Source organism: Oncorhynchus gorbuscha, linkage group LG17 (genome assembly GCF_021184085.1).
Source record: "Oncorhynchus gorbuscha isolate QuinsamMale2020 ecotype Even-year linkage group LG17, OgorEven_v1.0, whole genome shotgun sequence".
NCBI lineage: Eukaryota > Metazoa > Chordata > Actinopteri > Salmoniformes > Salmonidae > Oncorhynchus > Oncorhynchus gorbuscha.
Window position 1 is genome coordinate 7,619,867 of NC_060189.1, and position 144,179 is coordinate 7,764,045.

The 144,179-nt window shown below is 42.6% G+C and overlaps 6 protein-coding genes, 1 long non-coding RNA gene and 1 pseudogene across 10 annotated transcripts in view; 4 read left to right on the plus strand and 4 right to left on the minus strand.

Annotated features, from left to right (window-relative positions):
- Window positions 1–6,492: 6,492 nt before the first annotated feature.
- On the plus strand, window positions 6,493–8,876 carry pomk (protein O-mannose kinase). 2 transcript variants are annotated; one of them, XM_046308468.1, is made up of 3 exons: window positions 6,493–6,620; window positions 7,588–7,875; window positions 8,016–8,876. In XM_046308468.1, exons 2-3 carry the CDS (start codon window positions 7,603–7,605, stop codon window positions 8,790–8,792), a joined length of 1,050 nt encoding a protein of 349 aa, XP_046164424.1. In that variant the 5' UTR covers window positions 6,493–6,620; window positions 7,588–7,602; the 3' UTR covers window positions 8,793–8,876. The 2 variants fall into 2 exon arrangements, with proteins under 2 accessions (XP_046164424.1, XP_046164425.1); XM_046308469.1 differs by lacking the exon at window positions 6,493–6,620 and adding an exon at window positions 7,247–7,398.
- A 399-nt stretch (window positions 8,877–9,275) lies between these two features.
- ivd (isovaleryl-CoA dehydrogenase) lies at window positions 9,276–19,930 on the plus strand. The gene is made up of 12 exons (XM_046308467.1): window positions 9,276–9,532; window positions 10,345–10,434; window positions 10,768–10,819; window positions 10,963–11,132; window positions 12,946–13,039; window positions 13,171–13,301; window positions 16,008–16,104; window positions 16,210–16,303; window positions 17,797–17,878; window positions 18,099–18,203; window positions 18,382–18,454; window positions 18,637–19,930. Exons 1-12 carry the CDS (start codon window positions 9,410–9,412, stop codon window positions 18,768–18,770), a joined length of 1,245 nt encoding a protein of 414 aa, XP_046164423.1. The 5' UTR covers window positions 9,276–9,409; the 3' UTR covers window positions 18,771–19,930.
- A 10,912-nt stretch (window positions 19,931–30,842) lies between these two features.
- On the minus strand, window positions 30,843–32,776 carry LOC124001852. Its single transcript, XR_006832866.1, has 3 exons — window positions 32,487–32,776; window positions 32,119–32,214; window positions 30,843–31,330 (listed from the first exon to the last, which is right to left on the minus strand). It is a non-coding gene; the product is annotated as an uncharacterized LOC124001852 (long non-coding RNA).
- On the plus strand, window positions 32,375–74,430 carry bahd1 (bromo adjacent homology domain containing 1). 3 transcript variants are annotated; one of them, XM_046308975.1, is made up of 7 exons: window positions 32,375–32,495; window positions 62,643–64,189; window positions 67,992–68,353; window positions 69,407–69,566; window positions 69,943–70,022; window positions 71,595–71,686; window positions 71,837–74,430. In XM_046308975.1, the coding sequence occupies exons 2-7, from the start codon at window positions 62,650–62,652 to the stop codon at window positions 72,024–72,026; spliced, it is 2,424 nt and encodes an 807-aa protein (XP_046164931.1). In that variant the 5' UTR covers window positions 32,375–32,495; window positions 62,643–62,649; the 3' UTR covers window positions 72,027–74,430. The 3 variants fall into 3 exon arrangements, with proteins under 3 accessions (XP_046164931.1, XP_046164933.1, XP_046164932.1); XM_046308977.1 differs by having other exon boundaries at window positions 67,995–68,353; XM_046308976.1 differs by lacking the exon at window positions 32,375–32,495 and adding an exon at window positions 52,845–53,240.
- A 38,805-nt stretch (window positions 74,431–113,235) lies between these two features.
- On the minus strand, window positions 113,236–121,409 carry prlh2r (prolactin releasing hormone 2 receptor). Its single transcript, XM_046308819.1, has 2 exons — window positions 121,278–121,409; window positions 113,236–118,161 (listed from the first exon to the last, which is right to left on the minus strand). Exon 2 carries the CDS (start codon window positions 118,157–118,159, stop codon window positions 116,939–116,941), a length of 1,221 nt encoding a protein of 406 aa, XP_046164775.1. The 5' UTR covers window positions 118,160–118,161; window positions 121,278–121,409; the 3' UTR covers window positions 113,236–116,938.
- Window positions 121,410–124,731: 3,322 nt separating this feature from the next.
- Window positions 124,732–131,061, minus strand: LOC124001895 (annotated as a pseudogene).
- Window positions 131,062–141,088: 10,027 nt separating this feature from the next.
- rpusd2 (RNA pseudouridine synthase domain containing 2) lies at window positions 141,089–143,830 on the plus strand. Its single transcript, XM_046309238.1, has 3 exons — window positions 141,089–141,992; window positions 142,154–142,449; window positions 142,663–143,830. The coding sequence occupies exons 2-3, from the start codon at window positions 142,267–142,269 to the stop codon at window positions 143,434–143,436; spliced, it is 957 nt and encodes a 318-aa protein (XP_046165194.1). The 5' UTR covers window positions 141,089–141,992; window positions 142,154–142,266; the 3' UTR covers window positions 143,437–143,830.
- The window catches only part of disp2 (dispatched homolog 2 (Drosophila)), a 17,324-nt gene continuing 16,949 nt past the window's right edge, over window positions 143,805–144,179 (minus strand). The window contains exon 8 of the mRNA XM_046309237.1: window positions 143,805–144,179. This exon is cut by the window's right edge and continues 4,571 nt beyond it. The gene's annotated coding sequence lies outside the window, so the exon portion shown is untranslated.

Genomic DNA, 144,179 nt, shown 5'->3' on the forward strand with positions numbered 1-144,179 from the left:
GGAAGTGGACACTTCAGGGGAAGCAGAGAGGAAGGGGACACTTCAGGGGAAGCAGAGAGGAAGAGGACACTTCAGGGGAAGCAGAGAGGAAGAGGACACTTCAGGGGAAGCAGAGAGGAAGAGGACACTTCAGGGGAAGCAGAGAGGAAGAAGACACTTCAGGGGAAGCAGAGATGAAGGGGAAACATTAGGGGAAGCAGAGAGGAAGGGGACACTTCAGGGGAAGCAGAGAGGAAGAAGACACTTCAGGGGAAGCAGAGATGAAGGGGAAACATTAGGGGAAGCAGAGCGGAAGAGGAAACTTCAGGGGAAGCAGAGAGGAAGGGGACACTTCAGGGGAAGCAGAGAGGAAGGGGACACTTCAGGGGAAGCAGAGAGGAAGAGGACACTTCAGGGGAAGCAGAGAGGAAGAGGACACTTCAGGGGAAGCAGAGAGGAAGGGGACACTTCAGGGGAAGCAGAGAGGAAGAGGACACTTCAGGGGAAGCAGAGAGGAAGAGGACACTTCAGGGGAAGCAGAGAGGAAGAGGACACTTCAGGGGAAGCAGAGAGGAAGTGGACACTTCAGGGGAAGCAGAGAGGAAGGGGACACTTCAGGGGAAGCAGAGAGGAAGAGGACACTTCAGGGGAAGCAGAGAGGAAGAGGACACTTCAGGGGAAGCAGAGAGGAAGAGGACACTTCAGGGGAAGCAGAGAGGAAGAGGACACTTCAGGGGAAGCAGAGAGGAAGAGGACACTTCAGGGGAAGCAGAGAGGAAGGGGACACTTCAGGGGAAGCAGAGAGGAAGAGGACACTTCAGGGGAAGCAGAGAGGAAGAGGACACTTCAGGGGAAGCAGAGAGGAAGAGGACACTTCAGGGGAAGCAGAGAGGAAGTGGACACTTCAGGGGAAGCAGAGAGGAAGGGGACACTTCAGGGGAAGCAGAGAGGAAGAGGACACTTCAGGGGAAGCAGAGAGGAAGAGGACACTTCAGGGGAAGCAGAGAGGAAGAGGACACTTCAGGGGAAGCAGAGAGGACGAGGAAACATCAGGTGAAAGCTCCATCTACTCCAAAGAAACCAATGCCTTATTTGCTACATGGGGTTTATCTTATCAAATAAAAGGATGCTTAATGCTTAAGAGTTTACTGATATAAGTAGGAGACGTGACATCCTGGCAACTATGAGAAAAAACACTTCATATCGGAGTTGTCTTTGGATGGCTATGCATATTCATGTTATGAGGCTAGTAGCATAGCATTTCTCCCCATTGAATACAGGCAGTTGACGTCAACAACCCTCATCGAATATTCAAAAAAGGATTACAATAATGAGATGTAATCACAAATCCAAAGAAAGGAGAGACATGCATCTTGTCAGTATATCCATGTTTTGCAGTTGTCACCAATCCCCGGCTGCCAGAAAACATCAACGACTTTATCCCCATCATCCTAAACTTTGCTAACTCTTGTTCAACTACTCTTTCATTAAATTGGTTTATATTAAATGTTTACATTGGCTTCAAGTGTTTGTTTTTTACTGAACGTTGATAGATGACACTTCTATGGGATTAGACGTTTCACAGTGTAACCAGAAGCATAAAGGCCATTTTCCAGTTGGTTTTGGAGTAAAACACACCAATCCCTGTCCTAATTTCAACAACGTGTACCAATGTGATATAAATTGTATTGTTTAGTAGTAAATCTCAGTTGTATTTTTAGACCTATTTTCAACTTCAGTACCAAAAATGTTGTTGCTGCTCCACATATGATATAGTAATTACAAAAGTGTACAATGCGGAGAGTAGAGCTTGTGTTTAAAAGCTCTCGTATGGTGTTTGTCATTCGACTTTTGGTGGTAACTATGCTGGCCCAAAGGTTCCATGGCCACAATAAGGCTAGATTACATTTACATTTACATTTAAGTCATTTAGCAGACGCTCTTAATGTCATGGGAATTTTAGACCACAATTAATTTGGACCAGAATAACCGAGGACCTACTGCCTGACGTCTCTGGATCTGCAGATAGATAAAGAGAAGATATTGACTCAACACTCACCAGCCATTTTTATTTTATTTAACTAGGCAAGTCGGTTAAGATCAAATTCTTATTTTACAATGACAGCCTACCGGGGAACAGTGGGTCAGATTTGTACCTTTTCAACTCTGGGGTTGCAATCCAGCAACCGTTTGGTTACTGTCCCAGCGCTCTGACCACTAGGCTACCAGCCACCTCGATCAGTGATGACAACGCAGTAGTACTGGAAATGACACCCTTCAAGTACTGAGGAAATGTCCAAATGAATTAAATGCCCTTAATTTGCATTGCGAATGTTGCTTTGATGGATACTAAATTTGACTGGTTGTGATTAACAGTATAGATGTAAGAGTGGTAATGTAACGAAGCAGCAGTATTTTGACCCAACAGATGGCAGTAATCCACCTTCAATAATGAGCAGAGTGCAGGAGGTTTAGGCCTGAGATCCAAAGGTGTAGAATTCACACAACATGTGCCTAAAATCCAAATCAAGCAGATTGAGTGCCATGACTCAGTGTTGAAGTTACTCAAATCAAATCAGATGTATTTATATAGCCCTTCTTACATCAGCTGATATATCAAAGTGCTGTACAGAAACCCAGCCTAAAACCCCAAACAGCAAGCAATGCAGGTGTAGAAGCACGGTGGCTAGGAAAAACTCCCTATAAAGGCCAAAACCTAGGAAGAAACCTAGAGAGGAGCCAGGCAATGAGGGGTGGCCAGTCATCTTCTGGCTATGCCGGGTGGCAATTCAAATGTTCATAAAAGACCAGTATGGTCAAATAATAATAAGTAGTTGTAGTTGTCGAGGGTGCAGCAAGTCAGGTCCTTAGGAGTAAATGTCAGTTGGCTTTTCATAGCCGATCATTAAGAGTATCTCTACCGCTCTTGCCGCTCTTGCTCTAGACAGTTGAAAACAGCAGGTCTGGGACAGGTAGCACGTCCGGTGAACAGGTCAGGGTTCCATAGCCACAGGCAGAACAGTTTAAACTGGAGCAGCAGCACGGCCAGGTGGACTGGGGGACAGCAAGGAGTCATCATGCCAGGTAGTCCTGAGGCGTGGTCCTAGGGCTCAGGTCCTCCGAGAGAGAGAAAGAGTGAAAGAGAGAATTAGAGAGAGCATACTTAAATTCACACAGGACACCGGATAAGACAGGAGAAGTACTCCAGATATAACAAACTGCCCCTAGCCCCCCGACACAAACTACTGCAGCAGAAATACTAACCCCACCCACTTTGCCAAAGCACAGCCCCCACACCACGAGAGGGATCTCTTAAACCACCAACTTACTATCCTGAGACAAGGCCGAGTATAGCCCACAAAGATCTCCGCCACGGCACAACCCAAGGGTGGGGCGCCAACCCAGACAGGAAGATCACATCAGTGACTCAACCCACTCAAGTGACGCACCCCTCCTAGGGATGGCATGGAAGAGCACCAGTAAGCCAGTGACTCCCATGGAAGAGACCCTTTTTAAACCCACACCCACATTTCTTAACAGCTCTGCCCTGCTCACTACACTCAACCTAAAGTGCAACACATCCGGTTTTGTAAACAATAAATATGAACACAGAGCAGTTTACAAGCTACATGTAAAATATAACACCAGAATTGGATAACCTTATGAGAGAGAGAGAGAGACACCTACACCACCCGTTGTTACAGGAAGGCCATAAAGATCATCAAGGACATCAACCACCCGAACCACTGCCTGTTCACCCCGCTATCATCCAGAAGGCGAGGTCAGTACAGGTGCATCAAAGCTGGGACCGAGAGACTGAAAAACAGCTTCTATCTCAAGGCCATCAGACTGTTAAACAGCCACCACTAACATTGAGTGGCTGCTGCCAACACACTGTCATTGACACTGACCCAACTCCAGCCATTTTAATAATGGGAATTGATGGGAAATGATGTAAATATATCACTAGCCACTTTAAACAATGCTACCTTATATAATGTTACTTACCCTACATTATTCATCTCATATGCATATGTATATACTGTACTCTACATCATCGACTGCATCCTTATGTAACACATGTATCACTAGCCACTTTAACTATGCCACTTTGTTTACTTTGTCTACACACTCATCTCATATGTATATACTGTACTCGATACCATCTACTGTATGCTGCTCTGTACCATCACTCATTCATATATCCTTATGTACATGTTCCTTATCCCCTTACACTGTGTATAAGACAGTAGTTTTGGAATTGTTAGTTAGATTACTTGTTGGTTATCACTGCATTGTTGGAACTAGAAGCACAAGCATTTCGCTACACTCGCATTTAACATCTGCTAACCATGTGTATGTGACAAATAAAATTAGATTTGATTTGATTTGATTTGATTTAAGAGAGAGAGAGGTTAATCTCTAAACCTACATTGGAAACACATTACATTTTTTAAATTTAACCTTTGACTTATTTAACATACAGTATGTATTAGTCACAACAGATGATGGCAATGCACCATTCGACACATATCTACGATTGATATCAGCGCTGTCACAATGCATCTTGAAATGGCCTATAGTGGTGACAGAATGTACTGTCAAACAAAGCTGAGAGAGAGAGAGAGAGAGAGAGAGAGAGAGAGAGAGGGGTTACCGGAGAGTTAGCTTCATACAATGCACTGTAATTAGCATGTATATTAGTCTAGGTTACCTTTAGCTGGTTTTGTTTCAAAGCTTTTATGATCTACATTAAGATCATTCATAGGACGAACTACACTACTGCCAGAAAGCATGTAATGCACCCAGAAATGTCATATCTCTATTGAAGATGCAAAAAGCATTTGTGGACACCATTTTGAGATACTGTATGTGCTATTATTTCAGTGTGTCTAGGAAAGTATATCCATCAATTTCCACGATTATGTTGGGAAATTGAAATATTTGTGATCAACATCAGAAAAAGTTTTGTAATCTAGGTCTAATTGCTGCAAAACGATGTATAGCCAACAATCTGAAAGCCTCAAATCCAATCTCAATAACAAACTTGAGGACTGAACTATCTAAGTACATCCTATTAGACTATACATTATCAAATCGAACATAAAGCAGACATATTTAGATTTTTTGGCCTTAGTGTTTTGCTTGTGGATCCCTCTGTGAGAATGAATGTAGATTTCTGTGGGTGGGTGGGGAGCGGGTGGGTGGGTGGGGAGCGGGTGGGTGGGTGGGGAGCGGGTGGGAGGGAGATGTATATTGACACTGTGAGATTATACTTTTTGTATTTATCTATTGTTTTTAAAAAAGGTGTGTAGTTAGTCCCCCCCTGTCTCCCTGTTCACCCACGACCGCGTGGCCACGCATGACTCCAAACCATCATCAAGTGATGTGTTATTGACTGTACATTTGTACGTTTGTTTATGTGTAACTCTGTGTTGTTGTTTTTGTCGCACTGCTTTGCTTTATCTTGGCCAGGTCTCAGTTGTAAATGAGAACTTGTTCTCAACTGGCCTACCTGGTTAAATAAAGTGAAATAAAAAAAATACAAAATCAAGGCCTAATCACTGACAACAATGAGACTGACTACAGAGAGGACGTCAGAGACCTGGCAGTGTGGTGCCAAGAGAACAATCTCTCTCTCAATGACAGCAAGACAAAGGAGCTGATCTTGGACTACAGGAAATGGAGGGGCGAGCATGCCCCCATTCACATCGAAGGGGCTGTAGTGGACTGGGTCAGCCCAGTACATCACTGGGGCCGAGCTCCCTGCCATCCATGAACTGTTCACTCTGCTACTGCACGGCAAGCGGTCCCGGAGAGACATGTCTGGGACCAAAAAGCACCGGAACAGCTTCTACCCCCAAGCCATAAGACTGTTGAACAAATGGCTAATTAATCAAATGGCTATCCGGACAAAAAAATATGTTATTTTTTTATTGTCACGTAGACCAGATTGGTAAAGTTAAATGTCTTGTTTTACAGGATCAGTCATAGTAGTACAACACCCATAGAGCAAATTTAGGGTTAAGTGCCTTGCTCAAGGTCACATTGACATGTTTTTCACCTTGTCTGCCCAGGTATTTGAACCAGCGACCTTTCAGTTACTGACCCAACGCTCTAACTGCAAGGCTACCTGCCTATTTGCATGGACTCTTTTTTGCTCTGACCCTCTTACGCTGACTATGCACAGTGAACACTCACTGAACTTGGTACTGGTACTCCGTGTACAGCCATCATTGTAAATAAGAATTTGTTCTTAACTGACTTGCCTAGTTAATGAAAGGTTAAATAAATAAAATAAATAAATATATATCCGTTATTGTTATATTGCGTTATTATTTTTCTACTTTTATTAGCCAATTGTGTTACTTGTTAACTTCTGCAATGTTGGGGAAAGGCTCGTAAGTAAGCATTTCACAGTAAAAGTGTACATCTGTTGTATTCGGCGCATATGACATGTGATTTGATTTGCTACAAGGGGACTTTTATTATGAAGTTGAACTTCAAGTAGAAGTTTTACCCGGATGTAATTGTTCAACGTTGGAGAAATGAATGACAACAATATACTGTTGATAAAGAACAATTCCTAAATAGATAAGAATCGAGGTCGGAGCGTCTTCACTCATCATGTAAAATAAGGGGTAAGTTAGTTACTAGCTGCTAACCTGTAGTTCCCACTCGGGTCCTAACGTTATTCCTTTACTATGTTTAAAGGCGAATTGGCTCTGGAGGCCAAAAACAGCCAAATACTCCCGTCTAAACGAGAATTGTATCTCAATTGCGGTAGTTACCGTTCTCGAAACATAAATCCCTCTACTGGTATGTTCATATCAAATACAAATAATGTCACAAACGCAAAATACACATGCATGTACACCAGAGGCTGGAACATGCGTTGTAAAATTGTAGATTTTGTCTGTGTAGTAACACTCATCCTATAATATGAAAGGTACAAGGTATCAAGGTACTGCAAGCGATGCGTGTTAATCTTCAGACCGATCGTCGATGCTCTTGACCAAACTCCCCCTTACAGAAGACACTTTCGTCCAATCACTCATGTGTAAAGGAACTGAGAGTCATGATCAAGGGCGAGCTAGCATGCAGCTGCTTAGCCGGGTGTTGGGTTGGCTAGTAACTGCTTGTTGTGTTGTGAACAAAAAATGAATAGGGCATGCTTTGTGTGTGTGTAATATGATTTATGTATGTGTAATGGAGGTCAAAACGTGCCGTAAACTCACTCCACAGTTCGTTTCAATTGAGTTGTCCAGGAGGGAGGTCACGTGTGTTGCGGTGCGGAAAACCACTGGTTCGAGCTCAGTATTGGGCAGTCTGAAAGTGGCTGTTAGCAGCGCACGTTGACGTCGGTTTCATGTGTAGTTAGCTAGCTATGCAAAGACCGAGGGTGCTGGAAGTATCAAGGTTCGTTTCTGTTCTCATTGTGGATTCTAGATCATGGCCCACTGCAGAGCTAGGTTGCTGCAACTCCTAAATGCCAGGGAGGGAGACTGCTTGTAATTTAAGACTGAATGTCATAGCTACAGTAGCTAAGCCAATTTTTAGGTCTGTGGGTTTCTAAAAGTTGCCTACTTCTCTTCCTTTTGTGAGCAGGCTCAGGACAGCAACATGGGCAGAAGCAACAGCACTACCGCGCGTGGTGTTCCAGTGGTGCTGGTGTGCCTTGGTGCTCTGCTATTGGGCAATGTGGTGATCTACTTGTACCTGGACTCGCTGCAGCAGAGTGGCGACGGCGACCCCCACCTGACGCCTCATGGGGCATGTCCGCCCCGTCACTTTAGGATGGCCAACATGAGGAACTGTTCACCCTGGCTGGAGTGTCCACAAGTCCGCACAGAGGTGCGCAAGTTGAAGATGATCGGCCAGGGAGCTGTTAAGCAGGTTAGCCACACAACAACAGAAAAAAATGTGAAACATATGCCCAATTTCATTTTGAAGTAACAAACCTGAATACATAACAAAACCTGAATACATAACAAAACCTGAAGTGTTTATTCAGTGTCCTCCTCCCCCTCCCATAGGTTTTCCTGTCCGAGTGGAAGGGTCACAAAGTAGCCCTGTCTAAGATCTCCTCTCCGGAGTACCAGGAGGACTTCCTCCATGGGCTCTCCATGCTCCAGGCCCTCCAAGGGCCCCATGTGGTGGTGCTGGTAGGCCTGTGCTCAGAGGACCACACCCTGGTCACAGAGTACCATCCGCTGGGCTCTCTGCTCAACCTGGATGCCGTGCTGGCCCAGGAGAGGCACCGCATACGGGACACCTGGCAGACCCACCTGCGCCTGGCACTGGACTACGTCTCCATTCTCCATTACCTCCACACCAGCCCCGCCGGGACCAGAGTCATGTGTGACTCCAATGACCTGGTGAAAACCCTGTCACAGTTCCTGCTGACCAGTGACTTCCACCTGGTGGTCAATGACCTGGATGCCCTGCCAGAGGTCGGGGCCCCTGCAGGCTCGCTAGTGAGATGCGGCCACCGGGAGCTCACAGGGGAATTTGTGGCCCCAGAGCAGCTGTGGCCCCACAGTGACGGCCAGCCATTTGTCGATGAGCTTATGCCGGGGTACGACGAAAAAACAGACATTTGGAAGATTCCAGATGTTACACGTTTCCTGATGGGGAGGGTAGCGGGAGGTGACGTGGTCCACTTCCACCTCTTTCAGATCAACGGGGAGTGTAAGAGAAGAGACCCTCAACTTCGCCCCTCTGCAATGGATGTCCTGAGCGTGTACAGATCAGTCTATGCAACCATGATGAGAGACAGTCCCGGTCCTGGTGGCTCCAGAGACATGCTTTAATCTCACTTTGTCGTTGTACTGATAAGAAACTGGACTGTGTAATTTAAAAATAAAAGAACTTTTTTGTCACAGTTTTATAATTTACCCTTTGAGATGTTACCTTTGAAAATCAAATAACAATTTTATTATTATTATTTTTTAAACATTTGCTCACTTTTATCTTCGATGAATTTGTGTTGAAATAATTAGTACAGTCTCTGCTGCAAGTAGCTCATGTCATATGATGTGCTCCAGGACACAGGGTGGCGCTAACGCACCCGTTATGCCATTAACATAAACCTTCGTGCATAATAGAGGGAATTCCCTTCCAAACATGGGGTGTATTAATTAAAAACAATTGTTGCAAAACAATTAGTATTTTGCAACAGAAACCGTTTACGCCAAACGGAAAACGTTTTGCAAAAGAAAACGAGAGTTTCTATAGGACAAATTCAGTTAGGTCCCGCCCCGTTCGGTTCTTAACCGGTTTCCGTTGCAAGACGTGATGAATACATCCCTGTTTTGTGGATTGTTGTAGCACGTCGCACACTTCCCGGTCTCCGCAATTGTGTAATTATCCGACCTTTCGCTGATCTTGACTGTTTCGGAGGATACAGTCTAGTAACCGCAATTGAACAATGTTTGCAGTCAGGAGTGCATTCCGCCTGGGTGCAAGAATCACTGAGATTTCAAGACGAGGATGCGCTGTCGGTCTTCCCGTGGATGATGTCGTCAACGGGCTTACGGAGGAGCAGATACAAGTAACGTTAGATAACTGAAGTAGCTAACTTTCAACTAACGACCAAAGACCGCTGACATTATTCAGTCAACAAGCTCAATTGAAAGTCTGTATTGTGGTTGTTGTTTTTAAATGAAGGAGCAAAACAGAAAGGTGTCAAGGACGCGTAGCAAGTGTTAAAGGCCAAAATGACGGACTGCTACTGTTATGACACAACTGTTGTGTCGAGAGTCTTTATTTGGATGGCTTTTGGTTGTACTAACTACCTATATTGCCTGGACATCGAGAAGCTCGTTGTTCGGTTATCAGCTGTAGTTCACTAGTAGTCGGTTCAGAGCAAATGTATGCACGGGGCAAACGATGCTTCCAGACCTCTGGTAGCTACTGGTATGATCCTAGACAAAGGTTACATGCGGACAGCTAACGTTGATGTGGACGAGGGGTGGGTTTCTTGTGCAGCTTTTAATTGGGTGAAAGTTCGTGCATGCATGTGACGCTGCATCGCTCTGAAGGGGAATAAACTACGTTTTGCATAACAATATCAACATATGTTCAAATCAAATGTATTTATATAGCCCTTCGTACATCAGCTGATATCTCAAAGTGCTGTACAGAAACCCAGCCTAAAACCCCAAACAGCAAGCAATGCAGGTGTAGAAGCACAGTGGCTAGGAAAAACAGTATCAACTGCTGTTGATACTATCTAGTAGTTATTGTATTGATACATTTGTTTTTTAACAGTACTCAACAGTATACATGTGAACATATTCCGTTTGAAATTCATGTCGATACATTTTTCTTTATATTTTCGCTGTCTTTCCCTATTTTGTCCAGCTCCGACAGACAATCCGGAGGTTCCTAGCCGAGAAACTGGCACCCATTGCCGATGAGATTGACAAGAGCAATGAATTTGTTGGGATGCGGGTGAGATGATGAAGTATACTATTCTAATAAGAACTAGCAAGCTAGGACAACCTTACCATAATACGATGTAGAGTGTGGCATTCCTCTTGAATAATTGTATTTTACTGTTTGCTGCACTACAAACAGTACAATCCACCTCAAATGAATAACAGGACATCATTAGGATCCATTACCTAAATCATAAAAATACTGGACATTGTATTACAATAGAGGTAACTCTTAATGTTCTTCATGTAGGTCTACATTGTGTGTATTTTGGGATGAAAAATATGAACTTTGTAAGGCCCCTGGTTTACACCTGGTAACCTCTTGGGTTATTTTTTTTTCATGCAGGACTTTTGGAGGGACATGGGTGATATGGGACTTCTGGGTATCACTGCCCCATGTAAGAGATGGATACTGATTTCGGGTTGATGTATCACTATGCTATTTTTCCCCGCGTAAAAATAGTTTACCAGTAGTTTCATCAATGGCCGTGATGGTGATCTGATGTAGAAGTAGTATCATAACTATGTTATCCCCCCACAGTGGATTATGGTGGTTCAGGATTGGGTTACCTAGATCATGTGATTGTGATGGAGGAAATGTCGCGAGTGTCGGCAGCTGTCGCCCTCAGCTACGGGGCCCATTCAAACCTCTGTGTCAATCAGATGGTGCGCCATGGCAACACGAAGCAGAAGGACAAGTACATGGCCAAGGTGTGGATGATATTTGTAGTCCCATACATGCTTAATGCACTCTGAAGTATACAGGCAGCCTCAAGTGCAATAGCCAGATGTTCTTTTTATTTCTTTGATATGAAATGTATACCTTTGTCTTTTCCCAGCTCATGTTTGTCTACTCTATACAGGCAGTTTCACTTTGAAATAGCCATGTTTCAGTGCATTCAGAAACTATTCAGACCCCTTCACTTTTTCTACATTACAACCTTATTCTACAATGGATTAAATTGTTTCCCCCCCCATCAATCTACACACAATACCCCATAATGACAAAAGCAAAAAAAGTAACTATCACATTTTACTTAAGTATTCAGACCCTTTACTCAGTACTTTGTTGAAGCACTTTGGCAGCATTTACAGCCTTGAGTCTACTTGGGTATGACGCTACAAGCTTGGCACACCTATATTTGTGGTGTTTCTCTAATTCTTCTCTGCAGATCCTCTCAAGCTCTGTTAGGTTGGATGGGGAGCATCGCTGCACAGCTATTTTCAGGTCTCTCCAGAGATGTTCTATCGGGGTCAAGTCCGGACTCAGGCTGGGCCACTCAAGGAAATTCAGACTTGTCCTGACGCCACTCCTGGGTTGGCTTGGCTTTGTGCCTAGGGTCATTGTCCTGACGCCACTCCTGGGTTGGCTTGGCTTTGTGCCTAGGGTCATTGTCCTGACGCCACTCCTGGGTTGGCTTGGCTTTGTGCCTAGGGTCATTGTCCTGACGCCACTCCTGGGTTGGCTTGGCTTTGTGCCTAGGGTCATTGTCCAGTTGGACGGGGAACCTTTTGTCCCTGTCTGAGGTCCTGGGCGCTCTGGAGCAGGTTTTAATCAAGGATCTCTGTATTTTGCTCCGTTCACCATGACGCTGCCACCACCATGCTTCACCGTAGGGATGGTGGCAGGTTTTCTCCAGAAGTGACACTTGGCAAAGAGTTCAATCTTGGTTTCCTCAGACCAGACAATCTAGTTTTTAGGTGCCTTTTGGCAAACTCTGAGTGGGCTGTCGTATGCCTTTTTTACTGAGGAGTGGCTTCCATTTGGCCATTTTACCATAAAGGCCTCAACGGTGGAGTGTTGCAGAGATGGTTGTCCTTCGGGAAGGTTCTCCCATCGCCACAGCGGAACTCTGGCTCTCTGTCAGAGTGACCATCGGGTTCTTGATCACCTCCCTTCTCTGCCGATTGCTCAGTTTGGCCGGGCGACCAGCTCTAGGAAGAGTCTTGGTGGTTCCAAACTTCCTCCATTTAAGAATGATGGAGGCTACTGTTCTGGGGATCTTCAATACTGCAGTTTTTTTTTTTTTTTTTTTGTGGTACCCTTCCCCAGGTCTGTGCCTCGGCACAATCTTGTCTCGGAGCTCTACAGACAATTCCTTCAATCTCATGGCTTGGTTTTTGTTTTGACATGCACTGTCAACTGTGAGACCTTATATAGACAGATGTGTGCCTTTCCAACTTTCCAAATCCTTTCCAATCAATTAAATGTACTACTAGTGGACTCCAAGTTGTAGAAACATCTCAAGGATGATCAATGGAAACGGGATGTTCCTGAGCTCAATTTTGAGTCTCATAGCAAAGGGTCTGAATGCTTACGTAAATATGGTGTTTTTTTATTTTGAATACATTTGAAATCATTTAAAATAAACTGTCGTTATGGAGTATTGTGTGTAGATTGAGAAACGATTGCTTTAATACGTTTTAGAATAAGGCTGTAACGTAACAATGTGGGAAAAAGTCCAGGTCTGAATACTTTATGAATGCAAATGTATATCTTCTCGTTCTAATATAATGTTCCCAGCTCATGACAGGAGAGCACGTGGGTGCCTTGGCAATGAGTGAGCCCAACGCCGGATCCGATGTGGTGTCCATGAAACTGAAGGCCAGGAAAGAAGGTGAGCCCTCTGGAATAAATCCCTTTCCGTAGTAGCACAAGTTCACTGAGCTAGTTCCTTACCTTTTTTTAAATGGGCATCATTGCTCATACTGCTGTCCGTCTCCTCTCTGGGTTTTTATTTTGCTGAAGGTGACCACTACGTTCTTAACGGTGGAAAGTTCTGGATCACCAACGGGCCAGATGCAGACGTTCTCATTGTGTACGCTAAGACAGACCCGGAGGCTCACCAAAAGGGTATCACAGCTTTCATTGTGGAGAAGGCAAGTATTTATCTTAGGCAATGAAACCAAACGCCTTCCATATTCCACTTAAAACAGCTTCACCAGTTATGGGTCTGGGTCTATTCCCTCTAGTTTTTTGGGGGTTTGGCTTTGAGCAAATTTCAGGTCTACGGAGTGCAAACTTAAACGTTTTGAAAAGTCTGCAACTTCCAGCGTGTGTTTACTGTGAACTCTGAAGCTGTACCCGCTTTAAGTTAGACAGTAGCCTACTTGGCCACTTAAAACTATTTGATCATAATGTAGGCCTACCAGAGTGGCCTACAATCTAAAACAATGGAGAAAATGCATCCTATAACATTTTAACATGGAAATAGCTGTTCGATCATTCAGCCTACAGTAGCAGCCAATGTTTGGCGTTCAATGTAGGCCTACATTTCAATTTTTTTTTTTTTAACATGCAGGGCTTGGCATTAACCTGTTTATCCACTTGTCCTTCAGACAAGGTGACTGGAAATGTTGTTTAGGCAAACCACTTTACAAAATAAAATGAATTATACCATTTACAGACAAATTAATGTTCCCTCTGCCTATTGGCAGAGGGAATACTATACAACACTGCCCCTTTAAGACTATCTCTTTACTGGACTCGTTTTTTCAAATATATCTAGGAATGTACATGTTTTGTGCTCTTGTAGGAAGCAATCACTCCCCTATCGCTGTCTACTAATTATCTATAACTGGGCTAATAACTCACTAACTAGCAAAGGATATGAACAGAATGCACACTTGACTACATTCAGCTCGCGCTTGTTTTGAGCTCAAAGCGAATCTACTCACAACTGCTCATGCTGTAAACACAGTCCAGTTCAAAGTAAATGGACAGATCCATATATGGTCTGTTTGCATATATGCCTATTGCAGCTCTGATTGGTTATGCCGCACCGGTCTGTGTAGAGTACGGCCTGAGTCCTGTGTGTCAATGCAATAGAATCCTACTCCAATGCGTTCTGCCTACAACAAAATATCTTGCGTAGTTTGTTTCAGGTATGTTATATTGAAAGTGGCTAATATTGCGTTGATTCGATCACAATTGCCACAATAAAGGAAAATGTTGAGTGTTTACTGGGAAAACTGTAGAACAGTGGTCACCAACCTTTTCTTAGTCAAGATCACAGAGTCAAAAATGCAAGCGGAGATCTACTGCTTAGATTATATATATTTTTTAAAAGACTTAAACGTAAGCCTATGCAACATTAACCAATTAAAAACAGTTCTGTAGCAATGAGATTTGTGCAGTAAGCTGTAGGCCCAATACATTAATACCGCATATTGGCTTTGCTTGAATTTCTCTGCATAGTTCGAGACATGTTTTTATAAATCTTTTTTTCAAATTTTATTTCAAAATTTGAGCTAGGCTATATTATCACACTGGTAATCGATCCGTTGTTGTATTACTTGAGGCTCAGTAAACATACTTTTACATTTGTATTTTACTGGCCTGAGGGAGAGGGCAGCAGACCGACTGTCTGCCTCTCAACATCCCTCCGCTCTCCCTTTCCTCCGCTGACACTGACCAAAAAAGGACACTGTCTTTCAGCTGATGGCGAAACTCGAGTCTCACCACATAATTTCTGCCTACAAATTCATGTTACTCCTATGAACAGAGAAAGTAAAATATTCCTTGATTATTAAAAGACCAAAGCCGCGAATTATAACAACGCCTGTGGAAATAGGAAGAATATGCATTTTATGGCTTATAAGTGTTGAATACAGTCTCTCTCTAACCATGTTTGTAAATCTCACAGTATCAACTTTGCTTTCTTTTATACCTGCTAAATTACTGGAGACACAGTAATATGAGCCATCCGATTGGCCAGCGGTAAGCCTATAGTGCACTTGATTTGCTCTCCGGGCCCGCCGGGAAGGCAGCGTTTGTACCTTCAGACACATGAAATGGTTAAACATGGTAAGTTTGCCTACCCATTGCCCAGGGCAGCTAAATTGGCTGCACCTACTGGCAATAGCCTGAGACAAATAAAACAAAATAGGAACACAAGGCTTTATCGTTGGGTTTTTACAGAAATGTTTGGCTATCGACTAGGATTAGACCGGTTGGTGACCACTGCTCTAAAAAGTTGAGTCTAATCTCTGGCTTCTCTCAATGGGCTGATATTTGTTCTGCACGGCAGTCTGGGCTACTGCACGGCAGTCTGGGCTACTGCACGGCAGTCTGGGCTACTGCACGGCAGTCTGGGCTACTGCACGGCAGTCTGGGCTACTGCACGGCAGTCTGGGCTACTGCACGGCAGTCTGGGCTACTGCACGGCAGTCTGGGCTACTGCACGGCAGTCTGGGCTACTGCACGGCAGTCTGGGCTACTGCACGGCAGTCTGGGCTACTGCACGGCAGTCTGGGCTACTGCACGGCAGTCTGGGCTACTGCACGGCCGCATGTCGTTTTAGAGGGACCGTTGTTCTGGACCTGTATACTTAACACTTTATTTTATTATTTATTAGTTTATTATTTTATTTATTTATTATTTTTCATTTATTATGATCAATAATGGAAATGCTTCTGTCTCGGCCTCTACATGGACTTTCCCGACATTACCCAGGTTTCCCAGTAATCGTGTTTTTGGAGGATTATGGATTTCTGGAAAACCTGGGAGTTTTGTGAAAGATACTAGAATTTTGCAACCCTAGTCTGGACATATTGGTAAATTGTGTCCAACTTTTATTCCTACAGGGTATGCCAGGGTTTAGCACAGCACAGAAGCTGGATAAACTGGGAATGAGGGGATCCAACACTTGTGAACTTATCTTTGAGGACTGCAAGATTCCAGGTGTGTGTGCCTGAGCGTGTATGCACATTTGTGTGAGTGTATTCAGTAATATTTTGTATCATAATGAATTATGTTTTCAATTGCAACGGTGTCTTTTGATTACAGTGGAGAATGTCTTGGGACCTCTCAACAAGGGAGTCTATGTGATGATGACTGGACTCGACCTGGAGAGACTTGTGCTCGCAGCAGGACCTGTCGGGTAAATATACATATTCTAACACACCTATTCTGTCTACGTCTATCTAAACTCAGCACAAAAAAAAGTGTCCCTTTTTTCAGAGCCCTGTCGTTCAAAGACCTTCACAGATCTTCATTGTAAAGGGTTTGAACACCGTTTCCCATGCTTGTTCAATGAACCATAAACAATTAATGAACATGCACCTGTGGAACGGTCATTAAGACACTAACACCTTACAGATGGTAGGCAATTAAGGTCCCAGTTATGAAATCTTAGGACACTAAAGAGGCCTTTCTACTGACTCTGAAAAACACAAAGAGAGATGCCCGGGGTCCCTGCTCATCTGTGTGAACGTGCCTTAGACATGCTGCAAGGAGACATGAGGACTGCAGATGTGGCTAGGGCAATGAATTGCAATGTCCGTACTGCGAGACACCTAAGACAGCGCTACAGGGAGACCGTACGGGCAGCTGATTGTCCACGCAGTGGCAGACCACGTGCAACAACACCTGCACAGGATCGGTACATCCGAACATCACACCTGTGGGACAGGTACAGGATGGCAACAACAACTGCCCGAGTTAAACCAGGAACGCACAATCCCTCCATCAGTGCTCAGATTGTCCACAATAGGCTGGACTGAGGGCTTGTAGGCCTGTTGTAAGGCAGGTCATCACCAGACATCACCGGCAACAATGTTGCCTATGGACACAAACCCACCGTCGCTGGACCAGACAGGACTGGCAAAGTGCTCTTCACTGACGATTCGAGGTTTTGTCTCACCAAGGATGATGGTCGGATTCGGGTTTATTGTCGAAGGAATGATCGTTACACCAAGGCCTGTGCTCTGGAGCGGGATCAAGGTAGAGGGTCCTTCATGGTCTTGGGCGGTGTGTCACAGCATCGTCGGACTGAGCTTGTCATTACTCAACGCTTTGCTTTACATGGAAGACATCCTTCCTCGTGGTACCCTTCCTGCAGGCTCATCCTGACATGACCCTCCAGCATGATAATGCCACCACGCACAGAACGAGCAGTATGGCTGATTTCCTACAAGACAGGAATGTCAACCTTCTGCGACAGCCAGCAAAGAGCCCTGATCTCAATTCCATTGAGCTGGTCTGGGATTGGAGGGCTAAGGCCACCCCCCACCCCCCCCCAGAAATGCCTGGGGACTTGCAGGTGCCTTGATGGAAGAGTTGGGGTAAAATCTCACGGCAAGAACCGACAAATCTGTTGCAGTCATTGAGGAGGAGATGCACTGTATTACTTAATGCAGCTGGTGGCCACACCAGATACTGACTGTTACTTTTGATTTTTGGAGCCCCCCCCCCCCCTTTGTTCAGGGACACATGTCTGTGGAACTTGTCTAGTTTGTCTCAGTTGTGGAATCTTATGTTCATACAAATATTTATACATGTTACATTTTCTGAAAATAAACGCAGTTGACAGTGAGGATGTTTCTTTTTTTGCTGAGTTTGTTCTGCAATGAAGATAATGCTCCCCTCTTTCAGCATTATGCAAGCTGTGATGGACTTTTCCGTTCCCTACCTGCACGTTAGAGAAGCTTTCGGACAGAAGATTGGACACTTCCAGGTGGGAAATCAACCAAACCATTCTCAGGCGGTCAAATAAGGAAGGGCACTTATGTCAATCATATTCCACTTACAACAGATCTCCACCTATTTCTCTTGCTTATATACCACTTCCTTTAAGGTTATAAAATGACTACATTTGACGTGAGAATTAATAATACTTTCAAGTATAACACTTCGTTTGCCTTTTCTGGAATTGCTGTTTTTTTCCTTCCTACCAGTTAATGCAAGCAAAGATGGCTGACATGTACACACGCCTGGGTGCATGTAGACAGTATTTGTATAACGTGGCACGAGCCTGTGACAAGGGACACTCTAATTCCATGGTGAGCATTCTCGACAACAACAAAGTCCATTTTATTAATGTGAAATTCATAATGTAATGTAACCGCAAATATATTGGCTGAAAGTGTTGATGACAAATGTAATGTTACATTTTATAATGTAATGTGATAGGAAAAAATATATATTGGATGGCACAGTATTATCTTGGTGTTATTGTAGGACTGTGCTGGGGTCATTCTTTATTGTGCTGAGAATGCCACTCAAGTTGCTCTGGATGGAATTCAGTGCCTGGGTAAGAACCAAGCCATGCACTTTTATAGAAACATGTTGATCTTTGTAGCTAATGTTAACATTGCATGCTCAACTGTTTTACACTTGTGTTCATCCTAACTATAATCTCTCTGGGGGGGATTGGAGGGCTTGATTTTTTTATTTAATTTATGACAAGTCATTGTTGCGTTTCTTCACCTACAGGTGGCAACGGCTACATTAATGATTATCCCATGGGCCGTTTCCTGAGGGACGCCAAGCTGTACGAGATCGGAGCAGGCACCAGTGAGGTGCGCAGGCTTATCATTGGTCGAGCCTTCAATGCCATGTACAAGTAGACCTTGAAAGCTGAAGAGAAGTACACGGACTGGATCACGACTCACCCAAAGGCCTTACACGAAATACCATTATACACTCTTAGAAAGGTTTCTAAAAGGGTTCTTTGCCTGTCCCTGTGTAGGAGAACCCTGTATTGGTTCCAGGTAGAACCCTTTCACCCAATAAAGAACTGTTTTAAGAACCCTTTAGTGAAAAGTTTCTACCTTGGACCAAAACGGTCCCTGTCGGAGAAACAGTCAAGGGAACACTATGATTCTCCATATCCGCTTTAGTCACGGACAACAAGCACCAGAGTAGCACCAACGGATGATGATTCATCTGGTGTGGACTTAGATCTCTACCTCCAGTGTTTTAGATACCAGTAGTCTGGTATCAACCCAATTAAACTGTATTTATCATACTTTTAACATTTCTTATTATTTCAGTAACAATTTAATGTATGGCATTTTAATAGGGTTTCATTGATTCTACCTTGCAGTGAAATGACCTTAGTCTATATAGTGGAGGAATCTAGTCGTGTGTGTCTGAGGCAGTGAACCATACAATATGCTCTGTTATGCAAAGCGTTCTTGCAAGCAGCAGCATTTTTAAATCATGGCGGCAGGGTAGCCTAGTGGTTAGAGCGTTGGACTCATAACCGGAAGGTTGCAAGTTCAAACCCCCAAGCTGACAAGGTACAAATCTGTCTTCTGCTCCTGAACAGGCAGTTAACCCGCTGTTCCTAGGCCGTCATTGAAAATAAGAATTTGTTCTTAACTGACTTGCCTAGTTAAATAAAGATAAAAATTTCCCCCTTCCGTTGATGTTTCCTGGGTACATGGCTTTGTACACTACCATTAACGACTTAACACTATCGTTCTCTTTTTGTGTTGTCACTCTTTTTTTCCAACGTATTTGTAAACTTTCCATTTCTCAGTGGTGTTGAGCTGCGTAGAATGTGAAGTGAAGATAGTCAGCAAAAACAATGATTTTCTATAATGGAAATATCATTGTTTACTTTTAAGAGCATATTCAAATGGTTAAATCAACTAAAAATTGTCTGATAGGAAGAACAAAACAATTGCAAGATTTGTTAATTCCTCAAGATTTTGTTTCAACTAAGTATCCAAATTGGTTGGTATCCTGTTTGTGTAGAATAAAAAATTACTTGGATTTTGCACTATTGGGCCATGTCTTATTTAAAATTCAAACGGTGCGCCATGTCTAATATTAAAGAAGTCTTGAGGTATTGCTCGCCGGAGGTAGAATACCTCATGATAAGCTGTAGACCACGTTATTTACCAAGAGTTCTCATCTATATTATTCGTAGCTGTCTATTTACCACCACAAACCGATGCTGGCACTAAGACCGCACTCCACAAGCTGTATAAGGCCATAAGCAAATGCTTATCCAGAAGCGGCGCTCCTAGTGGCCGAGAACGTAAATGCAGGCAAACTTAAATCCATTTTACCTAACTTCTACCAGCATGTCACATGCAACCAGAGGAAAAAATGTAACTCTAGACCATCTTTACTCCACACACAGAGACGTATACAAAACTCTCCCTCGCCTTCCATTTTCCAAATCTGACCATAATTATATCCTCATGATTCCTATTTACAAGCAAAAACTAAAGCAGGAAGTACCGGTGACTCTCTCAATACAGAAGTGGTCAGATGACACGGATGCTATGCTACAGGACTGTTTTGCTAGCACAGACTGGAATATGTTCTGGGATTCTTCCGAAGACATTGAGTACACTACATCAGTCACTGGCTTCATCAATAAGTGCCTCGATGATGTTGTATTTTTATACCCCAACCAGAAACCATGAATTACAGGCAACAACTGCACTGAGCTAAAGGGTAGAGCTGCCACTTTCAAGGAGCGGGACTCTAACCCAGAAGCTTATAAGAAATCCCAATCTGTTTTTAATGTCCCGTTGGTAGGATACACGTGCTCGTAGTTCCTCTATTTTATTATCGATCGATTGATTGTACGTTGGCTAATAGGACTGATAGTCACATTAGAAGGGGTGGGAGATGAGGAAATGTTGGACGGGCAAGGAGGCACGGCTGAGTCAATCCTGACTTAAGTGGTGATGAAAGAGCTCATCCCATGTGCTCCTTGTCAGTAAAGGAGGCGGCAGGTAGCCTTGTGGTTAGAGCGTTGATTAGACCGAAAGGTTGTAAGATCGAATCCCCGAGCTGACAAGGTAAGAATCTGTCGTTCTGCCCGTGAACAAGGCAGTTAACCCACCATTCCTAGGCCATCATTGAAAATAAGAATTTGTTCTTAACTGACTTGCCTCGTTAAAGGTCAAATTTAAAAAAGTAACAGCCACATCAACATTAAGGGACACAGGCAGTTGTGAGGAGGGTTTATTCTCTAGGTCTTTAACCGTTTTCCAGAACTTCTTGAGGTTAGACCCACAGAGAGGGAACTGCTCCTTAAAGTAACTAACTTTGGCTCATATATCCTGAGTGCACTTATTTATAATTTGCCGACATGAGAGCCGATCAGCCTGAGTGTGCGCGTGCCGAGCGATTTGCCAAATGGAATTCTTGAAGTGGAATAACTTTGCCAGATCACGGTCGAACCAGGGGCTGAATCTGTTTTTAATTCTCATTTTCTTTATGAGCGCGTATTTGTGAACGATACCACTGAAAATATCAAAAAAGAAAGTCCAAGCGTCTTCGACAGAGGGGAATAAGCTGATTCTATACCAATTTATAGAGGCCAGGTCACGAAGGAAGGTTTGCTCATTAAAGTTTTATAGCAAGCGTCTATGACAAGTCAGGACAGGTTGTTTCACTGAGCAGCCATTACGAACACAGGCTGTAAAACAGTGATCACTAAGGTCATTACAGGTACCAGTCTGGTGTTTCTGTCAGGATTATTTGTAAGGATAACATCAAGGAGTGTAGCCTTTTCTGGTTGTTTGAAGTCATACTTTGTGGGATTGGTAATAATCTGAGAAATATTTAGGGAGTTCCATTGCTGTAGATTTAAGCATGTCCCAATTTAGGTCACGTAAAAGGATATATTCAGACTTAGTGTAAGGGGCCAGGAGAGAGTTTAGGGCATTTAGGGTACAGGTCTGTGCTGATAGTGGCCAATAACACTCGGAAACCGTCAACAAAGAGTTATTTGAAAGTTTAAATTGCAAATCTAGAAAATCAAATTGTTTGGGGACAGACTTGGTGGAGACAACCAAGCCCTGATGATGTTCCTTGGTTAAGATTGCCACTCCACCATTTTTGGAAGATCTGTCTTGCCGAAAGAGGTTCTAACCAGAAAGGTCAACATCAGTGTTCAAAACACTCTTTCTGAATCACGTCTCAGTAATGACCAACACATCTGGATTGGAGCTGTCAACCCACACTTTCAATTGATCAATTTTTAGGTAATAAGCTTCTAGTGTTAACATGCAGAAAACCCAGGCTTTTACGAGAGCAGAAATCAGTGAAGCAGATATCAAGAGCACAAAACAGAATTGGGGCAAGCAACAGTAGATGGGCCAGGGTGTACATGCACATTTCTATATATAATCAGCAATAATACAACCTGGGCACGGCAGAGGACAGGTAAAGCTCTGCAGTGTTTTATAACATTTGAATGTGCATTAGATGGCAACAATATCATATTGTACAGCAATTTCATTAGGTAACATGAATACAAAGCCAGTGAGAGGTGGTTACAATAGGATGGGAGGCCAAGAGTCCGTGTAACCAATAGAGTCAGAGTCCCGAGTGTGGGAACAAACAGACTGTGTCACAGTTGGGTAAACAAGCAAGTTGAAAGTCGACAAAGCACGCAGGAGTCATGAGGCAAATTGCATTTTTATTTAAAAATATATATATTTCACCTGCCGTTCACCTTCAAAGTTCCGCTGTCTTTCTTCTGCAGGTTTTGGCTTGTTAGAAGTATTTTTTTATGGATAGTCCTTGATGTTAAAAGTCCATTCAGGTAATTTTGTCCACAATCAAGGTTTTAGGTATGCAATTGTGAACTGGAATGAAGGTTTTGATGTTGAGGTTAGTGTCCTGTATAAGTCCTTGCAAAAACAATTCAGGTTTATCTACATATATCCAACTCCATTTCTATATTTTTGCAGAAGAATTTAGGAGCTTATGCTCTGTGTCTATTCGCTTTCACTTCCTGCTAGGCGATTGAATAAGTGCATCGACGACATCGTCCCCACAGTGACCATACATACATTTCCCAACCAGAAGCCATGGATTCCAGGCAACATCCCCACTAAGCTAAAGGCTAGAGCTGCCACTTTCAAGGAGCGGGACACTAATCCGGACTCTTATAAGAAATCCCGCTATGCCCTCCTGACGAACCATCAAACAGGCAAAGAGTCAATACAGGACAATGATGGAATCTTACTACACCGGCTCTGATGCTCGTCAGATGTGGCAGGGCATGAAAACTATTACAGACTACAAAGGGAAACCCTGCCGCAAGCTGCCCAGTGGGGCGAGCATACCAAATGAGCTAAATGCCTTTTATGCTCTCTTTGAGGCAAGCAACACTGAAACATGCATGAGAGCACCAGCTGTTCCGGACGACTGTGTGATCATGCTCCGATGTGAGCAAGACCTTTAAACAGGTCAACAGACACAAAGCCGCGGGCCAGATGGATTACCAAGACGTGTACTCAAAGCATGTGAAGACTAACTGCCAAGTGTCTTCACTGACATTTTCAACCTCTCCCTGGCCCAAGAAAGAAGGTAACCTGCCTAAATTATTACCGCCCTGTAGCACTCACATCGGGAGACATTAAGTGCTTTGATTGGCTGGTCATGGCTCACATAAACATCATGCCAGAAACCCTAGACCCACTCCAGATCCACAGATAACGCAATCTCAATCGCACTCCACACTGCTCTTTCCCACCTGGACAAAAGAAACACCTATGTGAGAATGCGTTCAACACCATAGTGCCCACAAAGCTCATCACTAAACTAAGGACCCTGGGACTAAACATCTCCCTCTGCAACTGGATCCTGGACTTCCTGATGGGCCGCCCCAAGATCCTCAAAAAGTTCTACAGCAGCACCATCGAGAGCATCCTGACCGGTTGCATCACCGCCTGGTATGGCAACTGCTCAGCATCTGACTGTAAGGCGCAACAGAGGATAGTGCGTATGGCCCAGTACATCACTGGGGCCAAGCTTCCTGACATCCAGGACCTATACTACCGTTCAAAAGTTTGGGTCACTTCTAAATGTCCTTGTTTTCCATGAAAACATACGTGAAATGAGTTTCAAAATGAATAGGAAATATAGTCAAGATGTTGACAAGGTTATAAATAATGATTTTTAATTGAAATAATAATTGTGTCCTTCAAACTTTGCTTTTGTCAAAGAATCCTCAATTTGCAGCAATTACAGCCTTGCAGACCTTTGGCATTGTCACGCCCTGACCTTAGTTATCTTTGTTTACTTTATTATTTTGGTTAGGTCAGGGTGTGACATTTACATTACATTTAAGTCATTTAGCAGACGCTCTTATCCAGAGCGACTTACAAATTGGTGCATTCACCTTATGACATCCAGTGGAACAGCCACTTTACAATAGTGCATCTAAATCTTTTAAGGGGGGGGGGGGGTAGAAGTGGTTTGTTGTGTTTTTGACCTGTCTAGGGTTTTTGTATGTTAATGGGGTTGTTTACAAGTCTAGGTGTTTTGTATATGTCTATGGTTGCTTAGATTGGTTCTCAGTTAGAGGCAGCTGTTTATCGTTGTCTCTTATTGGGAACCATATTTAGGCAGCCATATTCCTTGGGTAATTCGTGGGTGATTGTCTATGTATTAGTTGCCTGTGTCTGCACTTATTCTATATAGCGTTTTGTTGTTTTTGTAAGTTTGTTGAAGTGTTCTTCGTTTCATTAAAATAGAAGATGTATTCACATCACGCTGCGCCTTGGTCTCATCCATACAACGAACGTGACAGGCATTCTAGTTGTCAATTTGTTGAGGTAATCTGAAGAGATTTCACCCCATGTCCCTTGATGGGCCCTTCCTACATACCATACGGTCAAACTGCTCCCACAACAGCTCAATAGGGTTGAGATCCGGTGACTGTGCTGGCCACTCCATTATAGATACCAGCTGACTGCTTCTTCCCCAAATAGTTGTTGCATAGTTTGGAGCTGTGCTTCGGGTCATTGTCCTGTTGTTGGAGGACATTGGCTCCAATTAAGCGCTGTCAACAGGGTATGGTGTTGCAAAATTATTGTGAGTGATAGCTTTCCTTCTTCATGATCCTTTTTACCCTGTACACATCTCCCACTTTACCACCACCAATGCCCCCCCCAGGCCATCACATTGCCTCCACGATGCTTAATAGATGGTGTCAAGCACTCCTCCAGCATCTTTTGACTTTTTTCTGCATCTCAAGTATTTTATTATTTGTGATCTGAACACCTCAAACTTAGATTTGTCTGTCCATAACACTTTTTTTTCCAATCTTCCAGAGTCTGTTCTTCTTCCATCTTAATATTTTCTTTTTTTGGGCCAGTCTGAGATATGTATGTTTCTTTGCAACTAGTAACCAGCATCCCAGAGTTGCTTCTTCACTGTTGACATTGAGACTGATGTTTTGGAGTACTATTTAATGAAGCTGCCATTTGAGGACTTGTGAGGCATCTGTTTCTCAAACTAGACACTAATGTACTTGTCCTCCTGCTCAGTTGTGCACCGGGGCCTCCCACTCTTTATATTCTGGTTAGGGCCAGTTTGCACTGTTCTGTGAAGGGAGTAGTACACAGTGTTATACGAGGTCTTCAGTTTCTTGGCAATTTCTCGCATGGAATAGCCCTCATTTCTCAGAACAAAAATAGACTGAAGAGTTTCAGAAGAGAGTTATTTGTGTCTGGACATTTTGAGCCTGTAATCGAACCCACAAATGATAATTATCCAGATACTCAACTAGTCTAAAGAAGGCTAGTTGTATTGCTTTTTTAATCAGGACAACAGTTTTCAGCTGTGCTAACATAATTGCAAAGGGGTTTAAAATTATAAACTTTGATTCGCTAACACAACGTGCCATTGGAACACAGGAGGGATGGTTGCTGATAATGGGCCTCTGTACATCTATGAAGATATTTCATAAAAAGACCAGCCGATTCCAGCTACAACAGAAATGTACAACATCAACACTTCTTTGGGATAGGGGGCAGTAATTTTCATGTCCGGATGAAAAGTGTGCCCAAAGTAAACTGCATGCTACTCAGGTCCAGAAGCTAGGATATATATATATTATTAGTATAGTTGCATAGAAAACACTCTGAAGTTTCTAAACCTGTTTGAATGATGTCTGTGAGTATAACAGAACTCCTATGGCAGGCGAAAACCTGAGAAAAATCCAACCAGGAAGTGGGAAATCTGAGGTTAGTAGTTTTTCAAGTGATTGTCTATCCAATATCCAGTGTAAATGGGGTTAGATTGCACTTCCTACGGCTTCTAGTAGATGTCAACAGTCTTTAGAATGTTGTTTCAGGTTTCTATTGTGAAAGGGGTCAGCCTGAAAGCCATTAGTTGTGGCCGTGAGCACGACGGTCATTCACTTTCCTTTCTAATGACAACGGAATTGTCCAGTTAGAATATTATTGAAGATTTATGATAAAAACATCCTAAAGATTGATTATACACATTGTTTGACATGTTTCTACGAACTTTAATGGAACTTTTTAGACTTTTCGTCTGGACTTAGTGCCCACGCTGTGTGCATTTGGATTAGTGAACTAAATGCGCAAACAAAAATTTGTTATTTGGACATAAAGATGGACTTTATCGAACAAAACAAACATTTTTTTGTTGAACTGGGATTCCTGGGAGTGCATTCCGATGAAGATCATCAAAGGTAAGTGAATATTTATAATGCTATTTCTGACTTTTGTTGACTCCACAACTTGGTGGGTAACTGTATGGATTGTTTTGGTGGCTGAGCGCTGTACTCAGATTGTCGCATGGTGTGCTTTCGCCGTAAAGCTTGAAATCTGACACAGCAGTTGCATTAAGGAGAAGTTTATCTTTAATCCTATGTATAACGCTTGTATCTTTCATCAAAGTCTATGATGAGTATTTTTGTAAATTGATGTGGCTCTCTGCAAATTCACTGGATGTTTTGGGGGCAAAACATTACTGAACATAACGTGCCAATGTAAACTGAGATTTTGGGATATAAATATGAACTTTATCGAACAAAACATACATGTATTGTGTAACAAAGTCCTATGAGTGTCATCTGATGAAGATCATCAAAGGTTAGTGATTCATTTTATCTTTATTTCTGCTTTTTGTGACTCCTCTCTTTGGCTGGAAACCTAACATAATGGCATGGTATGCTTTCGCTGTAAAGCCTTTTTGAAATCGGACACTGTGGTTGGATTAACAAGAAGTTTATCTTTAAAAGGGTGTATAATACTTGTATGTTTGACGAATGTTAATGAGATTTCTGTTGTTTGATTTTGGCGCCCTACAATTTCACTGGCTGTTGTCAAATCGATCCCGTTAACAGGATTTGATCCCTAAGAAGTTTTAACAATGTGTCTATACTGTATTTCTGATCAATTTTATGTTATTTTAATGGACAAAAAAAGCTTTTCTTTCAAAAACAAGGACATTTCTAAGTAACCCCAAACTTTTGAACAGTAGTGTGTGTACTAGGAAGTGTCAGAGGAAGGCCCAAATAATTGTCAAAGACTCCAGTCACCCAAGTCATAGACTGTTCTCTAGGACCCAAAGGCTCCTCAACAGCTTCTACCCCTAAGCCATAAGACTTCTGAACAACTAATCAAATGGCCTCCCGGACTATTTACATTTAGTTTTTACATGGATGCTACTCAATGTTTGTTATCTATGCATAGTCACTTTACAAATTACCTCGACCAACCTGTACCCCTGCCTATTGCCTCGGTACCGGTACCCCCTGTATATAGCCTCCTTATTGTTGTATACATTTCTTGAATTGCATTGTTGGTTAAGGGCTTGTAAGTAAGCATTTCACGTTAAGGTCTACTACACCTGTTGTATTCGGCGCATGTGACAAATAAAATTTGATTTGATTTCCTGTATATTTGTAAATAATTAAACTGGAATATGGTGAAGTATAAGCAACTAGTGTAAATCAATGGATCTTTGATTTGATTTGATTCAATGCCATTCCATCACAGAATCCTCCATTTAATGCATCTTCTACCCTGCACAAAACAAATTCATGCTGGTAATATAAGATATTCAGAACTTCTCTTCTATATTACGTTTTATGCATATTTTTCTCACTGCCAATTGCTTATGCAAAATGTCACCAAATAGATGCAATATTGAAAAATACTTTGGTTACAAATATAACTGGGTGTGCAGAGCCGTGGCGGAGTGGTAACACTCCCCGCCCTCAATACCTATGCGACTCCTCGCCAGAGACCGAGGTTCAAACCTTCAGCCGACCCTTCCAACTTTCTCCCCTCTCTACCTCCAGTGACACCTTGTATGGCAATTAAAGTCTCTGTCTGACCACATACCATAGAATAACAATTGTGATGCATAATTTCCATGGTTTACTATTAATTGCCATGGTAATTTTGAATGTTCAGTCAAAGAGCATTATGGGTCATGTAGTTATTCCAAAAGTGTAGTTTTAAACATGGGTTTTGAGTAAGGTTTATTTGAGCTGATCTTGTAGGCTATATATTTGCAGTTAAAAGCTGAATTACAGTATACTGACAATAATACAAAATTAGATGGGTAGGAAAATGAAGGATGATGGCCTTCAACAAATCTTTCATTTTAACAAATCTTTCATTGAGTTAATTATTTACAATAGATAGACTTTACTAAATAACTTAAACTTTTATCCTCATCTAACAACATAACTCTGGCCCTTGAAAAAAGGCAAGATTGCATAGGCATAATTTAACAGCAAAAACTGGCCTATGCATCACAATGTAGCTTCACAGTACATGGACTCCATGTATAAACAGAAATAGAATTTATCTTCAATTCTAATTCTAAATGTGTCAGGTCTCATACTCCACTGACAATCCACATTTATTTTCAGTGTAGCACTTTGTCTGTACAGAAATTAAATTCTCAAAAATTTGATTATTCTGTTCAAATGTTTTATCTCTCGATCTGATGCTAATATTCTCAACTTCGGAGCATTTAAAAAAAATCTCTGTCCAATTGGTCCAATTGATCATGGCACTTGTTACTTTCTCTTTGAAATTCAATGATTCAATAGGCTGTGCCTCTTGAAAGCCCAAAATAAAGGAAATAGGTCCACAATTGTAGGATGCGAATCTACCACCAGTTAGTGTTTTACGGTAATATATATATATACTGATTTTTTTAAAACACAACGTGCAACAAAATGTCAAATTCTCTAAAATGACATGGAGGTGGCTTACGGTAAAGAAATTAACATTCAATTCTCTGGCAACAGCTCTGGTGGACATTCCTGCAGTCAGCATGCCAATTGCACACTCCCTCAACTTGAGACCTCTGTGGCATTGTGTTGTGTGACAAAACTGCACATTACAGAGTGGTCTGTTATGGTCCCCTGCACAAGGTGCACCTGTGCAATGATTATGCTATTCAATCATCTTCTTGATATGCCACACCTGTCATGTGGATAGATTATCTTGGCAAAGGAGAAATGTTCACTAACAGGAATGCAAACAAATTTGTTGTGCCGTGGCGGAGATCTTTGTGGGCTATACTCTGCCTTGTCTCAGGATGGTAAGTTGGTGGTTGAAGATATCCCTCTAGTGTTGTGGGGGCTGTGCTTTGGCAAAGTGGGTGGGGTTATATCCTGCCTGTTTGGCCCTATCCAGGGTTATCATCAGATGGGGCCACAGTGTCTCCTGACCCCTCCTGTCTCAGCAGCCAGTATTTATGCTGCAGTAGTTTGTGACGGGGGGGGGGGGGGGCTAGAGTCAGTCTGTTATATTTGGAGTACTTCTCTTGTCTTATCCGGTGTCCTGTGTGGATTTAAGTATGCTCTCTCTAATTCTCTCTTTCTTTCTTTCTTTCTTTCTTTCTCTCTCTCGGAGGACCTGAGCCCTGGGACCATGCCTCAGGACTACCTGGCATGATGACTCCTTGCTGTCCCCAGTCCACCTGGCCGTGCTGCTGCTCCAGTTTCAACTGTTCTGCCTCTGGCTATGGAACACTGACCTGTTCACCAGACGTGCTACCTGTCCCAGACCTGCTGTTTTCAACTCTCTAGAGACAGCAGGAGCGGTAGAGATACTGTTAATGATCAGCTATGAAAAGCCAACTGACATTTACTCCTGAGGTGCTGACTTGTTGCACCCTCGACAACTACTGTGATTATTATTATTTGACCATGCTGGTCATTTATGAACATTTGAACATCATGGCCATGTTCTGTTATAATCTCCAACCGGCACAGCCAGAAGAGGACTGGCCACCCCTCATAGCCTGGTTCCTCTCTAGGTTTCTTCCTAGGTTTTGGCCTTTCTAGGGAGCTTTTCCTAGCCACCGTGCTTCAACACCTGCATTGCTTGCTGTTTGGGGTTTTAAGCTGGGTTTCTGTACAGCACTTTGAGATATCAGCTGATGTAAGAAGGGCTATAGAAATACATGTGCTTTGATTTGTGCACACCATTTGACAGAAATTAGAAATTGGCTTTTTGTGCGTATGGAAATATTGTAGGATCTTTTATTTACATGTTGAGTTTATATTTGAGTTCCGTCTAGATTGTCCATTTTGCGAACAAAATGAACCTTCTAGTTGATCCAATCTTCCAGCTATTATTCAACTCTGGTTCCATGGTTCCATGGTTTGTGTTGACCCCAGGAAGAGTAGCTGCTGCTTTTGCAACAGCTAATGGGGATCCTAATAAAATACCAAATATCCCAAACTCGGTCCTGGGGCCACCCCTGGATACACATTTTGGTTTTTGCCCTAGCAATAAACAGCTGATTCAAATAACCAAAGCTTGATGAGTTGGTTATTTTAATCAGCTGTGTAGTGCTATAGCAAAAACCTAAATGTGCAGGACTGAGTTTAGGAGACCTTTGGTCTAAGCTTCCTACTTCCTAGCTTTACCACACTGTAATAAGCAAAACCCTTGCATCTACTCAATGAACTAACAATATAGCCTATTTTATGACATGGGTGTAAAAGTCTGAATTTGGTGTACTTTTGCCCCCATGTGGTGATTTGTAGCTTGCCATTCGTTTACTTTAGTTGTGTATGCAATGTAATATGGGCTTTTGCCATGTCAGCAGCTATCCTAAAAATTATAATAATTCGGTTCATGATTTGGGGATGGGGGGGGGGCAATAGCTCAAAGAAACATTATTTTGTGAAACTTATTTTATGTACTTAAAATAAAATAAAGGCAGAGGATTGAAAAAATATATAAATCGTGTTTGTGGCAAGGAGAAACAGCAATTACTTCACATTTGACATATTGTTGTCTCTCCCTCCTCCATGTTATCTCCCTCTTACACTTCGGCACCTTTGAGCTTTTATCTTCTCCTCTCATATTACAAAAGCCTTTGACCAGCTCCTTCTCCAAGTCCATCTCTCAGCAGTCTGCAACAGAGAAAGCACACTGGCTACCATTACTCAAGTTCCACTTGCAAGTGCTCAAATCATGGATTGTCAGCTTGTTTCCACTACTCCTTCAACTCCTATTTCTGACCTCTCTGCTCTCATGAAATGACTCAGCCCTGCCTGATCCAGATGGCTGAAGGCAGTTTGAATCTCAACAGTCTCAAAATGAATCACCCTGCTCTTTGCTCTGGAAAAGTGCTACCCTATCAACCGTTAATGAACAGTCCAACTCCCCCAGATAGGCCACAAAACTTGGACAGCAGGTTAGATCAACTGGGATGGTCTTAATTGTACTGATGGTCTTCATAGTAATGATAATTCAATTTTGTGTGATTAGGAAACACATTGAAGATTTGAGAAATGCATCCCGTGTTAGGCTGCATAGATGTCAAAAGAGGTTACAGAAGACAGGAAATGCAAAGTGTCCCACTTTTTCTAAATTCCCCCTGCTATAGTTCTGCTTGGTGCAAGATAGCAGTACTCCAAGAACCAGAGCCCTGTCTAATCTAATTACAGGGTCCCTAATGTAAACTGGACCTCCTTCCTACATTGGAAAAGCCTATAAGACTGTCCCACTTTAGCTACTCCTTGCTGTCCTACATTAAACATATGCGGGATTACAAAATTGAAACATAATATTGGCAACTTTTGTATTTTGATGCTCCAGTACATAGTATGCATATTTACATCACAATTTTTTGCAATATTTCTTACCTTTTTATAAATGTAACATCAAAACAGAAAAAAGGCTATGTTACTGATCTTACCATGGGCTACGCAGGGTGAGCGCTCTGTTAGAAGCTTGTAATCACCCCCTTTATGCCGCAACAGTTAAATGATGTGATTTTGATCATGTGGTTCCTCTGCAAGGGAACAACAACAGTGGTGATTTTCAATTGTCAGACTAAGAAATAAAACACGTCAGGATTAAATTGTCCCACTTTTCACGATGTCCCAGTTTTTCTGAATTCACCATATTGTATGTCCATGGCCCTTTAAGAAACTCCATGTTTTTTGCAACATGTGATACGTCAACATTTAAAAAACGATGATGACGATGTTATGTAAAAAAATATATATATTTTAAAAAAGGAAAAGAAAAACCCCGAAGTGAATCGAGGTCCATGTAGCCTACCGTCCGCAGGTAAGTGCTCTCCTTTCATATCTTCTTTCTCCGGCGATGGTTACGGCAGTGACTAGTGTTATTGAGGTCGATATCCGTAGCCGCCTCACAGTTTGAGGGTCTGTAACTAGATGAAACTAGATCCATTTGCAACTGTACAATACGTGTTTCATATCTACATGCGGAGTCTCATACACCTGACATGTCTTAATAAATATCGCACTTTTTGGGGGGATTTTCCTGCAATCAGCTGTTTTTGACGCTTCATGCGCAGTGTTCGGGCGGAGTTACCACGACTGGAGTTTGAGTGGCTGGCGAGAACAGAAAGTCCAGTGACATCAAGCCCTTTGGAGTAGGCTAGAGGATGGACACATACAGTTGAAATCGGAAGTTTACATACACCTTAGCCAAATACATTTAAACTCCGTTCTTCACAATTCCTGACATTTAATCCTAGTAAAAATTCCCTGTCATATCAGGGATCAGTTAGGATCACCAGTTTATTTTAAGAATGTGAAATGTCAGAATAATATTAGTGATTTATTTCAGCTTTTATTTCTTTCATCACATTCCAACTGGGTCAGAAGTTTATATACACTCAATTAGTATTTGGTAGCATTTCCTTTAATTGTTTAACTTGGCCAAACGTTTTCGGTAGTCTTCCACCACCTTCCCACAATAAGTTGGGTGAATTTTGGCCCATTCCTCCTGACAGAGCTGGTGTAACTGAGTTCGGTTTGTAGGATCCTTGCTCGCAAATGCTTTTCAAAGTTTCTATCGGATTGACGTGATGGCCACTCCAATACCTTGACTTTGTTGTCCTTAAGCCATTCGATGTCTTGATGTTGCTTCAATATTTACACAATTTTCCTGCTTCATGAAGCCATCTATTTTGTGAAGTGCACCAGTCCGTCCTGCAGCAAAGCACCCACACAACATGATGCTGCCACCCCCGTGCTTCACGGTTGGGATAGTGTTCTTCGGCTTGCAAGCCTCCCCCTTTTTCCTCCAAACATAATGATGGTAATTATGGCCAAACAATTCTATTTTCGTTTCATCAGACCAGAGGACATTTCTCCAAAAAGTACGATCTTTGTCCCCAAGTGCAGTTGCAAACCGTATTCTGGCTTTTTTATGGCGGTTTTGGAGCAGTGGCTTCTTCCTTGCTGAGTGGCCTTTCAGGTTATGTCAATATAGGACTTGTTTTACTGTGGATATATACTTTTATACCTGTTTCCTCCAGCATCTTCACAAGGTCCTTTGCTTTTGTTCTGAGATTGATTTGCACTTTTTGCACCAAAGTACGTTCATCTCTAGAAGATGGAACGCGTCTCCTTCCTGAGTGGTATGACGGCTGCGTGGTTCCATGGTGTTTATACTTGCATACTATTGTGTGTACAGATGAACGTGGTACCTTCAGGTGTTTGGAAATTGCTCCCAAGGATGAACCAGATTTGTGGACGTCTACAATTTTTTTCTAAGGTCCTGTCTGATTTCTTTAGATTTTCCCATGATGTCAAGCAAAGAGGCACTGAGTTTGAAGGTAGGCCTTGAAATATATCCACAGGTACACCTCCAATTGACTCAAATGATGTCAATTAGCCTATCAGAAGCTTCTAAAGCCATGACATCATTTTCGGGAATTTTCCAAGCTGTTTAAAGGCACAGTCAACTTAGTGTAAACAATTGTTGGAAAAATGACTTGTGTCATGCACAAAGAAGATGTCCTAACCGACTTGCCAAAACTATAGATTGTTAACAAGACATTTGTGGAGTGGTTGAAAAATGAGTTTTAATGACACCAACCTAAAGTGTATTTAAACTTCTGACTTCAACTGTATCTGTTTACACTGAGCTGCTTTGAACTCGTGTCACAGTCGATGAGACTACTTGACAAGTTGTTGCTATATTAAGTCATTCTCCAAAACATATGTATTTTCTTGTTGCCATAACAGATCAAACCATTTGCAACAGTCAAGGTTAGCCCAATAATGGACTAAAGGTGCCTAACGTTACTCTGTATAGTCCAGGGAATTGATATGTTCTGTTTAAAGGCGAATTGGCTCTGGAAGCCAAAACAGCTAAATACCTCATCTACAGTAAATTTGAATCGATTCTCAACTGTGGTACGGTTCTAGAAACAAATCCTTTTACTGATATATCACATCAAAATCATTTCACAAATGCAAAATACACAGTTACTGTGTGGCGGTCAGTGCTGTTTAAGATTTAGGAACACTAATATTTTTTTTAAATGATCATTGCCTTATTTTTATTACAGCATATTGGATGACTGTCATTCATATTCCATTCACCCAGCTCAATGTAACACCAATAGGTTATAGGCTAGTTACTACATGATACTCAAATTTTCCATATACCTGTCATGAGATTTATAATGTAGGCACACTCTTGCCTGCATCTAGTTGATCTCGGGTGTAATCATTTGTCCAAACAGTTGCAAACGAGAGTTTCTATTCGAATAATTCAGGTAGGTTTTTCCCCCATTTCATTTCGTTTAAGATGTTTTTTTTTCTACAGAATCGGCGGATTGAATTACATCTCTGATCACCTGCACAAACCGTTCACTTTCATAGCAGACAAACAGCATCATCACTTTTCTTGTTGTATAATTCCTTCTTGCATCTACGCACTCTTCTCCTCTCGCCTTTTCCCTACGCTGTTCTGCACAACACAACAGCTGTCTGTGACCAGGCAAAAAAAAAACGTTTCTAAGGCAAACCTTCATACCATAACCGCAAACCGCTACACTTAGCCTACATCATTGTCACCATATTAGCAAATGTCATAGTCAACATAGCTACTAGAACTAACACCTTAGTAAACCCGCTACAATCACGCAGTACAGTGTACAGCAAGCAGTTTATCAGTTACACCGCCGTGGCTGTAAATTCATAAACAGGAAGCTTGACTTGGAAGAGTTCCAGTGTTGGATAGCCTAGCTAACACTAATAGCATGCCTCTCTGTTTGAGCTGGATGTTTGAGTAGGCTAAATTAGCTAAAGTGAATGAGATTACAACCAAATATATCTCTCTCTCTCATCTCCTTAACTTGAAGAAATTAAGTTGTTCAACTATTTTATTTCTCTCTTTTGAGTCAGCTACTCACCACATTTTATGCATTGTTAGCTACCTGTAGCTTATGCTTTCGGTACTAGATTAATTCTCTGATCCTTTGATTGGGTTGACAATATGTCAGTTCATGCTGCTGGGTTGGAGGGCGTCCTCCGGAATTCGTCATAATTACTGTGTAAGTCAATGGAAGCGGGTGAGAACCATGAGCCTCCTAGGTTTTGTATTGAAGTCAATGTACCCAGAGGATGGGTTAGGATGGAAAATAGCTGTCCTCTGGCTACACCATGATTCTACCCCAGAGAGTACTGTTGAGGCTACTGTCGACATTCATTGCAAAACAGTGTGTGTTACTAAGTTATTTGGTGATGTTTAGTGTAGTTTTATCTAAAAAGGAGAACTTTTTAATGTTTCACAATTTTTATGAAATTCACCAAGTGGGATGGTCATCCCTTTCTTCCCCTGAGGAGCCTTCACTGCTGTACATTGTTTTAAGGGAGTGAACACTATTTATAACAAGGGTTTCATGGAGAAAATCGTACTTCTCTTAAATGAAAATGGATGGCCCTCCCTTCAGCAAAATATATTTTACCTAAACAATCCCTGAATGTAAAAAAAAAGTTTTAAAAAAGACCCTCCTATACCCAAAATAATAATTAAACATAAAGAGGATAGCAGAGAACATGCGTACCGTTTACCCTCACTTCCTGGACAGACCACAGCTTTAGATATGCAGTTATAGAAACAGTTACTGAAATTACAGGCTAAGAATGGACAGAGATAGCCTATGTGTTCATTTGATCATATTTCTCTAATGCCAAATCTGTGTGTCTTGTTTGCAACGAAACTGTCCCCGTTTGGATATAATAAAATCTGAGAAGTCATTAGGAATCTGAGCATGGTACTTTCAAAAGTTAGGTTTACCCTTTTCACCCCAGACAGAGTAGGCCAACCGACACAAAAAAAATGTAAGCTTTAAACTGCTGACTACTCTTCCGTTGCTTAACCCAACGAGAGAAGGTCACAAGTGTTTCCCTGAAAGCTGTCTGGGTTTAAACACCTTCTATTGCACAGAAAGTGAATAGCTTAATCAATTGATAGTGACAGAATTAGATTACTTCCCAAACAAAGTCAATTTTTTTGTCTCCTTGGCTATAGAAGGTTGTAGTTCCACCTCTTTGGTTGGAATATCCATTGCCGTGTGTAATGCAGCCTAGTTTTATTTATTGTATCTTGAAAATATAACTTTGCTCTGTGCTTCTCCCAGCATGCACTTCATAGCCTATAAGCTATAGATCATTTGATTGAGACTACACTAAATAGCTGATAGGCGCACTTGATATTGCGCGCACAGCGAAGAATCAGAGATGAGGTGTGGCATTGGGCACACATCGTTATACACGGAACAAAAATATTAACGCAACATGTAAAGTGTTGGTCCCATTTTTCATGAGCTGAAATAAAACACCCCCTCATTCTGATTGGCTGAGCCTGGCTCCCCATTGTGTGGGCCTATGTCCTCCCAAGCACACCTGTGGCTGCGACCTTGTCCAGTCATGTGAAATCCATAGATTATGGCTTAATGAATTAATTTAAATAGATTTTCCTGAACTGTAACTCAGTAAACTATTTGAAATTGTTGCAGGTTGCATTTATTTTTGTTCAGTGTAGATGATTTGGGATAATGATGATCGGCACCAGACAGCGCATCGGTATCAGAAGTAAAAATGCAGCCAGACTACTAGACTGTGCCATTTCTAGACCTTCTCTATTGATAGTAGACACACAACTGATCCAAATAACAAGGCTTTTTCTGCCATTATTCAAATGACATTTTCACCCCAGTTTACAGCCTAGAGTACAATTGTACTCACTTGAAAACAATAATGCATATATTGATTGCATTGCGGTGTTGTAAGCTAGTCTAGGTAGGATCATTTATTGGCCCTGACGCCATACAAATGTCATTTAGTGAGGTGAGCCAGCTGGAAAAAATAAATAATACCCCCCCAAAAAATGTAACCCTTTTAATGATATTAAACAACCTTTGTACAACACCTAGCAACCTCACCAAGAGATGTTAGCCTTTTGGTATTGTAGCGAACGGTGGGGTGTGGAATAAAACTCTGGTCTCTGGCGTGAAAGGGAATTGTAACGTGGCTCATATAGCAAAGTTTGCTACACTGTTCCCTACGTACTTGAAGACACATCAACTTGGGATTCTAACCAGCGACCTTTCGGTTATTGACCCAACACTCTTAACCGCTATGCTACCTGCCACCCTCATCATGACTCATATAGCGAAGATTGTGACAGTATAATGGTTTTATAATGACAGTCACAGGGACCAGGATTTAAGTCCCATTCAGGGTACCACCCCCTAATCCATTGTATTGGTGTCAGGTGTTGGACAGCCACATTGAAAGGATGTCACAGTACATTTGTGTTAGGCTAGCAGTGTATTGCACATGTGATGGCAGAGTATGCAAAACAAATGTGCACCCTATTGATACAAATCATCATGATATCATTCTGCCAGTTAGGCCTACTTTGCAGTCATTTAATTGGGAAGGTTTTTGGAGAAAAATGTTGAATCACAGATTTTATAGAGCTGGTAGGCTACACTGTACAATGCCTTCGGAAAGTATTCAGACAGCTTGCAGGTGCATCCTGTTTCCTTTGATCATCCTTGAGATGTTTCTACAACTTGATTGGAGTCCACCTGTGGTAAATTCAATTGATTGGACATGATTTGGAAAGGCCCACACCTGTCTATATAAGGTCCCACAGTTGACAGTGCATGTCAAAGCAAAAACCAAGCCATGAGGTCGAAGGAATTGTCTGTAGAGCTCCGAGACAAGATTGTGCCGAGGCACAGATCTGGGGGAGGGTACCAAAAAATGTCTGCAGCATTGAAGGTCCCCAAAGAACACAGTGGCCTCCATCATTCTTAAATGGAAGTAGTTTGGAACCAACATGACTCTTCCTAGAGCTGGCTGCCTGGCCAAACTAAGCAGTCAGTGGAGAATGGGATTGATCAGGGTGGTCCCTACGGTGTAGCATGGTGGTGGCAGCATGCTGTGGGGATGTTTTTCAGCGGCAGGAACTGGGAGACTAGTCAGGATCGAGGGAAAGATGAACATAGCAAAATACAGAGAGATCTTTGATGAAAACCTACTCCAGAGCACTCAGGATCTCAGACTGGGGAGAAGGTTCACCTTCAAACAGGACAATGACCCTATGCACAAGACAATGTAGGAGTGACTTCGGGACAAGTCTCTGAATGTCCTTGAGTGGCCCAGCCAGAGCCCGGACTTGAACCTGATCGAACATCTCTAGAGAGACCTGAAAATAGCTGTGCAGCGATGCTCCCCATCTAACCTGACAGAGCTTGAGAGGATCTGTAGAGAATAATAGGAGAAACTCTCCAAATACAGGTGTGCCCAGCTTGTAGCGTCATATCCAAGAAGACTCGAGGCTGTAATCGCTGCCAAAGGTGGTTCAAAAAGTACACAGGAAAGGGTCTGAATTCTTGTGTACAGTTGAAGTCGGAAGTTTACGTAGACTTAGGTTGGAGTCATTAAAACTTGTATTTCAACCACTCCACAAATTTCTTGTTTACAAACTATAGTTTTGGCAAGTCAGTTCGGACATCTACTGTGTGCATGACACACAATTTTTCCAACAATTGTTTACAGGCAGATCATTTCACTTAAAATTAACTGTATCACAATTGCATTAAGTTGACTGTGCCTTTAAACAGCTTGGAAAACTCCAGAAAATAATGTCATGGCTTTAGAAGCTTCTGATAGGCTAATTGACATAATTTGAGTCAATTAGAGGTGTACCTGTGGATGTATTTCTAGGCCTACCTTCAAACTCAGTGCCACTTTGCTTGACATCTTGGGAAAATCGAAAGAAATCAGACAAGACCTCAGAAAAAATTGTAGACCACCACAAGTCTGGTTCATCCTTGGGAGCAATTTCCAAACACCTGAAGGTACCACGTTCATCTGTACACACAATCTTACGCAAGTATAAACACCATGGGACCACGCAGTCGTCATACCACTCAGGAAGGAGGCGCGTTCTGTCTCCTAGAGATGAATGTACTTTGGTGCAGAAAGTGCAAATCAATCCCAGAACAACAGCAAAGGACCTTGTAAAGATGCTGGAGGAAACAGGTACAAAAGTATCTATATCCACAGTAAAACAAGTCCTATATCAACATAACCTGAAAGGCCGCTCAGCAAGGAAGAAGCCACTGCTCCAAAACCGCCATAAAAAAGCCAGAATACTGTTTGCATTGCACATGGGGACAAAGATTGTACTTTTTTGAGAAATGTTCTCTGGTCTGATGAAAAGAAATTAGAACTGTTTGGCCATAATGACCATCGTTATGTTTGGAGGAAAAAGGGGGAGGCTTGCAAGCCGAAGAACACTATCCCAACCGTGAAGCACGGGGGTGGCAGCCTCATGTTGTGGGGGTGCTTTGCTGCAGGAGGGACTGGTGCACTTCACAAAATACATAGCATCATGAAGCAGGAAAATGATGTGGATATATTGAAGCAACATTTCAAGACATCAGTCAGGAAGTTAAAGCTTGGTCGCCAGTAGGTCTTCCAAATGGACAATGACCCCAAGCATACTTCCAAAGTTGTGGCAAAATGGCTTAAGGACAACAAAGTCAAGGTATTGGAGTGGCCATCACAAAGCCCTGACCTCAATCCTATACAACATTTGTGGGCAGAACTGAAAAAAAGTATTTGTGAGCAAGGATCCAACAAACCTGACTCAGTTACACCAGCTCTCTCAGGAGGAATGGGTCAAAATTCACCCAACTTATTGTGGGAAGCTTGTGGAAGGCTACCCAAAACATTTGACCAAGTTAAAAATGTTCAAGGCAATGCTACCAAATACTAATTGAGTGTATGTCAACGTATGACCCACTGGAAATGTGATGAAAGAAATAAAATCTGAAATAAATCATTCTCTCTATTATTCTTATTCTCATTCTTAAACTAAAGTGGTGATCCTATCTGGGAATGTTTACTAGGATTAAATGTCAGGAATTGTGAATAACCGAGTTTAAATGTAGTTGGCTAAGGTGTATGTAAACTTCCGACTTTAACTGTAAATGTCATATTTCCGTTTTTTATTTTTTAATAAATTAGCAAACATTTCAGAACCTGTGTGTGTGTGTGTGTGTGTGTGTGTGTGTGTGTGTGTGTGTGTGTGTGTGTGTGTGTGTGCACATTGAGGAAAAAAGTAACTTAATTAGTTTTATAAGGTTAAGGGGTCTGAATACCTTCCGAATGCACTGTATTACAAAACATGTTTGCTGTAACAATCTGTAACTTGCATCCATTTTTTCTTCTTTTAAATTCGTGACATAAACTCATTGATTGTTGAAGAATATAACTTGTAAATGCCTCATGAACTTAAATGCCCAGTGCAGTCCAAAAAATGTAATTTTCCTGTGTTTTTATATGTTTCCACACTATGAGATTGGAATAGAACTGTGAAATTATGAAAATTCAGATAATGCCCTTTTAGTGTAGGAGTTGTTTGGAATGAACGCTCAAAATTGTATCCTGTTTTGTTGGGATTGAGTTTTAGCCAGGTGGTAAATTTAGTTAATAGATCAATGAGAAAGAGTTCCAATTCTCTCTTTTAATTAAAAAAAATATATATATTATTTTACCTTTATTTAACCAGGCAAGTCCGTTAAGAACAAATTCTTATTTTCAATGACGGCCTGGGAACAGTGGGTTAACTGCCTGTTCAGGGGCAGAACGACAGGTTTGTACCTTGTGAGCTCGGGGGTTTGAACTCGCAACCTTCCGGTTACTAGTCCAACGCTCTAACCACTAGGCTACGTTGCCAGTAACTGCTAGTTTTCAGTTTTCCCCTTCCCACTCAGACCACTCACAGACAGTCCTAGCTACATTTCTGTTCATTCTTGACCATTTCAATTGAAAACAATCACAGGTACTTCATTGTTACCCAGTAAGGATTTGATATTGAGAAAAAATCATCTGCATTGAACCTTCTTTAAAATAAACTAAGACCATCAGAACCCAAAATATAAGCTTGTTTTACTCAATTGTTTTGGATACAATGTAATTGTAAACAAACACTCTATAGCCTTAACATGGTTAAAGCTATAATTCTGATCTCACGGATGGTCTGTCCTTGCATCCATAGCCCCCGTCTATGAATTTGCGAGTGGTTACATTTTTCCAGCTCCATCCATTAGAAGTTCAACCAAAAAGGTGGCGGGGTGGCCTCTTTATTTTTTAATTGCCCCTTTTAATGAAATGTTGCGAATCGGTTATGTGAAGGCTGTGACAAGAGGTCACTTTGCAGTAGCCTCCAGAAATGTCAGAGCCTATGTGTAATGAACCATGAATGGAAGCATAAAGCCATACAGGAAGTCCTCTTCCACAAAGTGAATGGAAGCATAAAGCCATACAGGAAGTCCTCTTCCACAAAGTGCCCTGCTGGTTACTTGCACTGCCTGCTTTGACACTCTCTTTATTCTGAATTAATAAATCCTCTTTTAAATATGCAATTCATGAAAAAGCAGAAGAATCTGGGCACTTGGATAGTAATAAGAGTTTATGTGGAAAAGTGCTCTTTGGCCTTTGGACATCAGATGCAATATTGTACAGTTGTACACTGGAGCAACAAGAATGGTTTTGTTTTGATTACTGAGCAGATGGAAGCCATAAAATATGCCTTACCTCTGACCTTACCCTAAGTGATTGTTTTGTGGACGATCGTTGGCCCCTAACTTAATAGCCGAGGTAGCAGAGCCTGAGTTTACACAGGCAGCCCAGTTCTGATCTTTATGAAGCAAAGCCAGGTCAGACAGGAAACCCCAGTTTCATCAGCTGATGTTGCACCAATTAGATTCATCACACTAGCTTAACATGGAGGTCTATGTAGTTAGATTCATCACAATAGCTTAACATGGAGGTCTATGTAGTTATATTCATCACCCTACCGTAATAACATGGAGGTCTATTTAGTTAGATTCATCACCCTACCTTAACATGGAGGTCTATGTAGTTATATTCATCACCCTACCTTAACATGGTGGTCTATGTAGTTACATTCATCACCCTACCTTAACATGGTGGTCTATGTAGTTAGATTCATCACAATAGCTTAACATGGTGGTCTATGTAGTTACATTCATCACCCTAGCTTAACATGGTGGTCTATGTAGTTATATTCATCACCCTACCTTAACATGGTGGTCTATGTAGTTATATTCATCACCCTACCTTAACATGGTGGTCTATGTAGTTATATTCATCACCCTACCTTAACATGGTGGTCTATGTAGTTATATTCATCACCCTACCTTAACATGGTGGTCTATGTAGTTATATTCATCACCCTACCTTAACATGGTGGTCTATGTAGTTATATTCATCACCCTACCTTAACATGGTGGTCTATGTAGTTAGATTCATCACCCTACCTTAACATGGTGGTCTATGTAGTTACATTCATCACCCTACCTTAACATGGTGGTCTATGTAGTTAGATTCACATCCTCTGATGGCCACAATGCGCTGGTGGTTCTTGGTGACATGCTGTTGCTGTAACATGTGTTACTCGCCATCACCATGCGTGTCTGTTTTTCTGAATTCCCACCCCAGCCTCCACCTGTTTGGGCTATGCTTTTGTAATTGTTGAGCTTTGCTATGGCAGTGAGCTACCCTGAAGCTGCAGAGCCTAATGCCAATGTATTGCATTGCCACCTGCATTGTTTGCTGTTTGGGGTTTTAGGCTGGGTTTCTGTACAGCACTGAGATATCAGCTGATGTACAAAGGGCTATATAAATCAAATCAAATGTATTTTTATAGCCCTTCGTACATCAGCTGATATCTCAAAGTGCTGTACAGAAACCCAGCCTAAAACCCCAAACAGCAAGCAATGCAGATGTAGAAGCACGGTGACTAGGAAAAACTCCCTAGAAAGGCCAAAACCTAGAGAGGAACCAGGCTATGTGGGGTGGCCAGTCCTCTTCTGGCTGTACCGGGTGGAGATTATAACAGAACATGGCCAAGATGTTCAAATGTTCATAAATGACCAGCATGGTCGAATAATAATAAGGCAGAACAGTTGAAACTGGAGCAGCAGCACGGTCAGGTGGACTGGGGACAGCAAGGAGTCATCATGTCAGGTAGTCCTGGGGCTCAGGTCCTCCGAGAGAGAGAGAGAAAGAAAGAGAAGGAGAGAATTAGAGAACGCACACTTAGAACTTGTTCTCAACTTGCCTACCTGGTTAAATAAAGATAAAATAAATAAAAAGATTCACACAAAATACATTTGATTTGATATTGCCAACCTAATGTAATTGTCATTTACTTTCCAGTAAGTGGTTAAATGAATACGTGATGTTTTCTGTCTGAATTCCACTAAATGGTCTTTTGAGCAATCAGGTCAGCTCTTTTGCCAACAATTGACAAAATATCAGAATTGGGCTGCCTGTGTAACAGCCAGAGCTGGATGCAGATGGGTCACATGGATGCCCAGCATCGGGGTCTGTTCCAAAGGGTGCAGCATTACAGAACGTCCAGAGAGAAATGTAGTCAAATCAAATCTTGTGTAAAACCGATGTGACTAAACTGGCAATGATATGACTGACTGGCAATCATATGACTGAGTAATCTATGAAGTTCTGAGCGTTTCACTGAATACACTGTTGTTCTCACTGGTAGTGGCACTAAAAAAAACAGACTAAAGCCATCGTTAATTTATCTTTTTGCTTATTTATTCTCATCCTTTTTCTTCGATCACGCCATCAGTTTAGGGGAATGTGTTTTTTTATTATTTTATTTTAATCAATTTCAATCTTGATGATTCTCATTCACTTTTATCAATATCTGAAATAGCTTGACCTTTACTGTTCCTATTAGTTCCAAGCCCTACAGTAGTAAAGCACTGACAGCTCGTTCCTATTTATTGTGTTGCGCTGAAAATATATATATAAACACAACATGCAACAGTTTGCCCACACGACACCATACAGCCTGTCTGGCCGGTACAGTTGAAACCAGGGTTTCATCTGTGAAGAGCAGACTTCTCCAGCATGCCAGTGGCCATGGAAGGTGAGCATTTGCCCACGGAAGTTAGTTACCATGCCGAATTGCAGTCAGGTCAAGACCCTGGTGAGGACGACGAGCATGTACAGTGGTTCCTCCTTTTAAAAGTTGCGCAGACTGCGGCACACCCTGCATGCTGCTGCAGCATTCTGTGGCACGTCATTTAATTCTCAGCCATTTCTTCTGTTACTGCAAGTTATTGCTAGTTTGACCACCAGAGGGCATCTTTGAGAAGCATTTGATGGTATTCTGTATTGACATTACCAGATAATTTAAAACCTTTTTTGTAATTACATAGTATATGGGATTGATTTTAATAAATTTGGCTTAATTAATTAGATTAATATTATGGTGTTTCCATTAAGAGAAAAATTGTCCGTTTGTAAATTCAGACCGTTTCGCACACTGGACTTTCGGGCCGGGGACTAGGGTTCCTTTGAGGGTTCTGGCCTTACAATGGCAGTCAAGTACCCAAGCTAACATTGGCTAGCTACTTCCAGACACAAATGAGACAATTCTGACCATTTTACTTGCCCTAGCAGACCAGTGCGTTGGTGACTGTAAATGTGCTGCTGGAAACAATTGAATTACATATTTTTCTGACGTTGAATATGACCGGTGTCAGTAAGTGTTGAGTGCTTGTAAAGTAATTATTCTGCGCTCTGGTACACTCAGACGAGAGTGCTCTGAAATCCGTGTAGATAGTAGGCTGGACACATTACATTTTTAACAATGTTATTTTCTGATAAAAACTACTTCATTGCATCCGCCGCGGAGCCCAGTTTCATAATATGATCATATTTTCAGCTGCTTGCCGTCGTTTTTGAAGTAATCGCGAAATACCTTATTTTAGTGTATTTTTCACCCTGCCATCTCCTATTAGCTCTATTGAGCACCGTGGCACCAACTCATCTTCCGAACGTTCTATTCCCAACTTATTGTTCAACGTCACAATTCCTGCTTCGCTATTGTTGGCAATGAGACCTGCTCACGTTGTTTTGTAGTTAAAATGTAAACAAATAAAATAATATTGGAGCTCTGCGGTCTTCCCATTGTTTCCAATCAGGAAAATGTAGGCATGTCTGTCTTTCACCAAATATCTCGCAATGTGTATATTTAGATGTTTTTCAAATCGGGTGTAGCTGGTGTGAAATGGCTAGTTAGTTAGCGGGGTGCGAGCCAATAGCGTTTCAATTGGTGACGTCACTCGCTCTGAACTAGTTGTTCCCCTTACTCTGCAAGGGCCATGGCTTTTGTGGAGAGATGGATAATGATGCTTCGAGGGTGGCTGTTGTCTATGTCTGCAGATGGTCCCTGGTTCGAGCCCAGGTAGGGGAGAGGAGAGGGACGGAAGCAGAACTGTTACATGGGCACCATTTTAATCAGGAGAATCTCCTCTTTGTAATTATGTAACTCTGGGCAGCGAGCTCGTTTGTCATCGATCACTAGACTAGAAAACGTCGGAAGCTTTTATTTTTTCATTACGCAGACATAAGCACAGTTGACACCATCGAGGTGTGGATGTTTACCTCCTACACAAGTTGTTTTTTTCCAGTTTCGCCCGATGAACAGATTGTAGTGGTAAAATAAAAGGGATACATTTTTTTATGGAATTCTAAGCATCACTCCAGTCAAAACAGACACAGCATCATTAAAATAATGGACTGAAGAACAATGTCTCAGAGATTCATACCTGAACCGCACCTTTATTTGCCAAGGAAGAGTACATGATCAGTGAATATATTCATTGTACACGCTACAATGTGGGAATCTCATGCGTGGTAATAACTACAGTACATGTGCATCCTTGGCACAATAAAGTTGATTATATTCTACTCCCAACTTATTGGCTTCCTTAATGCCACTCAGACTTTAAGTTGATACAATTTTATTTTAGTCAGTTAAGAACAAATTCTTATTTTCAATGACTGCCTGGGAACTAGTTCAGGGGCAGAACGACAGATTTGTACCTTGTCAGCTTGGGGATTTGAACTTGCAACCTTTCTGTTACTAGTCCAACACTAACCACTAGGCTACCCTGCCACCCCAGTCACTATGATAGCTGAGGTTCACAGATGGGTTCTGAACTAATATTCATACCAAACGTTGTAGGGTCCATACACAGATCAGCTACATACTATAGCTAGCTACACATCCATAGGCATACAGTTATTTTTATCCTCCACTACAAAGTAAGCAAGTAAATGGTTAGCTAGCTATGTTACTTCAGCTGCATTGCAAGGCGAGCTTTGCACAATTGTACATTCAATTTACATTCAAGTTACATGCAAAGCTGTCAGTTCTTAAACTTGCTCTAATGTTGATGAGAACTTGTTTCATATGGCCATGCTACAATCCTCAAACACATCAGCCACTACTTGGAATTAAGACAAATGCCACAGCTGTGAAATGTACTGGTCTGTTTCGAGGGAAAACGGCCACTGAAACCAACCAACGTCAGCTGTTGGTGGATCCACAGGTGTGAAATGTACTGGTCTGTTTCGAGGGAAAACGGCCACTGAAACCAAACCAACGTCAGCTGTTGGTGGATCCACAGCTGTGAAATGTACTGGTCTGTTGGTGGATCCACAGCTGTGAAATGTACTGGTCTGTTTCGAGGGAAAACGGCCACTGAAACAAACCAACGTCAGCTGTTGGTGGATCCACAGCTGTGAAATGTACTGGTCTGTTTCGAGGGAAAACGGCCACTGAAACCAAACCAACGTCAGCTGTTGGTGGATCCACAGCTGTGAAATGTACTGGTCTGTTGGTGGATCCACAGCTGTGAAATGTACTGGTCTGTTGGTGGATCCACAGCTGTGAAATGTACTGGTCTGTTGGTGGATCAAATCAAATCAAATCAAATTGTATTTGTCACATACACATGGTTAGCAGATGTTAAATGCGAGTGTAGCGAAATGCTTGTGCTTCTAGTTCCGACAATGCAGTGATAACCAACAAGTAATCTAACTAACAATTCCAAAACTACTGTCTTATACACAGTGTAAGGGGATAAGGAACATGTACATAAGGATATATGAATGAGTGATGGTACAGAGCAGCATACAGTAGATGGTATCGAGTACAGTATATACATATGAGATGAGTGTGTAGACAAAGTAAACAAAGTGGCATAGTTAAAGTGGCTAGTGATACATGTGTTACATAAGGATGCAGTCGATGATGTAGAGTACAGTATATACATATGCATATGAGATGAATAATGCAGGGTAAGTAACATTATATAAGGTAGCATTGTTTAAAGTGGCTAGTGATATATTTACATAATTTCCCATCAATTCCCATTATTAAAATGGCTGGAGTTGGGTCAGTGTCAATGACAGTGTGTTGGCAGCAGCCACTCAATGTTAGTGGTGGCTGTTTAACAGTCTGATGGCCTTGAGATAGAAACTGTTTTTCAGTCTCTCGGTCCCAGCTTTGATGCACCTGTACTGACCTTGCCTTCTGGATGATAGCGGGGTGAATAGGCAGTGGTTCGGGTGGTTGATGTCCTTGATGATCTTTATGGCCTTCCTGTAACAACGGGTGGTGTAGGTGTCCTGGAGGGCAGGTAATTTGCCCCCGGTGATGCGTTGTGCAGTCCTCACTACCCTCTGGAGAGCCTTACGGTTGAGGGCGGAGCAGTTGCCGTACCAGGCGGTGATACAGCCCGCCAGGATGCTCTCGATTGTGCATCTGTAGAAGTTTGTGAGTGATTTTGGTGACAAGCCGAATTTCTTCAGCCTCCTGAGGTTGAATAGGCGCTGCTGCGCCTTCTTCACGACGCTGTCAGTGTGAGTGGACCAATTCAGTTTGTCTGTGATGTGTATGCCGAGGAACTTAAAACTAGCTACCCTCTCCACTACTGTTCCATCGATGTGGATAGGGGGGTGTTCCCTCTGCTGTTTCCTGAAGTCCACAATCATCTCCTTAGTTTTGTTGACGTTGAGTGTGAGGTTATTTTCCTGACACCACACTCCGAGGGCCCTCACCTCCTCCCTGTAGGCCGTCTCGTCGTTGTTGGTAATCAAGCCTATCCACAGCTGTGAAATGTACTGGTCTGTTGGTGGATCCACAGCTGTGAAATGTAATGGTCTGTTGGTGGGATCCACAGCTGTGAAATGTACTGGTCTGTTGGTGGATCCACAGCTGTGAAATGTACTGGTCTGTTGGTGGGATCCACAGCTGTGAAATGTACTGGTCTGTTGGTGGATCCACAGCTGTGAAATGTACTGGTCTGTTGGTGGATCCACAGCTGTGAAATGTACTGGTCTGTTGGTGGGATCCACAGCTGTGAAATGTACTGGTCTGTTGGTGGGATCCACAGCTGTGAAATGTACTGGTCTGTTGGTGGATCCACAGCTGTGAAATGTACTGGTCTGTTGGTGGATCCACAGCTGTGAAATGTACTGGTCTGTTGGTGGATCCACAGCTGTGAAATGTACTGGTCTGTTGGTGGATCCACAGCTGCAATAGATTTGAAGGGCTCCCTGGCTTCTCTCATCACACTTGAGTATTTACAAGGTGAGGGACAGTAACTCCTGTTTTAGGAGTCAGCCGCTGTCACCCCGAGGGGTTTTGTATGTCTCTTATCTTCCACTGAAAAGCACAGAGCACATGGCATAAAGTGTCCTTCAAAGTGACAGATGAATTAAATTGGGCATCTCCCCACTTCAGATCTTCAGAAAGACCCTACTAGTCAGAGGTCCATTGTTCCTGATGGTTTTTGAGAGGCATGTCAACCTTTTATATACTGGCGTAGAAAAGCTGTCAACTAAGGGCCAGCTTGGAACTGGAAAATGTCCATGTGAGTTGATGTGATGAGATCTAAAACACACACACTCCCAACACAGTGGTTAGTTTCAAGTCTCTTGTTACTTGCTCACTCTCTCAGCTCCATCTGTCACTGTCCCTGGCATCTTGCCCTGCTCTTTGAAGATGAGCTGAAGCTAACTAGACTTCCTGTGTCATCTCCTATCTGAACAGAGGTTGTGAACTGTCATCTACAAATCTGTGCACATGAATGTGTACAAATGAATGTTCACATTTGCTGCCTGTTGAGTTCATGGCAAGCATCAAACAGTTTGAAGTTTGTGTACGTCTTCTGTCCACCTGACATACTGCGCCAATATTAATGGTAAATAACTTTGGATGTAGTAACTACACTACTGTACTTTATTAACTGATTTTGAAGCTTTTGTAAACTTCTCAAATTGGTATCATGTGTATCTCTCTCTCTCTATCCTGCTTTATAGTTATCATGAAAGTTGTTTCAAAGCAGTGGTGGAAAAAGTACTCAATTGTTATACTTGAGTAAAAGTAAAGATACCTTAATAGAAAATGACTCAAGTGAAAGTGAAAGTCACCCAGTAAAATACTACTTGAGTAAAAGTATTTGGTTTTAAATATACTTAAGTATCAAAAGTAAAAGTAATGAATAATAATAAAAAGTCCTTCTATCAAGCAAACCACCGGTACATTTAAAAACATTTCTTTTTTTAAACCCTGGATAGCCAGGGTTACACTCCAAAATTCAGACTTCGTTTACAAACAAAAGCATTTGTGTTTAGTGAGTCCGGCAGATCAAAGGCAGTGGGGATGATAAGTGATGTTCTCCTGATAAGTGTGTGAATTGGATCATTTTCTGTTCTGCTAAGCGTTCAAAATGTAACGAGTACTTTTGGTTGTCAGGGAAAATTTATGGAATAAGAAGTACATAATTCGCTTTAGGAATGTAGTGAAGTAAAAGTAAAAGTAGTCAAACATATTAATAGGAAAGTACAGATACCCCCAAAAACTACTTAAGTAGTACATCATTAAAGTATTTTTTACTTAAGTACTTTACACCACTGTTTCAAAGGGATGCTAAATTACCATTTTTTTCTCATGGCACCTGGTTTGCATTCATTAATGTACGCAATGGAAAAGGTTTTTCAACAGAAAATAAAAATGAAAGTTTCTTATTGGAAATATCCATGTTGAATTGTAGTCCCTCGCGGTTTCAGTCCATTTTCTTCCATGTGGAGCTTAAAGAGCAACTGAATGTACCTATTCCGCATGTGTTTCTCTATTGCTCATTAAGAAAAACTTCATTTCAGTCTTTGGGATGCGGTTCGATGTGGCAGTTACTGATGTTTGTCCCCGATTAGTCACCATAGTAACAAAGCCAGTATCACTTCCTCAAAATAGTCAGAATGAATCAAAGTTTTAACTCAAGAAATCTGAAAATCATTCAGACATTTTTTGCTGAGGAGGTTTTCAGTGGTGTAAAGTACTTAAGTAAAAAATACTTTAAAATACTACTTACAGTAAATAGTTTTTTGGGAGTAAATGTACTTTACTTTACTATTCATATTTTTTTTATACATCTTTTACTTGTCCGCAACATTCCTAAAGAAAATAATGTACTTTTTACTCCATAAATTTCCCTTGACAACTAAAAGTACTCATTACATTTTTAATGCTTAGCAGGACAGGAAAATGGTAAAATTCTCACACTTTTAAAGAGACCATCCCTACTGCATCTGATCTGGTGGACTCACTAAACACAAATGCTTCATTTGTAAATTATGTCTGAGTGTTGGAGTGTGCCCCTGGCTATCTGTAAAATAAAAAATAAATTCTGCCATCTGGTTCGCGTAATATAAGGAATGTGAAATTATTTAGACTTTTACTTTTGATAATTAAGTATATTTCAAACAAAATTATTTTAGACTCTTTTAACCCTCCTCAAGTAAGTCCTGACGAACTCACTGAATTTATGAACAAAATGATCCTATTTACACTTTGTAGTCAATTTTGACACTAGAATAAATGTTTCTGACTCATATTGATGACACATAGGCCACTTAGTATCAGTTGTTTATTTCCTTCAGTTGCCCTTTAATGAACAGGTATGACTCATTTGTAGATATGAGGAAGATGTTTTTTTGTTCATATTCACTCATTCAGAATAGGGGGATTGGTGCATGATATTGTCCCATTAAAACTGGAGTCAGAATGAATCTATACTGTCATTAAACATCATTGCACAAAGACATTAATGTTGGTTCCAGTCAGAAAGGAAAGACTTGGGTGTTAAATGTCATGCTAAGTGAGGGAAAAGTGCTCAGAATGCAATTTAGGTGCTGATTCAGTGTAGGGGGTCAAGCTCTCTGCTGTCTGCCTACTGTATTTAGCAGTTTTCATACTCCATTAAATCAGACATGAGGCCTTTTTACAGCTGTTTATCATACACTACAACTTTAATATTGATGAGACCAATTATGATTTACCCCAATAAGTGTGATTTTTGACATGATGCCAACATTATACTAAAATTACCATAAAGTTGTCTCAGACTAATTATTAGCTCAACATTATACAATTTACTTGAAGTGCGAAAATATATCAGAGTTGCGTGGCAACCCAAACACCTAACTCCGGGCAAACGCTCGGCCACGCCCACGGACGTCAGATCTCGATTTATTGTGGGAAAGAAACTGAGTACCTCCCCGACTTTTTCTAGAATGCAAACGCATTCTAACCGTTCTGATTGATCCCAGAAACCGATGGGTTGGACTAGATCCAGAATAAGTCATCATTGTCTTTGATACTCTGATTGGTTAGAGATGATCCAATCGCTGATTTACTTTGTATTGTACAACACCCCTTCAATTTGACTTCACCACAAACGACTTCACCACAAACGACTTCAATGATGGCAGTCTCAGACTGAAGCATGCAGCGAAGATGGAGCAGTGAAATAATTCACTTCCGAGTCCTCAGGCAAACATCAGAGAGCCTTTATGTTTAGAATGGCTATGGTTGAGAAGTAAGCTATAATAACCTAGTGGATGTTCAAAATGTTATTCAAAGCAATAGGAGCAAAAGAGGCATGGATTTCATATAGGTTTAATTAGGCCTATACTTTCATTGCTGGATATTGATTTGAAATGTATTTCACCGTGTTATTGTTTTGATAGGTGGACATTGGATAGCCTGAACTGAATTTGTTCCATTCCATGGAGGAAATAGACTTTGATTGGACAACCTAGATTTCAAAGACTCGCAATACCGTCGTTGTCATTGGTTTACATTTCGTTTGGAGATTTTCCGATTGGGGTTGATTCAATGAAGACTTTGTAACAAAGTTTCCGCTTGATATTGATTTTCTCATAGGTCAGGGCGCCGCAGTGTCGTGAAGCAGATTTGATTCATGCAGCAAGTTTTAATTGTCGGAGAAAACTTGATCTTTGAAGGTAGAAGAGAGCGATATTGCAATTACTGGCAGTTCATTTTGACCTCGGTAAACTTCGATAATAGGAATCTTTTGAGAAAATCGTAGCTCTCATTAACGATATTTTACTCGATGTCCCAGCGCAACAGCAGTCTCTTAATGCAGCGCATGGATATTATCTCCAACATGCTACTTCGGAAGTAGGTCACTGTTTTACCACGTCTCTATTGGGCGCTCGTTTTTTCTAAATTACACCTCGACTGGTCATAATTTATAAAAGGTGTAATCTGAATTAAGAGTGGACTCAAACCGATCTTCCATCGGGACCGAAGGTAAAATTGCATAGCGCATATACGTCATATTTAATGTAAATGCTAATTGAGTGAGTGACGATGTAATAACATGCTTATAACCGCTTTATTACGCTTAGTCCGTGACCATAGTCATTCCTGGTCTGCATCCACCTGAACCCCTACTTTTGATATTATACCACAGCCTGTCATCATGTTAGAATATCCCATGTCGATGGCCGAACTCAATCATTCAGAACAGATTCTGGCAACGCATTATCAATCTCATAATTTGGGTTTCTGGGCAGACCATAATGACCGCCTATAATATGAAATATTCGATTAGTAGTAATGAACGCCCATATTAGTTATTAGTTAATCATAATGTGTGTTTCCGATCTAGTGGTTGTATAGCCTCGTGCTCATCATGGTGATAAATACATCTGATAAACCCGGACGGTGATAATACGGAACGTGATGATATGGATTCCATTGATATAACGCCCTATGGGAACTGCACTGTAGCGCAAGGTCGCTTCCCTCAACATATCCATGGTATTTTGACTCTCTCTCTCTCAGTATTATTTGAGTTTAGGGCAGGTTTTGTGGGTTACACGATGATACCTTTAGATTATTAGGCTATTCCATATCCAGCAGTAGGCTATTTGTCACAATCTACTTGCAATGTGTTGGTCACTCATTGTGGCCAAACTGCAAATATTTCACCAACTTTTGGTGTGATTGAAAGTAAAATAATAAAAAAAAAAGAGGAAATATAATTTAGATGCTATAGGCCTAGCATAGAAATGTGTTTCTTATTCAGAGTTTGACCCTTTCTCAATATAGCGTGTCTGTAGAAAACAATGTGCGTCAGTTACACTTGATCCGTTGCGTAGCCTTCTGTCGTATCCCAATGAAGCAACTTGATTTGATGTCCATAGACAGAAACTCAATGTGTGTCTCCTTCTGTTCTCGTTATCTGTAAATTAAATGAGTCTTTCTCATGTATTACATTTCATGGTCCACAGGAAATAATTTCCAACCAAATTGTGGGATGTTTGAAAGTGCAAGGCTAAAAATGTTTTTTTTAGAATCAAGTCGACTTACCGTTATTGTGGTTGTTATTTAAAACGTATGTTTTATAGGAAAATACGGAAGAAAGAGAAGAACAATTACATTTTGATTTGGTTATGCTCTTAATACTTGTGGGGGATTATTCTCTTAAACACATCTTTGTATTGATTTGTAAATTAAATGATCATAAACTTTAAAAACAATATGACCAAAACCACAGGCATCTGTTTTTAAGTTCTTCTTCTTCTAGTCTTATGTCTTATCTAATTGTAATCTTGACTCAGTAGTGGGTTTGAAAAGGTCGCTATTTGTTTCGGAAAGATTGGAGGAAACCAGTGAAAGGATATTGTGAAGATAAAAAGGACCAGACCTGTGTTCAGTTCAGTTTCTTTCAAATACTGTACTTGATTGAGCTTGCTTGGCACAACTCAATGGAATAATTCCAAAAGTGCAAACCCCAATTATCTGGCAATCCAAAGCTCGTACTTAAGGGTACCCAGATCTGTAAGCCACTTGTGTTGGGTAGTAATCATGCATATGGGGCGGCAGGTAGCCTAGAGCGTTGGGCCAGTAATCGAAAGGTTGCTGGATCGAATCCCCGAGCTGATAAGGTAAAAATCTGTCGTTCTGCCCCTGAACAAGGCAGTTAACCCACTGTTCCCTGGTAAGAATGTGTTCTTGACCGATAAAGATGAAATAAAATTGCAAAAAAATCAAAATGAGGCATAGAGACAGGTCTCTCCTGTACTTCTGTTCTAACTGATCTGTGGGAATAACAGAACTACATCAATAGGAATGCAGACTGGGTTCCTGTAAGGTAGGGATGTTTAGGTCTTGGATGTCTGAATAAAACCTCCTCCATTCATGTCATAAGAAATTCCCACTGCCTCATGATATCAAACAAATTCATTCGTGGGGTGACTAGTTAGTTTACAGTTATGGGTGTTTTCCTGCATTGATTTCAGGGCGTAGTAGTCACACCAACATTTGAATGGTTGCAGATTGATTTTATGACATGTTCCAACGCCGATATGATTTTTCAACGCCGATACCGATTAATCGGACGACTTTTGTATTTTATTTTTTATTTATTTGTAATAATGACAATTTCAACAATACTGATTGAACACTTATTTTAACTTAATACATCAATAAAAATATATTTGGCCTCAAATAGATAATGAAACATAATGAAACATGTTCAATTTGGTTTAAATAATGCAAAAACAAAGTGTTCGAGTATAAAGTAAAAGTGCAATATGTGCCATGTAAAAAAAGCTAACGTTTAAGTTCCTTGTTCAGAACATGAGAACATATAATGGTTCCTTTTAACATGAGACTTCAATATTCCAAGGTAAGAGGTTTTAGGTTGTAGTTAATATAGTATTTATAGGACTATTTCTCTTTATACCATTTGTATTTCATATACCTTTTGACTATTGGATGTTCATGCAAAGCAAGGGGAACAACCACTCCAAGTCTCAGAGCGAGTGACAATTGAAATGCTATTAGCGCGCACCCCGCTAACTAGCTAGCCATTTCCCATCGGTTACACCAGCCTAATCTCGGGAGTTGATAGGCTTGAAGTCATAAACAGCGCAATGCTTGAAGCACAAGGAAGAGCTGCTGGCAAAATGCACTAAAGTGCTGTTTGAATGAATGCTTATACGAGCCTGCTGGTGCCTACCATCGCTCAATCAGACTGCTCTATCAAATATCAAATCATAGACTTAATTATATTATTAATAACACACAGAAATATGAGCCTTTGTTCATTAATATGGTCGAATCTGGAAACTATCATCTCAAAAACAAAACTTTTATTATTTCAGTGAAATACGGAACCCTTCCATATTTTATCTAACGGGTGGCATCCCTAAGTCTAAATATTCCTGTTACATTGCACAACCTTCAATGTTATGTCATAATTACGTAAAATTATGGCAAATTAGTTCGCAACGAGCCAGGCTGCCCATACTGTTGCATATACCCTGACTCTGCGTGCAATGAACGCAAGAGAAGTGACACAAATTTCATCTGGTTAATATTGCCTGCTAACCTGGATTTATTTTAGCTAAATATGCAGGTTTAAAAATATATACTTCTGTGTATTGATTTTAAGAAAGGCATTGGTGTTTATGGTTAGGTACAGTTGTGCAACGATTGTTCTTTTTTTTCGCAAATGTGCTTTTGTTCAATCATCCCCTTGCATTGCATCGATTATATGCAACCCAGGACATGCTAGATAAACTAGTAATATCATCGACCATGTGTAGTTAACTAGTGATTATGATCGATTGATTTGTTTTTTTATAAGATAAGTTTAATGCTAGTTAGCAACTTACCTTGGTTTCTTACTGCATTTCGCGTAACAGGCAGGCTCCTCGTGGAGTGCAATGAGAGGCAAGTGGTTAGAGCGTTGGACTAGTTAACTGTAAGGTTGCAAGATTGAATCCCGGAGCTGACAAGGTAAAAATCTGTCGTTCTGCCTCTGACCAAGGCAGTTAACCCACTGTTCCTAGGCAGTCATTGAAAATAAGAATGTGTTCTTAACTGACTTGCCTAGTTAAATAAAGGTATAAAAAAATATATATTTACATACCGATTTCCGATTGTTGTGAACTTGAAATCGGCCCTAATTAATTGGCCATTCCCGATTATTAATCGGTCGACCTCCAGTTCATAGTATGATAGAAGATTAAGTGCCGTAAGAGAAAGCAAGTCTTCAGAAGACTATGGGTCATTTCAGGTTTTAGGTTTTGTATTGGAAAACGACTTTTAAACGGAATAACAGAAATCCTCTAGACTTGTAGAGGGAAACAACTGGAGAAGCGGCCACAGACTGCAGGTCGCTTCGGGTAGGCGCAGGCCGTAGTCGACTGAGACACCTGCTCACACGCAGCATCTGATGAAGGCACAAAACACGACAGGACAGGGTGATACACAATCACGGCAAAAACACGACAGGACAGGGCGAAACGCAATCACAGCATGGTGAATACAATACAAGGAACCGACGGGACAGGAACGGATCACAAAGGAATAAATAGGGACTAATCAGGGGAAAGGATCGGGAACAGGTGTGGGAAGACTAAATGATGATTAGGGAATAGGAACAGCTGGGAGCAGGAACGGAACGACAGAGAGAAGAGAGAGCGAGAGAGTGAGAGAGGGAGGGGGAGAGAGAGGGATAGAAGGAGGAAAGAACCAAACAAGACCAGCAGGGAAACGAATAGCATGGGGAGCACAGGGACAAGACATGACAATAAATGACAAACATGACAGTACCCCCCACTCACCGGCGCCTCCTGGCGCACTCGAGGAGGAATCCTGGCGGCAACGGAGGAAATCATCGATGAGTGAACGGTCCAGCACGTCCCGAGACGGAACCCAACTCCTCTCCTCAGGACCGTAACCCTCCCAATCCACTAGGTATTGGTGACCCCGTCCCGAACGCATGTCCATGATCTTATGTACCTTGTAAATAGGTGCGCTCTCGACAAGGACGGGAGGGGGAGGGAAGACGAACGGGGGTGCGAAGAAAGGGCTTAACACAGGAGACATGGAAGACAGGATGGACGCGACGAAGATGTCGCGGGAAGAAGCAGTCGCACAGCGACAGGATTGACGACCTGGGAGACACGGAACGGACCAATGAACCGCGGAGTCAACTTACGAGAAGCTGTCGTAAGAGGAAGGTTGCGAGTGGAAAGCCACACTCTCTGGCCGCAACAATACCTTGGACTCTTAATCCTGCGTTTATTGGCGGCTCTCACCGTCTGTGCCCTGTAACGGCAAAGTGCAGACCTCACCCTCCTCCAGGTGCGCTCACAACGTTGGACAAACGCTTGAGGCGGAGGGGAACGCTGGACTCGGCAAGCTGGGATGAGAACAGAGGAGGCTGGTAACCCAGACTACTCTGAAACGGAGATAACCCGGTAGCAGACGAAGGAAGCGAATTGTGGCGTATTCTGCCCAGGGGAGCTGTTCTGCCCAAGACGCAGGGTTTCTGAAAGAAAGGCTGCGTAGTATGCGACCAATCGTCTGATTGGCCCTCTCTGCTTGACCGTTAGACTGGGGATGAAACCCGGAAGAGAGACTGACGGACGCACCAATCAAACGACAGAACTCCCTCCAAAACTGTGACGTGAATTGCGGGCCTCTGTCTGAAACGGCGTCTAACGGGAGGCCATGAATTCTGAATACATTCTCAATAATGATTTGTGCCGTCTCCTTAGCGGAAGGAAGTTTAGCGGGGAATGAAATGTGCCGCCTTAGAGAACCTATCGACAACCGTCAGAATCACAGTCTTCCCCGCAGACAAAGGCAGACCGGTAATGAAGTCTAAGGCAATGTGAGACCATGGTCGAGAAGGAATGGGGAGCGGTCTGAGACCGACCGGCAGGGAGAGTTACCCGACTTAGTCTGCGCGCAGTCCGAACAAGCAGCCACGAAGCGGCGCGTGTCACGCTCCTGAGTCGGCCACCAAAAGCGCTGGCGAATAGACGCAAGAGTGCCTCGAACACCGGGATGACCAGCTAACTTGGCAGAGTGAGCCCACTGAAGAACAGCCAGACGAGTGGAAACAGGAACGAAAAGGAGGTTACTAGGACAAGCGCGCGCGCGCAGTGTGCGTGAGTGCTTGCTTAACCTGTCTTTCAATTCCCCAGACTGTTAACCCGACAACACGCCCATAAGGAAGAATCCCCTCGGGATCAGTAGAAGCCACAGAAGAACTAAACAGACGGGATAAGGCATCAGGCTTGGTGTTCTTGCTACCCGGACGGTAAGAAATCACAAACTCGAAACGAGCGAAAAACAACGCCCAACGAGCTTGACGGGCATTAAGTCGTTTGGCAGAACGGATGTACTCAAGGTTCTTATGGTCTGTCCAAACGACAAAAGGAACGGTCGCCCCCTCCAACCACTGTCGCCATTCGCCTAGGGCTAAGCGGATGGCGAGCAGTTCACGGTTACCCACATCATAGTTGCGCTCAGATGGCGACAGGCGATGAGAAAAATAAGCGCAAGGATGAACCTTATCGTCAGACTGGAAGCGCTGGGATAGAATGGCTCCCACGCCTACCTCTGAAGCGTCAACCTCGACAATGAATTGTCTAGTGACGTCAGGAGTAACGAGGATAGGAGCGGACGTAAAACGTTCTTTTAGAAGATCAAAAGCTCCCTGGGCGGAACCGGACCACTTAAAACACGTCTTGAAGTAAGAGCTGTGAGAGGGGCAGCAACTTGACCGAAATTACGAATGAAACGCCGATAGAAATTAGCGAAACCTAAAAAGCGCTGCAACTCGACACGTGACCTTGGAGCGGGCCAATCACTGACAGCTTGGACCTTAGCGGAATCCATCTGAATGCCTTCAGCGGAAATAACGGAACCGAGAAAAGTAACGGAGGAGACATGAAAGAGCACTTCTCAGCCTTTACGTAGAGACAATTCTCTAAAGGCGCTGTAGAACACGTCGAACGTGCTGAACATGAATCTCGAGTGACGGAGAAAAAATCAGGATATCGTCAAGATAGACAAAAACAAAAATGTTCAGCATGTCTCTCAGAACATCATTAACTAATGCCTGAAAAACAGCTGGCGCATTGGCGAGACCGAACGGCAGAACCCGGTACTCAAAATGCCCTAACGGAGTGTTAAACGCCGTTTTCCACTCGTCCCCCTCTCTGATGCGCACGAGATGGTAAGCGTTACGAAGGTCCAACTTAGTAAAGCACCTGGCTCCCTGCAGAATCTCGAAGGCTGATGACATAAGGGAAGCGGATAACGATTCTTAACCGTTATGTCATTCAGCCCTCGATAATCACGCAGGGGCGCAGAGTACCGTCCTTCTTCTTAACAAAAAAGAACCCCGCCCCGGCCCGGAGAGGAAGAAGGCACTATGGTACCGGCGTCAAGAGACACAGACAAATAATCCTCGAGAGCCTTACGTTCGGGAGCCGACAGAGAGTATAGTCTACCTCGAGGAGGAGTGGTCCCCGGAAGGAGATCAATACTACAATCATACGACCGGTGAGGAGGAAGGGAGTTGGCTCGGGACCGACTGAAGACCGTGCGCAGATCATGATATTCCTCCGGCACTCCTGTCAAATCGCCAGGTTCCTCCTGAGAAGTAGGGACAGAAGAAACGGGAGGGATGGCAGACATTAAACACTTCACATGACAAGAAACGTTCCAGGATAGGATAGAATTACTAGACCAATTAATAGAAGGATTATGACATACTAGCCAGGGATGACCCAAAACAACAGGTGTAAACGGTGAACGGAAAATCAAAAAAGAAATAGTCTCACTGTGGTTACCAGATACTGTGAGGGTTAAAGGTAGTGTCTCAAATCTGATACTGGGAAGATGACTACCATCTAAGGCGAACATGGGCGTAGGCTTATCTAACTCTCTGAAAGGAATGTCATGTTTCCGAACCCATGCTTCGTCCATGAAACAACCCTCAGCCCCAGAGTCTATCAAGGCACTACATGTAGCACCCGAACCGGTCCAGCGTAGATGGACCGACAAAGTAGTACAGGATCTTTGATGGAGAGACTTGAGTAGTTGCGCTCACCTGTAGCCCTCCGCTTACAGATGAGCTCTGGTTCTTACTGGACATGAATTAACAAAATGTCCAGCAACTCCGCAATAGAGGCACAGGCGGTTGGTGATCCTCCGTTCCCTCTCCTTATTCGAGATGCGAATCCCTCCCAGCTGCATGGGCTCAGTCTCAAAGCCAGAGGGGAGATGGTTGCGATGCGGAGCAGGGAAACACCGTTGATGCGAGCTCTCTTCCACGAGCCCGGTGACGAAGATCTACCCGTCGTTCTATGCGGATGGCGAGAGCAATCAAAGAGTCCACATCTGAAGGAACCTCCCGGGAGAGAATCTCATCCTTAACCACTGCGTGGAGTCCCTCCAGAAAACGGCGAGCAGCGCCGGCTCGTTCCACTCACTAGAGGCAGCAAGAGTGCGAAACTCAATGGAATAATCCGTTATGGACCGTTCACCTTGGCATAAGGAAGCCAGGGCCCTAGAAGCCTCCCCACCAAAAACTGAACGGTCAAAAACCCGAATCATCTCCTCTTTAAAGTTCTGGAACTTGTTAGAGCAATCAGCCCTTGCCTCCCAGATAGCTGTGCCCCATTCTCGAGCCCGGCCAGTAAGGAGTGAAATGACGTAAGCAACCCGAGCTCTCTCTCTAGAGTATGTGTTGGGTTGGAGAGAGAACACAATCTCACACTGCGTGAGAAAGGAGCGGCACTCAGTGGGCTGCCCGGAGTAGCAAGGTGGGTTATTAACCCTAGGTTTGGAGGCTCGGCAGGCCAGGAAGTAACAGGTGGCACGAGACGTAGACTCTGGAACTGTCCAGAGAGGTCGGAAACCTGAGCGGCCAGGTTCTCCACGGCATGGCGAGCAGCAGACAATTCCTGCTCGTGTCTGCCGAGCATGGCTCCTTGGATCTCGACGGCAGTGTAACGAGCGTCTGAAGTCGCTGGGTCCATTCCTTGGTCGGTTCCTTCTGTCATGCAGGTGAAAGAGGACCCAAAAGCGACTTAACAGAAACAGAGTTTATTAAAGTCCAAACGGAATAACAGAAATCCTCTAGACTTGTAGAGGGAAACAACTGGAGAAGCGGCCACAGACTGCAGGTCGCTTCGGGTAGGCGCAGGCCGTAGTCGACTGAGACACCTGCTCACACGCAGCATCTGATGAAGGCACAAAACACGACAGGACAGGGTGATACACAATCACGGCAAAAACACGACAGGACAGGGCGAAACACAATCACAGCATGGTGAATACAATACAAGGAACCGACGGGACAGGAACGGATCACAAAGGAATAAATAGGGACTCTAATCAGGGAAAGGATCGGGAACAGGTGTGGGAAGACTAAATGATGATTAGGGAATAGGAACAGCTGCTTTCCTGGAAATATGTGTGTGTGTGTGTGTGTGTGTGTGTGTGTGTGTGTGTGTGTGTGTGTGTGTGTGTGTGTGTGTGTGTGTGTGTGTGTGTGTGTGTGTGTGTGTGTGTGTGTTGGGTAATTCCTACATCGATATGATCCTATGTCAGTCAGCAGCGGTATCTTTCTGACCTTGTCACTTTTTGAAACCCATATCCCCTCTGTACTAACCGTTTCTACTACAGGCTTACTCTTTAGTTGCAAAATATGTGGTCAACCACATCAGTGTTTCAGCAGATAAAATATAGCTGTGTTTTTTAAAAAATTTTATGGGTGTAATAAAAACTGTATTGAGCCAAACTTTCTTTTTGGGCATTCATCAACTGTCATGTCGGTTTTTGCAAAAAAAAACTCTCCCCATGTATTGATTTCTTGGTCTCCTTCCCCAGGGTCTGTATGAAGGGATGTGATGACCCATGCAGATACCGCCCCAGTGACTCCTGGGAGCAGGTAGGTCTTCCACATGCAGAGGCCATGGTGGGGGGAGCCCGGCCAAAACTAAAAAGAGGGAGGCCCAAGGAGGTAAAGAGAGGCAGTGTGAAGGAGAGCAATGAACTGTGGGAAGAGGAGGAGGGCAGGAAGCTGTATCTGTGCGAGGGGGACAGACTCGACTGTCGAGTCCTTCTCACTCGTCTGGAGTCGAGCAGTGATGAGGACAAGGAGAGCTGCTTGGAAGCTCCAATAGAGACCAAAGAAGAAGGGAGCCATAACCTGGTGCGTGGAAGGACCAAGCCCTGCAAGTGTAGACAGAAGACCTGCAAAGCCTATCGGCTAGCGCCGGAACCAAACAATCAATCAAAAGTCTTATGCACATTACCTGTCGTGGAACCTCGCAAACGGAGGCTGGCCTCTCTCAATGCGGAGGCTGTGAATGGTCTGCTCTTATACAGAGAACATCCGCAAGGGTCCAGACTCGTAAATAAGCTACATTCCAATGGGAATCTGGCAAAGGATACAATCATTTTGGGCCGTAACACCCCAAGTGTCCCTAAGATGGCAAAATCAGACATTTGTGGAATTGGAAGTTCCAAAACATACCAAAAGACTATGAAGATTGAGGATGTGAGTCTGCTGAGTCTGTACGGTCCCACCCCTCGGCGTCAGGCCAGCCTCAATGCTGCTGCTTTGCTCAAGATCACCAGCACCTCCTTCAAAGCCAAACACCGGGGGGCCAAGGCCAACTGCAACCAGCTGAGTGGGGTAGTGAGGATCAAGCTAAAGAAACGGCATCATCATGAAATCCATCACAGGCAATCCCAGGTCCAGCCACAGCTGGTTCAGAAATGCTGTAATCTCTGTAAAAGGGAATACTTCCACCCAGAACCACAGTGGGAGGGGACTACGGGGGGGAATGGCTCCATCAGATCTGACTTCCAGTGTGGATCCTTCCTTGGCTACCCAATGAAGTCTGTGGAGGAGCCAGTCGAGACCCAGGCGACTCCTTCTTTCTGCTGCTGCTCCCAGGAAAGGTTGGGGGAGTACTGCCACCGACTGGCCCTGTTCCTTGGCCAAAAGAGCTTCGGTGACGACGAACTTGCGGAGCATTCGCTCTCCAAGGGCCGCCTCCTCTCTCCCCGTTCCCTTGCCCACCCACATGCCCTGACCATAGGCCCCCACCCTTACCCATGTTTCTCAGGCTATTATGTCCACTTTGCCCACCACAAGACCTCTACCCTCATGACCTCCATGAGCTCCAGCCCCATGCCCTACCCGCCCTCTTCTGTGGCCTCCATCACGTTGTGCCCTGGTGGGGTCCAGAGTCCCAAGCTGCTGTCCCCGACCGGCTCCCACCCCTCAGGAATCTCCCTCCCGGTCTACTGCTATGGAGAAGCCTGCAGAATCAGTCGCTACCCCTACAGAGCAGTAACAACCCTCGCCAGCAGGGGGTGCTGCTATAATGCAGGTTGCTCCAGCTGCAGCCATAACACCAAGTCGGGTAAGTGAAGGCAGAAATGCCTATAGATATGTAGTAATAATGATGTGAATGGGTCATGATGATTGCAGAGTGTTAACTGCATATTTGAGATGGCTCAGTGACCTTTTTTAGTCAATCAGTCAAATCAGCTACAATCTGCCGAGAAAATTCTCATGTTTTTACCTTTTTTAGAATACAGAGAATCAGAAATGTCACAGGTGAGGCAAGAATCTAAAGTTTTCAAGAAAGCTGTTCAGTTGTGTTCTAGGATTAGGTGTTCTAGGATTAGGTGTTCTAGGATTAGGTGTTCTAGGGTTAGGATTAGTTGTTCTAGGGTTAGGATTAGTTGTTCTAGGGTTAGGATGAGGTGTTCTAGGGTTAGGATGAGGTGTTCTAGGGTTAGGATGAGGTGTTCTAGGGTTAGGATGAGTTGTTCTAGGGTTAGGATTAGTTGTTCTAGGGTTAGGATGAGGTGTTCTAGGGTTAGGATGAGGTGTTCTAGGATGAGGTGTTCTAGGGTTAGGATGAGGTGTTCTAGGGTTAGGATGAGGTGTTCTAGGGTTAGGATGAGGTGTTCTAGGGTTAGGATGAGGTGTTCTAGGATGAGGTGTTCTAGGGTTAGGATGAGGTGTTCTAGGGTTAGGATGAGTTAGGATGAGGTGTTCTAGGGTTAGGATGAGGTGTTCTAGGGTTAGGATGAGGTGTTCTAGGGTTAGGATGAGGTGTTCTAGGGTTAGGATTAGGTGTTCTAGGGTTAGGATTAGGTGTTCTAGGGTTAGGATTAGGTGTTCTAGGGTTAGGATTAGATGTTCTAGGGTTAGGATTAGGTGTTCTAGGGTTAGGATTATAAATTCTAGGGATTCATTCAGTGGGATCTAAAAGCCCAGTAGGGTTTAAATCCACAGTCCTGAGCTGAACTTTGTTTCTTTATCCCTGCTCGCCACTCTAGCCATTAGTTGCGTGAGTAGGTCCCAATGAGTAATCACCACAGATTGTGTAAATAGAATGTACTGTATTTACTATTGAAGCTGTGGACTATTTGTCAGGAGATGCCAAGCTGTGCTCTCTGATCAACCAAACCCCATTTACTCCCCGTGGTCATATATACACTACCGTTCAAAAGTTTGTGGTCACTTAGAAATGTCCTTGTTTTTGAAAGAGAAGCACACTTTTTGTCCATTAAAACAAGATAAAATTGATCAGAAATACAGTGTAGACATTGTTAATGTTGTAAATGACTATTGTACCTAGAAACGGCAGATTTTTTAAATGGAATATCTACATAGGCGTACAGAGGCCCATTATCAGCAACCATCACTCCTGTGTTCCAATGGCACGTTGTGTTAGCTAATCCAAGTTTATAATTTTAAAACGCTAATTGATCATTAGAAAACCCTTTTGTAATTATATTTGCAGAGCTGAAAACTGTTGTTCTGATTAAAGAAGCAATAAAACTGGCTTTCTTTAGACTAGTTGAGTATCTGGAGCATCAGAATTTGTGGGTTCGATTACAGGCTCAAAATGGCCAATTAACTCTCTTCTGAAACTCGTCAGTCTAGTCTTGTTCTGAGAAATGAAGGCTATTCCATGCGAGAAATTGCCAAGAAACTGAAGATCTCGTACAACGCTGTGTACGACTCGCTTCACAGAACAGCGCAATCTGGCTCTAACCAGAATAGAAAGAAAAGTGGGAGGCAGCAGTGTACAACTGAGCAAGAGGACAAGTTTGAGAAACGGACACCTCACAAATCCTCAACTGGCAGCTTCACTAAATAGTACTCGCAAAGCACCAGTCTCAACGTCAACAGTGAAGAGGCAACTCTGGGATGCTGACCTTCTAGGCAGAGTTCCTCTGTCCAGTGTCTGTGTTCTTTTGCCCATCTTAATCTTTTATTTTTATTGGCCAGTCTGAGATATGGCTTTTTCTTTGCAACTCTGCCTAGAAGGCCAGCATCCCGGAGTCGGCTCTTCACTGCTGGCGTTGACTGGTGTTTTGCGGGTACATGTGGAATCATTTCAGCCTATCTTGTGTGTACAGTATCGAGCTCTGCTATAAAACTTAACAAACCATATACACACACACACACACACACACACACACACACACACACACACACACACACACACACACACACACACACACACACACACACACACACACACACACACACACACACACACACACACACACACACACACACACACACACACACACACACACACACACACACACACACAAGACAGACTGAAATGATTCCACATGTCATTTCAGCCAGGAGTCCCATAGCCCCTTTACAGTACTTAAGTCACTGCCTCCGGAGCAGTGGATGACGACCAGAACAGGGCCACTCTTACTGAGGGAATTTGTTCTCAGCTGGTCTGTGGTCAGATCGTATTTGTCGGGGACCACAGCAGCACTCATGACTTCATTTAAGTATGCTGATTACAGATCAATATGGCGTGTCGTTGGCTAGTCCGCTCAGAGGCGCTATTAGCTGAGGTAAATTGGTATTTGACAATGTCTTGTTGCCTCTTGTTGAGCTGCCTGCTTTGATGTGACACAGAAATTGACCCTTTTCCCCAGAGAAGTGATGGAGACTTCTGTTTTAATTTCCTACTAACCACAAGCCATCCGATTGCGAGAGTACATTATAATGTGACATTTGTTGTAATCATCCTAGCTGGCCTTAATGTTCAGGTGAACCTGCACTACACTAGTGTGGTGGGTTGGTTCCTTTGGGGTTTTCAAAGACTCCACACACACACTCCTACATTACATTACAGCGTCTCCACTACCATTGTGTACAGAGCCAATCATGCATCAGCTGATGGAATCCTAGATTTCCAGGAACAAACAGTAGTGGTAAATGAGTGCTGACTGAGATGATGGGAGGCAAGTAACATAAATGCTATAATTTTTTATAAAAGATATATATATATATATAAGTAGAATATTTGCATAATAGGTGGCTAAACACTATTCACTAAAAAACATCTCTCCACTATATCACTATTACAGTATCATAATTATTCCATTATTCCAGAAGGTTCAGTTGTGTCAAGTCGGATAACAGAAAGATTTGAACATATAGACAGCAACATTAACACATAATGGATACAAATGCTGACAAGGTATATACAAGATAAAAATGGAAGTCACAGCCATCCGTTTTCATTTCAAAGCCGTACTGATGCTTGTACAAAACTTGTAGCAGCTCTGTTGGTTCGCGCCCTGAAGGCAGTGCTGCATATTGGCTGTTCAGTGGATGTGTAACATCCAAGATTATTTTATTACCCCTTTTTACTTGTGCACTCTTTGTAAATGTCTCAGAGAGCTTTTTACTTGTGCGCTCTTTGTAAATGTCTCAGAGAGCTTTTTGCTTGTACAGATAGATGTATGTTCCCTCCCTCTGATCACTCTCAGTATCCTTAGCCAGCTATTTGATTCCACACTGCCTGTCTGGGGGACCATCAGGCCATAACAAATGGCCATCTCTGCTACTCTGATGTGGCCATCCCCGTGGCCATCCCCGTGGCCATCCCCGTGGCCATCCCCGTGGCCATCCCCGTGACCATCCCCGTGGCCATCCCCGTGGCCATCCCCGTGGCCATCCCCGTGGCCATCCCCGTGGCCATCCCCGTGGCCCAAAGCTACAATTAAGACAGAGGATACAGATCGTGTTCTTATCTCTACTGCACACAGCGTCAGTGGCACTGAAACATAGTGTCCCCATGGCAGGAAAGGAGAGGATGAATGTGAAGTAAGATGTGAGTTTAAGAGACTGATTATTCCAGTGTCTGACTGTTCCACTTTTCCTCACAGAAGACTACTCCCCGCCTTTGGAGGAACACAGCCCCCCCTCTGTCCCAGTTTCCCCCACACAAGGCTGCCTTGCCACCGCCAGCGCTACCCTAGCCGGCCAATCAGTGCCCCACCTCCAGAACCCTCTATCGGACCCAGGCCAACCGAGGATTACGCTGCAAGTGACCAGGGAGTGTCCTCGGCGTGCAAAGCCACCCAGCAGCTCTCGGTCTGGGGTATGTGGTGACTCCCATATTCGAGACGAGCATCAGCTGGGGCCTGCCATCAGCGGAGCTGCCAAGCAGCAGAGGATCACCCGTCGCCGGGCAACCAATGGCTGGCTGCCCGTGGGCGTGGCCTTCGAGAAGGAGGTTTTCACTGTGGTATGTGTCGCTCTGTGTTAAGAGATACTGGTTGTGCCTTGTAAGATAGCTAGCTGAGGCTACAGAATATTAGAATTTCCTCTGAAGGAAAACTTAGTCTGTATGCATGTATGGTATTATTACCATCCACTCTTACTTCTGTGCTAAAAACATTGCTAATAACCGGGTGGTTACCATGTGCTAACAATACTGTGAATAACCGGGTGATTAGCATGTGCTAACAATACTGTTAATAACTGGGTGATTAGCATGTGCTAACAGTACTGTTAATAACCAGGTGGTTTCCATGTGCTAACAATACTGTTAATAACCGGGTGATTAGCATGTGCTAACAATACTGTGAATAACCGGGTGATTAGCATGTGCTAACAATACTGTGAATAACCGGGTGATTAGCATGTGCTAACAATACTGTGAATAACCGGGTGATTAGCATGTGCTAACAATACTGTGAATAACCGGGTGATTAGCATGTGCTAACAATACTGTGAATAACCGGGTGATTAGCATGTGCTAACAATACTGTGAATAACCGGGTGATTAGCATGAGCTAACAATACTGTTAATAACCGGGTGATTAGCATGTGCTAACAATACTGTTAATAACCGGGTGATTAGCATGTGCTAACAATACTGTTAATAACCAGGTGGTTACCATGTGCTAACAATACTGTTAATAACTGGGTGATTAGCATGTGCTAACAGTACTGTTAATAACCAGGTGGTTACCATGTGCTAACAATACTGTTAATAACTGGGTGGTTACCATGTGCTAACAACAATGCTAATAGTATGTGCCATCAACAATGACATTGACAATGACATATTTGTCTGTGAAGAGATCAGTTGGCAAAATTACTTAACTGTACTGTATGATTCTCATGCTCATTTCCCATGCTGTCCGTATTTGCGCTTTTGGTTCCATTGCTGAAAGAACCTATCTATTTTCATATTGATTTGTCCATGCCATTTGACTTTGCACACAAGGTCAGAACAGACTGCATGACAACTCCTGTATGAAGAAGAACTTTATGTAGAGTCAACTGTTTCCAGGGGGAAGAGACGACAGTGTTGCGCAAATGTTTCGAAGGAGTACAGCGGGACGGGGAGGTCATTCGGGTTCGAGACACAGTCCTGCTGCGCTCCGGTACCAGGAAGAAGTCTCTGCCCTACGTAGCCAAAATCTCAGCCCTGTGGAAGGACCCCGAATCAGGTGACGTTCTGCCTCTTTCACACGTAGCTAAACTGATACAAATGGATGATACAAAACTATAGGCTTGTTTTTTTTTTTTTTATGCTTCAAATAGTGTTGGTTTTGTTTTAAATACTTGGTCGGCACTCAAGTGAGCTTGCCTGGCACAGACAGTGTGCCAGGCAACTGATGGCCAGGTTTTGTACTTTTTCATACTACTCCATCTGGCATTTACAGTCAGCAATCAAATGCTCTGTCTGCCGCAAACTTTTGTAGAATGTGACAAAAAAAGTTTAAATGATTATGAATGGGTTCCCTACACATCACATCAAATGTTCAATTCGACTTTGGTAATCCTCTTCTCACTCTGAAAATGGCACTGTTTGTGTGTCCTCAGGAGAGATGATGATGAGCCTGTTTTGGTTCTACCGCCCAGAACACACACAGGGAGGACGAAATCCCAACACACACTGTGAGGTGAGTTCTCCGGAAAGCACAGTTAACACTGTGAGGTGAGTTCTCCAGAAAGCCCAGTTCACACTGTGCGGTGAGTTCTCCTGAAAGCCCAGTTCACACTGTGAGGTGAGATCTCCGGAAAGCCCAGTTCACACTGTGAGGTGAGATCTCCGGAAAGCCCAGTTCACACTGTGAGGTGAGATCTCCGGAAAGCCCAGTTCACACTGTGAGGTGAGTTCTCCGGAAAGCCCAGTTCACACTGCGAGGTGAGTTCTCCGGAAAGCCCAGTTCACACTGCGAGGTGAGTTCTCCGGAAAGCCCAGTTCACACTGCGAGGTGAGTTCTCCGGAAAGCCCAGTTCACACTGCGAGGTGAGTTCTCCGGAAAGCCCAGTTCACACTGCGAGGTGAGTTCTCCGGAAAGCCCAGTTCACACTGCGAGGTGAGTTCTCCGGAAAGCCCAGTTCACACTGCGAGGTGAGTTCTCCAGAAAGCCCAGTTCACACTGTGGATGCCATCTACAATGTTTGTGCAGACTCATCCTGGGAAAAGAGATGGCAAACACACTGTTTCCATTTAATTATGTATTTCCTGGAGAAATAGGCTGCACAGGCTTCCCATTGTCAATATCCTCCAGGAACAAACACACTTTGTTCACCCAGGCTATGAATACTAAACAGCAGCCTTGTTCACAATGCTCTGTGAGAGAGAGTTGGGGCGTGTTCAGTAGGGAGCAAACGTTTTGAAACCGGGAGGCACTAGCTGAACTCGTCCAATGAAAAAAAATATTTTCATTGGGGTTGTAAAATGTTTTACTACAGTGTGCTCTGCTGGATACCCTGGGCTTCGAGAAGACCAAAGCTACTGCTCTGCTTTACGGAAGTCTCTGAAATGATAACCAGCTAGGATTAAATCAAAACTTAGACTGCACCATTTTTGAATTCCCAATGCAAGGGTGATTTCCTGATGAAGAAGTTGGTTGAAAAGGGCTATGCAGACTTTTCTGTGTGAAAACGGATATTTTAGAATTGTTTAAGGGTTTGGCTGAGGGTTTGGCTAGTCAGTTTGCACATCAGAAAAGTCTGTATAGATCTTCCCAAATGGGTCTTTATGATGATTATGTCAGACACATAGTTAAGGGATCGTTCAGAAATGACATATTTTGATATATGTAAATACAGTATGTTCAATATGCTGAACTATCTCTTTACGCTGCTGCTTCTCTCTGTTGATTATCTAGGCATAGTCACTCTCTACCTACATGTACATATTACCTCAATTACCTCGACTAACCGTTGCCCCCGCACATTGACTCTGTACCGGTATCCCCTGTATATAGCCTCGCTACTGTTATTTTACTGCTATTCTTTAATTATTTATCACTTTTATCTATTTTTTACTTAACACTTCTTTTTTCTTAACTGCATTGTTGGTTTTTAAGGGCTTGTATAAGTAAGCATTTCACTGTTGTATTCAGTATTTCACTGTAAGGTCTACACCAGTTGTATTCGGCGCATGTGACAAACAACATTTGATTCGTTTTGGTTCATGAGATTCAGTTTTCTCTCCTCTTGTCACCCAACTTCATTTCCAGAATGAAATTTTTGCATCTCGGCATCAGGATGAAAACAGTGTGGCCTGCATCGAAGACAAGTGCTACGTGTTGACGTTAGCACAGTACTGTAGGTAAGGTCTGTTCATCTCTGATGGGAGATGGGGTGTGAGAATGAATAGTATGTGGGAGACACAAGATGTTGAGTGGGATTCCAATACATTTTATTTGTTGCATTGCATTTGTTCACTTATTTTGACATGTCCTTTGGCTTGGTGTTTCAGATATTGTGCTTTGGTGACTCGTCGGGGGGAGGATCTCCCTGAAAGTGTCACCAGAATGGTGCCGCCTTCTGCCGAGTACGCCGTCCCTGCCCACTGCTGTGTGCCAACGGACATCGACCCCGACCTGGTGTTCATGTGTCGCCACGTCTACGACTTCCGCTATGGACGCATCCTGAAGAGTCTGCAGTAGCACTTGTGTGGATGGTGGTGGAACGGAGGAATCTTAAACAGTGAAAGAGAGAGCTAAAAAGACAGGATTTTGAGACCGACCAAAAGCCACTCTGTTTTGATAGGAGTGGAAGATGTTGACAGTTTTAGGCAGAGGAAGTCTGGAAGTGCTTTTGCCCAATGTCTCGATCTCTCACTCTTGAGGGATTTGCGAAGGGTCACACTTGGTCAAAGAGGAATTGTGTTTTATCATCCCAATCACAAATCCCCTTTAATAAAACTGATTTGCCAAATGTTTATTTTATTTTTGCATCGTCCCATGACTTTGCCTGTATCTATGTGGGTTATTAGTTCCGTTGTGTTGGCAGATGGTATCAGTTAAGACTTGTTTTGTATTTAATGGGATGACTCATGAATTAGATGGTGGCTTAACATATTTATCTGTATTGATTTAGTCTTGAGTTTAAGGTTTAATTGGCTTAAGTGCAAAGAAATATTTATTTCTATATGGAGAATTTTTTTATTACATTTTTTAAAAGTAATTTAAGAGTGCATTATTTAGTATTTTCAAAGCAAGGAAGGCGACTACGAGATAATTATCATTCCTAAGTAGAAATGATCCAGGCGTTCGCCAAACACTAACTCTCTGTCTGCATTGTCTTAGAGGTAAAGTACCAGTGAATCCCAAACCAGCCTCTCGCCTATACCTCACCCCTACCAACTATACCTCACCTCTACCAACTATACCTCACCTCTACCAACTATACCTCACCTCTACCAACTATACCTCACCCCTACCAACTATACCTCACCCCTACCAACTATACCTCACCCCTACCAACTATACCTCACCCCTACCAACTATACCTCACCCCTACCAACTATACCTCACCCCTACCAACTATACCTCACCCCTACCAACTATACCTCACCCCTACCAACTATACCTCACCCCTACCAACTATACCTCACCTCTACCAACTATACCTCACCCCTACCAACTATACCTCACCCCTACCAACTATACCTCACCCCTACCAACTATACCTCACCCCTACCAACTATACCTCACCCCTACCAATTCATGACCCTACATAGTCACGTGTTGCTGACAAAACTCCCAGAGTGGCGAGAGGATTAAATAAACCGAGACACACTCTTGACTTGAATTATGCAATTCATGTATGACATTTAAATAATAAGAGTATGAAATTCAAATGAACAAATTCCCCTGGTCATTTTACAAGATATAAAATCGGACACAACAAATGCTCCATTCTCTTGTATGAAATTGTACACAATATATTGTGTTTACATGTTGGAATAGCTCTTCGCTTTGGAACCGGCAGCTTTGCTGGCTTGGTCGAAGTGGCTATCGAAGGGTTTGGTCATTGTCACACCCTCAGCTTTGGGACACTTGTTCATATGAAGGAGGTGAGTGTGAAAGTACAAATGGAGGGGAAGGGACTGGTTTGGGATTCAGCATGAGAATGACCAGTGACTCAACCGGGCCAACCCCCACGATAATTGTTTGTCCCTACTACCCTGCCTTGAATTGACCAATGAACTGGGGTTTGAACACCACACGCGCACTGCCATTAGCCATAATAACTTGCCTTACATCCCGCCGGTCAACATCTAGGATGCAAGCTCCAATACGTTCAGTTCACACCTCACCAAAAAACCTGCCTTCCATCTAAACCAAGGTTGCCAGTGGGTGGAGCTACAGTTCAGTACAAGCCCCTCCCCATGTTACTGTGCACTAATCTATGTTCCATTATGAGATCATCGACTGTGTCCTTAAACTGAACATGCTACTGATTCGTTAACATGGAAGTCACACTGTGGATTTATGTACATGTGTTTGCTTAGATTAGAGGGAATCAAAGTTTGGTATCACAGTTCCTGGAAAAGCTTCCTGTCTGATCAACACATATACACAAACACACACACACCTGCTTCTAAGATGTATCTCGATGTATAGGGCACAAGCCATAGGAGTACCTTCCTTACACGCTCAAGTCCTTTTTATGTCCAATCAAGATGTGATCGATTTTTCTTACTTGACTGTTGTGCCTGCCTGTCTCAGTGGACTCAGTGTCCAAGAACTATCCATGAAAAGTAGGCCAAGATTATTGTTATTTTTTATGTCTTTTTTTAAATGCCTTTTTTTCATGAAATTCTGTTAATTGCTAAGAAATGTTTGTACCAACAAGGGTATATAATGGGTATAAAATGCCCCATTCAACTCATTCCCCGGTGTAGAAAACTCTCAATTCCAAGTTTCTTTGTTCTTGTGTGCATTATGTTCCGAGTTTTAGAGGTTCTGGGAATTCTGGGAAATAATATTCATAGCACAGTGTTTGTATTATTTAACATGTAATATACAAATATTTGAATGGAATAAATAATTAGTTTTAACCCAAGAGTCTCATATGATGATGTTGCAAAGTCAATAGGGCAAATCTTTGCATATGTTTTTCTTTCTCTTTTTCTCCCCCCACTTAAAAAATAATAATATATATATATATATATATAAGTATGTGTGTAATTTCCTTCTGGTCCTGTAATGTGGGTGAGCTGTTGCTAGGAACAGGCTGAGAAGTGTACTAAGAACAACCCACCACAAGGTGTCATACTAGTTCATCTCTCAGTGTTTTATTTAACATCTCTCTGTCTTGTGACAAATACAATATTGATGTCTCCATGGGCTGTATGCATCAAGCACATCAGAGTAGGATCAGTTGTGTCTTTTTTAGAACACAATTCATTTTGATTACATGGACCGTGAGACCTGATCCTAGATCAGCACTCCTACCCGGAGACACTTGATACCCACATACCCAGAAGTTCTTTCATATGGATCCTCCAATCCAATAAATATTGGAACAATATGAGAAAATATATTTAATTGTTGACCTTTCACAGTTTCCTCACATTACTCCGCTTTTTACCGAAACAGTGGCAGGGAGGCAATCGGTAATCGTTTCAACTGTGGGATTGCCCCTTTAGTAAGGCATGATAATGTACCGGAAATACAGACGTGATGTAGAGACGCCATGAGGAGTGTGAAGAGCAGACAAAGACATCTGTTTTTTGGCCCACTACTCCCAAGTCTGCGCCAAACCCATCCTTAACTAGAAAACATGGATCCACCTCTCCTTGTGAATTAATGGAGGCCATTCATGTCTTCTTGTTGAGTGGATCAGGAGATGGGGGTGTCCAGGAGATAGAGACGTGTGGCGTCTTTCATCCAATACAGTAATTAGGGGTGTCATGCATATGCATGAGGCTCTCTTACCACTCAATCAGCTTCTGGGTTTTGAATACCATGGTACATTTGCATGTCTAACAGCATGTGTGTTTGATGTTTGATAAAAGCTTATGAAGGGTAAACTTCTTACTTGTATCCCCTTGTAACTGTGATTGACCCAAACTGTACAACATCTGTACACTGAAACATGCGGAGGACAGAAGTCCATTTGCACTAGGGAACTTGTACAAGTGTATCTCTACAGCAGCTTGCAGAGGTATGAGTGGAAATATATACACACACACACACACACACACACACACACACACACACACACACACACACACACACACACACACACACACACACACACACACACACACACACACACACACACACACACACACACACACGTGGACACACACACGTTGACACACACGTGGACACATACACGTTGACACACACACACACACAAACGTGGACACACACCCACACGTGGACACACACACACACAAACGTGGACACACACACAAACATGGACACACACCCACACGTGGACACACACACACACAAACGTGGACACACACCCACACGTGGACACACATACACGTTGACACACACGTGGACACACACACACACACGTGGACACACATTGACACACATGTGGACACACATACACGTTGACACACACACACACACGTGGACACATACACGTTGACACACACGTTGACACACACACACACACACACACACACACACACACACACACACACACACACACACACACACACACACACACACACACACACACACACACACACACACACACACACACACACACGTGGACACACATACACATTGACACACGTGAGAGAACACATGCATACAACTACACCCAAAGCAATAGATGAACAAGGGAAGGAACTGTAAGAAGCTTACCCTTCATAAGCTTTTATCAAACGAACACGCACAAATACATGCACACACACACACGCAAAACAGTAGATGAATACACCTAAATGGAGTGCACCTGCAAAGTCTTTCATCCCATTTTCAGCTGTCTATAAGATTTTCAATTTGGAGTTCTTCGCTTTTCTTAACAAAAAACATTAGTGCATCAATTTAATCTGTTTGTGACTTCAAGCTCATGTTGTTTAAGGATGTTCTTCCGTCTAATTCAAGCTCTCGGTGTAGTATTGTTTTTCTGTATTTTGAGACATGTAATTTTCTACCACCTCGCTTGTTATGTCAATTTGGTCTGTAAACAAAGGCTGATGGAATCCATTTCCCATTTCCTATTGACCTCAAAGGTACCAGAGCAGATTTGCTCAGTTCTTGTTGCTGGTGGAGTCAAAAGGGCAGCACATTATGTTCTGAGCAATCATTGATGAATGGTAACCGCAGAGGAAGCAATTATTAAGCTTTATAATGTTTGTTTTTGGCTTGAAAGTCATTGGCATTCCTTCTAAGATGTGGCGGGAGTAAATGTGTATATTGACATAACCATAACCAGCCCAATTCTCATCTTTTTCCACTAATTGGTCTTTTGACCAATCAGTATTGCCAATATTTGGTGAAAAAGATCAGAATTGGACTGCCTGTGTAAACACAATCATCGGAAAGTAAGTCAAATGATGTGACCTGTAGAAATGTATTTGTCCACCCTAGGGCAGGTGGTATAGGCTACCAGTCTTTGAATGTGTCTCATAATGACAGATCTCTATAATAAAAGGGTTGGTGTGAGATCCTTCATAACATTTCAGACTAGATTAACGGTCTCCCATGAGTCTCTTTTCACAAACCATACAGACTTGGTGGGAACTGATAAGAGCAGGATGGGAAATTGTCCCAGGTCTGCGATGAGCATCATGAGGACCAGTGATTGAACCACCTGCTATAGAAGTTCCAGTACAGAAAAGCATTGAAGAGTTAGTCTCTTCTAAAGCCGCTGGGGGGCACAGATTCCGGTGAGCCAGGACTATTGAACAACGGTCTATTTTAGTTCTGGTTGCATTCGGTCCCCTTAATCCAGAATGTCATAACTTTTCAATATGGTCCTGAGAGAGAACCCTTGCTTCTGGCAAACAGCTCTGGCAAAACCTTGGCCAATTTTGCAGCAAGCTCATATTTTCACATGCAAAATAGTTTTGAGGCAAACTGTTGAGGCGACTTGTCAGGAACAATTCTAGCTAACATTCTACTGTTTGCTGCGAATTTGCTTCAAACTCATCATGAATATGCTAATCTTTTTAAAACTTTGTGTATAACAACATTGAAATGTCTTATCTACTTAAACCAAATTACATATAACTTTAAATCCACTTGCCTCTCACAGAGAAAACTAAACTTAACATACTGCATTTACTAAATATTCTAAACAACATGTATTCAATGTCTTAACAGATCAAAATAAATCCAATACAATGTTCTGATCCATCTCACAATGAAAACATTATACAGTCTCACAATACACCATCAGCATGCTAATGAAGAAAAGAGAAAAGACTGGATATTTCCCAAATAAATGGTTTATTATATATTTATATTTTCCTACAACATTTACATGAGACAAATGTGAACACTATAGGGATCTTAACCTTACTATGTTTAACGGGGCAACTACAGAATTTACATGAGCCATGTGATAACTAAGCAATGAGCTTTCAACCAATAGAAGTTTAAAAGAGAATGAAAAACAGTTAAATAATTAAAACAACAAAAACTGAATCAATCCCAGTTCAGAACTATTGCCTTTTTGAGTGAACTTTGGACATGCCGGCCCTGTGCGAGTCCTTTGTCCAAAGCGCGTTGAATGCATGCACTGAAACAATCAGAAAACACAAAACAAAACAACATTAAGATACTGAAACAATTACTTAAAATATGTTCTATTTTGACATCTTAAAAGCAGACTCTGCGACTAATGGGCAGGTTTGACTTTGGAAAAGCGGGGTGACGTGAACAGAACTGCAGGAAAACAGGATTTATTGGCAGTTGTTATAGTGCATTACCACCACCTACAATATTGGAGTGCCCGACTGTGTACCGAAGTCCGAGTTTAAAGGGGAATTTCACCCTGGGGGAATCTGGGTTTGTTTTCATTATGTCTGATGCATTCATAGGTCAGAGATGTGTTTCACACCTAACTGACCAGGAGGAAGGCAGGTTTGGGCTTCGCGCGAGATCTGAAAATAAATGTTGTCCTGCTTTGTGGCATTTCGTGAAGGCTCTATGTGATACTGATCGCACTATACTTTTCTGTGTGTGTAGATCTGGTTGTCTTTGTATGATAGAAGCCATTGAACGTCTTTCTGCAATGTTCCTATCAGCGGATTCATTGCTAAATATACAAGCTGACACATTTTTTCCAGTCTCTGAAAGACTACGAATGGTGTGGGGTGGTGCTTTGCGCTCTGGTTCCATCTCCCCGAAAAGACAGAATTTTTTGAAAGGGAGTTAACAACACAATCCTTTGGGCAAAACTGAAAGAACTGACCACACCACAATGGCTTTAAGTGATTCCTCTCATCAACATGAATTTGATGATGGAGAATTATTTTTACTGCTTGGCATCATTCAACCATAAATGTTTCAACTGGAATATAGAAACAAAGAGTTGGATTTAACTATAACCGATGCCATCTGTCACACGGGACTAGGTGAGTGAAGGAATCAGGCGCAGAGAGTTCCACTGGGGAAAAGTGCTCTTTAATACGGCACACAAAAATGACAAGCCCAACAACACAGGGCGAGGACAACAAAGTGACTACCCAACAACACAGGGCGAGGACAACAAAGTGACTACCCAACAACACAGGGCGAGGACAACAAAGTGACTACCCAACAACACAGGGCGAGGACAACAAAGTGACTACCCAACAACACAGGGCGAGGACAACAAAGTGACTACCCAACAACACCCAACAACACAGGGCGAGGACAACAAAGTGACTACCCAACAACACAGGGCGAGGACAACAAAGTGACTACCCAACAACACAGGGCGAGGACAACAAAGTGACTACCCAACAACACAGGGCGAGGACAACAAAGTGACTACCCAACAACACAGGGCGAGGACAACAAAGTGACTACCCAACAACACAGGGCGAGGACAACAAAGTGACTACCCAACAACACAGGGCGAGGACAACAAAGTGACTACCCAACAACACAGGGCGAGGACAACAAAGTGACTACCCAACAACACAGGGCGAGGACAACAAAGTGACTACCCAACAACACAGGGCGAGGACAACAAAGTGACTACCCAACAACACAAGGACAACAAAGTGACTACCCAACAACACAGGGCGACTACCCAACAACACAGGACAACAAAGTGACTACCCAACAACACAGGGCGAGGACAACAAAGTGACTACCCAACAACACAGGGCGAGGACAACAAAGTGACTACCCAACAACACAGGGCGAGGACAACAAAGTGACTACCCAACAACACAGGGCGAGGACAACAAAGTGACTACCCAACAACACAGGGCGAGGACAACAAAGTGACTACCCAACAACACAGGGCGAGGACAACAAAGTGACTACCCAACAACACAGGACAACAAAGTGACTACCCAACAACACAGGGCGAGGACAACAAAGTGACTACCCAACAACACAGGGCGAGGACAACAAAGTGACTACCCAACAACACAGGGCGAGGACAACAAAGTGACTACCCAACAACACAGGGCGAGGACAACAAAGTGACTACCCAACAACACAGGGCGAGGACAACAAAGTGACTACCCAACAACACAGTGACTACCCAACAACACAGGGCGAGGACAACAAAATGACTACCCAACAACACAGGGCACGGACAACAAAGTGACTACCCAACAACACAGGGCGAGGACAACAAAGTGACTACCCAACAACACAGGGCGAGGACAACAAAGTGACTACCCAACAACACAGGGCGAGGACAACAAAGTGACTACCCAACAACACAGGGCGAGGACAACAAAGTGACTACCCAACAACACAGGGCGAGGACAACAAAGTGACTACCCAACAACACAGGGCGAGGACAACAAAGTGACTACCCAACAACACAGGGCGAGGACAACAAAGTGACTACCCAACAACACAGGGCGAGGACAACAAAGTGACTACCCAACAACACAGGGGAGGACAACAAAGTGACTACCCAACAACACAGGGCGAGGACAACAAAGTGACTACCCAACAACACAGGGCGAGGACAACAAAGTGACTACCCAACACACAGGGCAGGGACAACAAAGTGACAACACACAGTGACAAAGTGACTACCCAACAACACAGGGCGAGGACAACAAAGTGACTACCCAACAACACAGGGCGAGGACAACAAAGTGACTACCCAACAACACAGGGCGAGGACAACAAAGTGACTACCCAACAACACAGGGCGAGGACAACAAAGTGACTACCCAACAACACAGGGCGAGGACAACAAAGTGACTACCCAACAACACAGGGCGAGGAGGACAACAAAGTGACTACCCAACAACACAGGGCGAGGACAACAAAGTGACTACCCAACAACACAGGGCGAGGACAACAAAGTGACTACCCAACAACACAGGGCGAGGACAACAAAGTGACTACCCAACAACACAGGGCGAGGACAACAAAGTGACTACCCAACAACACAGGGCAAAGTGACTACCCAACAGGACAACAAAGTGACTACCCAACAACACAGGGCGAGGACAACAAAGTGACTACCCAACAACACAGGGCGAGGACAACAAAGTGACTACCCAACAACACACAGGACAACAAAGTGACTACCCAACAACACAGGACAACAAAGTGACTACCCAACAACACAGGGCGAGGACAACAAAGTGACAGGGCGAGGACCCAACAACACAGGGCGAGGACAACAAAGTGACTACCCAACAACACAGGGCGAGGACAACAAAGTGACTACCCAACAACACAGGGCGAGGACAACAAAGTGACTACCCAACAACACAGGGCGAGGACAACAAAGTGACTACCCAACAACACAGGGCGAGGACAACAAAGTGACTACCCAACAACACAGGGCGAGGACAACAAAGTGACTACCCAACAACACAGGGCGAGGACAACAAAGTGACTACCCAACAACACAGGGCGAGGACAACAAAGTGACTACCCAACAACACAGGGCGAGGACAACAAAGTGACTACCCAACAACACAGGGCGAGGACAACAAAGTGACTACCCAACAACACAGGGCGAGGACAACAAAGTGACTACCCAACAACACAGGGCGAGGACAACAAAGTGACTACCCAACAACACAGGGCGAGGACAACAAAGTGACTACCCAACAACACAGGGCGAGGACAACAAAGTGACTACCCAACAACACAGGGCGAGGACAACAAAGTGACTACCCAACAACACAGGGCGAGGACAACAAAGTGACTACCCAACAACACAGGGCACGGACAACAAAGTGACTACCCAACAACACAGGGCGAGGACAACAAAGTGACTACCCAACAACACAGGACAACAAAGTGACTACCCAACAACACAGGGCGAGGACAACAAAGTGACTACCCAACAACACAAGGACAACAAAGTGACTACCCAACAACACAGGGCGAGGACAACAAAGTGACTACCCAACAACACAGGGCGAGGACAACAAAGTGACTACCCAACAACACAGGGCGAGGACAACAAAGTGACTACCCAACAACACAGGGCGAGGACAACAAAGTGACTACCAACAACAACACAGGGCAACACAGGGCGAGGACAACAAAGTGACTACCCAACAACACAGGGCGAGGACAACAAAGTGACTACCCAACAACACAGGGCGAGGACAACAAAGTGACTACCCAACAACACAGGGCGCGGACAACAAAGTGACTACCCAACAACACAGGGTGCCAAGTCTAGAAAATATAACCACCTCTACCTAAAACACAAACACGTAACATAAAGACAATCCTGCACAAAACAAGGGCGGGTACACGGACTTACAACAGAACACAGTTGAAACTAATAAGACAAAACAAATAGACAAACAACAAAGGGATCGGTGGCGGCAAGTAAGATGGTGACGACGACCGCCGAGCACCGCCTGAACAGGCAGGGGAGCCAACTTCGGAGGAAGTCGTGACACCATCACCAAGAGGGCAGAAGACACATCCAGCAAGCTAGCTAGCTGGCTAAGTTTACTAGCTAACAGTGAGGAGAAACAATAATACAATAATTTAACTATTGTAAAACTCCAAAACTGATAATCTGGCTTTACTATATAAAATATATTTAAAAAAGATGTGCCTAAGCGTACTTGTAGACATGGCTGTAGCTAGATACTGTCTGCCTACCTACCTAGGTACATTTGTACAGTCTGGTCACTGTGCAAAGGTTGAGGGTTATGCCATATTTATTTCTATTGGGATAGATATTGTTATAAATGTAATATCTGTGTCTATGCACATGTATGCATGTTCAACGAATCTGTTAGTTATACTGGCACAGTTCAACTGTTGTTCAAACTGTGCAGTAGAGTTTAATTTATTATCTTTTTATGTTTTACAGACAATACCATGTGGTGCCTGTGCTTCTTCCTGGAGTGGATTCTTGGAGAGAAACATAATTCCTTTGCCTGCGTGTGTCTGTAGCAGAACTGTATCCTGTGAACTGTATCCCTCTACGATGGATTGGACATGAAGCTGGACCCAAGAGAAGTTGACTGGCATGACAACACTTCTCACACAGCTGAACAAGTGTTCCCTGAACTTAATGTATGTTTCTTTGGATTGGCAATTTCATCATGACCACCTCTCCCATCATCTGCTGATCACTAGTTCTCTTAGCTACAGACTGTTACACCAGATAATGTGATTCAACCAACCATTACCGGGAGTTACAGGATAGGTACTGTTTGGTGTAGCACAGAATTTTAGACCAACCTTAGCTTGGCGATGCTGACCCACTGCAACTGGACACAAATATTTTGAGACTCCTGTTTCCACGAGTTGAGGACGAAGACAGCATTGCCAATCTAAGGTTGGTTGAACATTCTGTGCTACACCAAACAGTACCTATCCTGTCATGCGTGTTATAGATACAAGGACAGAGTCCTGATGAAAGCAATTCCAGAATAAGATCCTGAGGTACTATAGAGATACATCCACCTCCATGCTTCACAGTTGGGATGATGTTCTTGGGGTTGTACTCATCCTTCTTCTTCCTCCAAACACGGCGAGTGGAGTTTAGACCAAAAAGCTCTATTTTTGTCTCATCAGACCACATGACCTTCTCCCATTCCTCCTCTGGATCATCCAGATGGTCATTGGCAAACTTCAGATGGGCCTGGACATGCGCTAGCTTGAGCAGGATGACCTTGCGTGCGCTGCAGGATTTTAATCCATGACGGCGTAGTGTGTTACTTATGGTTTTCTTTGAGACTGTTGTCCCAGCTCTCTTCAGGTCATTGACCAGGTCCTGCCGTGTAGTTCTGGGCTGATCCCTCACCTTCCTCAAGATCATTGATGCCCCACGAGGTGAGGTCCTGCATGGACCCAGACCGAGGGTGATTGACCGTCATCTTGAACTTCTTCCATTTTCTAATAATTGCGGCAACAGTTGTTGCCTTCTCACCAATCTGCTTGCCTATTGTCCTGTAGCTCATCCCAGCCTTGTGCAGGTCTACAATTCTATCCTTGATGTCCTTACACAGCTCTCTGGTCTTGGCCATTGTGGAGAGGTTGGAGTCTGTTTGATTGAGTGTGTGGACAGGTGTCTTTTATACAGGTAACGAGTTCAAGCAGGTGCAGTTAATACAGGTAATGAGTGGAGAACCGGAGGGCTTCTTAAAGAAAAACTAACAGGTCTGTGAGAGCCGGAATTCTTACTGGTTGGTAGGTGATCAAATACTTATGTCATGCAATAAAATGCTAATTAATTACTTAAAAATCATATAATGTGATTTTCTGGGTTATTGTTTTAGATTCCGTCTTTCACAGTTGAAGTGTACCTATGATAAAAAAATTACAGACCTCTACATGCTTTGTAAGTGGGAAAACCTGCAAAATCGGCAGTGTATCAAATACTTGTTCTCCCCACTGTATATCCATCCTACCCTGCCTTTCTAAAGTCTTTGAAAGCCAAGTTATTAAACAGATCATCGACCATTTCAAATCCCACCGTACTTTCTCTGCTATGCAATCTGGTTTCCGAGCTGGTCATGGGTGCACCTCAGCCACACTCAAGGTCCTATACGTTATCATTACCGCCATCGATAAAAGACAGTACTGTGCAGCCTTCTTCATCGACCTGGCCAAGGCTTTCGACTCTGTAAATCACCGCGGTCTCTCAAATGACTGCCTCGCCTGGTTCACCAACTACTTCTCAGATGGAGTTCAGTGTGGAAAATCGGAGGGCCTGTTGTCCGAACCTCTGGAAGTATCTATGGGGGTGCCACAGGGTTCAATTCTTGGGCCGAATCTTTTCTCTGTATATATCAATGGTGTCGCTCTTGCTTTTGGTGATTATCTGATCCACCGCTACGCAGACGACACCATTCTGTATACTTCTGACCCTTCTTTGGACACTGTGTTTAACAAACCTCCAGACGAGCTTCAATGCCCTGCAACACTCCTTCCGTGGCCTCCAACTGCTCCCTGGGGTGGACAGGGTAGCCTAGTGGTTAGAGTGTTGGACTAGTAACCGAAAGGTTGCAAGTTCAAATCCCCGAGCTGACAAGGTACAAATCTGTCGTTCTACACCTGAACAGGCAGTTAACCCACTGTTCCTAGGCCGTCATTGAAAATAAGAATTTGTTCTTAACTGACTTGCCTAGTTAAATAAAGGTTAAATAAAAAAATTTAAAGCTTGTAAAATGAAATGCATGCTTTTCAATCGATCGCTGCCTGCACGTGCCCAAATAGCATCACTACTCTGGACAGTTCTGCCTTAGAATATGTGGACAACTCTCCTACCAGACTCACATTAAGCATCTCCAATCCAAAATGAAATCAAGAATCGGCTTCCTATTTCGCAACAAAGCCTCCTTCACTCATGCTGCTAAACATACCCTCGTAAAACTGATCATCCTACAGGTCCTTGACTTTGGCGATGTCATTTACAAAATAGCCTCCAACATTCTACTCAGCAAATTAGATGTAGTCTATCACAGTGCCATCCATTTTGTCACCAAAGCCCCATATACCACCGATCACTGCGACCTGTATGCTCTCATTGGCTGGCCCTCGCTTCATATTCGTCATCAAACCCACTGGCTCCAGGTCATCTATAAATCTTTGCAAGGTAAAGCCCTGCCTTATCTCAGCTCACTGGTCACCATAGCAACACCCACCCATAATACACGCTCCAGCAGGTATATCTCCCTGGTCACCATAGCAACACCCACCCATAGTACACGCTCCAGCAGGTATATCTCACTGGTCACCATAGCAACACCCACCCATAGTACACGCTCCAGCAGGTATATCTCACTGGTCATCCCCAAAGCCAACTCCTCTTTGGGCCGCCTTACCTTCCAGTTCTCTGCAGCCAATGACTGGAATGAATTCCATAAATCACTGAAACTGGAGAATTTTATCTCCCTCACTAACTTTAAGCATCAGCTGTCAGAGCACCTTACCGATCACTGCACCTGTACACAGCCCATCTCCAAATAGCCCACCCAACTACCTCATCCAAATATTGTTATTTATTTTTGCTCTTTTGAACCCCAGTATCTCTACTTGCACATCATCATCTGCACATCTATCACTCCAGGATGTATTTCGCCACTATGGCCTATTCATTGCCTTTACCTCCCTAATCTTACAACATTTGCACTCACATAGATTTTTATATTGCGTTATTGACTATACGTTTGTTATTCCCATGTGTAACTCTGTGTTGTTGCTTTTGTCGCACTGCTTTGCTTTCTCTTGGCCAGGTCCCAGTTGTAAATGAGAACTTGTACTCAACTGGCCTACCTGCTTAAATAAAGGTGAAATAAAAAATAAAATAAATAAAAATTGCGGGGGTAGCAGAAAAATACCGAAGCGTAATGTGTGGGCCCTGTAGTCATTCGAAAAGTGAGTGTAGGGGCAATATTTGTTACATTTGTGATAGGAAAGTATGGGGAATTCACTTATCCTAAACAATTAAACTATAAACAATGGGATTTTCTCGGTCTGGTTAATACATTAAACGGCTTGAAACATTGATTTTTTCCGCAGTGTGAGTTAGGGAGAATTAACACGGAATGTAGACATAACTAGTAACAACTTAGTGTTAGGGTTCCATCATTTAGGGTTTCCATCAAATAAAAAAATCACTTCGGAGTAAATGTGACGTAATGAAGGAATCTCCACCCTCAAAATACACAGGCATTAAGTATGTTTCTCAACCAAGGAGCGGAGGTAACATCGAGATCCTACTACTACAAAGGGAGGCTTACTGGAGATCCTGTCTAAAAACATGGACCCCTAGTGGTCTGAATATTGACTTTGATCTCAGACCCTTCTTATGAACAATTCTTTCATTCATGAACAAGTCTTATATATTCTTTCTACAGATTATTAGTGTAAACCTAAAATGTTCCTCCTGTTGATGATGCTTATTATGCATTAAGGTTGAACCAAAATATTACATGTAACAAATGTGAAAATGTGAAATTAAAAACGAAACAATTAAATATGTGAAATGGAATTAAACAATTATGTATGTTGATGCTAATATTATGTACAATATTCAATTATGTTTCTACATGATAACACTAGCCTAATATACACTGCTCAAAAAAATAAAGGGAACACTAAAATAACACATCCTGGATCTGAATGAATGAAATATCCTTATTAAATACTTTTTTCTTTACGTAGGTGAATGTGCTAACAACAAAATCACACAAAAAGTATCAATGGAAATCAAATGTATCAACCCATGGAAGTCTGGATTTGGAGTCACACTCAAAATTAAAGTGGAAAACCACACTACAGGCTGATCCAACTTTGATGTAATGTCCTTAAAACAAGTCAAAATGAGGCTCAGTAGTGTGTGTGGCCTCCACGTGCCTGTATGACCTCCCTACATGCTCCTGGGCATGCTCCTGATGAGGTGGCGGATGGTCTCCTGAGGGATCTCCTCCCAGACCTGAATTAAAAGCATCCGCCAACTCCTGGACAGTCTGTGGTGGATGGAGCGAGACATGATGTCCCAGATGTGCTCAATTGGATTCAGGTCTGGGGAACGGGCGGGCCAGTCCATAGCATCAATGGATTCCTCTTGCAGGAACTGCTGACACACTCCAGCCACATGAGGTCTAGCATTGTCTTGCATCAGGAGGAACCCAGGGTCAACCGCACCAGCATATGGTCTCACAAGGGGTCTGAGGATCTCATCTGTGAAGAGCACAGGGCACCAGTGGTGAATTTGCCAATCTTGGTGTTCTCTGGCAAATGCCAGACGTCCTGTACGGTGTTGGGCTGTAAGCACAACCCCCACCTGTGGACGTCGGGCCCTCATACCACCCTCATGGAGTCTGTTTCTGACCATTTGAGCAGACACATGCACATTTGTGGCCTGCTGTAGGTCATTTTGCAGGGCTCTGGCAGTGCTCCTCCTGCTCCTCCTTGCACAAAGGCGGAGGTAGCGGTCCTGCTGCTGGGATGTTGCCCTACGGCCTCCTCCACGTCTCCTGATGTACTGGCCTGTCTCCTGGTAGCGCCTCCATGCTCTGGACACTACGTTGACAGACACAGCAAACCTTCTTGCCACAGCTTGCATTGATGTGAAATCCTGGATGAGCTGCACTACCTGAGCCACTTGTGTGGGTTGAAGACTCCGTCTCATGCTACGACTAGAGTGAAAGCACCGGCAGCATTCAAAAGTGACCAAAACATCAGCCAGGAAGCATAGGAACTGAGAAGTGGTCTGTAGTCACCACCTGCAGAACCACTCCTTTATTGGGGGTGTCTTGCTAATTGCCTATAATATCCACCTGTTGTCTATTCCATTTGCACAACAGCATGTGAAATGTATTGTCAATCAGTGTTGCTTCCTAAGTGGACAGTTTGAAGTCACAGAAGTGTGATTGACTTGGAGTTACATTGTGTTGTTTAAGTGTTCCCTTTATTTTTTGAGCAGTGTATTTAATATGCCATAAACTATTGTTTTTTAACAGTTTCACTAATGCATTCTAATTACCTTAATCATCCTATCCGAGCATACATGGATGACATGACTACACTGACCACCACTGCAGCATGCACCAGGCGGCTACTTGCAAAACTGCAGGATAACATCAAGTGGGCACGGATGAAAATCAAGCCAAGCAAATCTCGAAGCATCTCCATAGTCAAGGGACAGCTTAAAGATGTGAGGTTCTGCATTGGAGATGACCCGATACCAACGGTGTCTGAGCAACCCATCAAGAGCCTGGGTAGATGGTACAACGAAAGCCTCCGGGATAAAGATCAAGTGCAGCAAGTAAGGCAGGACATCGCCGACGGTCTTGAGAACATCAACAAGACCCTACTGCCTGGGAGGCTCAAGCTCTGGTGCCTACAGTTTGGACTTCTCCCCCGGGTAATGTGGCCACTCACCGTCTATGAGGTCCCAATAACAACAGTGGAGAAGATGGAGCGAACCATTACCTCATACGTGAAGAAATGGCTGGGTGTCCCACGATGCCTGAGTAACATCGGCCTCTATGGCAAAGGGGTCCTTGAACTACCTCTTACAAGTCTAACGGAGGAGTACAAGTGCTCTAAAGTAAGACTTCAGATGACATTGAAGGACTCCAAAGACCAGACCATTAGCAAGGCTGCACCTCCCCTACAAACTGGACGGAAATGGACATCATCCAATGCTGTGCAGCAAGCAACATCAGCCCTGAGACACCAAGACATTGTGGGGAATATCCAGCATGGAAGAGGAGGCTTTGGCCTGGCAGCAAGCAAACCAACGTTCCATAAGGCAACAACATCTGAACGCAGGAAGCTGGTGGTCGAGGAGGTGCGAAGACAGGAGGAGACTGCAAGAAGTGCAAAGGCTGTCTCTCTTGCTAAACAAGGGCAATGGACGCGGTGGGAAGGCCTGGAGAGGAGAAAGATCAACTGGAGTGAGCTTTGGCAAATGGAGGCAAGCAACATCAGCTTCATCATAAGAGCTGTTTATGATGTGCTTCCATCACCAAAAAATCTACATCAATGGTATGGCGAGGACTCGACCTGCCCCCTCTGCCCAGCTCCAGCGACTCTCAGGCATATAATGACAGGTTGCAAGACCAGCCTCTCACAAGGCCGCTACACCTGGAGGCACAATCAGGTCCTCAAGAGCCTGGCTGCAGCACTTGAGACCAAGAGGAGTGCAACCAATTCATTACCTCCAAAAACAAGCAATCCCGTCAAAACAACAACATTCATCCGGGAGGGACAGAAAAGGCCCAGGTATCCTCCTACAAAGCCAGAAACTGGACACCTAACTATGGCCCGGGACTGGAAGATGCTTGTCGATATTGGCCAGCAACTCATTTTTCCACCTGAGATTGCTTCTACCAACCTTAGGCCAGACATGGTACTCTGGTCCCCTTCACGAAAGGCTGTGTACATCATAGAGCTCACAGTCCCGTGGGAAAACTCTGTTGAAGAGGCCTACGAACGTAAGAAACTGCGTTACACAGAGTTGGCAGCAGACGCAACTCAGCGTGGCTGGAATGCAAAAGTCTGGCCAGTTGAAGTGGGATGCAGAGGATTCGTGGCTTCTTCCATCATCAGGTTGCTGAAAGAACTTGGAATCCATGGACAGGCTCTGCGGCAGACCGTCAGAGCAGTTTCTCAAGCAGCTGAAAGAGGTAGCCAGTGGATCTGGATCAAACGGAAGGACCCTTGCTGGGCTATAACTTCATGACCCCTCACCCCCACCTGAGAACTCAATTCAGATCCCTCCAACTTGAGGAGGGCATATGAGGTATGCGGTCAGCTGTATGGCTGGCTCAGAGAAGAGGACGCCCCTGCCTTGCACAGTCCTGTGGGACATCTTAATTGGGCATGGGACACAAGCTAAGGCTTGATCACCCTTTAGCTGGCCACCTTTGATGAGGGTGTTTAGTGATTAAAGGCCGAAACACCCACTGATTCGAAGGCACACTACTGAGGATGTGTCCCAAAAATTGACATCTTACCCCAGTCTAAGAAATAAACCTCCCATGACACTCTGTCAACATCACGGCAAATCTCATGCGAGTGCATTCCATCTATTGGCACAATGGACAGTTTTTAACATCTCGTCCCGTGTTTTATGATTCTGATTATCTGGACCAGTCCAGTGACTGCTGTGAAAGGACAGCTGACAACATAGGAAAGTCTGTGTGACAGCTTGGAGAGACAGCTGACCGGAGGGAATAGACCCCACTGGGGCTGTCATGGGTTAGCTACCCATGTTGGCAGTCTCCGACGCTGTTTCAGTATGTTGGAGACACCCGCTAAGTGCTACTGAAAGTCAACAAAGGAACATACCCCTAGAGCCTGCGAGAGCTGGGGCGCAAGATGGCTCAACGACTGATCACACGGTTACGGACCCAGGAACGGAAACGACTACGAGTAGGAACACAGCACATGAGACAACCATAACAGCAGCAGGACACACACTTCAGGTGTGCAGCTGTGGTTGGGAGAGAGTAACATCGGCAAGGGGGTTAAGGATCCATCAAGGGAGGAAAAGGTGCTTGTTAGAGAAGCAGAGACAGGGACCTCGCATTGACCAGTACTTCTTACGAAGCAGCCAGTCAAATCAGTCGAATGAAGCACAGCGACGGGACGCAAACCAAAGTTCGCAGAGCATCAGCACCCCTGTAACTGAGGAGGATAACACAAGCACAGAAATGCCGGTGGATGAACTCACCCAACCACAGAGACCTCTAAAAGAGGAAAAGATCAAAGGGCACAGACCGAGTGTGAAGTGGCCCAAAGCCGTTGAAAAGAGAGAGTGGGAAACAATCAACAACGACCTGACAAAAATCTTGGAACAACAGGTAGGAAAAGCAGAGAAAAAGCTTGAAAGGATGGGAGACATTATCTACCACTACGGAGAAGAGCGCTTTGGCGTAAATGAAAGGAGAAGTGGCAAGACACCTCCCGCACCAGCCAAATCTAGGAGACAGCAGGAGATCGAGATACTTGTCAGAGAGAGAAGGCAGCTGAGGAAGCAGTGGAAGAAGGCCTCTGATGCAGAGAGAGAAGGTCTCATGCTACTCCAAGCAGACATTAAATGTCGGCTGGCAACCTTGCGAAGAGCGGAAAACTTAAGGAAACTTCGTAGGAAGAAGGAACACTCAAGAACACGGTTCTATAAAAACCCCTTTAAGTTTGTCAAAGATCTCTTCGCAAAGGAAAAGTGCGGAATCCTAAAAACTACAAAGCCTGAACTGGAAGAACATCTGGAAAAGGTCCACCAGGACATGAAAAGGCATGAGCAGATAATCATCCCACATGACATCCCACCTATTCAACCACCAGAATTCAATCTGGACACTGACCCTCCAAAATGGAGGGAAGTAGAGAACGTTGTCCGAAGAGCAAGAGCGGCCTCGGCTCCTGGGCCTAATGGAGTACCATACAAGCTCTACAAGAACGCCCCGGATGTTCTACGCTTTCTTTGGAGGCTCATGAGGATAGTGTGGCAGAAGGAAATAATACCAAAGGCATGGCGAAGGGCTGGTGGTGTGCTAATCCCGAAAGAGAAGGATGCGACAGACATCAGTCAATTCCGACCAATCTCCCTTCTCAACGTCGAAGGGAAGATCTTTTTCAGTATAATTGTCATGCAGGTGAAAGAGGACCCAAAAGCGACTTAACAGAAACAGAGTTTATTCAAGTCCAAACAGGGAATAACAGAAATCCTCTAGTCTGTAGAGGGGAATAACAGGAGAAGCGGCCACAGACTGCAGGTCGAAAGCCGGGTAGGCGCAGGCCGTAGTTGACAGAGACACCTGCTCACACGCAGCATCTGATGAAGGCAAAAAACACGACAGGACAGGGCGATACACAATCACAGCATGGTGAATACTAAACAAGGAACCGACGGGACAGGAACGGAACACAAAGGAATAAATAGGGACTCTAATCAGGGGAAAGGATCGGGAACAGGTGTGGGAAGACTAAATGATGATTAGGGGAATAGGAACAGCTGGGAGCAGGAACGGAACGATAGAGAGAAGAGAGAGCGAGAGAGTGAGAGAGGGAGGGGAGAGAGAGGGATAGAAAGAGGGAAAGAACCAAATAAGACCAGCAGAGGGAAACGAATAGAATGGGGAGCACAGGGACAAGACATGATAATAAATGACAAACATGACAGTACCCCCACTCACCGAGCGCCTCCTGGCGCACTCGAGGAGGAATCCTGGCGGCAACGGAGGAAATCATCGATGAGTGAACGGTCCAGCACGTCCCGAGACGGAACCCAACTCCTCTCCTCAGGACCGTAACCCTCCCAATCCACTAAGTATTGGTGACCCCGTCCCCGAGAACGCATGTCCATGATCTTATGTACCTTGTAAATAGGTGCGCTCTCGACAAGGACGGGAGGGGGAGGGAAGACGAACGGGGGTGCGAAGAAAGGGCTTAACACAGGAGACATGGAAGACAGGATGGACGCGACGAAGATGTCGCGGAAGAAGCAGTCGCACAGCGACAGGATTGACGACCTGGGAGACACGGAACGGACCAATGAACCGCGGAGTCAACTTACGAGAAGCTGTCGTAAGAGGAAGGTTGCGAGTGGAAAGCCACACTCTCTGGCCGCAACAATACCTTGGACTCTTAATCCTGCGTTTATTGGCGGCTCTCACCGTCTGTGCCCTGTAACGGCAAAGTGCAGACCTCACCCTCCTCCAGGTGCGCTCACAACGTTGGACAAACGCTTGAGCGGAGGGAACGCTGGACTCGGCAAGCTGGGATGAGAACAGAGGAGGCTGGTAACCCAGACTACTCTGAAACGGAGATAACCCGGTAGCAGACGAAGGAAGCGAATTGTGAGCGTATTCTGCCCAGGGGAGCTGTTCTGCCCAAGACGCAGGGTTTCTGAAAGAAAGGCTGCGTAGTATGCGACCAATCGTCTGATTGGCCCTCTCTGCTTGACCGTTAGACTGGGGATGAAACCCGGAAGAGAGACTGACGGACGCACCAATCAAACGACAGAACTCCCTCCAAAACTGTGACGTGAATTGCGGGCCTCTGTCTGAAACGGCGTCTAACGGGAGGCCATGAATTCTGAATACATTCTCAATAATGATTTGTGCCGTCTCCTTAGCGGAAGGAAGTTTAGCGAGGGGAATGAAATGTGCCGCCTTAGAGAACCTATCGACAACCGTCAGAATCACAGTCTTCCCCGCAGACAAAGGCAGACCGGTAATGAAGTCTAAGGCAATGTGAGACCATGGTCGAGAAGGAATGGGGAGCGGTCTGAGACGACCGGCAGGAGGAGAGTTACCCGACTTAGTCTGCGCGCAGTCCGAACAAGCAGCCACGAAACGGCGCGTGTCACGCTCCTGAGTCGGCCACCAAAAGCGCTGGCGAATAGACGCAAGAGTGCCTCGAACACCGGGATGACCAGCTAACTTGGCAGAGTGAGCCCACTGAAGAACAGCCAGACGAGTGGAAACAGGAACGAAAAGGAGGTTACTAGGACAAGCGCGCGGCGACGCAGTGTGCGTGAGTGCTTGCTTAACCTGTCTTTCAATTCCCCAGACTGTTAACCCGACAACACGCCCATAAGGAAGAATCCCCTCGGGATCAGTAGAAGCCACAGAAGAACTAAACAGACGGGATAAGGCATCAGGCTTGGTGTTCTTGCTACCCGGACGGTAAGAAATCACAAACTCGAAACGAGCGAAAAACAACGCCCAACGAGCTTGACGGGCATTAAGTCGTTTGGCAGAACGGATGTACTCAAGGTTCTTATGGTCTGTCCAAACGACAAAAGGAACGGTCGCCCCCTCCAACCACTGTCGCCATTCGCCTAGGGCTAAGCGGATGGCGAGCAGTTCACGGTTACCCACATCATAGTTGCGCTCAGATGGCGACAGGCGATGAGAAAAATAAGCGCAAGGATGAACCTTATCGTCAGACTGGAAGCGCTGGGATAGAATGGCTCCCACGCCTACCTCTGAAGCGTCAACCTCGACAATGAATTGTCTAGTGACGTCAGGAGTAACGAGGATAGGAGCGGACGTAAAACGTTCTTTTAGAAGATCAAAAGCTCCCTGGGCGGAACCGGACCACTTAAAACACGTCTTGACAGAAGTAAGAGCTGTGAGAGGGGCAGCAACTTGACCGAAATTACGAATGAAACGCCGATAGAAATTAGCGAAACCTAAAAAGCGCTGCAACTCGACACGTGACCTTGGAACGGGCCAATCACTGACAGCTTGGACCTTAGCGGAATCCATCTGAATGCCTTCAGCGGAAATAACGGAACCGAGAAAAGTAACGGAGGAGACATGAAAAGAGCACTTCTCAGCCTTTACGTAGAGACAATTCTCTAAAGGCGCTGTAGAACACGTCGAACGTGCTGAACATGAATCTCGAGTGACGGAGAAAAAATCAGGATATCGTCAAGATAGACAAAAACAAAAATGTTCAGCATGTCTCTCAGAACATCATTAACTAATGCCTGAAAAACAGCTGGCGCATTGGCGAGACCGAACGGCAGAACCCGGTACTCAAAATGCCCTAACGGAGTGTTAAACGCCGTTTTCCACTCGTCCCCCTCTCTGATGCGCACGAGATGGTAAGTGTTACGAAGGTCCAACTTAGTAAAGCACCTGGCTCCCTGCAGAATCTCGAAGGCTGATGACATAAGGGGAAGTGGATAACGATTCTTAACCGTTATGTCATTCAGCCCTCGATAATCCACGCAGGGCGCAGAGTACCGTCCTTCTTCTTAACAAAAAGAACCCCGCCCCGGCCGGAGAAGAAGAAGGCACTATGGTACCGGCGTCAAGAGACACAGACAAATAATCCTCGAGAGCCTTACGTTCGGGAGCCGACAGAGAGTATAGTCTACCTCGAGGAGGAGTGGTCCCCGGAAGGAGATCAATACTACAATCATACGACCGGTGAGGAGGAAGGGAGTTGGCTCGGGACCGACTGAAGACCGTGCGCAGATCATGATATTCCTCCGGCACTCCTGTCAAATCGCCAGGTTCCTCCTGAGAAGTAGGGACAGAAGAAACGGGAGGGATGGCAGACATTAAACACTTCACATGACAAGAAACGTTCCAGGATAGGATAGAATTACTAGACCAATTAATAGAAGGATTATGACATACTAGCCAGGGATGACCCAAAACAACAGGTGTAAACGGTGAACGGAAAATCAAAAAAGAAATAGTCTCACTGTGGTTACCAGATACTGTGAGGGTTAAAGGTAGTGTCTCAAATCTGATACTGGGAAGATGACTACCATCTAAGGCGAACATGGGCGTAGGCTTTTCTAACTCTCTGAAAGGAATGTCATGTTTCGAACCCATGCATCGTCCATGAAACAACCCTCAGCCCCAGAGTCTATCAAGGCACTACATGTAGCACCGAACCGGTCCAGCGTAGATGGACCGACAAAGTAGTACAGGATCTTGATGGAGAGACTTGAGTAGTTGCGCTCACCTGTAGCCCTCCGCTTACAGATGAGCTCTGGCTTTACTGGACATGAATTAACAAAATGTCCAGCAACTCCGCAATAGAGGCACAGGCGGTTGGTGATCCTCCGTTCCCTCTCCTTAGTCGAGATGCGAATCCCTCCCAGCTGCATGGGCTCAGTCTCAAAGCCAGAGGAGGGAGATGGTTGCGATGCGGAGCAGGGAAACACCGTTGATGCGAGCTCTCTTCCACGAGCCCGGTGACGAAGATCTACCCGTCGTTCTATGCGGATGGCGAGAGCAATCAAAGAGTCCACATCTGAAGGAACCTCCCGGGAGAGAATCTCATCCTTAACCACTGCGTGGAGTCCCTCCAGAAAACGAGCGAGCAGCGCCGGCTCGTTCCACTCACTAGAGGCAGCAAGAGTGCGAAACTCAATAGAATAATCCGTTATGGACCGTTCACCTTGGCATAAGGAAGCCAGGGCCCTAGAAGCCTCCCCACCAAAAACTGAACGGTCAAAAACCCGAATCATCTCCTCTTTAAAGTTCTGGAACTTGTTAGAGCAATCAGCCCTTGCCTCCCAGATAGCTGTGCCCCATTCTCGAGCCCGGCCAGTAAGGAGTGAAATGACGTAAGCAACCCGAGCTCTCTCTCTAGAGTATGTGTTGGGTTGGAGAGAGAACACAATCTCACACTGCGTGAGAAAGGAGCGGCACTCAGTGGGCTGCCCGGAGTAGCAAGGTGGGTTATTAACCCTAGGTTCTGGAGGCTCGGCAGGCCAGGAAGTAACAGGTGGCACGAGACGTAGACTCTGGAACTGTCCAGAGAGGTCGGAAACCTGAGCGGCCAGGTTCTCCACGGCATGGCGAGCAGCAGACAATTCCTGCTCGTGTCTGCCGAGCATGGCTCCTTGGATCTCGACGGCAGTGTAACGAGCGTCTGAAGTCGCTGGGTCCATTCCTTGGTCGGTTCCTTCTGTCATGCAGGTGAAAGAGGACCCAAAAGCGACTTAACAGAAACAGAGTTTATTCAAGTCCAAACAGGGAATAACAGAAATCCTCTAGTCTGTAGAGGGGAATAACAGGAGAAGCGGCCACAGACTGCAGGTCGCTTCGGGTAGGCGCAGGCCGTAGTTGACAGAGACACCTGCTCACACGCAGCATCTGATGAAGGCAAAAACACGACAGGACAGGGCGATACACAATCACAGCATGGTGAATACTAAACAAGGAACCGACGGGACAGGAACGGAACACAAAGGAATAAATAGGGACTCTAATCAGGGGAAAGGATCGGGAACAGGTGTGGGAAGACTAAATGATGATTAGGGGAATAGGAACAGCTGGGAGCAGGAACGGAACGATAGAGAGAAGAGAGAGCGAGAGAGTGAGAGAGGGAGGGGGAGAGAGAGGGATAGAAAGAGGGAAAGAACCAAATAAGACCAGCAGAGGGAAACGAATAGAATGGGGAGCACAGGGACAAGACATGATAATAAATGACAAACATGACAATAATAGCACAGAGGCTGTCCACTTATCTGGAAAGGAACAAGTACATTGATACATCTGTACAGAAAGCAGGCATTCCTGGTTTCTCTGGTTGCCTGGAACATACTAGTATGATTTGGCACCAGATCCAAACAGCTAAGAAGGACAAGAGAGACCTCTATGTCATCTTCCTCGACTTGGCCAATGCCTTTGGCTCAGTTCCCCATGAACTCCTCTGGGAATCCTTCAACATTTTCCACGTACCAGAACCCATCACTACACTGGTAAAGGCCTATTTCCAAGACCTGCAATTGTGTTTCACAACACCTGACTTCACAACAACATGGCAGCGCTTGGAAGTAGGCATAATGGCAGGCTGTACAATTTATCCTCTGGCCTTCACTATGGCCATGGAAGTCATCATCAGGGCATCGAGATGGGTGGTCGGTGGTGAGAGAACTAAGGAAGGGCTCCGTCTCCCACCTATCCGAGCATACATGGATGACATGACTACACTGACCACCACTGCAGCATGCACCAGGCGGCTACTTGCAAAACTGCAGGATAACATCAAGTGGGCACGGATGAAAATCAAGCCAAGCAAATCTCGAAGCATCTCCATAGTCAAGGGACAGCTTAAAGATGTGAGGTTCTGCATTGGAGATGACCCGATACCAACGGTGTCTGAGCAACCCATCAAGAGCCTGGGTAGATGGTACAACGAAAGCCTCCGGGATAAAGATCAAGTGCAGCAAGTAAGGCAGGACATCGCCGACGGTCTTGAGAACATCAACAAGACCCTACTGCCTGGGAGGCTCAAGCTCTGGTGCCTACAGTTTGGACTTCTCCCCGGGTAATGTGGCCACTCACCGTCTATGAGGTCCCAATAACAACAGTGGAGAAGATGGAGCGAACCATTACCTCATACGTGAAGAAATGGCTGGGTGTCCCACGATGCCTGAGTAACATCGGCCTCTATGGCAAAGGGGTCCTTGAACTACCTCTTACAAGTCTAACGGAGGAGTACAAGTGCTCTAAAGTAAGACTTCAGATGACATTGAAGGACTCCAAAGACCAGACCATTAGCAAGGCTGCACCTCCCCTACAAACTGGACGGAAATGGACATCATCCAATGCTGTGCAGCAAGCAACATCAGCCCTGAGACACCAAGACATTGTGGGGAATATCCAGCATGGAAGAGGAGGCTTTGGCCTGGCAGCAAGCAAACCAACGTTCCATAAGGCAACAACATCTGAATGCAGGAAGCTGGTGGTCGAGGAGGTGCGAAGACAGGAGGAGACTGCAAGAAGTGCAAAGGCTGTCTCTCTTGCTAAACAAGGGCAATGGACGCGGTGGGAAGGCCTGGAGAGGAGAAAGATCAACTGGAGTGAGCTTTGGCAAATGGAGGCAAGCAACATCAGCTTCATCATAAGAGCTGTTTATGATGTGCTTCCATCACCAAAAAATCTACATCAATGGTATGGCGAGGACTCGACCTGCCCCCTCTGCCCAGCTCCAGCGACTCTCAGGCATATAATGACAGGTTGCAAGACCAGCCTCTCACAAGGCCGCTACACCTGGAGGCACAATCAGGTCCTCAAGAGCCTGGCTGCAGCACTTGAGACCAAGAGGAGTGCAACCAATTCATTACCTCCAAAAACAAGCAATCCCGTCAAAACAACAACATTCATCCGGGAGGGACAGAAAAGGCCCAGGTATCCTCCTACAAAGCCAGAAACTGGACACCTAACTATGGCCCGGGACTGGAAGATGCTTGTCGATATTGGCCAGCAACTCATTTTTCCACCTGAGATTGCTTCTACCAACCTTAGGCCAGACATGGTACTCTGGTCCCCTTCACGAAAGGCTGTGTACATCATAGAGCTCACAGTCCCGTGGGAAAACTCTGTTGAAGAGGCCTACGAACGTAAGAAACTGCGTTACACAGAGTTGGCAGCAGACGCAACTCAGCGTGGCTGGAATGCAAAAGTCTGGCCAGTTGAAGTGGGATGCAGAGGATTCGTGGCTTCTTCCATCATCAGGTTGCTGAAAGAACTTGGAATCCATGGACAGGCTCTGCGGCAGACCGTCAGAGCAGTTTCTCAAGCAGCTGAAAGAGGTAGCCAGTGGATCTGGATCAAACGGAAGGACCCTTGCTGGGCTATAACTTCATGACCCCTCACCCCCACCTGAGAACTCAATTCAGATCCCTCCAACTTGAGGAGGGCATATGAGGTATGCGGTCAGCTGTATGGCTGGCTCAGAGAAGAGGACGCCCCTGCCTTGCACAGTCCTGTGGGACATCTTAATTGGGCATGGGACACAAGCTAAGGCTTGATCACCCTTTAGCTGGCCACCTTTGATGAGGGTGTTTAGTGATTAAAGGCCGAAACACCCACTGATTCGAAGGCACACTACTGAGGATGTGTCCCAAAAATTGACATCTTACCCCAGTCTAAGAAATAAACCTCCCATGACACTCTGTCAACATCACGGCAAATCTCATGCGAGTGCATTCCATCTATTGGCACAATGGACAGTTTTTAACATCTCGTCCCGTGTTTTATGATTCTGACACACCCCTCACTATTGTCATTGGTTACACTAATTGCACTGTTTGTCTACATAACCTGGTTAAAATATTCATGACATTACCCTGAAGAAGGCACAGTGATGCCGAAACGTTGGTAAATACCCAATAAATTACTGGGAGTTTATATATGGAGTGTGCGACTCTATTTTGATAGTTGATAGTATGTCGCAACGAAAAATATAATCTGTTGCCAGATCAATGAATGTCGATTCAACTCGTTGACTGCTAAATCCCCTTTGCGCATGTGAAATATTTGTAAAGAAACAAATATTGATGAACTTTTAGGCTATTTTCTGGTAATTGTGTCGTTATTATGTGCCAGATGTTAAGACAACAAACCATTATAATTGTGTTGTTTGCGGGATTTACTGGTCATTTCAATAGCATTTGGTCCATGTTACTGCTGACTGAATTTAAGTTGTGGGCAGAAAGAGGCTCAGGTATTGTGAACTATTTTAACTCCCATCGAAATGCATCTTTTCCCTCAGGAATTGGCTGACGTATTTTGTGGATTTGGTGCATTATATGTTAATCTTATAACAATTAGATGTTTAATAAGTGTGAAGCAGAAAGGAAATATCCAACAGAGGTTGGTATTAAAAATATAGAGTAATATTGTTATGTTAGACTACAATGAAAACATTGTCTTCTAGTAAGGAGAGAACAATCATGGTTTGGATTCTTTAATTTTCTTAACCTTACGATGGGTGACAGTGACAAAGACATTGATAAGGAGGGTTGATGTAAACTTAAATGAGTGTTAGCCATTTTTGTTTGTTTTTGATTTAACACACACACACACACACACACACACACACACACACACACACACACACACACCAGCATGCACACACAACTTACTGGTTATGAATATGGGTTAGTGCCGTGGTATCTTAAAGGGGCACACACATGGCATTTTCTATAGTCTTTATTTTACAAGTTTTAATTTAACACGTGAATTATTTTGATAAGAAAATATACTGGAAACTAAATGTAAACCTGGGATACGAAATGTATGAAATGTTTGACTGTTTGTCATTAATCAGTCTAATATTATGAGAAACGTTTCTTTGAAGGTTTTGTATGACCTCTGTATGACCTCTGTGTGGTTTGATCACCCTCACTGGAGAGACATTTGGATGATGAATTTAACCCTCCTTCTGTGATCTGGTCGAATTAGACCAATGTACACGTTTTCTCTTTAATCTGATTGTCATAAGGTTCCATGACTTTGTCCATCTGAACACACAAAATACACTTTGATGATTTTCATTACATTTTGGGTGTTTTATTTCACTTTTGTACACATATGGTCATTTCTAATGACGGGTCGTTAGAGGTGAATGGGTGAGACTACAATTAGTGTATAAATCTAAGTTCGGGCACATCAGATGGACACACTTCCTCTCCCAGACCCCCACATGCATGTGTGTTTGAGGACACACACACACACACACACACACACACACACACACACACACACACACACACACACACACACACACACACACACACACACACACACACACACACACACACACACACACACACACACACACACACACACACACACACACACACACACACACACACACACACATCTCACTCCACTTCTTGACTTCCATGGCAACCCCCACGGGAACCTTTCCCCAATAGAATCTTTCCCCCACGGGAACCACATGTGTTCGCATTCTCACAAACAATCGCAACATTGTTTCAATAATATATAGAACTTTTCTCGTAGCTCTGTTATATAAAGCTTTTTTGAGGCCTTGCTCACAATTCATTCTGTGGCAGCACAATGACCAAACAATATACTGTATGTGAAGCTCTTGATCATATCTTTGATCATAACACCGGTGAGGAGGAGAGAGATGTTGTTAAACTTTGACACAAAGTAGTCTGTGATAAATAGCACAACAATGTTTTATCTGAGTATTTGTTATAGTCAAAATAATCCATACGTTATGCTTTTATCACTCAACGAGTTGTATGAGCTCAGGTCAATGAGGCCTACAAGCCATAAACAGCAAATAAAAGTTCAAAACATGTCATTTTCACAAGAACTTAAGTTGATAAAAAGATGTAACACAACATTAGGTGATAATATATGTATTATTATGGATTTATAATCAGCTGTAATGGGGCAGTCATTTTGGACCGGGAACACAGAATGAATTAACATGAAACGAACAGAACAGGAGGGTTAAGGTAACTTGTAATACTGATAATTACGATAATTATGATTATAATTTAATTATGAAGTTAACAGTTCATAGCCATATTTGTGATTCTGACCAATGGGAAGAAGAAGAGGGCGTTGCCTTTGACTAAGGGTAAACTGTTTTAAGTCTATTCTCCTATGACTGTAATCAATACATATTGCTTTCTGGATGATACAGTACAATTGACTTGAGCATGTTTTAAGTATGTTTATAACTATGTAAGTGGACTAGCAGTACTGACTAACGTGCTATGGATTAGATAGAATGATTCATTGTGCAAAATGTATTTGTAGCCAGAGGCTAAGTACATACGGGGACAGAATGTTTTGCATAAGAGTGTGCCAAATGATAGGTGACCATTGCTGTACATTCCTACCCCAGGGTGAGGGTAACTTTACTATTGTAGTGGAACATCTGAAAGAGCTCAATGGTGATTGGAATCTGTTTGGATGGGTTCAGTCATTATTTGGTGTTATGGGAGCTGTAATATTTCATTGGTTGATTTACTGGCTTAGTTATAAATATATTTTTACAATAATGCTGATTAATAATGCTGTTAAGAAATTGTGCAGCAAAGCCGTTGAGACTATACTTGCCATGCCATTACTGAACCCTGAAGGAGACGCCTCAGAACCCTATTTACCTGATTTATTTCCTATGTCTGATTACATGTCTGATAAGGACTATGATAATCCATAGCACCAAGGTTAAAACATAAAGTTAATGGGGCAGCGTGTCCATAGGCCATGCTCACGGCGGGAGTTATGTGAATGGTGCTCCCAAGGTAGAGTTAAGGGCCTATCGTCACGGTGACCCTGTGGCAATACGGACAGTGGTGATGAAGTATGTGCTGATGTTTGAATTCATTTGAAGAGTTGAAACTCAATGACAACGGAGGTCATTTACAATTGTACTGTATTACGTGTAAGAAAGTATTTGCCATGTTTTGTATTTGTCATTTTTATGGATCCCCATTACTCTTCCTGGGGTCCAGCAAAATTAAGGCAGTTTATACAATTGTATACAATCCAATACATTCACAGATTTCCGAAACAAACTGTGTGCCCTCAGGCCCCTACTCCACATACCTACAGTACTAAAACAATGCGTATGTATAGTGCGTATGCTACCGTGTGTGTGTGTGTGTGTGTGTGTGTGTGTGTGTGTGTGTGTGTGTGTGTGTGTGTGTGTGTGTGTGTGTGTGTGTGTGTGTGTGTGTGTGTGTGTGTGTGTGTGTGTGTGTGCGTGCGTGCGTGCGTGTGTGTGTGCGTGCGTGCGTGCATGCGTGTGTGTGCGTGTGTCTGTGCCAATGTTTGTGTTGCTTCAAAGTCCCCTCTGTTCCATAAGGTGTTTTTTTATCTGTTTATTAAATCAAATTTTACTGCTTGCGTCAGTTACTTGATGTGGAATAGAGTTCCATGTAGTCATGGCTCTATGTAGTACTGTGTGCCTCCCAAAGTCTGTTCTGGACTTGGGGACTGTGAAGAGACTTCTTGTGGCACGTCTTTTTGGGTATGCATGGGTGTCCAAGATGTGTGCCAGTAGTTCAAACAGACAGCTCGGTGAATTCATGTCAATACCTCTCATAAATAAAAGTAGTGATGAAGTTAATCTCTCCTTGAAATAAAAATATGTTTTTTAAATAGGTAAGGGTAGGCTCCATCTTTGTTCTCTGCTTTCTCAGCCTCAACAGAAAATACATTATTTAGTTTCCATTATCAAACAGGTAGCATAGTGATTAAGAGCAAGTAACCAAAAAATATTTGATTTCAATCCCGGAGCTGACTATGTGAAAAATCTGCCAATGTGCCCTTGAGCAAGGCACTTAACCCTAGTCGCTCTGGATAAGAACGTCTGCTAAATGACTAAAAAGGTCAATCAAACTACAATCCATCTCCAATGGTCCAGCTCTGGCTTCTTGTGAAAGCAAGATAAAACAAATATAACATATAATTTTATGCCAGATAAAAGCTGTCATTATCAGGTATTATGCCAAGCCAGATAAAAGACAATTACAGGCCTCTCTCATCTTTTTAAGTGGGAGAACTTGCACAATTGGTGGCTGACATCTTCTGTCAGGTATTATGCCACTGTGTGACCAACACAGTTAAAATGGAATGACTGAAATATTATTCCCTGGGAGCTCTTTGTGTGACTACTACAAATTGGTATGGATTTATTTTCCGTGTGCTCTCTCTCCATGCCCTTTCTACCCCAGCCAGCTCTCACTGGTTCTCTCCTTATAACAGACTCCTGCTGCCATGAAAAGAGAAGGAACAGGTATTAGTCATGGCCACTCAATGGCAACTACCTGTTTTTCCATTCTAATGTGTGATTGTAAAGCCCTAGAATGGAGTCCCACTGGTAGCCTGGGACTCCGCTTGGCAGGGTCTTCCTAATGGGCAGCCCTGTGAGAGATTATAAAACACCCTGATAAAAACCCACAGATGAGTTGCATCTCAATAGTTGAAACTGTCCTTCATCTGTCATAGAGGTGAAAGCAATATGGCACAGATTTCAGAGATTTCATAACGTAGACAAAATTGACTTTTTTCGATTAAAGATGAAATATGTAACTTTTTGGGTGACTCCACCAAATTCACAGAGAAATGTGCATTATAGATCTGTCATTCTCATTGAAAGCAATTCTAAGAAGTGGTAGATCTGTTCTATGTGAGCTATTTTTATGCTTCCCTTTCTTAAGTTTTGGTTTTGTACACCAGCTTCAAACACCTGAAGATACAAATATATTTCACAGCAGTTTAGATGGTACAATGATTCTCTATGCTTTGCTCCCCCCCTCCCCACATAAACGGAAATTAGGCAAACAATTGGAATTTTAGCAACCAGGAAAAGGTGGAGCGATTTCTTCATATTGCACCTTTAAGTTTTCATGTACCAAAAAAAAATCTAAAGTTCCATGTCTTTCCATCACATTTTCAACTCTACTGATAGTTTTGTTACACAAACTGTTAAGTTAAATAGTTAGAGAGCAAACAAGTGCTCAGCATATGCGGGAACTCCTTCAGGATTGTTGGAAAAGCTTTCCAGGTGAAGCTGGTTGATAGAATGCCAAGAGTGTGCAAAGCTGTCATCAAGGCAAAGGGTGGCTACTTTGAAGCATCTCAAATATAAAATATATTTTGATTTGTGTAACACTACTTTGGTTACTACTGTGCATGATTCCATAAGTGTTATTTCATAGTTTTGATGTCTTCACTATTATTCTACAATGTAGAAAATAGTAAAAATGTATTTGCCGATGACCACCTGACCAATATTGAAAACTCAATGGCCCCTTTGCACAAAATATTTTCAGAAAAAAAAATAATAATGACAATATGAAAAAGTTAAAGAACAACTCCATGATCTACAGCAATACTTTATGTGCACAAACAAAAAATATCAAATACCTAGGATGTAAAAAAAATAGTGACAACAAACAACAAATATATAAAGATACATGTATCCTATTACTGAAAAATATGAAAGCAGATCTAATTAAATGGAATAATCTTCCCATAAATATTATAGGTAGAGTAAACCTCTTTAAAATGTCATGGCTGTTTTTCTATTTATTACCCCACTGAAGAAAAGTATACTTGGTCATAACAGACTTTATATGTGCAAATAAAATGCATCAAATAAAAAATGTAAATGTTTTTAAAAATTGTATTTATTTTTTAATTAACTATGCAAGTCCGTTAAGAAAAATGTCCTATTGTCACGACTTCTGCCGAAGTCGTTGCCTCTCCTTGTTCGGGCGGTGCTCGGCGTTCGACATCACCGGTCTTCTAGCCATCATTGATCCTTTTTTCATTTTCCATTGGTTTTGTCTTGTCTTCCCACACACCTGTTTTCTATCCCATTCATTACCTGTTGTGTATTTAACCCTCTGTTTCCCCTCATGTCTTTGTCAGAGATTGTTTTATTGTCAGTGTAGTGTGTTTGTTGTATAGGTGCGCGTCGGGTCCTCGTACCCTGTTTGTTTGTTTGTTTATGTACATTTATTGTTATGGAGCATACTCTTGGAACTTCATTAAAAGACTCAATTTTTCGCTCCATTTGACTCTCCTGCGCCTGACTTCCCTGCCACCTATTACATTTATGCATGACACCTATTTACAATTAATGCCTACATCGGCCAAACCCGGACAACGTTGGGCCGATTGTGTGCCGTCCTATGGGACTCCCAATCACGGCCTGTTGGGATACAGCCTGGATACAAACCAGGGTGTCTGTAGTGATGCAGTGCTTTAGATTGCTGCGCCACTCGGGGGCCCAAGTTTTAAATCTTCCAATGTCTGAAGGTGGTTTTAACCTTCATGTCAGGATTTGGCCAGGGTTGTTCCGGTTTTTGGTCACTAGATGCCCCCATTGTGCTTTTTGACCTTTTGTTTTCCCTTGATCCCCATTATTATTTGCACCTGTGCCTCGTTTCCCCTGATTGTATTTAAACCCTTAGTTTTCCTCAGTTCTTTGCTCTGTGTTTTTATGTTAGCACCCAGCCCTAGTATTCTGTGAACTCTTGTTGATCCCGGTGGACTCTCTTGTGGAATTCTGTTTTTTTGTTCTTGTTTATTTATTTTTGAGTATCTTTTGAGGCTTTTTATGCTATACCTACCACCTTGTGGATTTACCTTTTTTGTCTTGGAGGATTACCTTTGTTCTTGTGGAATTCCTTTTGAGGTTGTGGAGTTACATGTTTTCCTGAAGGACTTAACTTTTTACTTCATTAAATACACCGTCTCAAGTACTGCTGTGTCTGCCTCATCTTCTGGGTTCTGCTGACTATTCGTGGCTCAGTTGGTTAAGTGACTGTTTCTCACTCCGGAGACCCGGGTTCGTAACCGGGTCCTGACACTTCCAGACTTGGAATTGTATCAACTTGCTACCCAAGGCTTTACTATATATAAAAGTATGTGGACACCCCTTCAAATTAGTGGATTTGGCTGCTTCAGCTACACCCATTGCTGACAGGTGTATAAAATCTAGAACACAGCTATCCAATCTCAATAGACAAACATTGGCAGTAGAATGGCCTTACTGAACAGCTTAGTGACGTTCAACGTTGGCACTGTCATAGGAGGCCACCTTTCCAACAAGTCAGTTCATCCAATTTCTGACCTGCAAGAGCTGCCCCATTCGACTGCCCCGGTCAACAAAAGTGCTGTTACTGTGAAGTGAAAACATTTAAGAGCGAAGCGGTAGGCCATACAAGCTCACAGAACGGGACGGCCGAGTGCTGAAGTGCGTAGCCTGAAAAAATCATCTGTCCTTAGTTATAACACTCACCACCGAGTTCCAAAACGCCTCTGCAAGCAACGTCAGCACAATAACTGTTCTCCAGGAGCTTCATGAAATGGGTTTCCATGGCCGAGCAGCCGCACTTAAGCCTAAGATCACCATGTGCAATGCCAAGTGTCGGCAGGAGTGGTGTAAAGCACATTGCCATTGGACTCTGGAGGAGTGGAAACGTGTTCTCTGGAGTGATGAAGCACACTTCACCATCTGGCAGTCTGACGGACGAATCTGGGTTTGGCGGATGCCAAGAGAATGCTACCTGCCCAAATACATAGTGACAACTGTAAAGTTTGGTGGAGGAGGAATAATGGTCTGGGGATGTTTTGGCCTGCACAGATCCCTGACCTCAACCCCATCGGACACCTTTGGGATGAATTGGAACGCCGACTGCGAGCCAGGCCTAATCGCCAAACATCAGTCCCCCACCTTACTAATGCTCTTGTGGCTGAATGGACGCAAGTCCCCACAGCAATGTTCCAACATCTAGTGGAAAGCCTTCCCAGAAGAGTGGAGGCTGTTATAGCATCAAAGGGGGGACAAAATCCATATTAATGTCCATGATTTTAGAATGAGATGTTCGACGAGCAGGTGTACACATACTTTTGGTCATATAGTGTACCATGGATAGCTATTTAGAATTTGTCTATAAATTGCCCCACATGGAAAACTAAAGCCATAGAAACCCTAAATGGCTTGATAATAGGAAATGACGAAATACGATAATTACGCAATTATCTTTGATACAAAGACTGCTATGTAGCTAGCTAAGAAGAAATTGCTAAGATTAGACAAATCAAACCGTTGTACTATAATGAAATGTAATGAAATGTAATGAAAAAGTTATACTACCTGCGGAGCGAAATTTGGATGCGACCGCTTGCTCCAACCCGGAAGTATTCCGGTTTGGAGCGACACAATTAGATCTCACCATAATGGTGGGATCTAATTGGTGGGATCTAACACAATTAGATCCCACCATAATGAACGGGCAAATGATCTTTTGGCATTTATAAAATTGTAATAAAACTTCCTTTTTCCATCACAGCTGTCCAGATTTTCTAATCTTAGGTATGACTTTACTCGCATTAAAACTGTGGATGGAAATGGGGTTAGTCCTTCAAAAGCAGAACTCAAGTCAACTATTGTATGAAGAAAGATGGAGTTTGTACATTTTTGTACATTTTTATGTCGGACAATGGATCTTCGCTGTCGTTCGTCCAGCAACGGTTGACTACCATTTAAAAAGCATTGGCTCCTTACGAAATTGTCAGGTACAAAATTTCAGTGTGTCAGAGCCCTCAGACCATTGAGATGCGCTCAGAGTTTGGCACTGTAATGTTGTTCGTCTGTTGTTTGGAGAGAGTCAGACCGAAATGCAGCGTATAGGTTACTCATGACTTTTAATGAAGAAAATACAGTACATGAAATAACTGAAAATACGAAAACAACAAACGAGTGACACTAATTACAGCCTATCTGGTGACTAACACTGAAACAGGTACAATCACCCACGAAATACAACGCGCACTCAGGCTGCCTAAATACGGTTCCCAATCCGAGACAACGAGAATCAGCTGACTCCAATTAGGAATCGCCTCAGGCAGCCAAGCCTAACTAGACACACCCCTAATAATACACACTCCCAATTAATACAAACCCCAATACGAAATACAACATATAAACCCATGTCACACCCTGGCCTACCCAAACATATAACAAAAACACAAGATACAATGACCAAGGCGTGACAGGCACCCTATTCCCTATTTAGTGTCATGCTTTTTATCAAAGCCATAGGGATTAGGGTGTCACTTGGGACACAACAACAGGTTCGACTAACATGATGGATTTTTATATTACATCAAAATGGCTAAATATCACAAAGCCAGAAGTACATACATTTGAGAAGTACATATTTCAGAAACCCCCATGATACTCTCCTTTCAGTTGGATTGCTTGAATTGTTTACAGGAAGCACAGGAAAATTACAAATGCATAGAGTTTTTACTGATTACTTATGCAGAATGACAAACTATGTAATTCGATGTGACACGGCAGAAGTAGATTTATCTGGAGAAAAATGATGGAAATATTCTGGGTGACAGGTTGACTGTTCTTTCCCATGCCTTTTTGGAGGGTTGTTGTGTTGCCTCTCAAAATGATTTCAGAGTTCCTGATGATTTATCAACAATATAATCTATAATTATCCTTAATACCTAATTATGATGATATGCCCCATCACATCTTCTGAGAGTGGGTGTATATTTGAAAGTGAAAGAGGAAATGTTAAAATAAAGCTCTTTTACAAGAAAACATCATCATGTGCATCAGCTTGATATCCCATGCTGATCTGCCACGTGAAATTCATTGAAGTGTTGTTCCTGATCGCCTGTGAATGCCAAGTGTATCGGGAACATATGTCCGGGAAGACAATACTATACACAACACTAAACGCAATACTTGAACATACGACAATGACAAAATGGGGTGGGTGGTCCTTTTCCTCCACTGGTTCTCAGGCTTGTATTTACTACTCTACTTTCTCTCCAAGTTACAAAGGTGTTTCATGTATGTTGATTTGTTTGCTTATTCTGCTAATACATACCCACAGTACATTAGTTTTTCTTTTAATCCCCATAATTTCCCTCTAAATTCTATATATTGTTGGCAACACCTCTTCCCAACACCTCTTCCCAACACCTCTTCCCAACATCTCTTCCCAACACCTCTTCCCAACATCTCTTCCCAACATCTCTTCCCAACACCTCTTCCCAACACCTCTTCCCAACATCTCTTCCCAACACCTCTTCCCAACACCACTTCCCAACATCTCTTCCCAACACCTCTTCCCAACACCTCTTCCCAGCACCTCTTCTCAACATCTCTTCACAACACCTCTTCCCAACACCTCTTCCCAACATCTCTTCCCCGCTCCACAAATGACGGTATAAATGAGCGCAGTGCGTAGCCTAAAGGTACAGCACCTGTCCCCTGGTATTTGCATGACAATGAAGGTACATCATAAGAAAGGCTAAAAAATGGCCCAGGAATCTGGGGGCTGTTGGAGAGAAGGAAGGAGTGAGTGCTGCAGCTTTTTATAATGGTTGCCCTTTTCAGAGTGCAGACCTCGCCCGTGTCCCAAATGGAACCCTAATCGTCATATAGTCCCAAACGACACCCTATTCACACACACACACACGCGCTCGAGCACGCGCGATATCATACGCACTATACATACACATGGATTTAGTACTGTAGACATGTGGTAGTGGTGGAGTAGGGGCCCGAGGGCAGACAGTGTGTTGTGAAATCTGTGAATGTATTGTAATGTTTTTAAGATTGTATAAACTGCCCTAATTTTGCCGGACCCCAGGAAGAGTTCATGGAGATCCATAATAAATACAAATACCATTGAATGTCATTTCCTTTCTGAAAATACAATTACACGTCAAAGGCCACAGTTAATTGAGTGTTCCCCGTATAGCATTGATGTCAGTGAAGTCATGTCATAATTAGTTGTATGTTGTAGCCTAATTATAAATGGTCAGTTAAAGCATAACACCAGGATCTCCTTAGCAAGTATTGAGGGATTTCTTTGACCTCAGTCCATGTGAAAACAGTGGAGGAATGAAAAATCTATTCATACGTCGACTTTATTGCGTTTTCATTGAAGTTAACATTGAAGGGATTTGATTCATGCCCTACTCAGTTAAACACATGTGTAAGTGTAATGGTGAAGGCAGTGGAGATGGAATCACAACACTGCACCAACTGATGTCATTTGTACAGTTCTTTATGGAATTTCACTGGGGATGGTTTTACCTGCTGTGTTGGTCTCCTTCACATCTTATGTCCCTCACTTTTATCTGGGTAATGTGTTCACAATAAGATGTTTGGGGTGTATTTGACTGGATGATGTATCATGTTCTGGTCTGTGTTCATTAGGGGAAAGCAACTGAAAATGTTTTCATTTTGCACTGGGGAAAAAAAGTTTCATATTATTGGACAAGTAGAAGGTAATAATTAATGATGATGAATAATAGATTGAATTGATAATTAGATTTTCCAGATGCTCAAAGTGCTTACATGGTTAAAGTCGCTCCCTGTTTCAGTCTGTTTTTCACGTGGTGCCTACTGATCATGAACCTATCCTGTTTTCACCATTTCAGCATGACAAACAGAGCCCAGTAAAATAACCAGCTGTGTTGGGGGGGACAAGCACCATTGTCATCAACAAATCTATGGATTTTGGTATAATTATTACCCACTCCTACTGTTTATACCTACTCACTGCAGGCGAGTTCAAACCCCCGAGCTGACAAGGTACAAATCTGTCGTTCTGCCTCTGAACAGGCAGTTAACCCACTGTTCCTAGGCCGTCATTGAAAATAAGAATTTGTTCTTAACTGACTTGCCTGGTTAAATAAAGGTAAAATAAAAAAATCAGTCACTGTATTCATTAGTGAGTGGTATAAATGTTGTCTTTGCAGTGATTCATCATATTACACTGTAGTAGTAGTCAGTAGGGGCGACAGGTAGCCTGGTAGGATAGAGTTAACATCCCGAGTCACACCAGGAAAGCACAATCCCTCCATCAGCGCTCAGACTGTCTGCAAAGGCAGGTCACCAGACATCACAGGCAACAACGTCACCTATGGGCACAAACCCACCATCGTTGGACCAGACAGGACTGGCAAAAAGTGCTCTTCACTGACAAGTTGCGGTTTTGTCTCACCAAGGATGATGGTCGGATTCGCTTTTATCGTTGAAGGAATGAGAGTTTACACCGAGGCCTGTACTCTGTAGCGGGATCGATTTGGAGGTGGAGGGTCCGTCATGGTCTGGGGCGGTGTGTCACAGCATCATCGGACTGAGCTTGTTATCATTGCAGGAAATCTCAACACTGTGCGTTACAGGGAAGACATCCTTCTCCCTCATGGTACCCTTTCTGCAGGCTCCTCCTGACATGACCCTCCAGCATGACAATGCCACCAGTCAAACTTCTCGTTCTGTGCGTGATTTCCTGCAAGACAGGAATGTCAGTGTTCTGCCATGGCCAGTTGAAGAGCCCGGATCTCAATCCCATTGAGCACATCTGGGACCTGTTGGAACAAAGGGTGAGGGCTAGGGCCATTCCCATCAGAAATGTCTGGGAACTTGCAGGTGCCTTGGTGGAAGAGTGGGGTAACATCTCACAGCAAGAGCTGGCAAATCTGGTGCAGTCCATGAGGAGGAGATGCACTGCAGTACTTAATGCAGCTGGTGGCCACACCAGATACTGTTACTTTTGATTTTGACCCCCCCTTTGTTCAGGGACACATTATTCCATTTCTGTTAGTCACATGTCTGTGGAACTTGTTCAGTTTATGTCTCAGTTGTTGAATCTTGTTATGTTTATATGTACAGATATTAAGTTTGCTGAAAATAAATGCAGCTGACAGTGAGAGGACATTTCTTTTTTTTGCTGAGTTTAGAATCGTGAGAATCGCAATACGTCATATCGGCACCAAAGTATTGTGATGATATCGTATCATGAGGTCCCTGGAAATAAAACATATTGGATGATTCTGACTTCATCAGTTGCATAACAACGTGACATTTAGATATTCAGAGTTGTGAATTAATTTGCACAAATCAAACTTACATTTAAGCACTGCAAAGTGCATAAGCTATCTGAAAATCTTCTCAGACACCTGGCTGATGGCTTCATGGTAATCAAGACAGACATATTGAGTAGTTGGAGTGGTTTCCAAAGCATCTGTTTATTCAAATTAAGCGTCAGTAAGTATTAGTCTCAGAGTGGCCCAATCCACAGGTCCTTCAATGTTATTTTAATGTTAAACTTTAACATCAAGAGCAACACAACCAACATGCTGCATGACAATCTAAAGTGCTATACAATGGTATGTTCATTATCAAGTTTATCCTGTCATAATCTAATAGACAAAACAACATAACAAATTGTTAATTTTACACAACATTTAAAGTAACAAAAATCTACACAATATTACATTTCACATTAACATTTATGAACATTGATTCAAATTGGAGTAGTAGTGTAATGGGACTACAACATTAAACATTTGCTCATCTTGAGGATTATAAATAACTCATTCAAAAATATTTACATACACATCATCAATGATATTCAATCTCTTAAACTGCATAAGCTATATGTAGAGTAAAGTGTCTTAGAGAAATCTTTCAAACATTTGCTAACAAATTGAACATCTGTCTCATTCACAATCCATTCAATAAATCCTATTGACACCACAATCCATTCAGTAAATCATGACACCACAATCCATTCAGTAAATCATGACACCACAATCCATTCAGTAAATCATGACACCACAATCCATTCAGTAAATCATGACACCACAATCTATTCAGTAAATCATGACACCACAATCTATTCAGTAAAGCATATTGACACCACAATCTATTCAGTAAAGCATATTGACACCACAATCTATTCAGCAAAGCATATTGACACCACAATCTATTCAGCAAAGCATATTGACACCACAATCTATTCAGCAAAGCATATTGACAACACATTCCATTCAGTAAAGCATATTGACACCACAATCTATTCAGTAAAGCATATTGACACCACAATCTATTCAGTAAAGCATATTGACACCACAATCTATTCAGCAAAGCATATTGACACCACAATCTATTCAGCAAAGCATATTGACACCACAATCTATTCAGCAAAGCATATTGACACCACAATCTATTCAGCAAAGCATATTGACACCACAATCTATTCAGCAAAGCATATTGACAACACATTCCATTCAGTAAAGCATATTGACACCACAATCTATTCAGTAAAGCATATTGACACCACAATCTATTCAGTAAAGCATATTGACACCACAATCTATTCAGTAAAGCATATTGACACCACAATCTATTCAGTAAAGCATATTGACACCACAATCTATTCAGTAAATGTCTGTTTATTTGACTCCTATATCTAGGTGGTCCTTTGTATCGAACAAGTTCCAAGGTAAGACCCAAGTGCAGACTGAGTGAATTAACAGTGTTCATTGTAACTACAGGGGCAGGCAGTGGTCGATAATCCAGGGCAGGAGCAAAGGTACTGGCAGGCAGGCAGGCTCAGGTACAGGCAAAGGTCAAAACCCAGGAGGACGCGGAAAAAGAGAGACTAGGGAAAACCAGGAGCTGAGAGAAACCACTGGTAGGCTTGAACAAACAAGACGAACTGTCAACAGACAGACAGAAAACACAGGTATAAATACACAGGGGATAATGTATGAAAACATGACTGTAACTTGCTTTGGATAAAAGCATCTTGCTAAATGGCATATATTATTATTAAAATATGTTGGCCAGCAAGTGGGATGATTTTTAGCGTGTGAATGAAATGGATTCAGAGCACGCAGGGTAACCAGAGCGAGTTAAGCGACTGAATAAGGTATGTCTGAATACCAAATACTGAGAAGTGCATAGGAAAGGTATGAATTCTTAAGTCTGAATCAGCCCCTTAGACACTACAATATATATTTTATTTATTTAACTAGGCAAGTCAGTTAATAACAAATACTTATTTACAATGACGGCCTACCCCAGCCAAACCTGGACGGCGCTGGGCCAATTGTGCGCCGCCATATGGGACTGCCAACCACAGCCAGATCTGACGCAGCCTGGATTCAAACCAGGTACTGCAGTGATGCCCCTTGCACTGAGATGCAATGTCTTAGACCACAGCATCACCCGGGAGACCAATTCATATTGACACCACAATCTATTCAGTAAATAGTATTGACACCCCAATACATTCAGTAAAGTACATTAATACCACAGTCTATTCATATTGACACCACAATGTATTCATATTGACACCACAGTTAATTCAGTAAAGCATATTGACACCACAATCGATTCAGTAAATCATATTGACACCACAATCGATTCAGTAAATCATATTGACACCACCATGTATTCAGTAAAGGATATTGACACCACAATGTATTCAGTAAAGCATATTGACACCACAATCTATTCATTAAATGGCTGTTCATTTGATTCCTATGTTTATTTAAGCAATAAGGCCTGAGAAGGTGTGGTATGTTGGCCATTTTAAACTGGGTGGTTTGAGCCCTGAATGCTGATTGGCTGAAAGCCATGGTATATCAGACGGTATAGTGTCTTATAGTGTCTTGTAGTGTCAAATAAACAGCCATTTACTGAATAGACTGTTCTCCCTGCTACCCCACGGCAAGCGGTACCGGAGCGCCAAGTCTAGGTCCAAAAGGCTTCTTAACAGCTTCTACCCCCAAGCCATAAGACTCCTGAACAGCTAATCACATGGCTATCCGTACTATTTGCTGACCATATACCACAAACCCCCAAGATGCCTTATTGCTATTATAAGCCCGTTACCAACATAAATATAACAGTAAAAAAGAACTTGTGTCGTAGCTGTGTTATATTGTCTGATATACACACCGTTGGAATGCTGTTTCAGCCAACCAGCATTCAGGACCCAAACTACCCTGTTTATTATCAGAGATACAAATGACCAGCTTTTGATCTGCTTCATAGTATGATCGTTTTTTGTGGCCAACAAAAGTGTTTAAAAATAAATCTGCATAAATTGTATTTCCATAGATATACAGGTAACTGACAAAATAATGGAAACACTTGAGTAAATGAAGGATACAAAGTATATTGAAAGCAGGTGCTTAATTAAGGTAATTAAGCAATTAACATCCCATCATGCTTAGTGTCATGTATGAAAAATGCTGGGCAGGCCATTATTTTGCTAGCCCCCTTTAGGATGACAATGCCCCCACCCACAGGGCATTAGTAGTCACTGAATGGTTTGATGAGCATGAAATTATGTAAACCATATTCCATTCTTGTCTCAGTCACCATATTTCAACCCAATTGAAAACTTATGGGAGATTCTGGAGCGACGCCTGAGACGGTGCTTTCCAACATCATCAACAAAACACCAAATTATGGAATTTCTTATAGGAAAATGGTGTCACATCCCTCCTATACAGTTCTAGACACTTGTAGAATCTATGCCAAGGTGCATTGAAGCTGTTCTGGCTGGTGGTTGCCCAACGCTTTATGTTGGTGTTTCCTTTATTTTGGCAGTTATCTTCTACCAGTGACTGTAAGCTCAGAAATATATTGTTTTGTCATGGATCCGTGCTCGTTCAGGTGCAGCTGTCAGCTACATTGGTGCCAACCTCATCCCACCTGATTTCCAAATGTTTTGTTGGTTGACGTCTCAGCGATAGGGACTCTATCTCAATAGCATTTACCTGATTACTCTCTCCTGACGTCCTTCTCAGAATTAATTAGAGGATGAGGTCAAAGGGGAGAAAATTGATCTTTCAGATACATCCTTCGCTTTCAGTGCTCTGGCCCATGTGTCATAAGGTGCTTCCTCATTCAAACTCCAACTACATGTAATTATGGTCAATTATTGTAGTGGTTGAGGACTTATGTGCCTGCCGCAACAGCCAGCTCTCCTGTGGCATCTTGTTCCCCAGAACCACCGGGATGTCGCCCAGGGTGGAGAAGGTATTCACACGGTGCAGTCGGTGGGATGTCATGAAGCTGCTGCTGTTTCCCCTTGGCCCTCGACCCCCCACTCCTCTGTGACGGGGGAAGAGGTCACGATGACACAGGCAGGACAGGAACTTGTCGTGGAGCGACGCGTAGATAAATGGGTTGTAGCACGCCGAGCTCATAGCTAACAGGTGGCACGACACTTGGATCACGTTGACGTGGCTCTTGCCCAGGATGGTGAAGTCAGTATCCAGGTCGCGGATGAGATTGACCACCTGAAGAGGGAGCCAGGAGAAGGCGAAGCAGAGCACCGACACAAGGAGGAGGCAGAAAGTCTTTCTTCTCTTTCGCCCCCAGTTCATTTGATTGGAAACAGGACCCGCCGCCATCAAACCAGAAATGTTCCTTTGTCTCAAGTGGTAGGAGATAGCGAGGTAGGATGCAGACACAGCGGCGAGTGGCACAAAGTAAGAGAAGACCAGGACAAAGCAGGAGTAGACAAGGCGTCCCCGCTCCTGGCCATGCCAGAACTCCTCACAGACGACCATGTGGAGACCGGTGGCGCTCAGGTCCAGGTAGGCAATGTGGAGAGCCGTGGGAGTGGAGAACGCAAGGCTACACAACCAGATGGCAGCCACCAAACCCCAGCAAAACTGGCAACCCAACCGCCTGCGAATGGGATAGGCCACAACGACGTACCGGTCCACTGCAATGGCTGTGAGTGACAAGACGGCTGCGAAAACCGTCGCCGACTGCATCAATGTGACAAAGTGGCACATGAAGCATCCGAAGAGCCACCCTCGCTTGTCGAAGGCATAGGAGGCCGTCAGGGGCACGCAGAAGATGCACATGACCAAATCGACTAGCGCCAAGTTGCCGATCAGGAAGTTGGTGGTGTTGTGTCTCTTCTTGTTGAGCCCGATGAGGAAGAGCAGCAGGAGGTTGCCAGAGCAGGCGACCAGGATCACCATGGAGTAGAGAGGGATGAATAGGGGCTTCAGGTCAAATAGGAGATCCAACCCAGTGAAGGAGGAGGAGGACGTTGAGGAGTCGGCAGGGAGAGATGTGTTCTCTACCCAAGAGCAGTTCAGAGAAAACTCCCTGTTGTCCATCCCTGTAAAACACAACAGAACAGGGAATACATCAGAGAAACCAACATCAGAGAAAACAACATCAGAGAAACCAACATCAGGGAAAACATCATCAGAGAAAACATCATCAGAGAAAACATCACCAGGGAAAACATCATCAGGGAAAACATCATCAGAGAAAACATCATCAGGGAAAACATCATCAGAGAAAACATCATCAGGGAAAACATCATCAGAGAAAACATCACCAGGGAAAACATCATCAGAGAAAACATCATCAGGGAAAACATCATCAGGGAAAACATCATCAGGGAAAACATCATCAGAGAAAACATCACCAGGGAAAACATCATCAGGGAAAACATCATCAGAGAAAACATCACCAGGGAAAACATCATCAGAGAAAACATCATCAGAGAAACATCATCAGAGAAAACATCATCAGAGAAACATCATCAGAGAAAACATCATCAGAGAAAACATCATCAGAGAAAACATCATCAGAGAAAACATCATCAGAGAAACATCATCAGGGAAAACATCATCAGGGAAAACATCATCAGGGAAAACATCATCAGGGAAAACATCACCAGGGAAAACATCATCAGAGAAAACATCATCGTGGAAAACATCATCAGAGCTAAATCGTACTACAATAAAGAAATGCAGGTCAGTAAAAAGAGAAACCAAATATTACACTTGAATTAATGTTAAGGGGTACTTTGGCTGTCAAATCGCATATTATCAATGGTGTAATTGTGATATCTCATTCATTGTCTATTTCATCACCTCATCATAGTCTCTCATAGCATGGTAAAGTTCTGAATAATGATATTTAAAAGGCTAATTATCATCTTCCATATTCAACAACACCTACTGAAATATCAGCCGGGATAACCTTTGAAAATGAACTATGCCTCTTCAACACTTTGCCTCTCATTTGGCAGGCTATGTGATTAGTCTATAGTTGAAATGTGAAATGATTGAGTTTTGTTGGTATTCAGAGAGTTTTTCTGAATAGAGGTTATTTGCATTTTCTACATTTTAGCAGACGCTTTAATCCAGAGCAATTAGGGTTAAGGGCCTTGCTCAATGGCACCTCGGCAGATTTGTTTTACCTGTCGTCACTGGCATTTGAATCAGCAACTTTTTGGTTACTGGCATAACGCTGTTAACTGCTAGGCTACCTGCTGCCCCGTTTGGATTGACTTGAGTTGACAATGAGGTGCACTTTGCCCTGGACAATATCAGTCTTATGTAGTAATACAATCAGAACTCTGTTGCTTTCTACATTTCCCTCTCTATCCTTTGCTATTGTTGGGCAGCGAGAACATGCCCGCCATTACAAAAATAAACATGTTCCATTCAAAAGTCCACAGCTACATTCAATTGAATGTTGGGCGGGGGGGTGAGGGGGGCAAGTTCCAAATGGTATTAGCAAACGTTCTGAATCTGATCTGGACTATTAAATAATACGATTAAATCATGTTCAGATTTGACAGGGATAGGCCACAATGTGTGTATTTAGGTCATGGCTAAACAGATTCTCCAAATGACAATATGGGTCAATAATAAAAGTGGGAAAGCTCAATGTGCTCATAGATATGAGTCGAACTGTATTTCTGAGCTTGGTGCAGAGAAAACACGAGTCTGAGGTGACTGTGTTTCTGTGTGGACCACAGGTTGACCTAGGTGTGAACTGGACCACGGGTAAACTTGAAGAAAATTCATCATGTTAGCCTAATCCATTTTCAAAAAGACAGATAGAGACATAAATCAGGTAAGTCCTTTACATAATAAATGCATCTGTGAAGGAGAACCAAATCATTCATGATTTCATATTTGTCAGGGCTGTACGGGACTCAAGAGTATGATATCTCAGGAAAATGTATCATGAATTAATTAATTAATCAATGAAGAGATAGGTGGATGAATGAATAAATGGATGAATGAATGGTTTAATTAAGGAAGAGATGGATGGATGGACAAATAAATTGTTGGATGAATGAATGGTTTAATTAATGAAGAGATAAATGGATGAATGAATAAATGGATGAATGAATGGTTTAATTAAGGAAGAGATGGATGGATGGACAAATAAATGGTTGGATGAATGAATGGTTTAATTAATGAAGAGATGGATGGATGAATAAATGGTTGGATGAAATGGTTTAATTAATGAAGAGATGGATGGATGAATAAATGGTTGGATGAATGAGTGGTTTAATTAATGAAGAGATGGATGGATGAATAAATGGTTGGATGAATGGTTTAATTAATGAAAATGGATGGATGGATGAATAAATGTTTGGATGAATGGTTTTATTAATGAAGAGATGGATGAATAAATGGTTGGATGAATGAATGGTTTAATTAATGAAGAGATGGATGGATGGATGAATAAATGGTTGGATGAATAAGTGGTTTAATTAATGAAGAGATGGATGGATGAATGAATGGTCGAATTAATGAATAGATGGATGGATGAATGAATGGTTTAATTAATGAAGAGATGGAAGGATGGATGAATAAATGGTTGGATGAATAAGTGGTTTAATTAATGAAGAGATGGATGGATGGATGAATGAATGGTCTAATTAATGAAGAGATGGATGGATGGATGAATAAATTGTTGGATGAATGAATGGTTTAATTAATGAAGTTTTAGACCCGTAGCTCTTCACGACTAGTTACTGTCCATGCATACTTGTCTACTAACATAGCCACTAGTCTAGGAAGACTGTATAAACCATAAAGTCGGTGCCTTTGCCTATAGTTGTTGTTCCATTGTGGAAAAATGTTAATGCTCACTCACCTGACTAATAAATTGGCTTAAATTTCAAACATTTAAATCAGTTGACATGCAAACAAGATGTTTTCTGTATCATACTGTATAGTGGTCTTGTATCAAATCAGCTACAGTCCATGGTCATAGTGTGAAATAAATGTATTCCAGAATTAATATCATATAGTAAAAAATGCAATAATTATATTACGCAAAAGCATGCACACTTAATGTCAAAGAAACATCATAACTTATTTTACAATCCACGTTTGAAATATCCTATATTCATTCATTTCCCTTTGGAAGCAGCATTTCTATAAATATATAACAAAAACACATTGAATATATATTTACCTTTTTTGTTGTTGTAGTTGAACAACTTCAACAGAGATCCAAGAGAGATTCTTCAAAGCAACTCTTGTGAGAAGGATATCTGCACAGCTCCCTCCGTCAATGTCTCCCTTCAAGTAGTCCACCTTTTCACTGCTGCATCTGAATAAGGAGCAATCTGACTGCTAAGCGGGGGGGGGGACACCTCCACAGACGTATGATTTCATTTGCTCGAGGCGCCACTGCTGACTATTATTAAATGAAGTACATAAGATAGTTGATATAATTCTGAATGTCACTCACTACTCGTTCTCAGTCAACATATTATTTGGCTGTGCGGATTTATTTACGTCAAAGTTATTTTGTGGATCACAATGCTGCCATCTAGGGGTGGATATACAGTAGAGACTATACAGTAGAGGATATACAGTAGAGGCTATACAGTAGAGGATATACAGTAGAGACTATACAGTAGAGGATATACAGTAGAGGCTATACAGTAGAGGACTATACAGTAGAGACTATACAGTAGAGGATATACAGTAGAATATATACAGTAGAGGATATACAGTAGAGACTATACAGTAGAGGATATACAGTAGAATATATACAGTAGAGACTATACAGTAGAGGCTATACAGTAGAATATATACAGTGGAGGATATACAGTAGAGGATATACAGTAGAGACTATACAGTAGAGGATATACAGTAGAGACTATACAGTAGAGGATATACAGTAGAGACTATACAGTAGAATATATACAGTGGAGGCTATACAGTAGAGACTATACAGTAGAGGATATACAGTAGAGGCTATACAGTAGAGGCTATACAGTAGAGACTATACAGTAGAGGATATACAGTAGAGGCTATACAGTAGAGACTATACAGTAGAGGATATACAGTAGAGGCTATACAGTAGAGGATATACAGTAGAGGCTATACAGTAGAATATATACAGTGGAGGCTATACAGTAGAGACTATACAGTAGAGGATATACAGTAGAGGCTATACAGTAGAGGATATACAGTAGAGACTATACAGTAGAGGATATACAGTAGAGGCTATACAGTAGAGAATATACAGTAGAGGATATACAGTAGAGACTATACAGTAGAGGCTATACAGTAGAGGATATGCAGTAGAGACTATACAGTAGAGGATATACAGTAGAGGATATACAGTAGAGACTATACAGTAGAGGATATACAGTAGAGGCTATACAGTAGATGCTATACAGTAGAGGCTATACAGTAGAATATATACAGTAGAGACTATACAGTAGAGGATATACAGTAGAGGCTATACAGTAGAGGCTATACAGTAGAATATATACAGTAGAGACTATACAGTAGAGGATATACAGTAGAGGCTATACAGTAGAGGCTAAAGAGTATCATGTAGTGTGCATGTCCAGTGATTTTTGGGAGTATTTTCTGAACTTGAAAGAAAGACAAGTAGAGAGATACTTTTTTCAAGTTCATTAGCTTTGTTTCAAAAGCTTCCGTAGTAAAAATTAATCTCTCATCCAATTGACAGAATCTAAAATATCTAGCACAGTACATTACACATGATAATGAACGTAGTTTATTTATCACACATGGTAATGAACGTAGTATATTTATCATACATGGTAATGAACGTAGTATATTTATCATACATGGTAATGAACGTAGTATATTTATCATACATGGTAATGAACGTAGTATATTTATCATACATTATAATGAACGGAGTATATTTATCATACATGGTAATAATGAACGTAGTATATTTATCATACATGGTAATCATTTACATTACATTTAAGTCATTTAGCAGACGCTCTTATCCAGAGCGACTTACAAATTGGTAATAATGAACGTAGTATATTTATCATACATTATAATGAACGTAGTATATTTACCATACATGGTAATAATGAACGGAGTATATTTATCATACATGGTAATGAACAGTATATTTATCATACATTATAATGAACTAGTATATTTATCATACATTATAATGAACGTAGCTATATTTATCATACATGGTAATGAAGTAGTATATTTATCATACATTATAATGAAATAAGTATATTTATCATACATGGTAATGAACGTAGTATATTTATCATACATTATAATGAACGTAGTATATTTATCATACATTATAATGAACGTAGTATATTTATCATACATGGTAATAATGAACGTAGTATATTTATCATACATGGTAATGAACGTAGTATATTTATCATACATTATAATGAAAGTATATATTTACCATACATTATAATGAACGTAGTATATTTATCATACATGGTAATGAACGTAGTATATTTATCATACATTATAATGAAATAAGTATATTTATCATACATGGTAATGAACGTAGTATATTTATCATACATGGTAATGAACGTAGTATATTTATCATACATGGTAATGAACGTAGTATATTTATCATACATTATAATGAAAGTATATATTTACCATACATTTTTGGGAGTATATTTATCATACATGGTAATGAAATATTTATCATACATGGTAATGAAAGTATATTTATCATACATGGTAATGAATTAGTTATTTATCATACATTATAATGAATGTAGTATATTTATCATACATTTAAGAATCTAGTATATTTATCATACTAATGAACGTAGTATATTTATCATACATGGTAATAATGAACGTAGTTATATTTATCATACATTATAATGAAAGTAGTATATTTATCATACATGGTAATAATGAACGTAGTATATTTATCATACATGGTAATGAACGTAGTATATTTATCATACATTATAATGAACGTAGTATATTTATCATACATGGTAATAATGAACGTAGTATATTTATCATACATGGTAATGAACGTAGTATATTTATCATACATTATAATGAAATAAGTATATTTATCATACATGGTAATGAACGTAGTATATCTATCATACATTATAATGAACGTAGTATATTTATCATACATTGTAATAATGAACGTAGTATATTTATCATACATGGTAATGAACGTAGTATATTTATCATGGTAATAATGAACGTAGTATATTTATTATAATGAAAGTATATTTATCATACATTTACGTAGTATATTTATCATACATAATGAAATAAGTATATTTAATGTATATTTATCATACATGGTAATGAACGTAGTATATCTATCATACATGGTAATGAACGTAGTACATTTATCATACATGGTAATGAATATTTATCATACATTATAATGAAAGTATATATTTACCATACATTATAATGAACGTAGTATATTTATCATACATGGTAATGAACGTAGTATATTTATCATACATGGTAATGAACATATAGTAGCTACATTTATAATGATTTCATCTGAGCTATCAATACTCTTGATTGGACTGGTATCTTAAAGCCGTGCCAAAGCTCGTTACAACATTACAGACCAACATAGCGTAGTAGCCTAACAAAAATGCACCCGGTGTGGTTTCGGGATATTACCCCAAGAATTAACTGCTTTTTATTTTGAACCATATCATAAAATCAACAACATTTGATTGGAGTAACATGACAAAAAAATGGACCGATCCAATATTTGCAACGATATGTCACCGAATTCTTTCTCCTCAATAATAAAGACAAATAAACATAACCTAATAATGACAGTACAGGAAATTCAATCATGTTTCTGAACATGAATAACACATGATAACGTATAAAAATGTCTGCGGTGAACAGGAAGCTATTTCTCAGGTATGGGACTCTTGTCCTCTTCGGGGTTCTGAGTGGCTGCCTCTGGTCTGCTCTGTGATTGGTCCGTGGAGGTCTGCTCTCAGCTCAGTGACGGCAGGAGGAGACACTCCAGCTCCTCAGCGCTGATGGCTACTTTCTCAGGTACCAGCCAACGCTTTAGATGCTCCAGGGTACTGTGAAGGGAAGTTATCACACATCCTATCATTACACAAAGAGGCAAGGTGGACAACAGAACAATCGCTGGACCTGTAATAAACTTTACAAGCTCAGCCTTCAAAGCTGCTCAGTGATAGTGAGTTTTATAGACTTACTTCTGCCTGTACAACAAATGATGCTCTTCTACTCACCTCTGATCTAGCTCGTCCTCCTGAAAGATTTCCGAGCTCTGAGCGTCGTGCAAGAATCTATCCCAGCATTCTGTTTTGGCCTGAGATAGGAGCGCAGCATGTCCCTGGACGTCACCTCAGTACACTGGCCCTTTATTCTCTTCAGACGATTCTCTGAAAGACAGGATTTAGAATGAATTTCATTAGTAAGCTAAGTAATATGGGACCTTGATTTCTGGCTATCTCACGATCATTCCAAATAGCCAAGGGGAGACCAGGATTAACAGTAAAACCTGTGTTTGGATACATTCCCAATTCATTATCTTTCTGGACATAAAATATTCTGCATGAACTACAGCTTACACCTATCAAATCAAATTATTTGTCACATGCGCGGAATACAACAGGTTACCGTGAAATGTTTACTTCAGAGCCCTTAACCAACAATGCAATTCAAGAGATAAGAAAATATTTACCAAACAAACTAAATACATATATTTTTTTAAGTAACACAATAAAATAACAATAAGGAGGCTATATACAGGGGGTACTGGTACAGAGTCAATGTGGAGGCTATATACAGGGGGTACTGGTACAGGGTCAATGTGGAGGCTATATACAGGGGGTACTGGTACAGAGTCAATGTGGAGGCTATATACAGGGGGTACTGGTACAGAGTCAATGTGGAGGCTATATACAGGGGGTACCGGTACAGAGTCAATGTGGAGGCTATATACAGGGGGTACTGGTCCCGAGTCAATGTGGAGGCTATATACAGGGGGTACTGGTAGAGTGTCAATGTGGAGGCTATATACAGGGGGTACTGGTACAGAGTCAATGTGGAGGCTATATACAGGGGGTACCGGTACAGAGTCAATGTGGAGGCTATATACAGGGGGTACTGGTACAGAGTCAATGTGGAGGCTATATACAGGGGGTACTGGTCCCGAGTCAATGTGGAGGCTATATACAGGGGGTACTGGTCCCGAGTCAATGTGGAGGCTATATACAGGGGGTACTGGTCCCGAGTCAATGTGGAGGCTATATACAGGGGGTACTGGTACAGAGTCAATGTGGAGGCTATATACAGGGGGTACTGGTACAGAGTCAATGTGGAGGCTATATACAGGGGGTACTGGTACAGAGTCAATGTGGAGGCTATATACAGGGGGTACTGGTACAGAGTCAATGTGGAGGCTATATACAGGGGGTACTGGTACAGAGTCAATGTGGAGGCTATATACAGGGGGTACTGGTACAGAGTCAATGTGGAGGCTATATACAGGGGATACTGGTACAGAGTCAATGTGGAGGCTATATACAGGGGGTACCGGTACAGAGTCAATGTGGAGGCTATATACAGGGGGTACTGGTACAGAGTCAATGTGGAGACTATATACAGGGGGTACCGGTACAGAGTCAATGTGGAGGCTATATACAGGGGGTACCGGTACAGAGTCAATGTGGAGGCTATATACAGGAGGTACCAGTACAGAGTCAATCCAACATCAAATCAAATGTATTTATATAGCCCTTCGTACATCAGCTGATATCTCAAAGTGCTGTACAGAAACCCAGCACATCAAGAATGGAAAGAAGACTGACCCTCTTAACTACAGTAAAGCAGTGATGGTCACAAACACTGGTCCTAGGTAGCTGTTAGGTATACAGGCTTTTGTTCCATACTAGCAAGGACCAGGGTTGATGGCTAGGGCTGTTACGGTGACTATATTACCTCCACACCTGCAGCCATGAGTCATGACTAGCGCTGTTAACGGTGACTCTATTATCGCCACGGCTGCAGTAAAATTCTACATGACAGTTGAGTCACGGAAATCTCGTTTTATGCATTCTGGACATGCATTAGTAGTAGCCTACCCAATTCGCTAACGATCATCAGGTCGCTAATGGCCTGGTTACTCAGGGCTCTATTGTCCTGCTAACCACTCTGACATGAGTGGAAAACATGGTACCTGTGGATGTTGTTTCAAAGCCTGACCACATGGTACCTGTGGATGTTGTGGTCCTGGTACCTGTGGATGTTGTGGTCCTTCTGTAGCTCAGTTGGTAGAGCATGGCGCTTGTAACGCCAGGGTAGTGGGGTGATGAATTGCACACATGACTGTAAGTCGCTTTGGATAAAAACTGCCATATGGTGATGATTAATTTGAATCTGGCATATATATTAGAGCTAATGCATAAGAACAGGCCTATATATGAGCCCAAGCCCTCTCAAAAGCTGAATTAAAATAATGATTGTGCCATTATACAATACATAGCCAACCGCATAATTACACATGGCAGAAAAACATTAAACAAAATACTGATTTACGATATTTGGTAAATAATTTGTCTATCCTAAAATAAACTAATTCAGATTTAGCCTACAATTATAGTGCATTATAGTTTTCAATAGCCTATATAGTCGCATCAATAGCCCTATACTGTCGCATCAATAGCCCTATACAGGTCGCATCAATAGCCCTATACAGGTCGCATCATAGGCCTATACAGGCCATCAATAGCCCTATACAGTCGCATCAATAGCCCAATAGCCCTATACAGCCCTATACAGTCCGCATCAATAGCCCTATACAGGTCGCATCAATAGCCCTATACAGGTCGCATCAATAGCCCTATACAGGTCGCATCAATAGCCCTATACAGGTCGCATCAATAGCCCTATACAGGTCGCATCAATAGCCCTATACAGGTCGCATCAATGGCCCTATACAGGTCGCATCAATGGCCCTATACAGGTCGCATCAATGGCCCTATACAGGTCGCATCAATGGCCCTATATAGTCGCATCAATAGCCCTATATAGTCGCATCAATAGCCCTATACAGTCGCATCAATAGCCCTATACAGTCCGCATCAATAGCCCTATACAGGTCGCATCAATGGCCCTATACAGGTCGCATCAATGGCCCTATATAGGTCGCATCAATGGCCCTATATAGGTCGCATCAATGGCCCTATATAGGTTGCATCAATGGCCCTATATAGGTCGCATCAATGGCCCTATATAGTCGCATCAATAGCCCTATATAGTCGCATCAATAGCCCTATATAGTCGCATCAATAGCCCTATATAGTCGCATCAATAGCCCTATATAGTCGCATCAATAGCCCTATATAGTCGCATCAATAGCCCTATATAGTCGCATCAATAGCCCTATATAGTCGCATCAATAGCCCTATATAGTCGCATCATGCAGCCCATATATCTTTTGATTTATAAGGCATTCTAAAGTTGCCAAATAACTCTAAATCTAGTATATAGGACCTGTTTCAAATTATCACTTTTGTGCTCAACATAGACACTTCATATGTGCGCACTCTCACTCCAGAATGGGAAAAATATTGATTATATTTTATTCAGCTAAGTTCAAATATATTCTTCTTATTATAAAATCCTATAACATATACAATAATGGCACAGGACTTATATCTTGTCTGCTAAATTAACAAGCCTACAGCATGGTGGATAGCCAGATAATATAAACTAGGCCCAACACATATTCTGAAAAAAATATATATATAATCATATCATAATGTTTTGTTTAGACCTGACTAACATAAATAATGAATTTATTGTGATGGTTTGTATTCAATTGATTTATTATACTTTTTAAATATAGATGTTCCAAAGGTGCACATCAGAAGCTTGTATGCTGCTTGTATGAGTAGAGACTGGAGATGCTAAACATGTTTCTGTTAATTAATGGTCAATTAGCGTGAGACTGCCATCCTTTTGCATGACAATAACAGGCTGACAAAATGTAATGACCGCCACAGCCCTATTGATGGCATCAACTGGGCCATAGATAAGGGTGAGTCAAAACAGAAGGTCGATATTAGATTGACTTTACCTAAACTAGCAATGTAGACATCCGAGTCTTCCATAGGTTCCCAGACGCTGTGAGAGGAGAAACTCATAGACCTGCCATTAGATTGCAGGTCATTGTCAACATGTGACGGATGGAATGAATCTTTGAACAGAGCAGCATTATCCTCTCCTCGGCCTTGATCTTCCTCCTGCACGTCAGGCAGGCTCCAGCAGATCTCTGACCACAGATCTCTGCCGGACCGGGCCTTATGACTCTCGAAATCGTCAATCATCTTCATGTAGATACAGTGATCTGTTGAGACAAGCATCATCAACAATATAGTCAGTGTTGTCATTTTAGACCCAAGCCACCCCCTGTACCTGGACTTTGAATTACTCCCCTCTGGGCGCAGGTATAGGGCACCCCTCAGCAGGAAAAACAGAACGAGACAATAATTTATGCCTGGTGTGATATCCCTCCTAAATAGCTCGGGCGAATGTTCCCATTGACCCCCGTAAGGCCAGCAGGCTAGTCTTTTCTTCTTTAAAAAAAATACAGTTTTATTTCTTATTTCTTACTAGTATTATTTTTATTGGTGCGTAACTGTTATGAAAGTTGTATTGTCAATCTTATTTTGTATTTAAACACCACTTTAAATGTGTACATGACACTGCAACACAATTTCCCCATGGGGACAATAAAGTCAGTAAGTAAGTAAGTACTTAGGTAGAAATACTCCAAAAAACTACTTAAGTAGTACTTTAAAGTATCTGTACATGACTTTACTATTTATATTTCTGCCAACTTTTACTTTACTACATTCCTAAAGAAAATAATCTACTTTTTACTCCATACATTTTTCCTCGCACACAAAAATACTCACTACATGTTTACAGGAAAATGTTCCAATTAACACTTATAAAGAAAACATCCCTTGTCATCCCTCTACTGCCTCTGACCGGGCACACTCACTAAACACAAATGCTTCATTTGTAAATGTCTGAGTGTTGGAGTGTGCCCCTGGCTATCCGTAAATACATTTTTAAAAACTATGAAATTGTGCCGTCTGGTTTGCTTAATATAAGGAATTTAAAATGATTAATACTGTTGATACTTAATATATTTGAGCAATTCCATTTACTTTTGGTACTTATTAAGTATATTTAAAACCAAATATTTTGAGATTTTTACTCAAGTAGTATTTTACTGGGTGACTTTCACTTGAGTCATTTTCTATTAAGGTAGCTTTACTTTTACTCAAGTATGACAATTTTGTACTTTTTCTACCATGGAAAAAAGTGATGAACTACTAATAGCAGGCTCAATAATACATTAAATTACAGCTAGAAAGAGCAATGCAATTAAGTTTGAAGGTATACCAAACCCAAGGTGTTGGTAAACTGTCCACCAAATTAGAAATGAGATAAACTGCAACAATGAATCAGAATGTTCCTATTTGTTAGCTAGGATATTACCGTACTTTAGATGTAGCTAGCTCGTTAATGCTAACGCCAATGTAGTTAACGTTAGCTAGCTGCAACTAAAATAATCACCTTGTCATTGGAATTTGAAACAATAAATGGTAAACATTCACTCTGCTAGATGAAATATGTTTATTGGTGTCTTACCTTCGACTTCAATTTAGAGCAGCTAAACAGTATATTACCAGGTAGTATCTAGGACTTTACTTTGTTAACGTTAGCTAGCTAGCCTGCTCCTCAAGCTGGAAGAATCTCAAACAATATCCAAACAAGGCAATCCTTCTTTGGCGTGTTTTGAGTGATCTGACTAGATAACTGCCTGTCAAGTCATTCTGAGGTTCTATGGATGCTTATTGGCTTTGATTTATGTAATCCCAATATTATTGGCCAGCTCTGTGGGGACCAGGAAGTGTGTCCTGCAGCTGGGTCCTAAATGGTTGTCTCTAGTTACTACAGCCACAAAGTCAAAATAGGTTCAAATGAAATCGTTTTTATTTTATTTTAATAAAGCTTTTTGGTCTTAATTTAAGGTTAGGGTTGGGCATAAGGTTAGCAATGTGGTTAGGGTTAGGTTTGACCGTCTTACAGCCAGAGATACATTTCTCTAATATCTCTGCTACAGCTGAGGCCAAATTAAATCATCATCATCTTTATCTTCTTTATCTTCTTTATCTTCTTCTTCTTCTTCTTCTTCTTCTTCTTCTTCTTCTTCTTCTTCTTCTTCTTCTTCTTCTTCTTCTTCTTCTTCCCCTTCAAGGTATATTGGCAGACTACACCCCAAAAGGTGAATTGCCGCAACCTACTGTGAGGGAGGAAAACAAAAAGATCACAAAAATAAGGTTATCAGTGTGATTAGGTTTGTCTGGCCTACAGCCAGATATGCTTTTCTCTAATATCTATGCTACAGCTGATGCCAAATGAAATCATCATCATCATCCCGCACCTGTATCCCATCAGCTATCTGCACACCTGGTCCTGATCATCATCTCTCCTCTTCATAAGCCCGGACCTGACATCCATTCCCTGCCGGATCGTTAGCCATGAACAGTATGTTGTGCCATAGTATCAGCCTCAAGTTGGATAGAATTTGTTTTGTTGTTTTTTACGTATTGCTTGCCTTAAACTTACCTCCGTTTGTTCTGTCTTCAGTTACTCACCCGGATCATTTACCCCATTCCCGCCTGGTCGACGGAGGATTCCGCTACCCCATTGGATCCACCTATTTACTCCCATCAACTCACCACCACTGCCCGCTACGCCACCTGGATATATCTATACATTCACTTGTAAATAAATACTCACCTTCTTCCTACTCTCCTTGTCCTGGTCTGCTTCTGGGTTCGATTTTGAAAGAACGTGACATTGATACCCTTCCACCAATTCCGCTCCATTCTTTACCACAAGCCCGTCCTTCCCAATTAAGATGCCACCAATCTCCTGTGGTACCTTAAATACTCCACCTGTTTTACCTTATATACCCCTCCTGTGGTACCTTATACACCCCTCCTGTGGTACCTTATATACTCCTCCTGTGACACCTTATATCTTTAAATGCATAGGGAGGTGTTCTTTGTGTGTGTGTATATATAAAAATAACCAGACTTTCTTCCCTTTTTCCATTCTGGTCAGGTGATGGGTACTAACCACTGTGGTGGTTCATTTCTTTACTATCAAATGAGGAGAGACAAACTTATCACGCAAGTCAGAGTTATACTACTAAATCTTTAATAGTGAGAGCTTTGCAATAGCGATGGCTGGTCAACAAATCGTAGTTTCTGATGATCCGTTGAGAGCGGCGAGACAAAAGTACAAAGGTCTTTTATAGCCAAGATACTCCCCTTTCAACCTACATGACGAACAACAGATATAAAGGTTGGGTCACATAGTTAAGATTTGTATGAAAGATACCTATAATACATAGCAGACAGTATCTGCTGTGTCAACAGTTTTCATTGTCTGTCCCTACAACTCCAAACTGGAACCATCTCTGTCTGGTACCATATAGAACAGAAACACTAACTCATGCTCTGGAATGCTCTTTAGGTTTTATCACCAAAAAGCTCACGAGGCCCCTTGATGATGTGAGGTCTGTGAGGCAATTGCCTCTTCTGCCTAATGGTAATGCCATGTTCAAAACAACTGGGAACTCTCCGACTTCCGATGTCAGCGCGTTCAAGACAACTGGTCACTCTGGGAAAAAAAACAAGCGCCGACTGGGAAAAATAGTTTTGGATGGTCATCCAACTGGGAATTCCAAGTCGGAAACTCAGACGTCTTTCTAGAGCTCCGACATTACAACCTGAGGATCACTGGCATCATGATTTGACCCATTTTCTTCAGAGTAGTCTTGAAAGCACCAAGACGTCATACGTATCTCCCAGATATTCATCCTTATCCAAAAAAACACATCCCAACCAGAAAACTAATACTTGTCTGCATTAAACTTAGCATATTTTTCAATTTTAGTCAATTTCCATTTTGTTCCATTCATCGACTGTTTTCCATTCATCTTCTCCAACATTTACTCAACACGCTTCTTGTTTCAAACTCGCCATCCAGTTCCATTTCCGCCATTGCGCAACCCAAATGGAATTTTGAAGATCAATAATTGGGAAAAGCTTTGCTACTCATATTAGTTTTACATTTGTTGGCTTACTATAATACTACTTACATGTAGTATTTTATATGTAGTATTTTAAACCAACCGTTTTTGCTACATTTGCAATGTTTTCTGGCTAGCTGACATAAAGTGTATTGTTATTACAGAGAATTATTACCCCATTAAGGGCATTATGTTGTCAGAGCACTATTACATCATTATAGCCATTATGATTTCAGATTATTATTATAATAGAGGGTTTGCAGTTGTGTCACAAATCACCTAGCAACCGCACCAGGCACCTATGTTGGAAGACCAGAGTCAGTCTGTTAGATGCTTCCAATCATCCACATGGCTGACTGTGTTACCATGGAAGAGGGTGAAAAAGGATTAGCTAGTATTTCCAGCTATCAGAGAAGGGAGAGTAGGCTACTCTGGATAGAGCAGGTACCTTTGTGGAAGGACATAATGAAAATATGTCCTCCCACAGTTCCAGTCCCTAGTGAGAAAAACTGAGAACAGAGAGATAAAGCAACATAATATTCAGAGACACAAACACTACTCCATTGTTATTTTAAAAATGGCAAAGTTCTCATAGATGAGGAAAATAAACACAATTCTAGTCCGGTTATGGATTGTAAACAATACAATAAAAAATATCACTTTTCTATATATCTTCACATATAACTAATTGAACACACAAGCACTAATTCAACATAGTGAAGATAAAAACTAAGTAAACAGAAAGCACAGTATGTGTGGATGGTGTAGTGTATGTTTATTTTTGATTTGTTATGTTTGTAAGTTGAGTGAGTGAGTAATGAAATGGTTGCATATCCCAGAGCCAATGTATTGCTGTGAGCCTGGGTATGAGAGGGCTTTCAATGTTGTTCAGATGGTGGATATACTTTTATAATGAACTATACGTCTTATTTATTTATTTATTGTCCTATCATGGTGGAACAGTTTTAAAACAGATGATACATTTGATTTGTTATTGTCCTATCATGGGGAACTACATTTTTAAAATAAATTATATCTAATTATTTATTTATGATCCTATTTTAATGGTACGGTCCATGACCCTATACCCTAGACACCCACCTGAATGACCCAGATACTAAGGAGAAGTCCTAATGTAATGGTACGGTCCATGACCCTATACCCTAGACACCCACCTGAATCACCCAGATACTAAGGAGAAGTCCTAATGTAATGGTACGGTCCATGACCCTATACCCTAGACACCCACCTGAATGACCCAGATACTAAGGAGAAGTCCTAATGTAATGGTACGGTCCATGACCCTATACCCTAGACACCCACCTGAATGACCCAGATACTAAGGAGAAGTCCTAATGTAATGGTACGGTCCATGACCCTATACCCTAGGCACACACCTGAATGACCCAGATACTCAGGAGAAGTCCTAATGTAATGGTACGGTCCATGACCCTATACCCTAGGCACACACCTGAATGACCCAGATACTAAGGAGAAGTTCCTAACTGTTTTGTGTGCATGCTGTAAGCGGTATGTATGCAGCCAAATGATGGTCAGAGACCAAGAGCAGCACTGCCCCCTCAAGATTCTGAGCCTGCTTGGCAGGGTTGGTCCTGCAAAGCCAAAGCCCCTAAAGGGGGAGCATACTACACAAGGAAATTCTCAAAGCTGTTAATGAGAACCTTGATTACCTTGTACCTAGTTGGTGGGGATTCCGGTGGGGTGCCCCCACCCAGGCAGTGGCAGTGCTGGCAACACTAGCTGTAGTAACCCATGGGGAGGGGGTCACACTCGGACATTCAGAGAGGGGGTATATTATTGTGACCCTGGTGGCACAGAATCAAAGTCGGACTGCATGGAGATGCTTGGGAATATGGTCAATACGGGTGACTGTATTGTGGGGGTTTCAGGGTAGAGGTGTAGATTTGAACCCCATCATCTAGGATGTGACAATGGTAAATAAAATCTCTTAATTTTTGCCAATTTTTTGTGCGGTCTTGCAGGACTTCTCGTGCAGCTGCAACTGCAAGTGCATTTGTAAATCAAGACCTATCTTGAGTTGGGCTCTGGGGTGGTGCAATTGTTGAGTAAGTGAGCTTATGGTTGTGTGGGGGTATGGGTTGAGTGTGTGTGGGTGGGTGTATGTGTGTATCCCACAACTGTTGCGAAGGAGTAAAAGATGTTTGTGACAATAAAGGATGATCCACAGTTATATATAATACAAATCAAGGTGAGGGCGATGGAAATGCATTTGGTAGTTAATCTACTTCAATTCGGTAATCCCAGTCGGTTATGGGTTATGGGATACAGGGGGTCGAGGGTGGTCTGCCAGGCATTGGGATGACAACCCAACTCGGGATGAGGAGAGCTTTTAGCGGGTGGAATAGTAGGGAACAATTGGAGGTTTACTTAGTAGCAATGCAAATATCATGGTACAGCTATATAGACACTCAATCATTATGTTACTTTCTAATGGTACATTTACAAACAAGAATTGAAAGTTGTGTCTCATTATGGTAAGTGGTGAAATAAGTTACAATTGTAATGGCCTAGCAGATGATAAGAAAAGACAATCAGTATTTACCTGGCTAAAAGAGAAGGAATATAATATCTATTGTTTACAGGAAACCCATTCAACAGTTTTAGAAGAAGTTTTGTGGAAAAATAACTGGGGGGGGGGCGAAATATACTTCTCCCATGGGCAAAGAAATTCAAAAGGGGTGATGGTTTTAATTAACAATCATTTTGATCCAAATGTGCAAATTGTCCAAACAGATCCTCAAGGTAGATGGATTATTTTAAATATGTTATTAGGGATGTTATTATTTATATGTTATTGGATAACCTATACGGTCCAAATAATGATGATCCAAGCTTCTTTAAAAATATATATAAGAATTTATCAACTCTACAAGCAACACTACACTCTATTATTATGGTGGGAGATTTTAATACGGTCTTAAATACCTCTATGGACTGGAAAGGATATCACACTACAAACTATCACCCTCAGGCACTTAAGGAAATCATGAATGTCATGGATATATTGGAATTAGTGGATATATGGAGACTTAAATACCCTGACCTAGTGAGATATACAGTGGGGAGAACAAGTACTTGAGACACTGCTGATTTTGCAGGTTTTCCTACTTACAAAGCATGTAGAGGTCTGTAATTTTTAAAATCATAGTTACACTTCAACTGTGAGAGACGGAATTATAAACAAAAATCCAGAAAATCACATTGTATGATTTTTAAGTAATTGATTGCATTTTATTGCATGACATAAGTATTTGATACATCAGAAAAGCAGAACTTAATATTTGGTACAGAAACCTTTGTTTGCAATTACAGAGATCATATGTTTCCTGTAGTTCTTGACCAGGTTTGCACACACTGCAGCAGGGATTTTGGTCCACTCCTCCATACAGACCTTCTACTTCAGGTTTCGGGGCTGTCGCTGGGCAATACGGACTTTCAGCTCCCTCCAAAGATTTTCTATCGGGTTCAGGTCTGGAGACTGGCTAGGCCACTCCAGGACCTTGAGATGCTTCTTACGGAGCCACTCCTTAGTTGCCCTGGCTGTGTGTTTCGGGTCGTTGTTATGCTGGAAGACCCAGCCACGACCAATCTTCAATGCTCTTACTGAGGGAAGGAGGTTGTTGGGCAAGATCTCGCGATACATGGCCCCATCCATCCTCCCCTCAATACGGTGCAGTCGTCCTGTCCCCTTTGCAGAAAAGCATCCCCAAAGAATGATGTTTCCACCTCCATGCTTCACGGTTGGGATGGTGTTCTTGGGGTTGTACTCATCCTTCTTCTTCCTCTAAACATTGCGAGTGGAGTTGAGACCAAAAAGCTCTATTTTTGTCTCATCAGACCACATGACCTTCTCCCATTCCTCCTCTGGATTATCCAGATGGTCATTGGCAAACTTCAGATGGGCCTGGACATGCGCTGGCTTGAGCAGGGGGACCTTGCGTGCGCTGCAGGATTTTAATCCATGACGGCGTAGTGTGTTACTAATGGTTTTCTTTAACACTGTGGTCCCAGCTCTCTTCAGGTCATTGACCAGGTCCTGCCGTGTAGTTCTGGGCTGATCCCTCACCTTCCTCATGATCTTTGTGCCCCACGAGGTGAGATCCTGCATGGAGCCCCAGACCGAGGGTGATTGACCGTCATCTTGAACTTCTTACATTTTCTAATAATTGCGCCAACAATTGTTGCCTTCTCACCAAACTGCTTGCCTATTGTCATGAAGCCCATCCCAGACTTGTGCAGGTCTACAATTTTATCCCTGATGTCCTTACACAGCTTTCTGGTCTTGGCCATTGTGGAGAAGTTGGAGTCTGTTTGATTGAGTGTGTGGACATGTGTCTTTTATACAGGTAATGAGTTCAAACAGGTGCAGTTAATACAGGTAATGAGTGGAGAACAGGAGGGCTTCTTAAAGAAAAACTAACAGGTCTGTGAGAGCCGGAATTCCTACTGGTAGGTGATCAAATACTTATGTCATGCAATAAAATGCTAATTAATTACTTAAAAATCATACAATGTGATTTTCTGGATTCTTGTTTTAGATTCCGCCTCTCACAGTTGAAGTGTTCCTATGATAAAAAATTACAGACCTCTACATGCTTTGTAAGTGGGAAAACCTGCAAAATCGGCAGTGAATCAAATACTTGTTCTCCCCACTCTACATGGCGGAGGCTTAATCAAGCTAGTCGTCTTGATTACTTTCTTATACCATTCTCTCTGGCACCAAAAGTTTTAAAAGTGTTGATAGGGGACAGAATGCGGTCGGATCATCACATAATTGGCATATATATTACTCTTACAGAATGTCCACGTGGGCGAGGATATTGGAAATTTAATCAAAGCCTACTAGATGATAAATTGTTTAGAACTAGGACAGAAGAATTTATAACTGACTTTTTCAGACATATCGGTACAGCAGATCCCCTTACTGTATGGGACACTTTTAAATGTGCCTTTAGAGGCAATGCAATTCAGTACTCATCTATAAAATAAGAGCAATTTAGATCAAAGGAGTCCATATTTTCAAAGGATATTGAAGGACTAACAATACAGTTAGATAGCAATAAAATTGGTACTATAGAGGCACAGAATAAGTTAGAGGAAAAACATAAAGAAATGGAAGAACTTATTCAAGAAAGATCTAGTGTAATATATTATAATAGTAAAGTGAACTGGATGGAATATTGGGGAAAAATGCACCAAATTATTTTTCAATCTTCAAAATAGAAATGCTACCAAATTATTTTTTATTAAAACTTGTTACAAATGATGGAGTCACGCATGATTCACCAAATTATATTTTTAAAGAGGTAAAGTACTTTAAGAATATGTTTTCATTTCATGCTCCTCCATCTCCACTAACTGAAACTAAATGTATGGATTTTTTTCCTAATAATAATGTAAAATTAATATCTGTACAGAAAGACTCATGTGAAGGACAAATTACAGAAGAGGAACTGCTTGAGGCAATTGGGGCCTTTAAGGATGGGAAAACTCCAGGGCTGGATGGCATACCAGTGGAAGTATACAACACTTTTTTTGGTATACTCAAAGGACCATTATTGGCTTGTTTTAACCACTCCTATATAAATGGTAGATTATCAGACACGCAACAAGAAGGTCTGATACCGTTATTACTGAAACAGGACCCAAGTGGTAAATATAAAGATCCAGTCCATTTAAAAAGGTGAAGTCCTCTTACACTTCAGTGTTGTGATGCAAAACTCCTAGCAAAATGCTTGGCACATGGAATTTAAAAAGTAAACAGGTTTTTTTTACATGGACGATACATTGGAGATAATATAAGACAAGTACAGGAAACAATAGAACACTATGAAATATCGGGGACACCAGGCGGAGCAATTGACTTCATCACTACTTATATTTATGAGAGGTATTGACATGTTGAATGCACCGAGCTGTCTGTCTAAACTACTGGTACACACCTCGGACACCCATGCATACCCCAAAAGACATGCCACCAGAGGTCTCTTCACAGTCCCCAAGTCCAGGACCGGCTATGGGGGGCACACAGCACTACATAGAGCCATGAATACATGGAACTCTATTCCACATCAAGTAACTGATGCAAGCAGTAAAGTTTGATTTATAAAACAGACACAAAAAAACACCTTATGGAACAGCGGAGACTGAAGCAACACAAACATAGGCACAGACACATGCACACACATGGATTTAGTACTGTAGATATGTGGTAGTGGTGGAGTAGGAGCCAGAGGGCACAGTGTCTTGTGAAATCTGTGAATGTATTGTAATGTTTTTAAAATTGTATAAACTGCCTTAATTTTGCTGCCTTGGCAGCAGCTAATGGGGATCCATAATTTTTTTTTTTTTTTCTAGGCAAGTCAGTTAAGAACAAATTCTTATTTTCAATGACGGCCTAGGAACAGTGGGTTAACTGCCTGTTCAGGGGCAGAACGACAGATTTTGTACCTTGTCAGCTGGGTGATTTGAACTTGCAACCTTTTGGTTACTAGTCCAATGCTCTAACCACTAGGCTACCCTGCCACCCCATAATAAATACATATTGAAAATACAAGTGTCAGCTACTGTCAATGACTGCATACATTATATAGAGTATGTATTCACTATATAAAGGGTATGTATACATTATATAGAGTATGCATTCACTACATAAAGGGTATGTATACATTATATAAAGGGTATGTATACACTATATAAAGGGTACATATACACTAGCTACATAAATTATATATAAAGTATACAGTATAAAGCACATAAATGGGCAGGTCATGAAAATCTTAAACCTTAACTGATGTCATCATCCCACATCTAGAGTTGATCTCTTGAGAGATGCTGTTCTGTGTTTTTCTTTCCAGAGGTAAGCTCTGACTTCTGTGTGGTGTGGTTGCCCTTGCAGGAGGTGACTTCCATGTGGTGTGGTTGCCCTTGCAGGAGGTGACTTCCATGTGGTGTGGTTGCCCTTGCAGATGGTGGTGCTGGTGCTGCAGCTATTGAGTTATTTTTTTTTTTAGATTTCTGTCTGTCTGCTGCCTAGCAACACTTCCCATTTGCTTATTGACTAAAACTGGGCAGCAGATGAACATTATCCCAGAGGGTTGAAGAGGGTTGCCAAGGGCTTTTGGATTAACGACCCTGTCTGTGATTGCTAAAATTGTTCATTTAAGTGCTCCCGTTTTGTATATGCATTCAAAACATCGACCCACTGTTTGTTCCTCACAGATGTCTAGCTGAAAGGTCAGCTTATTCATGTATTTAATTTTACAAAATTAAAGGGATATGACAACCCTCATACAAATTGAGTCATCGTACCAACCAACAGGAAGATGCCTTGATAAAAGTGAACATCATTTTTTTTTCTAATGACTGATGTGAATGCAAGTAAACATAGTCTAACCTATAAATGATTACAAGTAGTCTGTATCGGCAACAGAAGAACAACCCTTTTTACATAACGATGAGAATAGATGCAGTTTAGTCTTTATTTTTTAAATACTGAAATGATTATACAGTAATGTCATAATTCATTAATACAAATATTGTAATGAAAACGCTTGTTTGTGTGTAAATGCATGGGAAATAATGTTGTTTTATTTGAGAGAGATGGGATTGTTTGGCTTTGGGCTTTTTTTTAAATACACTTTGCCTCTATCAATTGAACCATTGCCTGTATAAGAGATAAAACATGCTATTTATTTAGGTCTATGGTTTTATTATGTTGTATGTGTGAAGCATTAGGTGTGAAGCAATATTCAGTGTCAGGAGGATGAGGATATTTGATAAGGCTTTGAAACGGACTACTAACACACAGGGGCGTCATCGACGAGTGCCCGTAGTCATTTGGAAGGGAGACCCATACTTTCATGGCTGCATGTTAGGCTGCTTCAGTGAGATACGTGTGAGTAGTTTGGACACGTTTTACAGATGATTTTATTGACCTTTAACCGACAAAACAGTGATTTTTACAGAGCTCCCTAGAGAAAACGATACTCTTTCTTAAATTTGATGGTACGTTATATCAAGAACATTTTCTATGTTCTCCAAATCTTTAACAAACGCGAAATAACGCTTTATAACAGAACACAATCACGTGCTAGACCTTGCAATGCGCAATTGACAAACGTCACAAATTATAGCGATTTAATTTGTAAAGTGACAAAACATACACTTTACAACTCAGTAAATGAGTTATCATCTGGCCCACGTTTGCATCAAAACCATTTTACAGTAATGTCGCATACAATGGAGTCGACAGAAATGACGAGGGTGTCAGCGGTAAATACCTCAAACACTTCAGTCAATTCTACCACAGACGAGTTGAAAGAAACTTGTAAACGTAAGAGCGAAGAGAAGGACGACCCAGAGCAAAGTAGTCGTGGAAAGAGACGACGAGGAGGTGGGAAGAAACAACTCCGTACAGGAGAGAGATACATTCCTCCCCCTCAAAAACGCAACCCCGGCGTAAGTTTCAGCAAAGAGCATTTTGATGAAACCACATACTATTTTGAAGGAGGTCTACGCAAAGTGCGCCCATACTACTTCGACTTCAAAACGTACTGCAAGGGACGCTGGATTGGGAAAAGTCTTCTCGAGGTTTTCAGCAGTGAATTCCGAGCTGAGCCGTTGGAGTACTACGTTATGGCTTCCAAACTAGGACGCATCCGACTCAATGAAACCCCAATGGATGACCTCTCTGTAACACTCAGGGTGAGTTCAATCTTTGTCTCTGACTATGTTGGCTTGAATTAGATGGATGCTGATTATGTTGCCTTGAATTAGATAAAACAGTCTATCTAACTTTGTCCCTAAATTGTTTTAAAAAATCTGTGCAGAATAAATATTATCAGACCTGTCTTTTCCACCCTCAGAACAATGACTTCCTAAGGAATACAGTGCATCGCCATGAGCCACCTGTAGTTGGACGGCCACTGGAGATTTTGAAGATAATGGGGAGGTTTTGGTAGTTGACAAGCCAGCCTCGATGCCAGTTCATCCTTGTGGGCGCTTCCGTCACAACACGGTCATTTTCATCCTGGGAAAGGAACGGGGCATATGTGGCCTTCACACTGTGCACCGGCTGGACCGCCTAACATCTGGGGTGCTGCTCTTCGCCCGGACTTTGGAAGTGTCCCAGAAACTGGATGTGTTGGTGCGAGACAGACAGGTAAGACATCCTCTAGTCCAGTGTGCACCAATCAATCGAAAAGGAACATTGTGTTTCCTGATTATATTTATTTTTTTAGTCACTTATCCTAGAAATCTGGTCATCAGTTTGGATTAAATAGGGCCTCAAGTATAATCTCTCTCGGAGAGGGAACATAAAATATACTTTATTAAAGTTTGATATAAGTGACTGATAGTCTGTCATCTTTTACAGCTGGAGAAGGAGTATGTCTGTCGAGTGGAAGGGGAGTTCCCAGAGGGTGAGATCATCTGTGAGGAGCCCATCCTGGTGGTCTCCTTCAAGGTGGGACTGTGCAGAGTGCATCCTAAAGGCAAGGATTGCCGCACAGTCTTCCAAAGGCTCAGCTGGAACGGCCACTCCAGTGTAGTGCGTTGCCTCCCTCTCACTGGCCGCACTCACCAGATTCGTGTCCACCTCCAGTTCCTGGGCTACCCCATCCTCAACGACCCTGTCTATGGCTCCTCTGCTTGGGGTCCCCAAAGGGCAAAGGGAGGCCTGATGGGCATGAGCGACGATGAGCTTCTCAAAGCGATTCTGGAGGAACATCGTTTGAAGGAGAGTCTTCATCTCCTAGACATCCCAGATGAGGGACTGGTACAGGTGAGCAATGTGCAGACTGATGCTCAGACACCTCAGCCAGAGCTGTTGCCACGTGTTTGCAATTCTGTTTCAAGTGACTGTACACAGAGTGACGTAGAACAGAGTGCAATTCAGGTCCACAGCAGTCCAGCCTTACCCGGTACAGTACCCGGACAAGCTGATGAAAATGATGATCAAACGGAATCTTCTCACTTAGCTGCTACAAACACGAAAGACCCTCTGTGTAGCGAGTGTAAGATTGTCCGTCCGGACCCCACCGAGAAGGAGCTCATCATGTACCTCCATGCGTTGCGCTATAAAGGACCAGACTTTGAATATTCAACTCGCCTACCTGACTGGGCCAAGGATGACTGGATTGAAGACTAAGGCACTATAGGGATGTTGTACAACAGAAGTGCAGGCAGTGTACTATGTGATGTGCCCAATAGGATGTAAAATATCACTATTGTTATTTTGTTGCAGTGTCTTTGGACACTTGGTGAACCAAGCTCGGTTGTTAGTTCTATGGCTCACGGTTCTGTAAATCATGAATAATTCTGTTTTTAAATTGTATAATTCATTTCCCTCTGACTCACGTTAAGGAATATATTACTTTGGACCATATAGTTTCCATTGGACTCTATGCCAGGAAGATGTTTATCTATGATTTCTTTCAACAGCCCTTCTAATTGAAAACCAAATAAACATTTTCATAAAGTTTGACAATGAAATGTTATTTTCATGGCATTGAATAAAACAACCCATTCTGCAGGAAAAATAAACATTTTTTAAATTTTATTTTTTAACTTTCCACCATGTGAAAATGAGTACAAGTACCGTGTTATCTCTGGTTTTAATAGTCATTGCAACCTTTCTGTTTTCTCTGCTCCTCAAAAGCCTAAAGTTAAGTTCTATCATTCTTTTCTCTAAGGCAGGTTATTTCAAAAGCTCATCCAAGACTTATGATCACTGAATGTTGTCAAAAGGAAACCCTTTTGGATAAGACAACTTCAAAATAACCCTGCTTGTAGGCACATTTTACAATTCTTGTCAACATTAATTTTTGCAGTCATTTCATCAAACCACAATTAAACCCTTAATACATACATTATTCTGGGTTGTGGTTTGAA

Excerpts from the sequence above, each read along its gene's own strand:
- bahd1 (XM_046308975.1), top strand. The coding sequence starts at position 62,650 with ATGAAGGGATGTGATGACCCATGCAGATACCGCCCCAGTGACTCCTGG. Across the intron at positions 64,190-67,991 it reads CAGCCATAACACCAAGTCGG|AAGACTACTCCCCGCCTTTG; the intron begins GTAAGTGAAGGC and ends TTTTCCTCACAG. Across the intron at positions 71,687-71,836 it reads ACGTTAGCACAGTACTGTAG|ATATTGTGCTTTGGTGACTC; the intron begins GTAAGGTCTGTT and ends TTGGTGTTTCAG.
- rpusd2 (XM_046309238.1), top strand. The coding sequence starts at position 142,267 with ATGCCAGTTCATCCTTGTGGGCGCTTCCGTCACAACACGGTCATTTTC. Across the intron at positions 142,450-142,662 it reads TGTTGGTGCGAGACAGACAG|CTGGAGAAGGAGTATGTCTG; the intron begins GTAAGACATCCT and ends CATCTTTTACAG.
- pomk (XM_046308468.1), top strand. The coding sequence starts at position 7,603 with ATGGGCAGAAGCAACAGCACTACCGCGCGTGGTGTTCCAGTGGTGCTG. Across the intron at positions 7,876-8,015 it reads GCCAGGGAGCTGTTAAGCAG|GTTTTCCTGTCCGAGTGGAA; the intron begins GTTAGCCACACA and ends CCCCTCCCATAG.
- prlh2r (XM_046308819.1), bottom strand. The coding sequence starts at position 118,159 with ATGGACAACAGGGAGTTTTCTCTGAACTGCTCTTGGGTAGAGAACACA.
- ivd (XM_046308467.1), top strand. The coding sequence starts at position 9,410 with ATGTTTGCAGTCAGGAGTGCATTCCGCCTGGGTGCAAGAATCACTGAG. Across the intron at positions 17,879-18,098 it reads AGAAGATTGGACACTTCCAG|TTAATGCAAGCAAAGATGGC; the intron begins GTGGGAAATCAA and ends CCTTCCTACCAG. Across the intron at positions 18,455-18,636 it reads GGATGGAATTCAGTGCCTGG|GTGGCAACGGCTACATTAAT; the intron begins GTAAGAACCAAG and ends CTTCACCTACAG.